Raw genomic sequence first — 134,832 nt, forward strand, 5'->3', positions numbered from 1 at the left:
TTGTCGAAAGCACTACCTTTTCGGTATTTTTTTTTCTTTCTTTTTTTTCGTACTATGTACATTCTGTACAATTTTGCGCTTTCGAATTTTCTACCTGCCTAAATCCATGAAAATCCGCAGTTTAATATCTCATAAGAGATAACAATTTCTTAAGAACGATTATTTTACGATACTTGCAAAAGGAATATAAGAAGATTAAAGCACAATATCTTATATTTGACAACAAATTTATCGTGTAGCTGAGTAGTATTTGAAAGTAATAGGAGTTATGTTTTAGCATTACAAATTCGTCACGTATATATGTATGTATGTATTATTTGCATATATTGTTCATTTCGTTGTATGTATATTATTTAGCACGAAATACGTGAGAATTATAGAGAAATAAGTAATGACCGCCTAATTGTCGCTAGCATTTACCAGACGTGATTCAGAAATTGATCGTTTTTATCTCAATGTTATTTATTTACCGATACCGCGTGACGGAAACCACAATAAGAAACAAGGTAATAAATAATTTGATGGTTGATGTTGGATTGGTTTGATCGTTTGATGAATCATTACGTCGTGACAACTACATATTTCTGTATTTACAGTGTAAATGTTCGTATATATCTGATTGTAATTCAACTTAAAAATAACGTTGTTTCAGAGCGATAAAGAAGATTCTCAATGAAATAACAGCTTAATACGTGCGTAATACGTACGTCTTACAGATATATGTAATTTTATAAGACTTATGTTAGAATATAAAATGATATGTGATAGTTTGATTACTTGACTTTTGATATTGTACTCATCAACCATTACTTTTTATCAGTCGTAAGATTACACGTATGAACGTAACATATTGTCCATGGTTACTTTTCAATCTAAAGCCTCAAGCGAACACGTTATAACATAAATGGAAAATGATCGAAATATAGGTGATATTAAATTATCTTTGAACAATTAAATTACGGACGTAACATTTAATTTAGTAACGGTGCAAATGTATTAAACGTATTCAATATTTATGAAACTCAAAATATATATGGTTTTAATAAATATCTGTTGCAAATGGCGCTAAAAGTACATTATGGCACAGTTACGTGTAAATTCTATGTGATCGTGCATATACATATTTACAAAATATCAATAAAATTAGAAAAGCGATGTATCGTAGCTTTTAAAAGATACATACAAATTATCCGATTATTATAATATAAACATATAAAATATAATAATTATATTTTATAATAATTATAATAAATTAAATTTTATATTAAATATAATAATTATATTAATTATATTCTATATGTTTATATTATATATTCAGTAATTTTTTATATATTTAATAATTATACTAATAAACTATCTGTATTTCCAGCTGGATGCGAAGAAGAGTCCGCTCGCGCTCCTCGCACAGACTTGCAGTCAAATAGGAGCTGACACGCCGTCCAATAAATCTCTGCTGGGCTCGTTGGACAAAGGGTCGAACAACAAATCGTCCAAGTCCGCGGATCAGTTGCGTGAAAAATCGTCACCGACGATCGCGGCGACATCCACAGAATCAACCAAGGCAAACTTTAAGCCTTACGAATCGTGTTTAGGTCGTGAGAAAGCGTCAAGCCCGGACGAACAACGATCCGCCTCTAGTCATTCGACGTCCGGCCGATCGAGAACACCTGGTAGCAATAACAAACGATGTCCGAGCAATCAGAGCGCCTCGTCAGTCCGAGCGGTGACACCGCAAGGTCGTAAAACATCAACGCCGAATGGGGATACAGCTCGGGAGTCACCCGCCTCGAGAACATCAATGACGAATCTTTCATCGACTCAACTCGACTCGTCGAGTTCTTCTCAGCCGGCAGTCGTCAGCAGTCCGTCGTTACAAGCAAAACCTTCTTATAGCCCAGCCGGTGTTCTAGCGATAACGGATCCGTCCATCAAGGATCTTCCGTTGGGAACTTTCAAACCTGGTGTCAGTTTAGCCTCGTCGAGCTCTGGCTATTTAGGTTACAGTCCACAATTACCCATCGATGTGACAGCCACTTCCTTGATGTCTCAGCAGCAGGCGGCGCTAAAGAATAGCTTAGTGGCCGGTAATCCGTATCTGAGTTACGCAAGGTTGAAGAGTTCTTCCGGTCCCGATGCTCTGATGCCCGTTTGCAGGGATCCGTATTGCACTGGTTGTCAGTTGAACTCTCATCTGCTTGCCAGTTCCGCGAGTGCAGTGGTGGCGAATGGAAAGTTAGCGAGCAGTACGAGTGGCACGGCAGGTTCCTGTCCTGCTGGATGTGCTCAGTGCGATCACAAACCCGGTACAACGGCTTACGGAGCGCTGGGTGTAGCCGCATACGCACACGCACAACTGGCAGCTTTGGCAGCGGCCTCGCAACTCCCGTACGTGTGCAACTGGATAGCAGGCGATACGGCTTACTGTGGCAAAAGATTTTCCACGTCGGACGAATTGTTGCAACATCTGAGGAGTCACACGAGCGTGTCGAATAGCAGCGGAGTTACGGATCCGTCAGCCGCGTTGTCTCTGCTGTCGCCCTCCGTTGGACTACCACCGACACATCCTTTGTTTTCCAGGACTTATCCCACGCCACCTTTGAGTCCACTCGCAACCGCGCGTTATCACCCTTACGGGAAACCTTCACCGTTGTTGCCGCCGTCTCTATCGTCGTTGGGTTTACCGCTTCCACCGCCACATCCGCACACACCTGCAGGATTACCACCGTATTTCTCCCCATACTCGCTGTACGGAGCTCCTCGCCTTGGTGCTGCATCCGGCTTGCCTCAATGAGTCCTTGACCACGGACCTTGCCGAGCAACGACGTCGAAGAATATCAACCGTTCAACTGTGATCCTCGTGCGAGTATAGGGAAGTGTTTGATACGTAAATATGCAAAAAGAACCGAATAAACCGAAGATACGGAATAAAAAAACAGACCAAGCGAGCTGACCTCGTTAAAGTAACCTCGCAATTACGTTAAACAAATAAATTAGTTGCTTACTCTTGTCAACATTTTAGTATCGTAGAATTTCCTTTCTTTTTATATATTTTTCTTATTTTTTCGTCCCCTTACCTCCTTATTATCTTATCTTCATGCTTAAATTTGTTATTTTAATTTATTAGTCGGACCGAAAAATAAGAGACGCTACGAATGATTATTTAACGTGCTTGCTGGAAGGTTGGTGTCATCATCGAGATAAAGAGCCGTACCTTCACACATGTTGAGTCTTCGGTAGGCAGTGCTAAAAAGATTGCAAGTATTATAGTGTACCAATCATTTAACTGTGATTCTTGTGCAAGAATAACGAAGCGTGTAGTGAAGGGGAGCAAATCTGAAAATAACGTGTGCCTGAAAGAACCACTTAAGGCTACTGCATAATTATTAACTGTCGACGCGCGTTTAACCGGCTGTTATGTATTACGATGTGTTACGATGTACCCCGGTACTTGATCTTAATATCACGTTCGCGTACAGTACTATTTTGTTTACATCGCGTTTCAGATATTCCAACGTTCGTTCGTTTTGTATTTCGTATTGTTAACAGTACGTCTTCGACACGTTTGAACACGTATCCGCGTGCACGAGTGTATACGACCATACGCTTTTTATTATTGTATGATTTCCTTTTCTATGTTACGCTGTCGATGAATTTTTGTTCCCCGGTACGATGGTAATTTCCGATTGAAAATCATTTCCTGTCACATAGTGAACTGAAATATTTGGCTGCACGGTGGCCCGTTCGCTGCACCTGACGTGAACCTCTTAATTTCGAAAAATAAAACAAACGAGTGCCACGGGTAACGTCGAAAAACCAATGTTCAACTGTGATTTCCGAGTGAGAAAGCTACCATGTGCATGAGTGAGATATGCTGCGCTTCCGCTACAGATATGTGTATGCGTGGTTCTAGAATTTATCGATACATACGCGATCACGGATCTTTAACTCCAACTATCAACAGGCGATTATTTTTAATATCGAATATTTCCTCGTGAATCTTATCGTCGACGAGACAGTATTTTTTTCGCGCTACACCTACCCACCTAATATAATTACTCACAAATAGCCTGGAATGTTAAAATCGAATAGATCGGAAATGTTGCGTAACTTTGAAAATAGTACAAAATATGATGATAAAGGATAAACGTTTATAACGTTAACGAGTAAGTTGATCGTTTATCGGCGCAGAATTCCAATGTAAATTTGCAAACCACGTTTTTCATGCTTTAAGTTCCAAGCCTATGAAAATACATAGCTTGAAACGACGCAATAAATTCTCGTCGATCGCGATGTTCCAATTGTACCATGTCCTCCATTATTGCGAACATTCGAATGAATATAACGTAACGAATCTATGTGTAGTATTTATGGATTAATATTCATCACTAATCTTTATTGTAACTATTGTACATTTGTTCATAGGTACGTAGACGGCGCGGCGAATCTAAAAAGGGAAAAGGAAAAGCACTTTTCGTCGGACCGATGGAGCTTAGTGATAGTAAACGCGTGAACGTAAATTCGACAAATCCTCGACTAGTTGACGAATATTGCGTCTATATTTTTGCGTAACCAAAGTTTTAGTGATTGATCGATAATTTAGTACTGTTACGAATTCTTGTATAACGACTTTATGTACCGAAGAAAAACAAATGTATTACAAGATATACAATTTAAGTTACGAATAGATTTATTTTCTTCTATATCAGATATGTACATATATACAAGTGTAAATGTACGTATGTATAAATATATATGTCGGATTGAAGTCAGGATTATGGAGAGGGGCGTTTAATGAATTCTCATTAGAATTAGCCATTGCCGTGATACAATGAAGAGTTTATTAGCACAGGCTTATTAACAAGATTAGGCACTCGTAGCACTAGTGACAATGACCTTAGGTTCGAAACGAATCCGCGGTCACGGGATGATAAACGTATGTTCTCGCACAGTTCAAGTCTAACTCTTTGTTAGCTAGACGTGAGGTATTCACTGGTTGTAAGATAGTACTGTCACTCGTCAATGAGATCGCGTCAATGATGTCGCGAAAGAATGACTCTCCCTCTCGATGATGCCGTCGAGGAAAACTATAATGGGTGTGTCTAAGGACATGAGATCCTCGGATTCGTCAAAGAAAGCTTTCGTTCCAAAGGTGAGGGAAATTAGCGCTGTTGCTAATTGGTCGATCTCCATATCGGCGTTTTGAAAGAGATACTGGCCGCCCTTGAGGAGAGGTTGTTGACGGGGGGCATCGTTCGTGGAAGATAGGTTTCTCCTATCTTCCCGTAGTTGCAACGAAGTCTATTTGAAGGACTTCGCTTGACTAAATCTTAAGATCTATAGCGGGTCCTCACGTTAGCTAAACATATACTACAAAGGCATGCCGACACCCAGCGATCATCTTACCCGGAGGACAAAATCTGCGTGTGGCGGGCCGCGGGACAGAAACTATTGAAGTATTTACTGCCACGTGTCGCTACGACTATTTCTTTTAAGGAGAGGTATAGAGTTACTCTGTGCCTTTGTTAGATAAAACGTTCATCCCTTTGACCGCGGCTACGTTCGGCGACTGATTGTCGCCTCGAGCCCAAGCTCATGATCATAAATCTCGAACAATCGGAACGGCATTTGTTTAATCTAAGTTACAACGTTACGGTATTTCCGCAAATCCAAGGAGGGGTTCCAGTGTTCTTTCATCTCCGACATATACATATATACATATATACGTAAGTATAGATGTGTACACATGTAGCAATTATTACTATTATTAATATTATTATTGTATAATTCTTATCGTTACGATCAATGACTATTTGAATGTGTGGAGAAAATTTGACTAAGAGTACGTAGTCGGTGAATATGTACTAATTAATTTGTATTTGAATCGAAATTTTGTACGTTTTATCTCCCTTATTTTTGGAGCGAACCCCACGTTGACTTGTTGATTCTATTATTATTGTTATTTCGCATTACGTAACGCTGTTTGATACCCTATTGAAGTGAAATATATTAGAACTTATTTCTTAACGGAAAAATGCTTTTGTCTTTAATTGAATTACCTGATAATAACGAAATTTGTAAAATCGAAATACGGTTTACGGTTTCAGAGAGATAGTACGAATCAATGCGATACTTTTTAAAATTAATTTTGTACGCGTATATAAATTACCTGGGGATAATTATATTCTATATATAAACAAATTTTATGTACGCATAATAACTTTTCACTTGTCTGATATAGTTCTTTTTAAAAATGTTATTACTTTAATACCACGGCAGAATATCTTCCAATTAGAATTTTACGTTACGACCGTTTCATATAATTCGTTTTTATACGATGATTATGTATTTAAGAAAAAGGCTATATAATTAATTTAACTATATAAAACATATTCGTTAATTAACAATTATATGTCACGTGTAGTAAAATCGAGGAACTAAAATGGTAATATCAAAAATGATAATGATATAGAATGGCTCTCATGATTATTCGTACATCCTTTAAAACGGAGTAACTTTTTTAAAATTAGACAAAACGTCTTGATCTTTTTCTTAAAAGTTAAAAGGATTAATTTACTACATGTCGTGTAGACAAATTTTGAAATATAGCAATTGATCGGAAACGCGAAGAAAAAAAGTAAAAGTCGCTTTTTACAAGCTTCTTATTTAGTTTTGTAAAGAAAATATAAACAACACATGTTGAAGATTCATCTAATCAAAAAAAAATTCAGTTTTAAAGGGAGTTTGAATATTCATTTAAGCCACTATATGTACCTATAGTTATAGGTTCCTGTTTTTAATTCTTACATTTTTACTAGTATAAAGAGATAATGATTTTTGATTACTAATTATATATGAAGATAGTTTTTCGAAATTTCGCGTCCTTTTCTAATTCAAAATAAATTTCAAGATATTATATGTCTTTTTAGTTTTTTTACATTGTACGTTCATAATAGGCTACGTGTATCTTCAATACGAACAACGATGTGTTTAAAGCTTGCTTATGCATACCTATGATCAAAAATTGTTTCGTTTCAAGCACTATAAATATTATCGAAAAATAGCAATGAAAAAGATCGTAGAAAATAGAATACGTACTCTCCACCGTCGCCAAACTTAAAATTACTGTGTAATTTTATAGAAAATTCGAGTTATCAATCTCAGGGATTGCACATTTATCAATTTTTTCATTATAACCATGTTACGGTATAATTTCAAACTGTATAAATAGATAATATTATTTGATCATATTTAAATACTTGATACTTAGGGAATACACGTGTACAGAAGTCAAATAGATTATTAGCAAATTAACAAACTTCTAAATAAAACTTTGACCTAAACTTTTGATGATTATAACATTTAATATAGATATAGGAAATATATAGTATACGTAAATTTGCCACCACAGACACCCAAAGAAAAATAATTTTCCTCATTGAATATTTATGAATTTTATGACGCATTGTAAAAAGACATCGTCAACTTTAAATAAAATAAATGTTTGTGAAATACAGCCGCGGGTGATGTAAGTACGTACCTCTATCTGCAATCTAAAATAAGCGTAATAGTCATGGTTGCTATTACGTACAAATTTCGTAGGATTTTCAAAGTTGAAGAGAACGCTATCGCGATAAGTCGTAAGACGGTAGAGTGTGTGACGGCTGGTAATTTTACAGTCGAATGAAAGAGCACTTCCTTGCGGCTGGGGTACTGGGGAAAAAAATGGAAACTGATGCGGGAGTGTTCAAGCGGCATCGTATACGTTGCGTCCTGTCGGCTCGGGCTTGTCCTTTGAGTGATTTATGGACAGACTACTGTGACTCCGTCTACTTCACCTATTCACCTCGTTAGAAAGGATAATGTATTCATGAACGATCAGACTCGTTCCGGCGTAATATCGTGAGCTTCTAAACTCGACTGCGAAGGTATACTTATAACCGATTGGAACAACCTTTAAATCGAATCGGCCTAGATCTTCCGTGCCTGCTATTAACCTAAGCGAAATTGTAATTTTTCTTCTTTTCATCAAATTCAGATTTCGATTAAAAATGGCAGTTACGTTTGTATGAAACAAAGGACGAGAATCTTTGTTTGGAATTACGCGTAACAGAGAAACTGTTATAAAGCGTTGTACATGTTTCAAATAGGTGAGAAAAAAAACGATATAAAGTTATTTTTCAATAATTATTTAAAAACAGTACATCCGTTTCTTTTTTACCTTCGACGGACATAAAAGGCACGATATGCTTTAATATGAAATATGTAGTTAATTACTCTCCTGTATAGGATAGTTTGATAAATAAATATTAATTCTTTTACAGATTGTTATCTATTTTTCTTTTAATTGGTCAGGCATTTTTAACAGTAATCCTCAACTATGCACAATTACGACGAAGTACGTAAATAAGTAGAAATAATTAATCAAGAGAATGTTACTTAAGATATTCCATTTTCATCCACCTCTGTCTTGTTATGGAATTTTATATCCTTTTTAACATTGTTATTTTATCTACTATTTTATCATTGAAAAGTTTCGTATTTCGGTAATGCTTAACCATCTGACGAACATCGTATTTAACCACTATGTTTGACCAATCGAATAAGTATTTCAACATAAATATAAACTAGGGCTAGAATCGAATATAGAAAAAAAAATAACATTCGTTTGAAAAGCAAAATTTGTTACGTGTTCGATATTAGTTATCGTAGATCAGACGGGCGGTGTTTTCTTTTTATCGTCGAACGAGCGAGCGTTGTTTCCTGTTTGTCAGTGTCTGTCGATTAGTCGCGTCTAATAGCTACGCGTAACGTCCCATTCTGAACGCAACAAGAAAGAGGCTTTGGACGTAACGTAAGGCGAGTGGCTTGTCAAGAGCTTCCTTCCGGCGCTGCAGTATGTTAGAAAGGCATGAACGTCGACGAAGGAGACCAATGCTTGCCGAAGAGTGCTTCAAACGAATTACTTGGCGCCAGAAAATTCACCGACTTTTATTCAGTATACCGTAAGCCACTTACTCTGTTGCTTATTGTCGCTACTAGAGAGCGGATATCTATACAAATACATAAGTATGTGTACTTTCTTTGTTTAACATATGTTTTTCATATTTAACGGAAATAACAGATAAATACGAATATGTTGCACGTTTCGTACATTTTTACATATTTTTATTTTTGCAATAATCTATGAATCATGACTATAGTCTGCAGGCTATGGTCAATTTACAAGAAGCCTGCTCGGTATAATCTAAATTTGATAGTATCCTAGAACCTCGGTTTGATTAGTAAATGTCAAAAATATACTCAGCGTAACGTTCTTAAAAACTTCTTATGTATTTCCTTATCATGGATTTTCACTATTTTACAGTGAGAAAGCTCGCAAGTATTTTCCTTTTACCACAGCTGATTACAAGATAAGAAAGTTAACTAGAAATAGCATTATCCTGCACAAAGACGCTATTTTCTATCTACTCAGCTTTACAACTTATAAGAAAAGTATTTGTGTATTTGTGATTATTTATCTAACTTGGTGAGCTAAATTGTTGCTTCCGGATACGATATCGTTTCCAAAATAACAGAATCGTTTGATGACGAAGAATACGGTATCGATTATAGTCGAAAAAGAAATTTTCCGTTCTAGCGTACATTCAAGTCCATTTAAAAACCTTTTTAGTTAACATGGCAACATAATAAGATGGGTAAATGTCTTAAAAAATTACCGAGAAACTGGTCTTTTAGTGAGAAATTAAAGAGAAAAGTTATATTTTAAAGAAAATTGCCTATTACCATATAATTTTGAAAATTGCAACAATTTTGAGTGCTAAGTATCCTACACGTACAAACACTAAAAGAAATTCCAACTCGATATTGGAACAATTAAATACGTTCCCATTCTGACCTACGATATGGGGGATGGTCTTTCTAGGCCAATAAATTCATTTTTCAAACCAGTAATATCGGATTACTATCGAAAATCGTAAAAAGACCATTATTCTATATACCTACGTTATAACGAAAATGATTATACGTAAAAGCATATCATAACATTATTTATAAGTATTTCGCAAACATACATATGTATTTATGTGTGCACATATTTTGCATAATTTAGCATATTGTCTACATACTATATGCTCATATTTCTTACATCTTTGCTTTTTCACTACGTAAATATCCGTAATTTATTCGTGATCATTACACGACATTGATAGTTTCTAACACTTTGATCACTTCTCGTCATTTATTAATAATATCGAGTTTTCAAATTCTTGAGTCAAAGGATTTCAAATGTTACATATTAATGTAACGAATTTTCCTAACATTTTAGAACATTAATCTTTCGCATTGGAATTAAATCAAATTGTTAGAGAATTCAATTTACATTGCATATTTCATGCACCTCTAACAGGTACGTGGAAGACAATCTTCATTGTACAGTGTATCGTACTGATTTTTTGTATTTTTAAATTACTTGTATATTTTCCAAATTTGTCTATTCCCATCGGAAAAATAAGTTTCTAATTCGATAAAATGCATCCGCATCGTATCCTGAACTGAATTCAAGTAAACAAGATAAACGTGAAAAGAGAAAGATGAAGTTTCGTTGTTCATGGAACACAACGATGTTCATTGTTTGTTGATTATCGCACAATGATGTGACATTTGGATAATATGATTTTTCTCAAACACGGACAAAGCGCTCAAACGATAACATAGTTGAATCAATTTGATTATTTTTATCAACAATATCTTTGTTTGCAATCAACTTAAAGATTTTATGTTATGCTGCTTGGATGACCAACGATACGTACTCGTCGATCACGCTTCGCGATAGTCCTGAGCTCAACTTTTTATCGCTAATCGTGAAAGTAATATATTACCTGCGTATTCTGTGGTTGCAACGAGCAATTTTAACAACGTAGTGCAGCTGCTTCGAAAGTCTTACCTGTCGACTACCAAGCAACTCGTTGGTTAACTCGGTGACAAGAAAGCTGGTTGTTGAAAAAGAAGATTAATCGGTATCTCGCAAAGGGCTGCCGTCGCGGTCAGCACAATAGCCTGTTTGTGCCGCGGATATTACAACAATCATCCGTAGAATGTTAAGCGTTGACGCAACGCTGCGCTGTGCGCGCGCCGTCTTACAGAAAGCAGACCTATAAACGATAATTTAGTTACTTTAATGACAAGATGTAACTCTCTATTTCTATTCGTAATAGAAGCGTTTGTGTTTCTCTCAACGCCTTCAATGACAACTCCGTTCCTGATTCGTGCCCGGTTATACCATTAGGTAATTACTGTCACGATGCAAGGAAAAGGGGAAGAAGGAAAAAGATAATCAAGGAAATCGTGAACATTGAAATAAATCGTAAAACTAAGATAGGAACGAGATATCTTGTCAGAATGTAAGTTGTTGTATCATCTAGTCGAACAAACGAGTTTATTAACCATGAAGTGGTCACAGTTTATGCGCATCATACGAACAATACATTCTACGGTTCATAATAATCCATCAGAATTCAACAAATTCATACGGTTGCAGCGAATACTCAAACTCTTTCCGATTCAGCTTCTATAACACATGTATAATACATATATATATATAATATATTATATAATACATGTATTTATAATACATATGTTATTGAAGCTGAATCGAAAAGAGTTTGCAAGAATTTTTAAAGGAGCAACAGTAAAAGGACGAAGCAAATCTTTTGGAAAGATTGCATTGCGGATACTTACACGGAACCTAGTGGCTCGTCCGTGGAACGTGGAACGCGCACGTACAGGTACAGCAAAAGGAAGACAAACGACGCGTCAGCGGAGCTCAAGTAGAAGAGATTAGTCTCGGGATGATGAACGGTCGACGAAAAACCGCGGGATGTGTCATACTGTACATTATAGGAGGACAGAAGGAAGATCGGCATGCAAGAGGAAAACAGGCAGGTCTGGTAATGGGAGGGACAGGCCAACGAAGGATATCTAGACGGAAAGGAACAGGCAGAGATGTCAGAGAGGTTTCTCGCAATTAGTCAAGTTTTCCCGTGCGCGAGCGACCGTGTCCGACACCGTACCAGCTTATTTATGGGCTGCAGGATACGTGTAAACACGAAAGTAGATGCAGAAGGGGAGGCCCGCTCGTTTCTTAACGTCCTGATGTGCTTGCCTTCGTTCCACCCCACTTCATTCTACTCTCCCGACTTCACTTCACTTCACTTCACTTGACTTCACTCAGCTTAAGCCGACTCGCCTCTACTCTTTCTCTACATCCGTTTAATCGTTTATATTTTCCTCCCCTTTTCCTCTTCGTTCGCGCCATTTCATTAATTTTCACTATTAGGATTTGCTTTTCTCTTAAATGTCAATTTTTTTTTATGTTTGGGAAATGGATCGTCTTAGCGATAATCGTGCGAGAATTTTAGAATAGAATGGAAACTTATTTTCTAATTTATCTCATATACGCGATTCTATATAATCGTAATATACGTTATTTGTTTCACGTTAATTTATAGTTGATATCTTTTACATTTTTTTTTTTTTTTTTTAGACCCTCGAATGATTTTTCATGAAATCAATTTTCTAGGATATAAAACGAACGAGAGACTAACAAAGTAAAATTTGACAAGAAATAATACATCAAATGGACTGAAAACATTTTAACCAAGGTAACTTTTAATGCTATCTTCTTGTAATGATCGTACATGTACATATATCGTAGTATATTTCAACAAACGTTTATATTGAAATTTAGTTTCTTTAGGTTGTACCAAATAAATTTATTTTAAGATGAGTTTGTTTTAATGTATACATCACGAATAAAAATACTTGACGTTATAGATTTGTTATCATTTTTCGTATTTACTATTGAAATTTATATTATCCTTTCTACGTTAATTCAATACAAACTCATCAATTTTTGCTTGTCATATTTCACTCGGAACACATATGATACGTAAATAACGACCATTGTGGTAATTACGTATCAACTGTTTCTGCATAAATAATACGCGTATTAACTTTACAGCTTCGTGCAAAAGTGCACGTAAATATGTTTATACGAAAGTTTCTAAAATTCAAGAGCAAACTTTGCACGTGTTAATATATTTTATGAAGATACTACGTTCAAAAATAATCTTGTCACATAATATCATCATCGAATATATTTGTAGTTTTATTGTTCAAAGTAGTAGAATTTATCTTATTTTATGGTCATTAGAAATCAAACAACGAGTAAACAATAAAACAACAATATTATTTATCCGTTGAGCTCGATCGTGTTATCACTCTTCGTTTTGAAAGGGCCAAATGCACCCTACTGGTTGTCGATGATTTCACCTCTTTCAATTGTGGTAATCGATTATCACAGCGAATATTTCCGTTCGAGTCGAATGACCACGTGGCATCGTGTAGTATTGTGAGACGCGTTCAGAGCGTGAAATAAATTCTGTTGTATACACAACACAAGTATATATGCAGCCGTAACGATCGTGAACAAGTTTGAGCGAAGAATTGGTCCCAGTTGCGATAGAGGGAGAAGCCTATAGCACGCAGCGATATTGCGTGATCACTTGAAAACGTTCGCCCCGGGTAGCTAACTAGTTTTTAATTTCTTTGTTCTCTGTGTACACCTCGATACGTTTCAGCTTCCTTAATGTTTGTACCGACAAATATCCAACGTCAGTCATAGAAATTGCAGATGAATAAATACCAAAGCTTAAATGAGACTTCGTAAACTGATCTGTTGCGAACAATGCTGCAGTTAAATATAGTTTGCCACGTGTATGCGATGACGCGCTATGCTTTCGAGAAGAACTAGTGTTATCTTAATTACATGTGCGTACTCTTTATGGAGAAGATCATTGTTACCAAGGATCGACCGATTTGCTCCGTAGATATGTTAGACGTTAGATTTTCAATGAGAGGTTTATATTTTACTCGTTTTCAAATGAACATTAAAATTGTTTTGAGTATTTTTCTTCCGAAATTACCGCAGGCTTCAAATCAACGAACATCGATGGAGAGAGAGAGATAAGTACAAACACGAGTGTTCTAGGAAGTGGTTGTTCTCAGCTCTTTTCGACTTTCTCCTTCTCGAAATAAGGCGCGAGTAGTGGAAACGACGTGCTTAATTCTATGGAATCAATTAGTTGGTCGGTTATCATCACAGATCAGGTATAGAATGATCTTCGTATTTATATCACAATTTACTAGACCGCGAGCCTTTGCCTCTTTTTCTAAAAGAAAAAGAAGAAGAAGAAGAAACTAAAAATATGACAAACATCATTATTTAATTTTACAAATTACTATTATTTTTGAACTTTCAAAGTTCAAGCTCGCAGGTATTATTTGATTGTTGAAACAATTTTGAACTGGAAATTTTTAAATTTTTTCGATACTTGAGCAAATATTACTAATACAAATTTTTTGGAATGTTCGTTCTAAATTTTGTCGTACTGTAAGTCAACAACGTTTGCAAAACGTTTCCAAAGTAGTGTGTTTTTATGTTTATTTAATATTACGCTTATCTTAAACGTATATAAATATGCTTTTTAAAATCAATTTAGATATGAAACTGGTGACTAATTTTTATTTCAACTAACGATTGTAAAAAACATTAATAATATTTCGACTAAATTACTTACATGTACATACTTTCAAAACGAAGGATTATTGTAAAATACATTTGTCGGAACAATCAGTTGGTAATACCCTTACTTTTTTAACTTGTTTGCAAAACTTTTTTACAAAAATTGTCTTTTATAGGTAAATACCTTATTAAAAAGATTCAAAAAATATGTTTTATATGTTAAATATGTTATGTAAATGACATAAAAATTATAAGTTCCGCATGGACGAACTTTAACTATAACTTTTTCTATGTAAGGAGGAGAAAATGCATTACGCATCGCCATCAATGCTGATCGGTGGGATATGTGGGGGATTCGCCAAAGGTGTTAAACGGCCTATCCATTAAAAATCTCTCCTCAACTTTCTCTCCGAAAAGCAGAATTTGCCTCCCTCCGGTTAGCCAACACGGCTATTACATAACAACCTTAACTATAACTAAATAAATTATATTTGACTTTTAGTAATTATTCTCAATGTATTACAATACAAGACAAAAGTAAATATTACATTTATATTTTATATTTCGTTTTGATTATTATATTTAATATTTATATTTCATATTAATACAAGCTAAAGTTACTGAATTAATATTCCGTGTGCAGTATAAATTTGATAGATAGTGTGTTTATGGAAGTGTTTAATAGTTTCAACATTAATAAATAAAATACTAATTTAATTAACTCTTAGCTTGTATTAATTTAAAATATAGACGTCAATTATCTAAGTACATTTATTTCGTTTATTATTATATCGACAATAATTGTTAGCAGTAAAATTTTATATTTTTATTATAGATAATCTTTTAACGAAATATCTCGGTACTTGTACATTTTTGCTTTACTCTTTAAAGCACGAAAAGGCTCGGAATAAGAAGAGACAGAGACTAAGAAATTAGTTAATTTACGCTTTTTTAATCAACGAAATTTCCTATTTTTAAAACAGATACTTTTTAAAATAGATCTATCCGTAAGATTAGAGTTCGCTATCGAAATGTTTAAAATTATTTATAGTTTATGATTACATATTTTTATTATTCACGTACGTTTTAACCTGTTCGACAAGAACTGCTAAAAGAGCGGAATTTTACTGTTTATGAATTATTTATTTTTTCTTTGCGTAGCGTCGCGTCGATGTAAAGTAGATTGCGGACTGAGAAATGATCACGGCAGGACGAATAATTTATTGCAACAGCGTTATAATTCTATAATCTGAGGATAATGGAGGTCATTAGCGTAATGCTTGTCTTCGAGTCGGATGATCACACTGCCCTGAAATCTGTGATCATTTCCGACAACCCTCGGTATGCTTCGACGCTGCATGATTGCACGTTTATGTGATTCCTGTTATTTTCAATCATTATTTTCACCGGGTCCCCGTTCACCCTCGCCATCCCTCCATCAGCAGGTAATTGTTATAATGAACAGGAAAATGATAGGTTTAGCCTGCCTTGCTTCGTGTTTTGTTTGAGAAACCTCCGGACAATGCAATACATCTTTACAGCAGAGTGATTTACTGAATTTACTTTAGTCTTGCAAATATTTTCTTTCATTTTTATCGTAAATGGCTGCTTAATCGCCAGAGCACTACTACTTTCCCCCTTTTCATTTATTTTATAAATTCATAACGTTCTTTATGGCGAATAACATTTTATTAGAAAAAGTCTCTAAACTCGGTAAATTAGAATGTTTAACGATAAATGTCCATAATTGTTTAATCTGCAATTCAATGGCAAGTTTTGTCAATCGGAGTAAAGTATTTTTTTATTATAGTAATTCCCGTGTATTAATTATTATAATTCTCAATATGTCCAACACAGGAGAAAAAGTTTAAGAGTATAGTATGTACGTAACGAGTCACGAGAGAAGTATAATTAAGGGTCTACAAACTCTAACGTGGTAATTATATTGAAACAGGTTAAAAACAAGAAAGCGTAGCATAAAATTATTCAAAGTGATTTTTCGATGGCTAATAATTGTGGTTATGCTAATGCATTAATTTTTGCTGTAGCAACAGCATAAGATACATGTTCCTAGGGATTGAAGACCTTAGAAATCGCCAAGAATGATCAATTACTTATGTATATCATTATAATACTAATATATAATATATACAATATAAAACCAGTAATAATAATTGTTTTTAACAAATGCTAAATGTAACGTAAGATAAATTTACAAATGAAAATTTCTTATTTTATGCATTTCCTATGAACAATTATTAAATATATATATATATACATAGCCTATATAACTTACTTTAAAAAGTTACTAGTTTTCTTCAAAGCGTTTAGTATTTTTATGATAGTATTGCATGTATCGATTATTGCTGACGCGTAGTCCCATAAGGAAAATTCGATAACGGTGAGGCGTATAGGTATATTATACCTACCTATCTAATAACAAAATTACATTAACAGCACTCATATGATGAGAACGAAAAATACAATACTAAATATTGAATTTAGATATTTATTAAAAACCATAATTTTCTAATGAAATCTAGTCAGTACACCGATATATCGAATAATCCTAGCAACCTAATTTGTCGTAACTCTATTTCAGATAAGAGTAGAAAGTTCATAAAAATATTGTGCATAGTTTAGAAACCTCCATTATCCTGTCAAACAAATGTCACAAATGCAACTATGCATATTTTTTTTAAAAAGAAGACATACAGTTATTTTTATAGAAATTCATTCCTAAGGTGCAGTCATTCCTGTGATCGTATAAATAGTATAACATATAGTTATTAAAAGCTCGACGTAATTTCTAATGCTGAATCGTCACGATATTCGTGTCACCAACATGTTATAAACGTATCTCAAAAGACTAGGTGGTAACTTAAAAGAATTCGGTTTATTCTGACAGACATAAGTATTAGGACATTAATGAAAGAATGCACAAACCTGAAAAATCGGGAAATTATTAAAATTTGTAGAAGTTATTGGTCATGTGAAATTTTAAGCTATAAACTCCTGTATTCGATATCATAAAATTAACGTTCTTTCGTATCCAATATTCGTCACTGTCTTTCGTTCGTTGTATATACTGCGAATAATATTATGATTGGCATTCCGAAAATTTCTCATTTCATCGCAAATTTTTCGACAGACTTTAAGTCAGGAAACTACTAGAAGACCAAGATATCGCTATTAATTTATTATATATTTGTAATATTTGCAAATAATTTCAACAAATTTTTATCATGAGTTTTAGATCGTAATTTTACACGAATATAAAAGTATCAACGATTAATCGTTTTCTCGACTATCTAGAATAATTATCACGTTTCGTGTGGAACCAACGGATGTCGTAATAATTAGTGCATGTCGATTTCATTATTTCAGTATTAAAAAAAAAACGATAAATGAAAGCTCGATTTTTCAATCTTGTTGCGAGTAAGTGTCTTCCCGATATGCGGTGAAATAGAAATTAAAAAGAAGAACCAAAGAGATTCGTTTAAAGAGATACGAAAGGTGTAGTAGGTGTGATATTTTGAACCAAATTCAGGACTTAAGTTAAGCTCGCGATAAAAGCTACTTTAAATAAGGCGTTCTACATATGATAATCGTGCAGATGGGTATATCGATATAGTGGTGGGGTAGGGTTGGGGTTGTGCTGGCATGGAACATATTCTATCAGTTTGATAGCTCTCGGTGGGACACTCGATGGCGGATGAAAGCTAAGGCGGATGCCTTGATATCTAATATCGGCTGTGCACCTTTATGTCGTCGGTATCGGTTTATGTTGCCCCGGGTAATCTTCACCTTTCCACACCAGACTTAAACTTTTCACGTAAGTGCAGCGCTGACTGGTAAATAAAAGTGTGAAAAGTTGCCATGGAGAAAACACCATGAACTCTTGGGAGTACATAGTTTGTTGCGTTTGTATTCTTTTTCTCACTGTATATTATTTTATGGATGTGTTCCATGACGCGAGAACGACGATCTATACCATTAAATATTTTCATACAATTTCATGTCTCATATCCTCTCCTTCTTACTTAATTGACTATTAGTGTATTTTACTAATTTCCAATCTTTGTGGATCTTACGCGGTATATTGTTCTCTATTTCATTTCTTGATCTATTTTTACTATATGTTTATTATTATATTTTTATATTTACTATATTTTACTATATTGATCTATTTTTAATTAGCTCTTTTTTCAAGCATCGAAAGGAAACGATAATGATATTAATATTAATATCGGTTAGAAAGTCATACGATAATACATTCGTACTATACATGTATATTATTGTGGTATAAATATTAGTAAAAATTTATTTCATGTTTATGAGATTTCTTCGTGGAAGAAATTCAAATTATTAGCTGAAAGGAATGTGAAGAAAATAGAAGAAAATTGTAAGGTAAAAGTAACGAAGATAAAAGAGGTAAGAAGTTGAAGGTATAATTCAGACTAGTTGTCGCGCGAACGAGATGTATCTGGATGTTGAAAAGATAGGTAGTCGCATGGCGAATAATTCCCACGTGCAGTTTAAGGGCTACCTGAGATGACAGGCTAGGGAGAAGCTACAGCAGCTATTTAACATTCCGCCTCATTTCCTGCCGCCTCTACGGCACCGCCTCCTCCTCCTCCTCTTCCCTCTCCAGATCCCGTCCTTCTCCTATTTCTCCTTCTTCGTTCCGGAGGAAACGTTCGCGCTCGATGCGAAAATTGCTTCGCCAAGAATTATTGACTATAAATTACTCGTCTCGCTACCCTAACCTCTTGGTTCCACCGTTACTCATGCAAATGACGGCGAAGCCCGCGGGCCCGTTCGGTGCACACGTTCGCGTTCGTTCCAATACTCACCACTTACTCAGTGTTATGCCGATCCGACGAGTAAACGGAAAACTACCTTGGCAAGCTAACTCTCGATATTGGCCGCGAATTGGCACGCATTTACATTTTATTACGCGTACTCAAGACAGACTGCCGTTTCTCTCGGGCTCTTTATTCGTTTCTTCCCTTCGATCGTTCGCTAGCATCCTTTCACCACCATCCACTACCTTTCGATTGTCATTGCGATCGCGATTGCGAAGATTCTTCTTGTTCCACGAGACATCGCACAAATACCTCAACTCTCGGATATTGCTGTTTAAAGGTTACCGTAAAACGACACCGATCAATTACCAACACAAGTTAACGAATAAGCAAGTAAACGATCACTCTCTTATTTCGTAGCAGCACTTTAGTTTCTTTCTTTCTTTCTTCCTTTTCCTTTCTTTGTCTTTTACTTTCTTACAGATTTATTTTAGAGTGACATTGGTACGGCGTATACACGATTTTGATACATTCGATATTCCGCACTACCTTAAGAGAAGGAGGCACAGATAGAAAAAGGCGAGAAAGAGAGAAAGGAAGAGAAGGGTCGGCAGAAAGAGGGAAGGGAAGAGAAGGGAAAAGAATGCGGTATACTGACGCTAAATTGAATTTTTTTCAATTCATTCCACTTCCCACAAGCGAGCTCAAACTCGATGAGTATCTGTACGCGACAGCGGCACCTATTCGCAGTAAATTCTCATTATTTTTAAATTGGAAATGAGAAGTGTACGCGGCGGGTGTGGTTGAGAGCACCTTTGCCGCTGCAGAGTAAAAAAGACAGGAACTCGGCAGTGTATTATTCCAGGCCGATGCCTATCCTAACAGCGGAAGAGTCGCAGAAACTAATTTAATTACCTGGCTGGTGTCAATAACAGTAATCGTTCTCTGTTCGAACCTCAATTTCCAAGGATCTGATTAAATATCGTCCGCCTAATTTTCCATAATCTGCATTTTTAATAACCGTATCTTTCAATGTAAGTTATCTTGCTATTTCGTACACGCGCACATCGTATATGCGAGTCAAATAAATATTTTCGATACGTTGATCGAACTTTGGCAACTCGAATTAGAAGAGAAAAGCTAATCTACGAGTTGTGGAGGTTTTGTCTATTAACTTTTTCGAACACGGGAATTTTAACAGACCAAAACGACTTGAAGGGCTTTGTGAAAGAGAAATTATGTGATTAATATTTTTCGGACTGTATCGGAAAAGACAGATTCAACTTTTGGTGGTTGATTGTTTATCCGCAAAAATAAATTTTTGTTATTGTCGATAACGGAATATAGAAGCGTTGGTATTGTTTATCAATATTCAAAAATGTTATTCGAAATCATCATTTAAACCAAGCAATTCGTTATACTGCAACTTTAAGTTACTTATTTTTTCCTAACACAAAATTCGAAATTTCGGACGAAAATTCCTGTCAATTTCTAAAACAATTCGATCTCGTAAAGCTTAAAACTTACTGCATTCGGTAAGGGTCAAAAATAGCAGTTATTTCTAAAATTTGTCTCGAGGAAGTCATTGAGACAAAGATAACCTTTGTGTAAATGGTGAACTGTGATCACTGAATCTTAAAGAAATTTTCAAAAAATAAAATAATTCAAGAATCTTAATATTTTAGCGTTCTGATTACTAATAACTACTACAAAAGATCAGGATCTTTTTGAATACCAATAACCGATGAAGAAATTTCTTTTAGTCGCTCTCGATCATCGTCAATTTTGATTAACATTACGGATAATCAATAATTAGAAGAAAAGCAGTAAAATTTGACCACACTGTAGAAGCACAATGTGTTTGATATCTCGCAGAAAACTTTACAAGAATGCTTACTTTAACTCCTGAGAGGTTTAATTGTAACTTACGAGATTAATGTTTCCGGGTTTTCTCTGTTACTTTCAGATAAAATATATTTTCCAAGCAAATAAAACCAAAGCAAAATAAATGCAAGAACTGTTATGAAGAAGTATGATCTATTTGTATATACATATATCTAACTTGTTATTTTCTCGCGTTATTTGTTTAAACATGTAACTAGTCCGGTAGCGTAATTGAACATTTTGATTTAAAACTCGAGTATCTTCGTATGATTTAGGGTGGAGTACAATTTTACTTGTAATCTATAAAATTTGGCTATCAAGCATGGTAAAAGATAAAAATACAATTTCTTATCAAAAGAATAAAGGTAAAGGCATGTGTGTGTGCATGAAGCTAATAAACGATAAGGTTTTTATAAAGAATTATTGTATTTATTAAAAGATACGAATCCTCAATTTGGTTCAAACTCATTTATTAATCGGAGCCAAGATACAGTCTGTCCTCGAGGCAGTACTTTTACAATAACATGGTATTATATTTCTTGAAAAATAAGAATTGTACTAGATTAGTAATAGTATAAATCGAGAGTATTAGATATTTCGCTGCATCTAAGGACAAAATTTCATGTACAATATTAGATTTACAGATTCAGGCCACAGCGTTGAAATAGGTTAGACAGAATAGCCGATGAACATTCGATACAAAGAGTGTAGCGAGTAGGAGAGGTAGCTACCGGTCGTTCGAACATATCCAAACAGAACAAATAAATATCTATATATGTATATGTAATGTACGTTACAAGATGATCGGGCTTACTTTCTTCTGAAAATCAAGTTCCTCAAATAACTGAAACGTTGGATCGATTTCTAAAATTAAGTACAGATATCTGCGAAACAATGTTCCTTTCATCGAAAAGGGGAACAATCATTTTGTATCGCGAGGAGGATCTTTAACTTAATCGAGCAATAAAAAAAGTTAACTAGCCTTGCAATTGTGTTTGTGTATGAAAATAATTTGACCGATGAAGTATATGTATAGTAAATTGTATTTTCTGGTTCATCTATTGTTTGAGAAGCGGAACGAAATATTATAGATAAAGGTTAAATAGAACTTCCAATTAATAATTATCTTTACTCGTCTGTTATATTTTTCTTTGTTCTAATTTTAAATACTCCCCTTATTACAATAAATTATTTTCAAACACATCTCAACCTGTTTGATATGATAAATAATTCAGAATCACCTAAACAATAGTCTTTATACAACAAGTGTTAGAATATGTTATATTATCAAACACTTAAGTAATAATGTATCTTCTGTTTCTTGTTTGCAACTATTATACATTTAACTACTATTCTATTGTTAGAGCAGTAAACAACTTTTCGTCACTTTCACAAAAGATCCGAGAAGGATATTTTTTTATCCGCATAATACACTATTGGTTTCTCTTCTTTCTCTCTTATAAGATATCAACACACTTGTTAACTTTGTTTATATTAATATATCACCACACGATAGCGATTACTTTTTTTCTTTTTATATTTTTAGAAGATCTGTGGTGTATCGAGCTGCTTGACTTCGAATACTACCGATACTAAGACAATAAGAGCTGTCGCGAAAAAAGATATCAGTTAATAAGTTAAACGAATTAAAGTAGATTAATTCTCGGTTCTCTTGTGTACCTTATACTTGTATATATGTATATCACAATCCCAAAATTCGAAAAACTTTTTGTATGGGTGTTACAACGATATTTTCGAACAAGTCCACCCTGTTTTTTCGTGGACCACAACAGTAGTAATCACTCGATAACAGATACATCTCGTGACAAAAGGTATTATGGCGGTTTAAAAGTTTGCCAGTAAACCTCTGCTTGCGTATATTGTCCGAGGAAAATTATATCAAGAAAATGTTGACTTAACTCGAAGAAATTGCAATCTAATTAATTCTCTGCAAGACACATTATAATATAGTTTTATGCAGGTGATTAGTACCATTAACATCAACTATACAATTATTGCTATGGAAGCAGTACGACGATTCAGAGCCTCGATAAATTCAAATGAACTTATACATACATACATACATACATACATACATACATACAGCTCGTACGTACGTATATGTATATTATATATTGTCTTTAAGTAATCTAATCTACGTATAATTTTTAAAATTACAGTAGCTCTCTTTCGTTCTCGTCGTTATATACCATAAATTCAATTGAATTCATCATTCACGCTGAAATAGCGTAACTTACAACACGTTATTATACAAACAGCTCTTTGTTTTAACGTATAATACTTTTCCTACTGCATTTGTTCCTTTATGTACATAGCATATCTAGCGATAACTACAATTATAATAACAACTAATATACAACTTATCAACGATGTGACGACACAACAGGTCTATTATAGACGAGAATAGTACGAGCCCGAATATCTGACATCGTGGATAAATTATATATTACACTGCATTCAACGTTTATTCAGTACGCTATTATCTCAATTAATTATCTTTATTGTCAATACATTCGGAACAACGTCGCTGCACCTTCAACAACAGGGTCTTGTTCAAACTTTCTGATTTGGATCTTTAGCGTTGATGAGTTATTCGTGCATCTGTCTTGGTTATTTTCTTCTAAATATGCACATGTATATAGGTACATATGTAGGTATAGTTAGTCACAAAAGCATCCGACCGTGTTACGTATTTGACATACTTTGAATAAAATTACATATTAGTAAAAAAAAGAAAATAATTCGAAGTCTACTTTCGGCACATATTTATTAGTTTATTTCATAGTAATGGACTTATTGTTTGAAAATAAAATAAAAAAAAAAAATATATATATATACTAAATAATTATATTTAAAAAATTAAATATGAGATATGTATTCCGGTGGGCAGATATTTTTGTGACATACGCATATATATTTTTTGCAAAGGAGTTTTGTTTTGCAAAGTTTTGTTTTGTTTGCGAAGGAGGAACAAACAAAGACAAGGTACCGGTTCACGGGAACGATTTAATGTTACAGGACGTCCGAATGGATTAACGGGACCGATCGGTTAAAAGGCGAATTATTACATAATTATATGTATTGACTCGCACGTAGTTGAATCAGTTTCCTATATTTGCCTAAATACTTATTTTTTTATATCTTATATAACCTATATGAACTAACAATTTGTTTAATTTTAATAGTGGCCACCTCACTTTTCCTGGGTTTTACTATTTGGTTCACATGTTTCGTGCATATCATTCATTTGCCGCGTTATACGTTATGTGTATATGTATATGTATATAGAGGTTATTACACATGTTCGAAATCGCGCATATATATATATATTTAATCTTACTTGTGTTTATACGTGTATATACGACGTTTTTTTTTATATTCTTTGCTGAAAGATGTGCGTGTGTATTACCTGCTTGTAAAAGTATCTCATATATGTTTCCTTTACTCTTATCCCGCTCTCTTCCTCTCATCCTCTCTCGCTTTCTTTCTCGCCTCGTCTTTGAAGCAGACACGCACACACTCACGCATTCAAGTACTCGTTGTACACGCTTCAGTCAACTACACATACATACTTAATCGAATACAGCTCTCACTCTTTATCATGTAACATGTTTCCTGTGTGTGCGTGTAAAGTTCGCAATTACTTAATTGTCGAGTTTTAGTTACGTTCTCCTATTTGGTACGACAGAACTTATAGGTGAAATGTGAACGCTAAATTACAGTATAATTGTACGCTATTCCATATTTGGATAGAACTCGGACGACGTTCTCATAGCTGATACCATTTCTTGTCTTTGTACTTGAGCATCAATCCGTGAGCAGATTGCGAGAAACCCTCAGCTTCGGACATCATGCGTCCTGTTCGCTCCTCCAGTTGCGACAACTTTTCACCTCGCTCGAGAACCATTTGATGAGCCACGTTTACTTCTCCCGTCGCTGTTGTCACACGTTCTCGCATATTTTCCGTTGCTGCGTTCGGTCCTGGTATATGTTTTGCAACCGTACGGGAAGCTCGACCGCTTGATTCACCAACTGAAAATAACATTAATTCGGCTACTTAATTTATTGATTCTCTGATACGTTATCGTCTTAATATAACGCATAAATATGAAATATTCTTTTTTCAAACAATATTTCTATCATATACTACATTTAATCTTATTAAAATTATATTTAATCAAAATATGGTTCATGCTATTACATACACTTCCCTAAGAAGTAACTATTTTCGTTATTTTTAATTTATAAAAATTACCAGCAACAAAATTAAAAAATTCTTCGCCTAAATCATGCTTTTATAGTTTTTCATTCCAAAGCAATTTGTTCGTTCGCTGATATTCGTTTACTCGCTTGTATATACAGTAATATCTTAAATGATTGGAAAGATAGTAATATCATAATAGATGGAATGTAACACCAAATCTGATCTAATCAGATATTGTGATTGACGTATAATAAACAAAATGAATCTCAATCTCGCTAAATGCTATGTAATGAGGTAATTCCGTAACAGTCGTTCTATAATCTTTGAATATGCGCTTAATGGTCATGAATTAGTAGCTAGTGCAATTAATGGCCTTGGTATCTGCATTATACCTACATTAAGCTGAAAGCATTGCATAAAATTGTGTGCACTGCTCTTAAATCGTTAAATTCTATCGCTCGTTCTCCTACCAATTTTAAAGACATTTTCATTATGAACGTATTATATTTTCCGGTAGTTAGACCTCAATTAGAGTATGTTTTAACTGTTTCGTTTTCTCGATTCTTAACATAAAATCTGACCATTCAGACAGTTGGGCATAAATTCCTTATCTATATAGCTTTTCCTATGAACAGAGCTATGTTATGTAATGATCGCACTTATGAACCATAGCTAAATACGCTTAATATGACCTCTTTGGCTGAATGTAGAATTGTTAATGACCTTTCGTTTTTATTTAAAATTGTAAATAGTCAAATCTCATTTTCTTAATTATTACAACTCATTTATTTGTACGCTTGTTCAAAAACTTCTACAATGGAATCACACATTTCATTACGTTATCGTAAAATCTAAATATGGTTCAACTGATTCAATTAATTGAACACTAAAATTAGCCAATACATTTACGGATAAGATTGATTGTTCCTGTAGCTCTGTTCATCGTTTCAAGAAATCTTTATACATGGAGCTGTTTTCACACTGCTTAGATTGTGTTTTTAGTTGCAGAATTTTTGTAATTGCATTACGTGTATTTAGTTTTATACCGCTTATTATGTAGCTCATTATGTTACTGTTCTTTTACTTCTGCTCTTCTTCCTGTATTTTCTAGTTTTGTTTATTTCTTATCTTATACATAATTGCCTGTACATATTGGATTCATACCCATTCTATTAACCAATAAATAAATAAATAACAAATAACAAAATTAAACTTACATAGCTCTTCTCTATCAAGGCTTCGTGATCCTCCGCCGAAGAGGCCTTTGAAGAAACTTTCTTTAGGTGGCTCAGGCATATCGTGACCGGTAAACAAGTCTCCCATCATTTCAGTTAATTCACCACTGGAAACAATACATTTAAAATGATTAAAAGATTCAAATTCAATTCAAGAATTCAAATGTTTTTAAAATTATTCCTACGCGTATGTCATATAGCAAAAATACCTACATACAAAATTTTATTCTTATATTTGAGTTCTGGACATAAAGGCGAAAAAGGTAAATAAAGATTATTCCAAATATCGTTATATTTGTATTGTATCATATAAAAGAAACGATTAGATAAATGAAATTGTTTATAAATAACTGTAAAATACACATGTATTGTGGAATTAAAGCGATTCTTATTTGTCCTTCTAAATCATCGTTTTAACGTCTACAAAAAGATACATTTAAAGATTTAAAAAAACTGAAATGAATAATTTTTATTATTATAGAATTTAGAAAAGCAGTTTAAAAATACGTCTCACGGAGAGGATATAGATATATAATAAATATGCACGTACAGTAGTTCTAAAGCATGAAAAGAAAATAGAAACCTACATGATAATTACTTTAAGTGACTATTTCAACTGATTTTGTCGATATTCTTATATAAAAATATTTAAAAATTTATATTTATTGTATTTCATTATTTTGATGTAAATGATTTAAGAATGCAACATTTCTTAATAAACAATTTTCAATACACTAATAAACAAACCATAAATAAACGATAAATACACCAATAAAAAAAGAGAATGCGCTTTTGCAATTGCTAGATAATCTAAATTTATATTGAGATATGTTATTTTTTCTATAAATAACTTTGAAATGGAAACAAAACTATATCTGCAAGTCCTTTTCTAAACCTAATTATACAATCTTTTAACAAATTCTTTTAAATGACAAATCAAAATAAAAACACGATCGAAATGTTTTTACTGTATCTGAAATTTACTGAAATTCTGAAGTCAAATTAATATATTTATAAGCGAAGAATATTATTTCTTGACAAGATACGAGTTAACAGACGAATTTGAAAACACCGATTTTAGATTTAACAACCTCATACCATAACATTAATTAAATACGAAGGAAGGAAATAATGAGGAATATAAAAATTCAACAGGAATAATAAAATTCGATTTTTTAACTTCCCTATTAAATTCGTTGAGATATTATGATAAAATCGAATCATACCAAAATTGACTGGATACAGAAAACTTTTGGATCTCAGTGGGCGACGAGAGATATAAGCCATGGCCCCTATTGCTGAAGCAAAGTGTCTTTGCAATTCTGTAAAAAAGATATACAATAATTAGTGTGATATCTGTTGGATTCATAAAGTTTGTACGAAATATGTAGATGTACTGGGATGATAATATCGAAATTGAAAAAATGTGTGCTTACGTATATATTTAATAAGCTTTATCATATAACGAAAATACTAATAAAAATCGAAACAGCCGTCCGAACGACGTTCAAAGAAGTACCATGAGGTAAAGAAGTATAGGGATTGAGATGATTTATCGGAAAGAAATAAAATATATATGTATAGCACGCAAGGCATTGTATGTTGTATAAAATACATATTGTGAAAGGTGTATTTTATAGATCACTTACTGATCGGTATCGCCATTAACAAAGAGTTGATGACCCCATATGGACAACATGGGGTCTACAATGCCATGTTTTGTAGTCTGAAAACTGTTAGAGATTACAGAGACAGGAGAAAAGTGAGCGTTAAGCCATACACGAGTAAAAAGAGATTTTTAGTTCGCATAATTAGCATTAACCCTTAAAACATTGGATCTTTTTATCTTCAAGATATTTCCAACAAATGTATTCCACTTGAATACACGATCGCTGGTTTTTCTGATATGTAAAGATGATGATGTAAGACGAATGATAGGTAAAAAAATAATAACATAAGTCGTTGTTTACAAAACTTGCTGCTGTCTAACAATCCTTTTTAATTTAGTGTAAACTATAGTATTAAATAGAGTGAATTTTGTGATAATACTCATATTCTGATTAGTAAGAACATGAATCCAGACTTTACATAATACATATGCAATGCAGATATTAACTTGTACATTGGAAACATGCCACGATCAAGTTTTCGAAATATCTCTAATTTTGAGCATTAAATAAATATTATTAATTGAACAGGAGTGTTGAAACTTGGGCAATAATGTATTTTAAATTTTAAACCATTATATATTGAATATCATTAGATAATTTAACCCTCAATTGGTATCGTTAGTTCAGAAGTGATTTAATGACTAAACAAAACAATAGGCTATTTCATTCAAGAAAATGTATTACTAGCGAAATTTCAGAAGCTGTGAGTCTCAGGCGACCTTCATTCTCGTAATTTAATTTCCCTCCTGAGATAAAGTAACTTTCTCTCGAAAGATTATTTTTTATCAATTTTCAAATAAGAAAATAATTGAGGGTGACAGAGTTAAGTGTGATGTTCTGTGTATTCAAAGTACTTTACAGTACAAAAACATTAAACAAACAATGAGTGTGCCCCAGTCTTATCTCTGAGTTATGGTCAAATTATGTATTCTTCGTCTTTCGCATTTCAAAGCTGATTTCATTTGTTACAAAATATCAATGCAAAATTAGCTTGGCCATCAATCAACTACTATTTATTTTATGATATGTGGAATAAATTGTCTAGTTTTTATCGACCATAGCTTTCGAATATATTTCTTCCTGATATTCAAAGGAAATATTAAAAGTATTTCATTCGTGATAATTACATAGACAACAAATATTAATAATAGGATTTACAGTTACACTATAAATACATATAACGATTAAATAAAACTATATAAATATATATATATAATTATATAAATAACGATTAAAGTGGCAAAACCTTATTAAACCTAAAAATGTTACTGAAACGATAAGTTGAACAAAAAAAACTGGATGTTTTCAACAAGATAAATAATTATGTAAATTTCATAGTTTAAATTCTACAGTTTTGTAGTCTAATATGTACAAGACCGTAGGGATAAGAACTTGCACAGTTTTTACTTTATGTAATAAGAAGTAAAGAGCGAGTACATATTTTATTTGAATTTGTAGGGAGAAAAAAATATTCGACCGATCCAATTTACTGGACTCCATCTCGAATTCGATTCCGGATCGCGTTTGCCGGGCGAGTGTTTTCCCAATTAAGCTATTCGAACTGTCGGTGAATATTTTTGCCTCAATTTTTAAGTCTTAAATTAGGCTGTTACCTACAAATATTTGTTCTAAATTCTACCAGGGATTCTTCTATATTCTAAATGGTACATTTAGAAATATTTTGTATATCAGGACCAAAATTTGATACTATCAAATATTAATATCTTTAAAAGAACATCAAAATGAACCATACGATATGTATACATATGTATATGTATTATTTTACATCTTATATTAACATAGTGTACAAGATGAACTATAATTTTGATTAAAAAATGACACCCCTTCGTGAAAAAATAAAAAATATTCGTTTAACGAAATAAACAGTATATACACGACATCTCACGCAATTGAAACAAGCTGTAACTCAAAAACGGTAAAAGATAGAAAAAGATTTCATCGGACAAAATTAAACTTTGTTTAGTGTAAATATTTTTGAATCATCATAATTTCCTCAAATAAAAGTATAATAGGCTATGAACATTTTTCTACACCAATTTATGTATATTGATTGTATTGTTTTTTTAATAATAATTTATATACTACAGAGAGTTTTATACAAAAAAAAAAAAAGGAAAAAAATGAAGGGTACACATATATTTATGAATATTGTATATACATGTACATCTCGAGAAATCTTTCATTCTTTTAAGTAAGTAACAGAATACACTCAATGAGTAACTATAAACACATATACAAAATACTCGAAAATGATTTGTCACAAGAATCATAGCGTTATTCTATACCTCTGGATTGGTGAAGATCTCCAAAAAAATCTTTTTGATTGCATCCAAAATTCGGATATTCTAGTCACCATCAGTGTCAAAAGTCTCAAAGGAACCACAGATCTCAATTCAAAATATTGATATTGGAAAAGATGTTAAAGTATCATTAGTTTTCTGACCCATTTTATTTGTAATGTGCTTACATTCTGCAGTTGGATACAGGGGAAATGACAAATATGTTGAAAATAATGCCAATGAAAGACCGATTAAGCTTTGACATCATTTTTCAAGAGAACGGTTCAGTTACGATCCATAATTCCTTTGATAAGTTTGGTTCTCGTGACGACGATGCAGCCAAAAAATTTGTCCTTGAACTTCAAGATCAAGGTCAATCTTGCGGCTATTTTTGGCATACTTTCATTGATCCAAAGGTGTAAAATAACGCTACGTAATGCTCGTGACAAATCATTTTCGAATACCCTGTACTTACATCCAGGGACGAATTTATCTTAGCGTCAATAACAAAATATAAGCGCCAGGCCCCTAAAGTGCTTGTCAAAAAGACTAATAAACGATTATCAGAATTACACAAAATACATTTGTTAATATGCAAAGACTGGGAAATAAATTTTAGTTTGGCTGAAACGATGTCTATTGGATCAACACGTATAATCGTTCGAATATTCGAAACATTCAATGGGCCCATTCCAAAGTGTTTTGGAGAATTTTTACGTTCTATAGAATGCGTGAAAAATAATCGAATCCTCCAACAAGACTCGCTTGCCATGGGAATTTTAAACGCAGTTTTGGGCTGTCATCGCATTGTATGTATTTTAATTACTACGCATGAAGTTCACCGTCTAAATGAGTATCATATTCTGACAGATTAGTTAAACAATCCCTAAACCGAAATATTAATTTTCTGTTGGTTTAACGAATATCGATTTAGCCAGTCTAAACTATTTAATATTCGGCTTAGTTTAGGGGCTCCAAAATGATTATTTTTAACTTCAAGCTCTCGAAGGTTTAAATCCACCACTGCATACATCTAATGTTTAAAAAATACATATATATGTATAAGTATATATACACCATTCATTAGTATACTGATAGTATACTAATATCAGAGAAGGAATGCGTGACGTCATTTGATAGCGTTGACGATTCAGTTACCGATTTACATTAATCTTCGGACCTAGTCTACGGCAATTTACTACATGGTATAATATCACGTGGCAAGTCGTTGTATTTGCCTCAATAAACGCTATGATATTCTAATTAAAAAGATACGGCGTCCCATTTAAAAAAGTTAACTTGAATTTATATACTAAGCATGTTTGAAGTAAGAACAATTTTTTGATAACTTTAATCCCTCGTGAGGTATTCCACTGTTTCTGTTTAAACGGAACACCTTATATATAGAATATATAACATACATTTCCATCTAAATGGAAACGATGGAATACTAATACTAGCGCGGGATTGAAGTTATCAAAAAATTGTTATTACAAACGCTGTTTAATATATACAGAGACATTAGGTGTTATAATTGGTGTAAATGGATGTTATAAATAACTTTTTGTAACTATATATATATTGTATAGTATAATACATATGTATATTATATATATGTATAATTCAAATTGATATATAATAACTCAATATTATTGCGTAAAACATTTTTGGATAATCATCAATTATTTTAATAATCAGAATATGAATATTCATATTAACGGAAAAGAATATTTAAGAAAACAGAAAAGAACACTATCCTAACAGAAAAGAAATATACTACGTAAGAAGAATATGAATTGAAGATGCAAATTTGCTATTATTTCAAAAGTAAACAGCTGCCAATTCAACAGAGTAAATAGTAGTAGCATAGAACTGTTTCTTGAATTAACTATATAGAAGATATTAAACAGTGCAAAAGAAGTGCTTATATAAAGAATACTACATGAAACATGCTATAAGTGTATTAAGGGTTAACGAATATACGTTAGATATAGTAAAGAAATTACATGCTATAAATATTAATATTGCTTATTATCATTTCACTAAATATACTTAATTGATTATTCTCTATTTATATTGGTGTTAGATATCAAGTAATATCTATACAACATTCACTCAGCTACATAATACATGGTGCATAACGCTATGCAACGAAAGAATGTTTAAGTTCGTATTTCAAAAATATAAAGAGATCGTGGAGTTATTATTCATTGTATATATAATTGTATATATAGATAGATAATAGTAAACATAATTTAAGTATGCCCACTATAGTTTTCACAAATATTTATATCGGTATGTTGAGAAGTACATGAAATGTAAAAAAAAATCAATTAAGTTTTTTAGTAATATATCTGCATACATATAAATAAATTAATAAATTTTCAATTTTAAATTCATAAACAAATAAACTATACTGTACATATATTTAATAAAACGTATAATTCCATTCGAAATCAATATATGCAATTAGTTACATGTTCCATACGTAATCAATTCAACGTAATCAAAAACTAATTAATAAACAAAGTTTTATATAAAAATGTTTATATAACGTTAATAATAAACAGAATATGAGAAATTCGATTATTATATTTGAAATCAAGTAGAAGTTCCCCTTGTATTAAATGATTATTCTATTCATCTCAAACAACAACAGTATTTTCTCAATAAACGATCAAAGGATGCAAATATTATAATATATACTTTAATATTTACAATTGTGTACGTTATAATAATATTAGATTGTTTCTTTTTAAACAGCTGATAATGTCATGTTTTGATGACTCATCGACGATTAATATTTCATTATATTTTGGCATTTTTTTAAAGCTTCCACTATTTAAAAATATAAACATTTAAACAATTAGGAAATTAGTAGTTAAAGCCGTTACACGTACAATAGTTATTCAGAATAATTATTTTTTTTTTACTATTATATACATATATTCCAAAAATAATCAATTAGAAGTATTAGCCAAGAAAATAATATCATTAGTATGAAATGACTTTTATGCTACATTCGACGATGTACATATATAAAATGTTGCAGTCTTGCAATGTTGCAATAATGCAATAGCATATAGTGCATTATATACCATGTGCAATTAGAATGATTATTTTGCCGCAAAGCTAATATAATGAGACAATTGTTATTCTTACCTCAAATCTATAAGCGGTAGAAAATCGACGTCTATAAGCGGCCTCAGACTTGGCAAACTATAAGTAGCTATGTGACCATTTGAAATGTAACATACAAGACAGACATTGTCTGAAACACACAGAAGATTTTGCTCTTTTATCTATATTAATCTAACTTGATATTTACCAGATGAGTTGAATACTGATTTGCTATTTACTCAAAAATGTTAATACTGACTGAATATAATTCAATATAGAATTACACATATCGAAGTATATTCCAACGATTACATAAAAATGTTCAAAGTATGTTTGTTATACTATGATCTGCGACAACGGTGCACTACATAAGTATATATAACTAGCATAAAATTCCTTCCTTATTGACCCACAATCTTAAACAGATATTAAAATTCGAAATTGTTGTGAATTCTCTTGATCGGGTGATTGAAAGAAAAATTAAACGTGATTCTGGCATCTGCTTATCACACAACTTTCGGAATTTGAAGTGAAACGTTTGAAATATGTACCAATATAAAAGCAGGAAAGGAATACATATTTTAAAGGTAACTGTATATTGTACATCTATAATTATCATCAAATACCAATTAGTTAGTAATATACATATGTATACTTAATTCGAGAACTTAAGACTTTGTACAAATATGAAATAAATTGTTTACGAAAAAAAGGGATATTTACGATACATACCTTTCAAAGACGTAATTTCTGCTTTAATCACAATATGACTTTCAGCCAGTTGTTGTCTGTACTGACAATTTTGCGAGGGTAATGCTACAACTCTCGCTTGTTTTTCTGACGCTAATACGACGAATTGGCGGTCTTCGAAGCCCTCTCCGGTAGCTACTTGAGTGTTCGTCGATGGAGAAGACGTTCGACTATTACATTTGCCTTGACTTCCTGTAACGATAAAAGGCGCATCGTATCACTGGAAGAAAACTGTTTCTAAAAAAATATTTGTAAAAATATTTTTGTCAATGAAAATTCGAATTTACATCAAATCTCACTACTAAATACATCATACTTACAGGGTGTTACGGATAGTACAAACGAGTATAGCTGGATTCCTTGTGAACAAATAAATCAAATATATAAAATAATGATTTTCTATATGCAACTTCGTTGTCGACAGAATTAAATTTGAACATTCCTCACGCACGCTAACACTTTTCGCGTTTGCGACTTCGCCGTACTATAATGGTATAATTAACCTGCTCCTGTATTTAGCATGCTGAGGACACTAACAATATCATGCTTAATCTTGGTGATTTAATCTGCAATATCACTCAACTTACTCTATTGGATTTTTAGTTGATGTCTCATTAACGAATTTGTGTATCTAAAGATTAAATAAATCACGAACCATTGTAAGAGAGGATTATGCAGCTATTTGAGCAAGTATAGACCCAAAATTCGTTGCCATCGGTTTATGCTTCTATGATTCGAGAAGCAACAATTTGTTTACGACAAGATGAACGACAATTTCAATGATCTCTTCGTTAATGTAAAATTTGATTTCGCTAAGATGTAGCGTTAATAAGTATCCTTCATAGCATTATCAAAATCCTAACGTATAATGTAATCGGTTAAATTACAAAAGCAACAATTGCATAGACGAAAAATTTTCAAATTTAATTTCCTCGAAAACGAAGCCGCAAATAGAAAATCGTTATTCCGTATTTTCGGTTTATTTTTTCATACAGAGTCCATCCATGTCAGCTTGTACCACCCATTTCGAAACATCCTGTATATTAAAAATTACATTATTTTATGGAATCATACTATGTAGATAATGTCACTAATAATGTAACAGTTGCAATATATTATATTAAAAAAACAGATATCATAACGTACTATTGCGTTCTTTACTCTCCATACTGTCGTCTTTCCAGGACTCGTAAGAGTATGGAATCAGGGCACCATTACAATCTAAGAAGAACATTGATAGAATACATCCCTTTAACTTAAACGTAGATCCATCTATAAAAACAAATAGAATAATCATTACATTAGGTTATATCTTGTCTCCTGCGCACAGACACGCACATACATAGAAAGGCCTAATGCATTTTATCGAACACAATAACACTTACTGCAGGTAGAAACAACGACTGGATGAGCGTGTCGTTCTCCACGAGCAGGTGTATTAAATATCACCGTTTGTATAGATCCTAAAGATGTACCGATCCAAAGTGTTGGCACAGGACTGGTATCTTAAGAATAGAACAAAGCATATTAATAAGAGCATCGATTAAGAAGCAATTTCGTGTGAAAATGTCACATACCGCTCTTTTTCGTGTAGGAATCTGCGAATGTAAGGCAGCTGATGGTTTCTGTGGTGATATTCTCGAGCGACGACATGCTCGAGCTTCTTGATCGTTGAAACGAACTGTCATATTTGTCTACCCGACCAGCAGTCCCGAGAATAAATGGAAAATTAAATACCGAACACGTAACATTGCCGTATAAATTATGACGAGCATGCAACATCTATCACAGTAAACATCTCTGACAAGTTAAGTTTTCTAACGTAAATTAACGAAAATCGGTAAGAGATTCGGTCAGAGTGTGAAAGGAAACTTAAACGTTTTGGATAGTGACACTAATAACAAGAATAGCAGTAATTACAACAACAACAATAATAATAATAATAACAGCGACAGCAACAACAACAACTATTATGACTAGTACCTCTCTTGATAGGACAGTTCACAAAGTAACATCTTTCATTCGTTTCAACATTCATCAAGTCGATCCGATGTATGTATATCTAGTATGTCGCAAAGTTCGTTAGAATGCCACGCAAAACGAAACGAACAGAAAATAAGGTAACATTGTAATTGTAATTAAGAGATCAGTCAATCTTAAGCGAATATATTATTGGCACTATGTGCCGATTCATCATGCGCAAATTACGTGTAGCCAAATCAACGACGTATATCCCACTTTCATTCCGTTCCCTATTAATTATCGCGTTCAACAAAATGAAATATTAGAATTTAATACTTAAGTGATGTAATTAGCATAATACTTGAGTAGTATATTTAAACGGTGTTAGTAATATTAATTTTCATATTTACCTAAAATCATTAGATAAATGGTAAAAGTATAAGGTCGATGAGATTCTGCAATAAGACGCGTACATTTGTAATAAGATTTCCAACTAGGGTAGAAAGTTAAAAAATATTTTACGACATATATTATTCGTTAAAATCTTGCAAATTACAGATTGAATGGAACTTTAAATTATATTTCCATTTTAAACGCAACTAACGACCGGTTACCGTGTCAACCTTAATCGTCAAAATTTATTTTTTATTTTAATAAAAGTTATTTTTTATTTGCGTCCGATACAATTCTTGCTCGATTCGTGAAAGGACATCTCGGTCGAAGTAAATTTTTGCCTCTGCATAATATTCTAGTATATGCGTTATTCAGCATTTGATCTTAATATTACCGAAATAAAACGAGTTGCGTCGCTAATCGTTTTCATGAAATTATAGCACGTTCGACACAATCCACACTCCCAAAGGCACTTGAAAGCTTGAACACAAAGAGTGACCTGGTTTTAAAAATTAAAACATGAACTTTAAATAACATATACAATTCACGCTCTAGATATAAGAAGAAACGAAATTTTAGTAGCAAGAATATGATTATGCACTAAAAAGGCATTCCGCGACATCCCTGCGAATTCTACGTTCCAAACGTACTCAGTATACATGTACGCGCGTTATATAGGTATGCACAAGATTTTAATAAAAGTTCAAGCTTTTCCAAACTCGATTTCTTACTCATCGGTATAATAAATAATTCGTTCTTTTTTTACTTGCATTATATCATTGAAATACAGCAGTAACTATATAGTCTGCATTGCTATGTAATTTGATGCGAACAAAATTCTCACATACGACAATACAAATTATGTAAATACTTGTTTTCCTAAATCATAGCTTCATAGTTATAATTTATCATGTAACATTAAACATGTATATGATATAAATCCCATATTTGATATATTTTATATACGTATATAAGACATGTATCAAGTGTACGAAAATTTTTAATTATCAGCTGTTTCCACAGATACCGTGCTCTTTATTTCGATGTAACTTTATACCATAGTAATGCTAAAGAAACTATAACTATTTCATCTTTATCAACATCCTGTGCATTCGATATTTCATAAAGTGTACACTGAGCGGAAGAATTAACTCAATGTGTTATCATTAGGCAACATTTATTAGAAAAAAGCCAACTGAAAAATGAGGCAGATAGATGAAAATCGGAGAGTATAGAACGCGGAAGAGTATTTTTTTATCAGAGGTGCAGTGTGAGAATTAGAAATCACGCAAACTGGATGATGTGCCGTTTTGTGTTTTTAGAGAAAGTGGTTTGACCAAGAGTGAGTGAATAGACCGTTAGGAAAAAAAGACGTGATGCAGAGTAATAAAGTCTGCCGAAGTAATATATATCCACACTCAAATCAGCAAAGACCAGACAGTATTTATCAGACATAGCGAAAAAGAGATACGATAACGAAGACCAATCTTAAAAACAGCCATTTTTAAAAGTTACAAGTTTTTATTTATGACTATGATATTACTATAAATTCTGTACGTCGGTCGTCAAGGAAGAAGATAATATCGATTAATATAAGAGTAACGATAAGAAAAGGTACAAGAACATGTTTCAGGGTATACGTTTACGCTGTAATAAATTTGTTTGAAATTATAACGTTATAAACTGTAACACAGTATCGAAACGGTTTCATGAAATTTAAAATTTAAAGAGATTTAAATGAAAAAAAATTGATCTAAGGAACCCCGGAATATTAGTTAGATTTGATCTAATTTTCACAAACTACTTATAGATTATTTTATGTTATTATATATTATTACACATATATCGTTGTATCGTTGTATTGTTTTCTCAGAATTACTCACAAAAATTAGTCATTTCTCGATTTTGAACAAATTCACCTTTGAAACAGTTTACTTTTCTGTAACGGTATGGAACAAATCAGTTCAAGAAATGCTGGTCTCCATTAATCGCATTGAACCTACCATAGAAGAATCGTTCTATTAACAACGAAATCAAAGGAACAACGAAACGAGGAAAAAAGCACTCAGAGAAGAATAGACTTATCTCATTCAGTAACATAGAAAACAATCGATGATCTACATAAGTAGTATAGCAATTGTACTTATTAAAATGATAATTCATTGAATAATACTACCGAAGCTGTTATACTGTCTGGTGTTGGAGAGAATATTCTGGTAGTTGAAAGAAGCTTGCGGAGTGGTCGACGAATAGCCTCGTATCTCGGTGTTACGGTGACTAGAGAGTAACGAAGTCGTTGGAAAGTTGTTCAACGACGAAGAGTCCAGCTCATAATGGTTGGTAGTGGTACTCAGACACTTCTGGAGCTTTCTTATACCCTGAGCACGAGACTGACGTGCTTCGATCGTAAGGGATTTGCGAGAATTCGCATTCGAGCCGGCGATATCGTCGTCGCCGCTATTTAAGGTATTCTGAACACCCGACCGAGGGATGCAGACACCACTAGTACTAGGTCCTCCACTACTTTCGCTATTGCAACCACCGTCACCAGCGTTACCACAGGGGCTACAGCTATTACTATCGGCGTTGTCACCTTTCTCACCGCAACCACTACCACCAACGACCACCGTACTTCTTCGCGTTACCGGCAACATGCACATCCCGTTCATCTACAAATGAGCGATAGATCAAACATGAAGAAAGTATGATAGATGTGCTCGGCTAAGCAGTCTTAAATCCCACTCTAAAACTCTAGTATTACCTTACAGTAAACGGTTTTTCTTTCACATTCTCCTCCAAGTTATCGCTACTCATCTTTTCAGCCTTTTATATTTTAATTACATGTTAATTCTATCATTAATTACGTTATTTTCTACGGTGACAGAGTAACTTCACCGGAGTCTGATTTTTAATTTACTTAAATGCAGAAATAGTATTTAGGCATGTTTGTTAAGACGTATTAGCGATGTAAACAGAATCAAAGATCGAAGGTATTTAAGAAGAAAAATGAAATTAAAACTGCTTGTTACCTGAACGAATCTTACATGTTCTAGAGGAGGAAAAGAATTCATGTTATATTCCTCGTAGGATAATAATCCAAATTACGGAATAAATAGAGTGATCTCCATACTCTATGAAAACTGGTTATATAATATATAGTGAGAAAAGTGACATTCCTCAGAAATATTATTATCATTATTACAGCGAAATATCATTTTTATGTTAGCTGGGACAAGTAAAGATATCAAACATTTCAAAAGGCCTTAAAAACTAGTTGGTAGCCTGTGTAAAAAATTACTTTGCTTTCTTTTTATTATATCTAATATTCTGCTTTTAATTTAAAAAAAAATGGTAACAAAAAAATTATGGAATTGTAGGTCTTGTTGTTGCAGAAAGGTCTTAGGGAAATATATACCTGTGTGTTCCGCGTAATCTGAGAATAACAATAATTTGGACAATTTTTAACTAATAGACATAATAAGAGCCAAAGTGTCATAGCAGTATACATATATACATGTGTGTGTGTAAGTTGTGTAATAAATATTTTCATCTTCTTACATATATTCGATACAGACCTAAATATTCCGTACCTACCAGGTTTCATTTTTTCAAGGTTTTAGTAAAAATTTATTAGTGTTTATAGAATTTCTCAAGTGAAATTACTATCTAGTACTCTAGTACTCTTTCTTATTAAGTAAAAGTAGAAGTTAGATAAATTTATTAAATAAAAAATGTTATATTTGCTATGATATTTTGACTCTGATTCCTATTTGTCGATCAGACAATCATGATCTTAAATTTCTCAAGATCCATAAATACAATATTTCAAAAAATTGACTCACTTCTTACTATTTTCATTTGTTGTTCCTAATGGGAGAACTGCCAATCGCATATTCATTTAACAAAATAACACATCGTTCACGAAATGTTTTGTACATCTGATATCGTTCGATAAAATTCCATTAATGGATAATTATTCGGAATAGGGGCAACCTTATCGATTTCGATGACCTTGAAATGTTTTGTCAAAGTCGACATTCTGAACAATACATACTTTCTCCTGTACATATAATCACCGCTCGGCTTCAGTTTTCAAGCTATAAGCTAATTTATGTCTGATGCAATATGTAAGTTATTTAACAATTTATTTTATAAATTATTGTTCTGTAAACAATTCTTCAATGGCGGTAGATATATTTGTTACATTTTTGGCCAATTGAAGAACGGAATAAATCGCAACATTCCATATATCAATCGATTCATAGAAAATTATTTCACGCTAACGTTATCGGCTACCTAACGCCGATTGCATACTATTCTACCCTAAGCTATAATCCATCAATTTTTCTTTCTTACCTATACGATACTAAAAGTGGTTTTTCCTCTCGTCAATGAGTTAAGTTTAGGTTGGACTAAAAAAAAATACGACCGCCTAATCTAAAATGGAGTGTAATCAAGCTTACATTTAATTGAAGTTTTTTTTGCCAATATCTTGACAACTAAGGCCAAGCGAGGGTTATATGTATAGGAAAAAGGTGTTCAGAATGTTGACCTTGATAACATATATCAACGTCATTGAAATCGATGAGCCTCTATTCCGAATAATTATCCATTAATATTTAATTTAGTTTCAATTGTACGTTTTCTTATTATTTTCTATAGAATTGTAGAAATTTCTACAGTTTTGTAAAAATTCAACTTAGCACGATTGAAAAATACCTTAATATTATAGATGCGTATCGAGCTAAAATTAATGAATTAAAACGGAGCATTTATAATATTTGCATTACGACAAATATTATTGGTTTACTTGTGAAATGTGAGTATTGACAAATAATTCGTAATACATCTTGAAAATTTAAGCATTAGAAACAAAAAGAATTTTAGATACTTGTAATATAAAGGATAATAAATATTTTTTGATAGTAAACGCGTAATTAATGCATAAATATGTATAATACTTATTCGCAAAATGTTCAATGGACCCATACCTGTTGTTTTACAAAAGAATCAAATAAAGAAATTAATAACATTTAATTTAGTGAAACAATGTTATTTTAACTAAATATATAATATAGATATCTTCTGGGCGCATAAAATAAAATAGCAGCAATCGTATTTCACTACGAAAACGAAAAGTTATTCCGCCTTTAACGATTCCATCAGGATTGTTATTTGAAAATAATTATAACAGATTTCTATTAACGCTAAATAAAAGAATCGACTGATCAGTGGGAAAAATGGCGGAAGATATTTGTTTCTTATATCGTGGTTATTTCTAAGATTTGCTATGTGGAATATCAGCATATATTATGCAGAGCCCTTTATAGCAGTCAGTCAATATGAAAAAAAATTAGAGAAGCACAAGATAGTCAATGATACATTTCAAGGAGAAAAAAAATATAGCAATGATTTCGCGCCCTGTTGTCATTGATGATGCCGTAACCATCCGTGTTATTATTATTACTATTGCTATTGCGTGCAAATGATTAAAAACATATCGAAAAGCTTTGAAAGCGATGTTGTACCGAGAGAAAGGTGTAAACACAACGAATCTTGTGATATGATACCGTACCTTAAACGCATATTACAGTAAAAATAACCAATATATATATTTATATATATAGGTATATATGTGTACACATATGTATGTATGTATATACGGTGTATCAACAAAATTAAAATTGACTCGGGAGATGATTTTGAGTAGAAAATGTAGAAACTCGTTAATGTTTATCAATCGTAACGTATCTTAACTACATAGATTAATTCTTACTTATAAAATCATTAATCGCAACCACATGACTTTTTTTATTATTCATTTAAAGCTGCTTGTTGAGATTTAAAAAAGTTTCTTGAAAAACTAAAATTTTGAAATTTGGAACAAAAGAGCAGTAATTTTTGCACGATTAATGATTTCAGAAATAAGAATTCATTTCGGCTGCCAAAGACATCAAAATTAGGGGAAAGTAACTAATTAAATTAATAATATTTCACTAAATTTGTCATGTACATATGTTCTCGTAACATTTTCTATCTAGAATCTCCCTCTTATCTGCGAATCGAGTGATATGCTTTTGTTCAGCTTTGGTAATACACCCTGTATATAGAAATGAAACAACTACAGATGTTAAATTCTTCATGTATATTAACTCTTAATCGATAGTGGTATTAATACAGGTAACTAACGACATACTTAAAAACATAGAAGCAAATATGTACTTGATGTTATCTAGAAATCATCGGTATAAAATTCTGGCAACAGACATACTTTTCTCTCGGTGATCAGACAACTGTCAAAATGTGAAAAACCTTTTTTTTTTTACCTGAATCAACCTTGCTGTCGGGGAAGACCGCAAAACTGATTTGAACCTGAAAAAGCGTTAAAGTAGAATCTCTTCACATTTAATTAGTAGATTGATTACGCTCAAAGATAGATTTGTAGGTTTTAAAAATTGAAGAAAGAATTGAATTTACATAATTGGTTACGGTACATTCGAAGGAGTACTCTGATATTTTACAAACTCAGGGTGAATAATATTGTTAAGAATGGGAAGTATCTATACAAGTTAAAACGAATTCACACAAATGGGTATTAAACACATATGCGAATATGTATGTAGTCTTAATGTACGTACACTATGCATTCCAAATACTCGTAGATGTACCTAATGTGGATATACAGATATGCTGTTACAAAAACAAATATCTTCTAGTTACGAACAAGGCATATGGGATACAAGCTGTATGTGCACTGATGAAATGCCGCAATACAACAGAATATACCGTTCTGCGATACAATGCAAAAATGTATATTTTTGCTTTTACTTTGCAAAATAGATGTCCTAAAGATATGTATATCACATTTCCCATTGATCTGCCGTTAACTCTTATACATATATCATGTATTATATGTACATACATTGTATTAGTATTAAATTTTAACGAGCATAAAAATATGCGTGCACGTAAATATTTTAATTAACTTTGTACCTTACGATGTAACGTTCTTCGATTCTAGTAGCCACAGACTTCGCAAGCTTTAGATTTTATGTAGACATTAAATTTATGAGAAACGATTTTTTTAAATAGAAAACGTAGGCACCCTCTGAGTACAACCTGAAATCCTATTGAAGTCGGTTATGTGAAAGCAACGAGTCTGCACTCTTCCAAAACTTGGAAAATCGTTCGTCTCCTAGCAAAATTTCTTATAATCTCGTATATCTTGTAAAATATATAATGATATATCGATGAAACTGATTGACTGACTATTATATTAGACTCTACATTTTCCAATAATTAGAAAAATTCAGAAATTTATTCCACATAACTTTTCACACTAATATCGCAATATCAATGTTATTTATATTATGTAACACTAGACATCTCCTGTTTAGGCTTTATATTACATTTACTTATGTTATTACGTTGCGTACCTATGCACTTGTATTTGAGTATTTTTAACACTTTAAATCCGTAATACGTTCATTAAATTACGAAAGATACAACAAAAATATTGTATTAAAAATATTCGATTAGCAAATTTTCGCTGACTTTTATGTTCCAATTAAACCTTTTTACCTAATCTAGTAAGAAAATGTTTTTCACCTCTCGATGGATAACATTATAAAAATCATTCAATATCTTATTAAACAATATCGTTAATACTATTTCTTAAATCTGTAAAACATGCATTAACGAGTTTAAAACACTTGTCATGTATTTTAAATTGTTGAATGCAGTTTACGATCTGAATTCAGAAAATTTTGCTGAAAACAAGTCGATTTATTTTAGATATTACTATTGTTACATTTAAAGCTACAGATGTCGTGTATAGAAATTTAGTAACCTAATTTATCGTACTTGTAATGGAAAAAATGAAAAAATATGATAGCTATATCGTCTAAACTTTGGGAACGAATAAAGGAAAAATTTGTTTGATCAATGTCATATAAATATATATATACACAAATATATATGTATATATAGTCCGATTGTCAAGTCAAATAATAGATGGTACATGCTCTGCGAGAAAAGGAAAGGGTACTACTTTCTTCATGTGCAGTGTCAACAAATAAAATCCTATGTGGTCACCAGAATCCTATGTGGTTTGCATAAATTACTCATGCATAAATATAAAAAATTATTTGAACCAGTACCAAAAAAAGCTTGGGGTCTAATATCGCAATTGGCTTTATTCTTGCAAGCTTTTTTATCTCGTATCTATTCTCAGATTTATGTGAGTTAATGACTGTTAGTAATTGTTTGTATAGTGAATTTTCAATTTTCAATTTTAAATCTATGTAAACTCGTTTACTACTTTTTCTTCGATTTCTCGCATTTATGATGACACGCGAATCATCGTATACATATAAAGAAAAGTGAATACGGAATATAATTAACGTATAATACATAACGTATCAAGCGCGCGGTAAGCTCCACAAGAATTAAAAAATATGAATACGCGATACAGATCTGTAAAAAAATGCAAGTAAACGCGATAGATTGTTATATGGAGTGCGTATTTTAACAAGCAGAATAAATAATATGTTTCACATAAACCTTTGATTCCAACGATATTGTTTGGCGGAAGCTTAATTTATATATGTATATTCTTTTGTTATTTTAGTTTTACACTTATACATATATATATATATATAAACACAGTTACTTGTTATTACCTCTAAAAGTTATTTTACATGAATCTACGAGCATCCTAGGCCTTCTTTTAAAACGAAAAAAAGAAAAGATAAAAGCACAGTCGAAATATAGCAGAGCTCCTTTCTATGTAATTAGTCTAATTTTTGTAGGACACAAGTATACGCTTTCAGTCAATGACATCGCAGAGGCATCTGTCTTTTTGATCGAAGAAGTCAATTGCCAGTGAACGCAATGACGTTGCGATTAAAAGAAAATGTTGTTAGTAAACGAATAGTTCACTCACGCTCACACTCGAACGCATATATGCTCACATTCGCATGTTACGTTAAACTCTACACGTATCACATTTCTAAATGCACACGGACAACACAAACTCTCCTCTACTCTAATTTTAAACACTTACTGAATCTTCTTATTAGATTGCAGGTGAAAGATTCGGAGGCGGTGTTTGTTTCCTCGCATCTTAGGTCACAAATTGCTGGATCGTTTTTCGCAAATTTTAAATTCGGTACAGACAATAAACGACCTTCCCTTTTCGCTTGCTTCATCTTCACGATTTTCATCAGTCTCGGTGGTTTCATTTCACAGCTCTCGGCTAACGTTAAATTAACCGGCCGTACGGCATCCGATTTCTCAATAACGTTTTCATTGTCAGTGGAAAATCGTAAAATCGATTTATTTTTATCTCCTTCGGTCACCGGACTTTTCGCTTCTTGATTGTTCCTCTTTTTATCATCGTTTAATGGACTTTCACGTCCAGGTATCGAGCCTTCTGATGACAATGAAGATTCGGACACGGTACTTTCAACTGGAGACAGCGAACTCGCGTTTTCGGGTATGTTACAGTAAAAAACGGAAGATTTCTGACTGCTACTATCAGTGCCTACCTGTTAACAATGGGGTACTTGTATATACTTTTTCATCGTAGACCTATCGAGATAAGAAACATCAGCTTTGTGCTATACAAGCTCAGACGATTAGATCTAAAGCTATCAACGACTAACGTACACCCAATTTTCAAACGTTTGTTTATTTTTTTACGTTTAGACAAACATCACGTAAAGCAATCAATAACACTGAAGAACTAACTTATTAGAATATATTAAAAACTTATTTATTATATGACGTCCATAAAAAAGGATTTCACAGTTCCTTAAACTTTTCAGTCTTTTGATCACGTCCTAGTAATAAGTAAAGTTTATGCAACATTCATTCCTAATGCATGAAATAACGCATATAATTTTTCAACCGGAGAAAATAGCTAAAGGACTTTTGAAAAAATCAACATAAACAAAAAAAAATCTCACATATTGGAATCATTAACAAATATTTGATTCGCCCAATATAAACTGTTCCCATAATATTATTTCCTCAACCTTCTGCAAGGGATGATCTCAATTTTTATATTTTCAGTAAAATGAAATTATATCAATTATAAAAAGCAATATATAATTTTGAATAGATATTTGTGTATACTTTTTGGATATTAAATATCATTTTATTATACATATCTACCTTAAATTTGTAGCATATATTGCAATTATAATTATTCAACCTAACTCAAATTTCCTAAATAATTGAACGAACATAGGCTAGTATATTTAATCTTAGTTCGTAATATCTTTATCTCTATTTTTAGTAACTTGAAGCTAATATCTAATCTCGTAATTTATATTAATCTCAAAGAAAGTTATTACTTTCAAAAAAGGAGTAACAAACTTTCTCATTAAAGTAAAAAAATATAATATAACTATATTAAATATAACTATAGCGAATTATTTCGAACACAACAAAAAGAAAGCAATAACAAAAGCGAAAGAAAAAAGTAGGTAGAAGGACTAAAAAAAGTAATGATACGAAGAAATAAAGCCATTTTAAGGAATGTGAAGCATATTGCTGTACATTTAAAATATATAGGTCCATTTGTGGCTCATGAAAGTATTCGAACACTCTCAGAAACCTTCGTAAATATTGACAAAAGGGAATCCAGCCCCAATGGCATTGATGTTGATAGATGTTGTCAAGGACACTCTCCCGAACAACCTCAAATCGTCGTCGCAAACGTCAAAGTCGAGACTAGCAACTTAGTCGCAACAAAATCATGTTTAAAACTTGTAGAATGTTTTAAATATTTTTTGGCAGATCTTGACAAAAAGAGACCCAACTCCAATGACCTTGAATTATTAACAAAAGTATATGTACCACTACTACTACTGTGTACATTGTATTTTGTCAACGTAAATATATAAATACAAACATGGAAGTAGCCGATGCAATAGTCGAATTTGTCTCCCAGCTTTTATTTGAAAGAAGCACCCGATGCGTTGCACCTTCACTCCACTCGTTCGTAAAAATCCAGTCCAACTTAATTCCACATGCAAACGAAGGCGGCCCGATTTTCGTCTAAGAAACTTTTTTCTTAAAAATTCCTCGCCCACTCGTTTCGCTCACGTGTGGAATTAGTATTGCGTTGCAATAGATTTTTACGAGCGAGTAGAACATGCGAGCAACGCGTACGGTGTTTCCTTGCTACACATGATACATACCATACGTTGCTTTTTACAAACCTTTTTCGGTAATAACATTTTAAAGAATAACGAGCGATAGCTCTAATCTTTTGCAAATTATTCAGAAGAGTGTCCTCGACAACATATGCAAAGGTCAACCCCAATGAGGGGTTGATTTCTTTCTTTTTTTCAATATTTATCGAAACTTCTTCCATATGTATTATGAAGATACTTTGAAATCTCATTAACACTGTAACGAGACATGATCATAGTGATTATATTGGTCAAATTCGAACAGATCTGAAAATGAATAGGTACAGAAACCATTAGATATTTATCAGAAGCATACGCTTCGCAAAAATCACTAAAGTATTTGAACAATCAATTACTCGCCATATCAATAAGTCACATAATTTAGTGTGATCATGTTTAAAGCTAATTGTATTAGGTCGCCCGAAAAGTTTCTTTCGTTTTATAAGGAAATAATGGATAAAGACATTTTTCGTTTTATATTATTTTATCGAATTACGTATGATCCATTTTGTTCTATCAAAATAAAGATCACAACGTTCGACAGATTAGGTTTCATGTTCGTATAAAGATGCATCGTTGTAAAAGACGTGTCTGTAAAAGAAAGACACTTTTCAGACAACCTAACATGTTGGAAGGAGCGTTTAGACGATCGGATATTGTTGTCAATATTTCAGAATTCTCAACATTACAGGATCATAACCATCAGATGACCAATACATAATGTTGTTAATATAATACAGTCAATATCATTGAACATTGAGGAAACAAATTGACGTATCGTTAATATTTCGAATAAGAACGAGTTGATTGAAAAATATTTTTACTCTACATATTCTACGTCTTCGAAAATAACCCAATTCATCGATAATCTTAAAATAATGGCTGCACAAGCTTTATTTTGATTAGATATTACTAACTCGAAATTGAATGTATTGCCAATAATATTAAATATGTGAGGAAAATGCAGTTCTTCAATAGATATTGGCAATATATGGGATGTTAAGATAAAAGGATTCGCGACTTTAAGGGCTATAGTACTCATCGAGAAGAAAAAAGATGTCCAATCAATATAGATCCTGCAATCAATCCCCTTTTTATCATTTATGAACATTCGATATTGTGAGTGAATTTTTTCGTGGAACGTAAACGAAAAGATTAACTCAGAAGCAAATTAGCTCAAGCTTGTCAACATAAAATTATTTCTAATATTAACAGAGGTTACTGCATACATATAAAGAAAAGAAGACCTTCTTCTTTACAGTAAATATACGATATGTTTTTCTTTCATTGCAATGCAAAACTCACATCTGCGTATTATAAATCGTTTGCATTGACAACCTTGAGCTAACGTACTTCTGAGTTAGTCTTTTTGTTTATGTTAAACGAAGAAAGTCACTCACGACATTGAATGTTCGTAAATGATAAAAATCGATTTTACGTCCAAGGGATTGATTGCAAGATCTATGTCGATTGGACATTTTTTGTTCCTCTTGATGAGTATTATAAGCCCTTACAATCTTGCATGATTTTCTTTAAACACCCCATATATCGGTCATCTGGAGGGCCTCTTACATACGATTAATGTTGAAGACCCTAAAATGTGGTATACATACACAGGTATTAATCATCTGAACACTCTATAAGAACACTACCCATGCCATATACTAATTTTTCATTAAGTATATACTTGCAATAAAAGTCTTGCAATTTCTACATACATTTTCGGATTGATTTCAAATTTTGCTATTATAATATAACCACGATAGTTTTGTCATTACAATGTAAACTAAATTTCCAAAGTTTTTATCATATAATGCACATAACATGTTTAGAAAAAGATTTCCGTGTTAAGTATCCAAATACTTTTGTGAGCCTCTGTACATAATGAACCTACTTCTCATTTATGTCGATAAAATGAAATATAGTAACAAGTTTACTATGTATTTTATAAAAGATGCGAAAAACGTTCAAATAAATTTTTGACTAATATTTTACATTTATGTTTCCATAATGTTAGAGCATTAATGACATAATAGTGTCTCGTAAATATCGTTATAGAATAATGATTTATTGTTAGAAGAAATGACTTTGTCTACTTTTGTTCTTTAAGGATATACAACAATTTATAAAATTTAAATCTCTGTAGAGTTTCTCATATATGTAGTTATTTTATATTACAATTAAGTTATATACTAAGATAGTTAAACGAATCATTGTAAATATCACATGTAATAATATGTATGTATTATTTAGTAGAAAGACGTTCATATTAAAAAAGTTATTAATAGAAAAATAACTTTCTTATTAGTATAATGTATTTTGTACCGTTAAAATATATATGCAACGTTATCACCGTATAATCAGCAAATACCAAAGATACTGAAGCTAAAACGTCGAATAACGTTAGAATAAATCTATATATCGTTATAAATAAATATATCTTTCTATAAATATATGATGAAAAATATAATAAAAAGATTGTAGTATAATTTGTTTTATAAATCTTGAAAAGTCAAATCTTTCGACATAAATGAAATAATTTCAAATGATATAAAGTAGATTATCTCAGCTTACATGTCATAACCTCTAAGAAAAACGAAAGATGTATTCGAAGGATATATCAAAAAGCATACAAGTACCCCATTCTGAGACGTCACCAAAGTCGGCGTGAAAGTACTTTTTATTTTCAGATCAACCTTGCTGAGTTGCCTCTTCAGACTGAATCCCTTCCAACCGTGATTTTTAGTACAGTCTTCTTCGTTCACTGAGCCTCCAGATTTATTGGTTTCATTTACAGATTCCTCTACTGTCCCTTTCTCATTCTTGCTTCCAGTATGAAATTCACCGCGAGGTTGCGAATGTTGAACATTGTCAGCTAGGATTGCTAATAAGCCTTCAGATTCCACGGTAGAGTCTCCATGAGTCTGACGAATTTAACATGTTGGATTTTGCACAATGTATTAATGTGTACTAAATAAACGTTAAGATTGTTTAATTCTAATTCTAAAAGCAAATTAAGTCGTGTATTATATGCATATGATACATAGCATTGTTGTAATTGTATGTTAGTAACGCTTATTCGTATGTCCCGCATTTCGTGGATTTCATAAAATATGACATAGTATAATCTTATAGATATAAACATATTATACGCTACGTTAAATATAATGTACTATATCTACAAATATTTCGTCAGGAATGTACTTTTATAAAAATGATATTAGAATTTTTAGTCACCAAACGAAGAGATATCGCAAACGCATGGTCACTTGTCACTTCCCAAATGAATGCAATTTTTGAAATGTTAAAAATGAAGAGTGCAGACAAGGGAAGGTATCATTTTCATATTTCATAGAACTCGATCTATTTGCGCACTTTAAAATTAATGCAATGAATACCTAAGATGCTCATAGAAACAATATCTCAATCAACAAAGTGCTTTCCATTTTACAAATGCAAAACCAAATGCACCACAAAGGTGCTTTCTCAGAAATTCAAATATATATATGCGGAGTATCGTCAGTATTAATTGGCAGTATCGTTTAAATAACAAGTTCAGTTAAACTTTATTGATAATAAGAAGACAAGGAATGAAACGATTTGAATTTCGTCTATTTAACAATTTAAAACTCAAAATGTGGTAGTTTCAACTTGATTTCTGAATAAGCACGCATTATCGTATAACTTATACCATAGAGGGTGTCTACAATTTTTCCGATACTAACATAATCCTTAAAATATGCTTATTAAATATTGTATAGTTTTCAAAATAGTTAACACTAACAGACATAAACCATAGTCGATAATATAATTATTTAAGTTAAATAAATTTCCGTATACATATACTATACTCAAAAATATGTAAATGTATTTTAAATGTTTCAACTAACCAGTTACGTAATGTTTGCACTATGAAATAATATACATAAAATAATAAATTTGTTTATACCGGAAATTTTAAACATGCACAATTTCAAGACATAGAGACATTTAGTACATAGAACATTATTACTAAAGCTGCTGTAGTATACTACTTTTGAAAGTATGAAAGATACAAACTTATAACCCATCTTCAATGTGTACACGCTGTTTTATTTGTTTTAATATGATTTTATGTATTGTTTTCTAAATAAAAATGTCCATTTACCTTAAACAAAGTTGTGAGCTTTTATCTTTTATAGTTTTTGAAATATTAGCTGATAACAGCTTTAATAATATAAGATATACCATAAGGCTATCAATCAATAATTAAACTATATTAAGTAATATATTTTGTATGCATTACTTCTTCACCAAAAATACAATAACGGGAGAAATATTAATAAGCAGAAATCTTTTGTGTATAATTAATGTAGGAATCGAATCATAATAAACAAATTTTCCCCGAAAAGCTTCTACCAAATATACGCATTATTTGAGCAGAACTACGAAGATATAGTTAATTCTTCAAATCTATTAATGCAAGTTTGCAAATGTTTTCTTTTTTTCATCCTAAAATACGTCTAGCGTACTTAAAATAAACTGTAGCTGCAGTATATTATATGTATAATCATTACAAGCAAATTGAAACATTCCAAAGAATTCTTGATTATCTTTATCAACTGAAATAACATAACTTTTAAGAATTCTATAGAATGCTTAAATTATTTACTTTACTGATTGTATGTATACATATACATATACATGTATATATGTATTTGAAATCACCTGCTATAATCGTCATTGCTTGATTAATGCTGTCATTTATGGAGACGATATACGTACGTAACTGAAACATTTCGTAACTTTTCGTTAAAAATGTACATTTAATAGATAATAATATCATACCATAATGTTTTTTTTATCTGTCAAATAATGAAGTTAAATATTAATCAAAGAACCACTTACTGATATATGACTTGTATACACCTTACCATTCTTTCCAAACTTTCAATACATTGAATTCATGCAGATTATTTCTGCAATTAATAAAATTGTTCAGGATAACATTTTAATGGACTTAAGTGATACAATACTTGAATGTTTAATCAATAGGCACCGATATCGTTTGTCTTATGTAAGAAAATTAAATCATAAATCGCTTACATATTGTTGTTGTACTTTCTGTTAGGTATTATAGTCTGCAATTAACTCGAATTACAATATAAGCAAGAACACAATACATAGATTAAGTACATTTATAATACTGTTCATGGTTACTACAATCTTAATGAAAAAGTTGTAGGGAAACAAAAATATAGGTACTGTGATTTTGTAGGCAGTTATCATTAAATACTATTATAGCAAGTGTCTTTAGCAATAATTCTGTGCATAAAGCTTAATGCAAATCAAAGTTTCACATAGAGCTATAAAAATAGCACTTTATGTGATGATAACAGTGTTTTATTAACAACGCTCTGAAGCTGAATATTTATTTAAACATAAAAATAAAGGAGGCCCGAACGCCCAGGACTCGAATATTTTTCAGAAACATTTTCACCTTGACTTTTAAGCATTAATATATTACAATAACCAAGGCATTTCCTTTATAAAAATATTATTTTTAAATGTAAATTTCTAAGTTCTGAAGCACAATTCTTTTCTGTATAATAGATTTAAATCGAGCAATATTAAATAGAAAATGTAGGAAATCTTAGGTAATATGAATAACAATGAAAAGAGAATTGCACGCATTTATATATGTATACAATAGTTTATCTGTTATCGGTAATTGTTTTCTATCGATAAATTTTGCAAAGCTAAAATAAAACATATATGTATGTACGTGAACAAACACGCTATAAGAGGAAAACTATTGACTGTACTATAAAAGAATGTGTATTTTCAAACGTGTGAATATAAGATAAATGCTTGAAATTGAAACTGAATCGATTCAATTTGACAAACCAGTGAAAAGTTTGTTCTATTTAATTGTACATTAGAAAAAAGGGACTTTCATTTACTCAACATTCATGTTAACAAAATATAGATTGGCATTGATTGCTCCATGCACTTTTTTAAATTCGGTATAGGAACATTGTAATATGATATGTAGTAATAAATGCATGTTTCATTTATCCATTTTGTACACCTTGTATCGTTGTAATTCTAACTTAATTACTATATAGGTACATGCACAGACTCCATCAAACGTTTATGTGAAAATCGACGCACATGTATGTTTTACTGGATCATTAAGCGGTATACACTCATAATGACAACCATTGTCTAGTAATTTAAACTACATCTTTCATCGTGTTACTTGTTTGTTTTTCGTTTCTACCTATTCGACATCAATTGAACTTCTAAATACGATTGAAAGCTAGTAGTAAAACTGAAACATTATCTACTATTTACTACCTACTTCTGTCGAGTTCGGTTATTTTCGCAATAAAATAATACCGCATATCATCAAACTAAAGTAAAAGTCTAGCTGTTTCTTTAACGAAAAATAGTATTGTTCTTACTTGTTTCAACGTAGGTAGACACATAGTTAGCTAAACATTAAATGCATAATAAGCATGAATATAATGAAGATCAAACGTTTCTTTATTTAAAAAAAAAAAAAGAAGGGTATATATACGACCAAATTTTAAAATTATAACGCGTTACAAGAATTTAAAAACTCATCTAGCGTCGATCATTAGACATTTTCAGATGCATAACATGAAATTACTTTTGATAAAAGTGACTTACATAAATCTGTTGCAACTAACTTTAACACTCGGCACATGGAAAATGACAAGTTTGACCACTAGTTGCCGATAACATTCTCGTTTGTTACTTAAAATTGAATAATTCGCGTCTAGATACAACTTCCCCTGCTAAACTTTTTACTTCTAAGATTCCAAGCAGAAAATACAAACATATATAGATCCAGTATATAGTTGCGATTCATTTCATTCACAAGCAATTTCTTCACCTAGAAACTCTAATCATAATTTTGAAATGCATCATATGCATATGCTATATGTAATATCATATTATTATTTATCATATCAATTTAATCGCAACAAATTCCTGCTTTGAACTTGTAGAATTTTTAAAATATTCATTGGCAAATATTGGTAAAAAAGGACCCAACTATTAGAATTGGTCCCTCTTTTGTCAATATTTACCGAATGTCTATTGTGATAATTGAAATATTTAATTTGCTGCGAAAACATCTTATCTACTAAAATAAGGTTTCTTCTGCTTACAAATTTTATATTCTTTTGCAAATATTTATTTCTGTAATGAGAACTGAAACAATATTTCAAACAGAAATTACGCAAGCTTCTACGGTTGTCCTTGAAAAGCATATAAGATTATGAACATTTCATTCGTTAAGGAGTCGAATATCTAAACTACTTTTAGATTCTTTATCTACATACTTATAAATTTCCGCTATAATATGCATGTGAATATGAAACAAATTTTATTTATAAAGAAAGGTGAAATCCCTTTTTCTAATTTTAATACATTTTTAAAAATGCTTGTGCTTTATAAATTTTCTGCTTGGAATTTATGAAAATAATATAATAGTTATATACTTACTTAACTATTAGAATCTTTATCTAAACGATGGGTTAGTTAAAAGCATCTTATGAATTAAAATAACGCATGACAATAATTACGAGTATAAGAAGCTAAAATAGACGACAAAGACAAAGCTTTAGGTTTTTAACTCATCCGAGAGGAAAAGAGAGATATTTAAGCTTTATCTTACAGTTAGGTTTTAAATATTAACGAATAGAGTAATTATTTGGATATCGTCTACGTTATTTTTATTCGATTAAATAGTTCTTCGGTTTATCGTTGGGTGTTTGGTTTATTAGTTATCATTTTTATTGAAGCCTAGTTAATTTATATTATTTTTATCTCATAAAATGTGTAAAACGATGCAAATAAAGTATAAAATAGAATGATAAATTTGATTAACTAGTAGAATATATTAGTTTTTCCAGTAAGTAGGGAATAAGCTTTTATTTTTTAATAAGGAATCTCCTGTGAAAATCAAATGACACCTTCGATATTATTTTTCTTCTGATAACGTTACTAGGAAGCTATTCTTAAAAACACTGTATTATATGATCTACGACTATTATTATAAATTCTACTTTTAATATTTGTATTAAAGCTGAAATGTCGCGATGTTATTGATAACATGAGTTTTTAGTATTTACAAAAAAAAACAAAAATTAATAATTACAAATTTAGTAATAAATTGAACATTCAAATTATATAGTTTTCTTTACAATCATGCAGTAATGGAGATTATTAGTTTTAATGTCTAGAAAAAGCGAAATGCATATATTTAAATATCAAATTTTCAAGATGTTTCATTGGATAAGGTTAAGGGAAATGAGGAGATTACGATTAAAATATTTAAGACAGCTTTAACTAACAATAAGAAAGAAATACATTTTACCTGGTCTGTGCTAGGACTTCTCGCTTTGTCTTCGTTCTCTCGTTTCAATTCATCCTGACGTTTCGGACTGCGTAGTACTCGCTGACACGGGTCCGTGTTACCACCGATATCCGCGGTGTTCAACACAATCAAAGAAATCTTCTGAACAATGTCTATTATCACTACACCAGACTCGTTCCCATAAGCCATTCTAAAATTAAATAATTTCTATTTAAAAAGAAATTCCCTTTATTCTTTCGAGCAGAAAGCAAACACTGATATTGATGATGCAACACAAAACGAAATTAAATTAAATGTAACAGAATTGTTAAGAATCTCGTATAAATTATCACCAGATATTTCGATGACTATAGTAAACATCTGCCAATTGTTTCTGGTCTTGCACAGAGCGTTTCACATGCCATTAATTATCATTATCACAACATCTTAGAACTTCCTTTCAATTTTGCAAAAATAGAAAGTTAATTTTTTAGAATTAAAATCTTTTCATATATATTACTTATAAATACATGAAATATACATGTAGAATTGTATGCTACAACTTTCTAACGAAGTATACATTTACTTTTATAAATATTGTTATCTTCGTTTAAAACAGCAAATCCAAAGAGTATACATATGTCATGATAAGAGATACGGAAACATTAAATATAAATCATATCTAAGAGAAATGGAACTGGAACGCTTTAAATATTTGCTTGATTTGTAACTAAGAAGATTAGTAAATAAATAAAGGCTAGTAAAATTAATAAACTAAAATTAGTAAGTTACCCTATATTTATTGCGCTACAAAACACTGTCGGGTTTCGGAAATATTTTGGACGTTTTTCAAATACATATTAATAACTGGACTGTGGATTTCTATGCGCTTGGCTATAGAAAATTTGGAAATGAAAAATTTCGCAAAATGCACATGATATGAAAAAATATATAAAATATCCAAAGTATAGCGCTTTTTCTAAAATAATTTTTTATCAAGTTTGTATATTTTTAATTACATTCTCAAAAATATGAACTTGCGTAAAAGTCTGCAGTCTAGCAGTCTACTAATAGGTAATAGACAAAGTCTCAAGCGCAATTTTTGATTCTTTGTTTTCATTTCATTTTGTCTTGTAGGAAAATCCCTTAAATTTTCAATAGATATAATACTGCCCGCAAAAGGATTCGTAATCAGGAACCATATGCAGAATATTTCATTTAAAGTTAGAACTTGAAATCTTGCTCAAAATTATAACAGAAAATAATTTAGATAAAAATTAAACGGTTTCACAGGAATAACTTAAGCGATCGAGTAGGATTGATTAGGAATTTCAAACTCGATGAATCTTCAACATTTAATCAGAAATGTGGCTACGTACGAAAAAATGTCATTTTCAATATCATTTATACATTTTCGACTTACTTCTTTACGCAAATTTATTCTCTTTTCGGGTTGTTTCTGCAGTTCAGAAATACTTTATACCATATAAATCTTTACGAAAGTATTTCATGAATTTAGAAAACACTCACAGTATTATTTTTCTTTCTTATGTAATCATACAAAAAACCGAATCTCATAGTACACTACATAGTATACTAAATAATTATTTTTTTAAAGTTACATATCTATAGAACAAATAAAATTTCTAGAGGAAATTGATATAAAAACATGAGAGACAAAGAAAATAAGATATCTTTGAGCGTCGATCAATAAATTATAATGCGAGGCTTTCAGTCGCAGTCAATTGAGTTAATTAAGGAAAAGTAAAGGAAAACACTTTACTCAAAATACTATGTGGATAAATGGAGCCGACGTACCAACTTTCTTTTCATATATGTTGTTTTGGTCAATCGAATAATACATAAACATGCACTACACAGTAGCTTAAAATTAATACTTTTCAGATCAATGAATCTTATACAGATACTTTAAATACTTACAAACCATAGGAAGAATTCAAACTGAGAGCTGTTATATTTTCAGCTTGTTCTCCGCTATTGGCAATCGTTAAGCAAACCAGGGTTGCCTGAAAGCCTGCAGCCCTCTTCTGTAAACCAGTCTTAACTTTAAGTGGCTGATTCGATTCATTATTTTTTGTCTCGCTACTTCCCGAAGTATTACCAGCTGGAGAATCATGGTCGGATGAACTTTCGATTTCCTTAGCTGGATCAGCTGTTAGTGATATCTCCAAAGTCTGTAGTAAACGCCAATAAATTGTTACTATTTAATTGGTAGACAAGTGTTGAAAGCTAACATTATATTTATGAAAGGAAAATAGTGTACAATTTAAAACAAAGTTAAATACAATATTCTTAAAAGACTTTAGCATTTATACAATGAATTTTAATATCTAAATACGACTTTACATTGACACGTGTATTAAATCTCGGCGTTTAAAAGAAAAAGAGCTTCGGTAAAAAGTGTGTATCTACAGTTCAATAATAAAAATTCAAGCTGGAAATTAAACTTTCTTACATTCGTTTCCAATTGAATGATATAAATATTTCATGTTTACATATATAGAATAAAATTGCCTTTTCAATGTTCTAGTCATTAACTAATTTAACACTCCAAATTAATGTTATTATAATTATCAAGATTTGTATAATGTGATAAGATTTAAAAACGTGGTTGTCACTAAAGCTCTAAATATGCATACAATTAAAAAGTAAATTACTTACCACGACTTCCGACATACTCTCGACTTTTTTGAATTTAAATAAAACAACGTGTCTTCCGCTACCCGCAATCGCTAATTTTCGACTTTCGGGACAAAGGAAGATGAGTTGTATCGCTAAAGGATCTTCTTCCGAGTCTATACTACGTGTTCTACCTTTTTCAAAAAGTTTCGCTGTCTTCAGTTTATAAAGCACTTGTAATGTGCCTGCCGATGCATCCCAAAACTTTATGCTGCCATCAGCGTGTCTAAAAATACGTTATCTTTATTATTACTACATCATATTACATAAAATCATGTTTCTAATATTTATGCATAAACATATTATAATTGAACTTTTAATGAAAAGAGTTGAATTCTATGTCGCGGATGACGACATAAATTTTCAACACTGACTCGTATAATAATTTATTATATCACATGTCTGTTTGCTATTTTCATTGAGTTAAATATAACACTTTCGGCATTACGATCGATTATAAATTGCAGTATAAGAAATTTCCAAAAAATTGATTTTTCGATAAGAAATCAAGATTACTTTGACTTTTTTAAATGATATTGTGTATTTTTTACTTTACACTATCGTGGCTGATATCAAAACGAGTTCAGCGACTTACTATACTACGACCTTGCAATGACCTTAAATCATGAAATGTCGACTTAATCAAGGGAAGCTGAAAGTTATTTTGTTTCGATCAAATTACACATTTTACAATAGTAAGCTTCAACAAAAAAGATGTTAATTATACGCACATTACAGAAGGAGCATAAACAGTGTACAAAAATAAACATACCTTATGTAGTGGTGTTATTTACGTAGTGTCATTCTAAAAAATCAGGGTGACCTTGGACATTCTATCGAAAAGACAATTTTTTAGAAATTTCTGATATTGCAATTTGTGGCCTTTAAAATTAAAAGCTGATTAACTTTTATTCAAAACATTGTTTTGTTAAATTATCGAAAGTGCCTGAAAAACCGTGACAGCAGTTATGTATAGTTGCTGAAAAAGAAAGATCCTTTGCTGCTTCAAATAGAATAACATTTTTGCTACTTTATTACCTTTAATATCGTAGAACAAATTCGATAAAAGTATATCGTTTTAATTAACATTTTATAAAATAATTCTTTAAAAATAACAATATATAGTCAATGAGTAGTACGTTATATACTTGAGAAGATGAAAAGTATGCAACATATTGTTGTAAACAGTGAATAATTTACAATAAATAAACAGTTATATTAGTATACAAAAGGAGTTTGATTAAATTTTGTTCATAAATATAAATAAAAATATTTACCCAGTTAAAATAATTTCATTGTATCCGCTTGAGCTTGAGCTCCATTCCCCACCGGATATTGGCCAATCCTTTTCGCTAAACCCTGTCTTTTTTTGAGACTTTGATCCAACTGAATAAAAAGCTGGTACTAAATCCGAAGGACAATCAGCAAAATACGCACAGCACGTCACAGGTGACTCGTGTATGTCCATCGGATATGGATTTTCAAAACACGGAAATCCAGGAGTTAATAAATCTATCACAACCAAGTCGTTTTGTAGTAGAACTACAACAGCATACGGATCTTGATAATCTATAAAAATAGAAAACATGTGTAAGATAAGTAAAATCTGAATTACATATATATTACATAGAGAAATAACGAAATCATAACTTTATCTTATGCGGGGTATCTCGGGTTTATTCTGTAAAATGATATTAGTATATTATCATGATATATATATTCTATGAATAACAATATATAAACTTAGGCTTATAAATGCTTTATTAAAAAATTATAACTGGTGTAGTAAACAACAGTGGATTGAATTTTTGTTCAATATAATAATTAAAAGAGCATCAGCCTTAACAATGAATTGATCAAGAGATAAGAATAAATAGGTGTTAAATAGTATTGATACATGAAGTTCGTTACATTTTACAGGTAAACACCGAAATCAAAAGAAATGAATGTGAAACTCATAATATATGTACTAACTCTTAAAATATACTGAGACGTTTTTTTAAAGAAAGATCTGATACTCTCTACAAAGTGCGGCCAAGTAACGGTACAAACATGCAAGAATTAGTTCCCTATGGAAAAATAAGGAGATAATATAGAATAACATTCTTTCATATGATACATTTGTTTTTAAAAAAATTGAATTAAAAAATTTATCAAGTATACTTGAACATAGCTAATTTCAAAGTGAACAAGAGCAAATGGTCGACAGAGAAAAAGATCGAGAATATAGAATAAAATTTTTCCACAAAACGCTTTGTTTCTGAGAAAAATAAATTTGAAAATTTATCAGACACGCATACTAAGCCAGTTCTTGACTAAATATGTTCAGATCCTATTCTCTTCAAACAGAAATTTTATTCGACAGTTTTGACTTACATGTTTTGTTTAATAGAGAATAACCTCCTGCTGATTACTTTCTTACACCCAATGGCTAATTAATTCAGTTCAAGTATACGTGATAAATTTTCAAATTCGATTTTCTCGAAAACGAACCGTCATGAATGAAATTTATTCTATATTTTCTTCTTATTTCTTCATAAGGAATCACCTCGTGTCCGTTTGTACGTGTTATTCAACCGCACCCAGCATAAAAAAGGAAATTCTTGCGTGAGAAGAGCAAGAAGTCAACATATACATATGTATTTTACTTATGTAGCTAAAGTAACATATACATATTAAGTATTTTTTATAATAAACTTAAAAGAAATTTAGTAATTTTATTAATATACCACTGGTCCATGGATTTTCGCACAGTGTTATGAAGTCTATCACATTGTGTTCCATTTCTAGTACGGTGGTAGTTTTCCCATGTATCACCGTTATACTTGGAGTTCGGCCAGTTGTGTCATACGCTAAACCACCGGAAAATATAACGTATGCTTCCCTAGATTAATCAGAATGATACAATATAATTCAAATCTTGCATCTTTAATTATTCGAAATACAAGATGTCTTGTAAAAAAATATGTAGCATCTAGTTTAGGAATGAATTGAACATTTGAGAATAAAAAATACCTATAAATAATTATCCTATTTGATACTGTTTATATTTATAAGTTACAATGAAATTTGTATTCTATCAAACTGACGTTGATTATTACTGTTTCAACAGACACAGACTAGTTTGTATGCCAATACAGACATATACATAATACTTTTTTAATAATCCCTTTAAATAAGCTACTGTTAGTAGCTGTTAAAGTCTTTTAACTGTCATTCATCGGTTTTGATAAAGATTGTTATAAATGATTAAAAAAAATTGAGAAAGTTCAGAATAGAAACTATATATTTTTTAATATTATATATTAGGTTGTCCCAAAAGTTTCTTTTGTTTTATAAGGAAATAATAGATGCACGACATTTTTACATCATATGTATATACATATACTCAGATAGAAAGAAATCGGAAAGAATGTAATTTTTACATCGAACTCTGTTTATACGAACCTATCTGGAGACATGTTCATATAACCAAATCATCCATATAATAGAAATCCATCTGTTTCTTCCCACCGTCTGTGGTTTTTCAGTTAAGAGGACTACGTGTTCATATAATAAAATTCTACGAAACATTTTCTCTTAAATACAAAAAAATGTTGCGAACTTGTATCGACTGCGAAGCATGAGAGCGTGTCACTTGACGCGTTTCTTACTATTTACTTCTTATTGTTAGACGCTCATATAAGTGAATTGGCGCTCGGCGATAGTACAAATGTTAATAATAGAAGCTCACAATCAGAGAAAGTTGAGTTAATTAGGCACTACTAAAATTTCGATCATATAAACGAAGTTCCATCGTATCTAAATTTATCAGAAATTTTTGTCGATTTTTTAACGTTCAACGCGTATCTTTTTATTCACAATCATCCACATTGAAATTGAAAGACTGAGAACAGCTCTTAAAGTTTGGATTCGAAAACATATGAAATTGTACCACTGAACGAATGTTGGATTTTTGAACGACGAACATGACTGTTCAAACAGAATTTTAAAAAGTCTATATTTCCTAAAAATTGAAATATAACTTTTGTCTAAATTTGCTTCGAAATATTCACCCATCTTATGTAAATTCATTTGTGTAGACTACATATTTAAACTCGATTTGTAGGAAATTAAGGAAAATAATTAATATAGATATTTAAACAAATATTCAATTAATCTGTTAAGTTTGAGAATTGATCTGCTAAGTTGATCTAGATATTTACGGACACCCTATATAAGTGGCATGATTATTGTATAAATAACAATTTTTAAATTAAATGGATTACGTACAAATGGATACAAGTGCCGGTGTAAGAAATACGCTGAAACTTCTACGCTAATACTGAAAAAAGACAACTCTGCCCGAGAAATAATAATTTCCGAGATAAAAATTCTTGAATGCAAATGAATTTCATGAACATAAGCAAAAGTTCAAAGGTTAGTATTTAAATTCGTAACCAGCAAAATCATGGCTTCCAACCCACCCACCATTCCTCGTCATATTTTATTTTAAGCAAAATCCCCGATATCGATGTCAAAAAGAGATCAATTTGAGATTAAACGGTCCTATGTCGAAAAATAGAACAAAATACACGCAACTATTCAATGTATACAGCTTTCACAAGTAAAAAAATCGTACCTGCCAACTTTCAAGCACAATACCTCGTTCTAAATTATTCTATTGTAGTATCATGGGCGAATAGTATCGTAGCCTAAAAGATATCGGGTGAACCATAAACAATGTCGCGAGGAAGTGCCGACAGGCCCATCAATGTATCGTCGGTCCTTCAATCGAATAGTTATGCGGAAAAAAGGCCTACGTGACTCTGGCCACGAACGGTTGCAGAACACGTGCATGATAGGACTATAAGAAAAGACAAAGGGATGCTAAGGGAGAAAGACGAATTAGCAGTCAGTGTAAGTTGAGAAATTAGAGAGTGTGAATTGAGAAGTCAGAGTGTTGTCAACATTGTCGAGGAGTGTGGTCAGTGTGAAAGAGAGCGTTGGAACCGTGATGACGAGAGTTGTAAATGAACTATTTGTTGTCTTAGTTATAGCATATTACTGTATTTAGTTCAAGTTAAATAACCATCTTTTCCTGTTTAATTCATTTTAAATAAATTAATAATAAAATCCTACACTATTAACGTGAAAAGATAATAGTAAAATTTTCGCAATCAATTTTTTAAAACTTCATCCAGTACTCATGGTACGAATACGTATATATTACATATGGCCATTACAAAAGGCCAAGTACGTTCTAAAATCCTATAGAGTTGGAGTAGAATATCCATAAGTATGTTATTTATTTTTGATAATAAGCATAAAAAAGATGTCATAGAGAAAAATTGTTTGTAATTAGTAAATACTTTTTTCTTAAGATAATAATTTTCGAGATATTATGCTCATCAATGTTCTTCTTTAAAATATTATGTTCATCGTGATGTATCTTTACTTTAATATATAATATTTTGAAAGTATAGATGAATGAAACAAAAAAATAATGCGAGATGAAAGAAGAAATATACATAATATAATCTCATTCTATTTTTTAACAACGAAACTTTCTAAATACAAATCCCCCAGATATAAATTCAATTACATTGTAACTATAAACCGCATGCTGATACTTGACACAACTTATATTGTTTTATTCTCACATAGTAATAACTAACTCAATATACAAAATTTACTTAAAATTTTTAATTGGATTTTTTAAATATAACACATTGCAGTGTATTACTCATAATATTTTTAGAAATTCCAATACTTATAGTAGTATTACTTATTTAATTAATTGCTCCAAGAAGAAAAAGAAAATTGTTGTGTATAAAATAGATTTTGTTTCTTTCATTCGAATGGTCGAGCTTGTGTGTTTCTATGCATCTTAATCTGTATACCCAAAGTTAACAAAAATTGATTATATCTTACCCTGATCTTGACAGCTTCCATTCAACTTTTTGTATTGGTTTGCAAGGTTCTGGCTCGCCATCTTTAGTAGTTTTCGCTGTAAATATTATGCTTAATAAGTATAATAATATATAATACATAGTATAATAGCATATAATAAAAAGTATATATACATATATATACATTATATTTTAAGATAGGAATGTATATTAGTATAGATACCCTAGTTATCAGTGTTATTTTGATAGATATAAGAATTCTAAACGAAATCAATTTCAAATAAACTATGTACGTATGTAAGTCGTGCGCGATGTTGAATTTCAAGGGTTTATTAATTAAATTTATTGACCAGAGAAATTCATTTTTACATATTATAACAATCTTATTCCTTGAATTATTTATAATCGTCCGCTGTGAGAAAAATAGAGTATTCTGTACATTCTTCTTCAGAGATTTCTCTGATAGTAATCAATACTGCCAATTCATATTAAACGAAAAAAAATATACAATACATAGGAACCAGCGCGCATTTTTTGCGACTTAGTGCAATTTTTTTAAACTTTGATGGCAATTTATAAGCATTCAAAATCATACAATTTAATACATAAAGACGCATCTTCACTACGCCGATCGACAAAACCGAGCTTATGGGCAATGGGGTGTGACATCAATCACATCACAAGCTACATCGGAGATAAGACGTCAACCCCCGAACTTCGGACACTTTTCCACATCATACCTACACCGAGCCCTTCAACATGCTCAAACCAAAACGCATATAAGCCGAGACTTCAGCCAGCTCGGACAGTTCTTGTTCTAACTCTTGTTATTGTACAACCTCTTCTTCCGGTTTAGTGTCAATCTATTCTTGTAACTGTTAAATTTATAATAAAAGTTCGATAAAAGAAAATTAAAAGTTGGGTTACGACTCAGCCTTCTTTTCTCTTACAATCCAAGTGCCGATTTTACGTTACAGGGGATACGTCATCGGCACGTGGCAACAAGCCTCGCGGTGAACCGATCCCATACCGATTTGGACATTAATAAGAACAAATAGCCAAGTAGCAAATCTTTTGTGTATTATAGTAAACACCGCAGTTTATGGTTTTACGGTGAAGGTCCATGACATTAACAAAATAATTACGTTGAACGCTTCATAGGTAGGAAAGCAAAGTTATCTCGATACTAGTATGTATATAATACAAGTATGTCCGAATATATATAAACATGGAAAAACATAAATGGATAAACATAAGTATATAAATCGCATCGCAATAAGAATGCGAACAAATTGAAATAAATTCCAAAGAAAATTATACCATTGGGAAGACTCTATTAAACATGTAAAGATTTCTCGAGTTTGTAGTACATAAAGATCAACTTTTATATCTCTGAATTTCTTATAATCGGCTTATTTTGCCTTTCTGATCGTTATCATATATATATAATCGTCATGATATATATATATCGGATTAGGGTCAGGATTATGGAGAGGGGCGTTTGATGAATTCTCATTACAATTAGCCATTGCCGTGATACAATAAAGAGTTTATTAACACAGGCTTATCAACAAGATTAGGCACTCGTAGCACTAGTGATAATGACCTTAGGTTCGAAACGAATCCGCGGTCACGGGATGATAAACGTATGTTCTCGCACAGTTCAAGTCTAACTCTTTGTTAACTAGATGCGAGGTATTCACTGGTTGTAAGGTGGTACTGTCACTCGTCGATGAGATCGCACGAAAGAATGACTCTCCGTCACGATGATGCCGTCGAGGAAAACTATAATGGGTGTGTCTAAGGACATGAGATCCTCGGATTCGTCAACGAAAGCTTTCGTTTCAAAGGTGAGGGAAATTAGCGCTGTTGCTAATTGGTCGATCTCCATATCGGCGTTTTGAAAGAGATGCTGGCCGCCCTTGAGGGGAGGTTGTTGACGGGGGGCATCGTTCGTGGAAGATAGGTTTCTCCTATCTTCCCGTAGTTGCAACAAAGTCTATTCGAAGGACTTCGCTTGACTAAATCTTAAGATCTATAGCGGGTCCTCACGTTAGCTAAACATATACTACAAAGGCATGCCGACACCCAGCGATCATCTTACCCGGAGGACAAAATCTGCGTGTGGCGGGCCGCGGGACAGAAACTATTGAAGTATTTACTGCCACGTGTCGCTACGACTATTTCTTTTAAGGAGAGGTATAGAGTTACTCTGTGCCTTTGTTAGATAAAACGTTCATCCCTTTGACCGCGGCTACGTTCGGCGACTGATTGTCGCCTCGAGCCCAAGCTCATGATCATAAATCTCGAATAATCGGAGCGGCATTTGTTTAATCTAAGTTACAACGTTACGGTATTCCCGCGAATCCAAGGAGGGGTTCCGGTGTTCTTTCATCTCCGACATATATATATCATGAATGCATATTCAGAAATATAATTTTCAAAATATACATACATACTTAGAGGTATGTATATTTTGAAAATTATATTTCTGAATATGCATTCTTCTGGTAGGAAATATAAAAGGGTACCGCTACACGAATACCATTTGGACGGTATAATTAACGCAATTAATAAAGTTTTTATGACATCAACTTGTTAAAATTAATTTAATAGCAATTAGACAATTAATTAATAAACTTCTTAATATTATGTGTAGCATTTAGCATTATATGTATATGGAGTTAGCGTCATAGAAAATATTATAAGCTAGTTTAATATTATAAGCTCTCTTGAAACCACTTTTTCTTAATTAAATGGAACTTAAACTTTTCTGCAGTTCTACTAGGAAATCAAACTTGGTCACCCACATTTCTCTTAAATAGAATGGCAAACATTTTCTTTTCTGTTTCTTATTTATAATCAAGAAGTTACGACGAAGAAGACCTTTTCTCAATAGAAACTTTGAAGAGATATTGAGAGATGTCAAAATAAATGTACCTACACTGGATTGAAAATCATTATCTTAAATGTTCAAAACAATGTCCTTGAAACAATCTTTCCATTAGATTTCTGTTTATAGATCGGCATAAAATATTAAGCGACTCTTATAACAAAGAAAATTATAATACACAATACAACAATAAGAGAATAAGAATACACACTGATTTTGCACCTTTAATTACCTTATTGATGTTATCATAGGTCTTATTTAAAGGCCCAAAGACATTTATTTTACATATTTAGTAAAATAAATTTCAAGCTAAAACATGTTTATGTAAATGTTTCATGTCACCCCTTAGCTTTTTTTTAGAAAAACCATTCTTCATCATAATTCTTTAGTTATGCAGAATAGAAAAGAATGTTTTAATTAAATATAATTAATATTAAACGTAATTAGTACTAAATATCATTAATATCTAATTCCATTAAAACAAGAATGATGTGCCTCCTTTTTTCTCTGAACAATCTACCCAGAAAATATTGTTGCAATCCAAACCGTTAACTTCTCCGTTCTATTTAATTCTAAATAACAGTAACAAAAGATTGAAATCGATATCCAATTTTGGATTAAAAAAAAAGAGCTCATTACGCTTTATTTGGCACACCCTATAGTAATGATGGTTCAAAATATTATAAATATGTACCATGTAGATTTCATGTACATACATACATATGCATACAATTCATAAATGTTTAACAAAGAATTAGCATTTCATGAAATGTCGAAACAATAGCAAAAGATATTTAAATAAAAAAGAAAAAAAGAAAATTTCTCACCATGTGGGTGCGTTATATTCGTTGGCTTTACTTGACGCACCGTCCATGTTGCCAAAGAACCATCAGTATGACTACACATAAACTGTTTACCCTCGTGATGCCAAGATATCGATTTCAAAGGTACGTCACTGTGGCATCTGTATTCTGCATTTTTTGTTTTTAAATCCCAAAAAACCATTTGTCCCGACTCATATCCTATCAGCATCTGAAATTAAAGATTAAAAGCATGATGTGTCAGATGTGTGTCTGTGTGTATGTTCTGTGTGTGCCTGAGTGTATGAGAGAAAGAGAGAGACAGAACAAGAAAATACTTATGTCATAAATAGCTATTCTAAGAAAAATGTTGTATGTAATTTTTTATAATAACACATAATTTTCATAATAAACTGATACAATTTATAATACAAATTACGTACACACAACAAGAACAAATATGAATATGTAGTGCAGAATGGATCAGAAAATTTGATATTACTTTAAATGCAATGAGCAACAATTTCATTGAAACTGTGTGTTGAAATTTTATGTAATTATGAATTGTAACATAAAAATAGTTAATGAATATCCAATTTCAATGCTGCATCTATATTTCTCATTAATGTGCTTTATGATAATTTGCAAAAGTTAATTGCAAATGACTACTATTTTTCAAATAAATAAAATAAGTATTTATTATAATTTTATATCACCTTACAGATTGTTTTTAATTAATTTACAAAAATTCATTATTTTCTATCAACTAACATAAACCTTCGTTTATGTATATCACACTATATATTTGCACTATGTGCAAATTTTATTAAATGTAGATTAGTTATGATATACAAGAATTTATTAATGATGTAAAATTATTAAACAATATAACAAGTTTTACTATCTGATAATGCTGTACAAATATCCCTTTTTATTGGAATTTTTATATTCGATCAATTGGAGTGAACAGTGAAATATATATAATTTTTCTTTTTTCTCAATGAAAAGAAATACAATGGTTCGATTGAATTCTTTCCTGAATAATAAGTTCAAGCACAAATTAAAGTAGATCATGATATTAAAGAAGGGCAAAAAAAGATGGATTTTGTTAATATAACTACTGTTACTTCTACAAAAATGTTCTCGCTTTCTATTTGTGTAAACGATGTTGTGCAATTCGTTTTTTGATCACACAATAAACACTTACAATAGAATTTCTTCGGGTAATTTTTTCTAAACTTCAATATTGTTATGTTACACGTGTTATACCTTTAAATAATATTATAATATATGTCTAACATCTTTTATTTTATAGAGGCGGATCTCTTTTCTATAATACACCCTTAAGTTGATCCTAAAAGTTTCTTAAATCATCGTATGATGATATACAAATATAACTTATACACACAAAGAATACATAGAAATCGCAAAGCTACATAAAGATTTCATAAATTGGTTAATGTCTACATATTTTCATTTTGCATTCTGAATATTAATTATTCTTAATAAGCATTCCGTATACGCGTTATTAACCCCTAAATTAGTATTATTGAATCATAGATGACATATAAAAGCTTAGGTTAAATATTATTTTGGAGTATTTGATATTAATTTGTATTTTGTGTTCTATGTAACAATCAATAGTATTTATCATGTAAAGTACTGAGTATAAATTAATATTAAGTACTCTAAAATTCAGTAACCTAATTCAGCCCTAATTTAAACTATTATGGTTACATATGATCCAAAGATAATTGCAGTTTAAAGTAATTCTTAGTTACAAATAGCAACAAATTTTTTACAAAACCTTCGCTTTTGAGATCAGTCAAATAATTTTAAAAAGTAAAATTTACAATTCTTTGGAATTTTATATGCAAAAAGCGATACATTAATGTCCCGTTAATATTAAAATCAACAAATCCATTATAAATTTTGATTTCTGTCGTTCTACGAGCGCAATCCAAACCCATTAAATAAATACAGCAAATTCTACTGAGCTAAAAAACAAAATCGAAGCGATAAACCACTAATTCAGTTAACGAAACAAGGTTCTTATAATTTGTTTTTCATTCTGTAAAACTGAATCCAAAATGAATTCGAAATGGTTCTCACAAGGTTTCACTGTATTTAATTTACCGACTTAGAATATTGATCTTTGGTTTGGTTTATCTTCGAAAGGACATGAAGCAAAGTCAATATTAAATAAGTCTACCTTACTTAATATTAACGGGACTTTGTTGTAGTTTTCAGATAGGTAATTCAATCTTTCAATAATCTAGATGGATAAAATTGAGCGTCTAAAATTCTCCTTTTGATCTGTTATACGAACACTGCACATTACTTTTTTTACTTGTTTGCTCTTAAATTAAAGTACAACTGTTTTTTGCAATAGACAAAAAGGTACTTCATCTCACAAGGTAAGCTTGAGACCTAGTCCTGCTGGCCACAGATTTCAATGGCATTTGGTGTAATGATAGTTCTATATGTAAAACATATCTAAACGTATCTGTAATTTTAGTCTAAAATAGTAGACCAATTGAGAAAAATGCATTTAATGTTTGAAAAAATCGCATATTTCCTACTCTCCAGGAATTAGAGCAGGTCATACATTAACGATTGTAGTCCAGCGGCAAACCTAAAAGAGTTCGAGTTGCTTATCTCAGATTCTCATTTAGTTGGAAGAACTTTTTCCAGTACAATTACCTTAAATATTGCAATTAGGAAAGAGTGGATTATTGTATTTTTCTTGTTATAAGAATCATTTCTTATTTATTATTAATAAAACAATTTATTAAAAAGAACAGTATACAAGGCGACGAAAAAGATATAGTACTTACATATAATATAGTAGAGGGGAGTATAAAATATGTAATCAATATATGTCCTAAAAGCAATCTTCTTGGTGTAAAGTCAATTTTTATTATCTATTAGCGTTCCATATCATGATCATATTTTGCTTCTGATACAAAGGAATTAGGATAATTCAAGGTTGTATATATAAGATTGTTACTAATATCAGCCAAGATTACTTCATAAACATAAACATGGTACAAATCCTCTGTATTCATCCAGTTTGGTAAACGTTATTTTCAGTTGTTAACAATGACTATTCATTATGTTGTGTATGGCCTTGTTAATGAGAACATGTATGCAGCCCGTTACTTGCACACAGAAAAACATCCTAATAGCTGTATCCCTCTCGTAAATTGATTAAAAAACTTCACCAACATTTATGTACATTTATGATAGAGAAAAACGTGTTTTGAGGATGGTAGAAGAGAATCCAGAAACAGGTTCCCGAAGGATTTCAGTGGCTGTGGATATCAACGGATATCATATCAACGTTGCGTTGATTCACCAAACTCTTTAAAAACAATTACTTTATCCATGTAATAAAATTGATTTTACAAAAAGGATTGCGGTTTACAATCCTCTATTCTATACTATAAATAAGTACTATAAGCCCTTTAGATATAGGACCCTTTTTTTATCACCTTGTATACTATTCTTTCTAATAAACTGTTTTATTAATAACAAATAAAAAATAATACTTGTAACGAAAAACACATAAAATAATTCCCTCCTCCATAATTGTAATTTAAATTGTTATTTAAATTGTCATTTAAAGTAAGTGTCCTAGAACCTATACGTTTATTTCACATATAGAATCATCACTCAAATCATCGAAATGAGTCAAGACATAAGAATCAAGCCTGAAGTTTCTCTTATTAGTCATCAGTACTTAAATTTGTTTTATTATTTTCCAAGAACTTGGTACATTATATACTCTGCTTTATCGCTATTTCAAATATGATGTCAAAGGTATTGATCTTTCTGACTGTCGTTCCTTTTAAAAAATCTCTTGGTATATAGTGGACTTTAAAAAAAGTCATTATTTATAAAAGTTAGCTTGAACTTCTATAACCATTATAATTTTAACGATTTCAACAAAGATAATAATAAAATATAACAATAAATCCCTCCCACGACGTTACATTTATATAAGAAAAAGAAATAAAGGTTTTAAAGTTTATATTTGGAATTCATATTTTTACGAGAATATGTATGTAATATGTTTCTGAATAGTATGAAGAAGTTTATTTTATACAGCTAAATCTTTAAATACAGTTCAATATGATCGTAGAAACTATATTATACATATGTACAATCAACATTCCATGAAATATCTCTAGATCGCTAGATTTGCAAATAGAACAACAGTCAAGTGAATGAACGGTAGTAATATAAAGTTTGAATTAGTACCAGAACAACGAATATTACATTTTGCATATAAAACTTCAAAAAGCTTTGACATGGTTTATCCTATCATACATATATACATATATTAATTCTGATATTAATGATGAACTTGTGTAAAATGTATAAAAAGATGAGTGATTATGATCACGAGCTAAATTTTTGTTAAGCTCTTGACATATTCTGTGACTAATGCAATACCACTATGCTTTATTGAAGCGATACAAAAGTAATGGGAAAATTGGAAAAAGGGTGTGATATATGTGAGATATAATACGATACGATAAATACCATTTTTCAAAGATTGGATATCGCAAGAAAGATTGGACATAGCAAATACATACATACATTCACAATGTAGATGTGTACATTATTTTAAATAAATATTAATGTCTAGACAACGAAAAAGAAAATTAATTCAATTGTATAAAGAAAAACTGAATGGAAAATTTCGATTAACCGGAAAATATATTAATTTGTTGCGAGTTAAGGATAGTTTTATATGAGTAAAGTTCAAAGAAAATTGAATGTGATATGTTCAGCAATGAATACTGAGTGTTACTCTTTTACTTTAGGCGTGTAGAATGAATATGAAGATAATAACGATCCCATTACTTTTACATCTATACGACACACGTATTAGTAACACATTAAATGATATGATTCTATCAGAAAGAAATTACTTCGTTAAATCATGTTGTACGACAATAATAGCATGCACGCATGCACACACACAACATGCAAGCACACATCTCTGAGTCTTGTTACAGATAACACCTTAAAGAATATTTATAAAAAATGTTGAAATGAATCTTGAGAATATCCTAACATCATGATTTCATTTCATAATTTGACATAATATTGAAGAATGTAAGGTATGATGTCATGGTAAGGATGGAGAATAATGCAAAATAAAACGTACTCAAAAACACGCGTACCTTGCTCAAATCTAAAGGATTATCACTCAAGTGTACTACAGCACCAGGATGGGTCTTTCTAGATCTGGAAAATATATATACATATATTATATACGTGTGTGTGTATGCGCGCGTAAGCGCGCGCGTGCATGTGTAGTTGTATGTACGTGTTGTTATATTTATTTGTACAGTATTCGTATACGTAATCTATATGCCTATATCTTTGTATTATATTCATATACTTTAACATATGTATATCAGTTTTTAAAAACGTTCGAATATCAATTTTATTATAATTCAACATTTTTCCTCAACTTTACTTAAATCCTTTTAAAATTACTAATATACTTCGATATTTGTACAAGTTAGTACGATATACCTATTGTGATCTACGAAAATAATAAGCTCGAAAAGATAAAGAAATTTAAATGAGAAATTAAAACAGATGCACCAAATACGATGAAAGCTGTGCTCGTGTGTAATGCGTAACATATACATAATAAATGTCGTCTTATAAAATCCTAAAATAATAGTTTGGAAACTAAAGCAGACGAATTAAAATATCCTATAACTATAATAGTGTTGCATTTATCGAGAAAAATTTAAAAATAAAATCATAAGCGGAAAGAATTGAAAAGACATAAAAACACTAACACGTCATAAATTATACGTAATGAATAAATATAGGAAGTTTAAATTTAAGAATAACAGATCAGATTTTACTTTCAATATTATCATTACTATATTACACTATAAGTGTATTTCCTTATATTCTTAGACTGCAAATCTTGTCTATATAGATATTCATATTATTCCTGCTATAAAAAAAATTATTTTATTACAAATATCAATGCGTCGTATATATAGCTTAGGAAGAAGCTTTTCTAAAATATTTTACTGTTTATTGGAACAATTTTCAATTAATCAATCTACAATTAAATGTCATAATTGTATTCATTTGTTTAAAAACTTTATGTATCTTATAAATAATAAATAAATTTCAGAATGAATAAATAATACATGTATTAATTAACATGTAATAATACATGTGTGTGGATTATATTTATATACCTTTTTTTTTATATATGTGTATTTTATTTTCATTAGCAATCAGAATATAATGTATTCTATAGACAAATATGGTGTCTTAGAGAGCTGCTATTCTTAAATCTCGGTTATTTTTAATAACATATTTTAAAAATTCATTCTTCTATTTAATGATTTAACAAGAATATTCATTACTGACATTTCGTTTTCTTCCAACATTAAGAACTTGCATCTTCTAATTTGCTATATATTTCAGTACTTTTTATGTTTAACCACTCTGAATTTACATACCGATGAATAGTAACAATTATCACTATGAGCTAAGCTATAAGCTATATGTTTATATCTATTAGAATTAAAATTATAAGCTATATAATATATTAGAGCAGCAATTCTTAATCTTTTGTTTAATAATCTTTCGTTGAATCACCTTCAAATAATTCTTTGTTATCGCAGGTCCCCAAGACATAGTTCAACATTTTAATTTGTAATATGTCTCAAATAAGTAATTAATTAATAAATAATTAATTGCTCATCACAAATAACTTCCAAATTTGGCGAGAAGAGATTTAGTATAAATAAATAAATATGCATATTCCACAGATTAAGAACCGCTATATTAGAGCTATAATTAGAAGCTATGATAAAGCATTGTACATATTTTTTCTTTAAAGAATATAATATTTACGATTAAAATAAATAAATAAACACTCCATAAAAGTAATAAAGATGAATTAAATCGTAAACTAATTTCTTAAACTCTGCAAAGTTGGCTGATTTGATGAAATTCTCGTACAAAAACATTTTACTTTTTAACTTTACTTCCTAGTGTAAAGATACCTTTGTAATAACTTCAAAGATCGATCGATTTTAACAATAATTCCATGATCTTTTAATTTGATCGTTTAATGTACTAACATCAATGATTATATCTACGTCCCACCACTTCCTTTTGTGTAAAATTTCTTTTTTCCTGTTTTACAATTTGATAACGAAGAAACAATTGATATCTTGAGATCTAACAATTGATAACTCTTTGCTACTGGTAAGACTCTTCGTAAATATACTATACGACACACTGATACTTTAGTTGCACAAGATTTACAGTTAAATTCACATATGTATCGTATGCAATATGTTATATTTGATCTTGAAATCTGATTTTTACGAATGACATTATTTCCCATCCTTCTTGGATAATGAAGAGCCCTCTGAAAAATTTTACATAATCATTACTTATATTATATTGATCATTTTCTTATTATATACTTCTAACAATTTGAATTTGTACACTCATGTTATTTTTCTATTTATATATAAACCCTCTCGTCTTTCAGTAAAATTTCAATGACCAAAAATTTTAAGATCGATCTTGTGTATATTATTGTTCTTCATATTAATGTTCCCTTCATACATTCACACATTATACATATACACACATTCTAGTATGACGTACTTATGATTGCAGATCAAATTCCTTAATTCTAATTTCACTCATCTTTTTCGAAATTGCTCCAATTGCCATAAAGCGGCAACAGTTAAATTAACGCGTGTTATAAAATTTATTAATGTTAAAATATAGTTACCTTTCAAGAAATTATATTAATACACTGCATATTATGCGCTCATATATGAACTTCAATAATCTAAGAAAATTGTGTTTTGTTTCAAGTTAAATAATTAAATTTTCACCAGTTATTTAGAGTGTCTGCTCAATATTAAGTGTCTTTCTTAATTTTTTCGAAATTATTTATTTTTTATCGTATTATACCTACTTATATTCTTTCCAATATTCCAAGAATAACGTAAGCTAAACGTAGATATTTATACGAAATGTAAGATAACACTTCTGTTTTACGTTGAAGTAATCAACACATTAACAAATTATTATATACGTATAATAATTTTCCATTCAATCATTTATACAATATATGTAATTGTTACAATTCAAAACTGCATATGAATAATTTTATGTATTTAATTTACGAGATATATATTTAATATTCGTATCATAAGTTGTCCATTTAATATATAAGATGGTCCATTTATTTATGTAAGGTCAGCTAAATATCCCTTTGAATTATGATGATGTAAAAAATATTTTTTACGTAACGTGAATGGTATCAAAGAACTAATATATGATAAGAATATTTTTTTCCAGGGACATTTTTTCAGAGTTTTCATGATCTTCGACGTTTTTATTTGCATATAACTATATATATGTTTTATTGCATCATGTAACTTATTGAAAAATACGTTAAAAAATGTAAATAATATAACCCTGAAATGATCTGGATCTCCAGAAATTTTACGTAAACTTTAACTTCTGGATTACAAGCTTTAGCCAAGACAATCGAGAGGCTATAGATGTAGATAAATATGTTTAGTATCGTAATACTGATGATCCCTAACGGTTTGAAGTACTGGTCATTTTTATTCCATCATTGTGTCAACGTACAATTCACAATAAATTACTCGATGATATGATATTCATTTGTGGTGGAAGTAATCAGTATTCAAGGGAAGCAATTCGAACAAATTAGAGCAAAAACAATTTCCTGGTCGTAATTCTCCATCGCATTGTACATATGTAGAGGTGGTCAACAATTTTCATAAAATTGGTATTCCCGTGAAAAAACATGTGAAAACCAAAACTATTAGAAACGAAAGAAATGAAAGAATTATTGTAGATACAGTTAACGAAAATCCACATGTGAGTCTAAGAAGACAATTTCAGCGTGAAAGTGGTATTTCCAAAACGGGCATAATATGGATGCTTCAAGAAGAAAGATTTCACTCGTATCATCTATCTTTACACTTTACAGGTTCTTCATGGAACAAATTTCGTAAATAGTATGCATCTTTCTCAGTGAGGTTTGCAGCAATATGAAAATTACCAATCATTTTTTAAAAGCGTAGATATTACTGCCTGACGAAGCATCTTTCACCAACCATTATCAGTTGAATCTGACAAACATGCATTACTGGTAAATCAATGGATAAAGAAAAACTGTGGAGTGCAAATGTTTGGGGCGGCATATTGAATAACCAAATAATTAGTCCTTATTTCATAAGCGATACTCTAAACGAAGAAAAGTATGCATTATTCTTACAAAACAAGCTACAAATGTTCATATATGATATGCTATTAGATACCTGTCTAAGAATGTGATACTAGCATGATGATTGTCCGGTTTATTCTATTCTGCCATGTCAAACAAATTTTAAATTCAAAATTTTCAAATCGATGGATTGGTCGTAATGGAATTGTAGCATGATTATCGCGTTCGCCAGATCTTACACCTAGATATGAGGAGGAGGGTGTTAAAACAAACAGTTTATAAAGATTAACCAGCTACACAAGAGGATACGGTGAACCGATTAGTTACAACTTGTACTGCTATTAATTCTGAAACAATCGGAAGGTCATTACAATTGGTTATTGATCGTTTCAAACGATGTATCATCGTACAAAAACACTATTTTGAATATCTACGAAGATGATTACTTGAAGGAAAGTGTATGCTGTTTTGGACATTTTATGATTAAGTCTTCTAAATATTCTTAACGCGATAAAAAATATTTGCTTCACATTCTCAAGTTCAGACTTCTTGGCCAAAGTCTGCGATCTCGATAGACATAAATGATATGTAAAACTTCAATTTTTGGAAATAGGTCATTTCAAGGTCACGTTATTATACATACCCGAATGTATTTTTTTACCAACCACACGATGCAATAAATCAAAATATATATATAGTTGTATGCATAAAAAATATCAACGACCTTGGAAGCTCTGAGGGATAACCTTGGGAAAAAATATTCTTGCCGGATATCGGTCCTTCGATACCATTCACGTTATGTAAAAAATATTTTTTGCATCATCACAATTCGAAGAGATGTTTAGGTAACTTTACTTAAATAATTTAATAAATTTAATAAAATAATTTAATAAAAAGACAAATTCTATCATAACCGCTTTTAATGGGAAACCAAACTGTTCACTTCTAAATCGGAAAATAATCCAACTATCGGAATAAGTAAGAAAATATGTATAGGACTAAAGAAAAATAAAGACAGTTTGAAATAAGACGTACATAATTGCAAGTATATGTCGCTGCCGCTGTTTTTTCTACACATGTACGTATGATACTGTTCATAGTTAGGATATTAATCATATTTAGCTTAAACTACTTAGACAAACATTTGCGTACTTACACTTCGATAGCCTTGTTCCAATTAATTACATATCCAGAAAGAACAAACGTCTCGATATGAAGTACATGAATATTCCCTCGTTCCGTACCGACATATAACCATTTGCTTTGTAGCGGTAAGTGGATGCATGTTATTCTGTTTGAAATAGAATGAATTATTCGTCATTATCTAGAAAAATCTTTCAAACATGAAAAAGATTTAAATATGTAACACGAAAGAATATATGAAATTTATTGTCTAATCGTTAGGTGAAATAAGAATCTATTTGTTTTTAAAAGTAACGAGTTACCAGTCATTTAAAAATAATAGTCAGTAATAATTACTTCTATCATCTATATTTTATTTTTTCTCATGTATTTTATATAACAACTGAAAACGAAATAAAAGGCAAAACTAATATCGTTGGTGAACTATTAACGTATGCAATAAGAAATACATCTATATTATGAAATGAAAATCAAATATATAAATGAAAAGACTGACCTTTCTCTTTGAAATTTGAGACTCTGCACAACCTGTGGTATTTTCTGTCGGAAATTCCATAGATGCAAAGTGTCATCTGCGGTAGCGGAAACCAATGCTCCCTCGTTGATTAAAAACTGTAATTGCACCACTGCTGTACATCCTTCGTGTCTTACATGTGCATCTACACCTGGTCGACCCAAACTATTTTATCATGTTTTAGTTAAGGAAAATCAAAAATATCCATTTTACAAGCCTTGTTAGAATCTATTTTGTCGCAGTTTAATAAATTGTAAATGAACAATATTTTGTATTTATCTTATAAATTATGATTAGTAGATACATTTAATGATAAAACTCAATAAAACTCAAAACTAATTAACATAGCATACTTTTTAAAAACAGTTGGAATAATTGATATAAACATAAATCTGAAACACATCTGGCAAATTTCATTGTTATAAATTATTAACATTTAATATAATATATATAAAATAGCATAAAGAACAAATTATCTATGAAACAAATTCCTACAATAATAAATTAGAAGGTTTTCTATAAAATTTAACTTAAGTCTCTCGAATGAAAGATACCAAATGTTGGGAAAAGCTATATAAAGGCGATGACAATGTGTACAATGCACAAATACAAATAGTACAAATGTAGCAGATAAAGACTCGTGGGACTAGGGAAGAACACGTTTCCCCTTCAACCTACTAATCAGGGAAAATGAACTAACTCGTCACTCGGGTTTGCCAATCTCTTGAACATGATAATTTTCGTATTTTCAAGTCCCCTGTCTTTCTGTGTGCCGTTCCATTTCTATAAAAAGTAAATTACATTATACTTACATTTGCAAGAACTAAGACCGATTAAATAATCATTGATTTGTCGTTATTAATTATAATTCCGTAATTGTACAAACTTCTGCTTACAAGATAACTCAATCAATAAGTTAATTAACAGAAATATACGAAATATATTGTAAATAAATCAAGTTATTCTCTGTATCTCTACATCATATCATTTCTAGCACACCATGCAATCATTGATTTTCTGCATTCTTCATACATGCACAATCGATTCTTTGTAGAGAGCGTTCAAAGATTTTATTGAGCAATAAAGCGCACCGTCAGATGAAAGTAGTTACTTTGTAGCAACTGCCTGTCTCGATAGCAACTAGGAAGCTTATCGAGCTGTGATGAGCATTCACTACATGGTAAATCTTTAGTCAGAATAGACCAATAAAAGCACCCACGTGAAAGAACACATGGTTGACGAACCATAAACCAACTGTACGGAGTAATTAATCCAATCAAATTGGATAACTTTACTCGGTATGATTCTTTAACAATCTTATAGACATCTTAATAAATCACTAAAAACGTAAATGTAAGAATTAATCAAACGACAAGATAATTTTCACAGAGAGAGATTCAAGTGTCTCTTAATCATTTTGCCGTATGGATATCCCTTTTGCTATTTTCAAAATACATACGTAATATCTTAGTACTGTATACAGCTATGTTAATAGAAACATACCTATCCAAATTACAACTTCAACGTATTATGTCTGATTATGTTACAGAAAGATTCTTCATTACTTATATTTAATAACCTTCCGTTGTATTAAGGCTTTTTTATATGTACTTTATAATATAATTTTAATAATGTTAAGAAACGGGCTATTTTTTTAAATATGTAAGTCTTTAACTTGCTGTTTACATTATAAAACACAATAAATGCCATTTATCTTGAAGAGAGTTTTAAATAATACATTTAGTACATTTACTAAACAAGAATACCATAATGCAATAAAATATAGTTTTGTGAAAAAAAATTTTATGAAAACATAAAAGCGAGTTATTTTTATTCTAAAATTCAAAAGTTACTCTTTGCATTTTATAATAGATACCATTTGACCATGTATATTGTATATCATAAGATAGAAAATTTTAATTTAGCATTTGTCACTGATAGTATACGTTTCCTTTTTTAAACTCTTTCAAAGTTATTTTGAGAATAATTTATCATAATCTTTGCAATTATCCATTATTAATATGGTCTGTTTCATAATTAGTCCTCTATTTGGTCTTGTTAAGAATTTAATCACGTAGAAAGCTATACCTGATTGGGTCGTATACATTTTGTGTTATTACACAAGTGGGTACTCCTCTCTTCTTTTCCTTTTACCTAGTTAAATTGATCATATTAAAACATTATGAAAGGATACATCCTAAGAGATCCAGATTTAGTGCCAATAGCAAGAAGTCTTTGAACTGGATCGAATGCCACTGCTGTCGGCTGATGTGGAAAGCCATGTCTGAATGTCTGAAACATAAAGGCATTTGTTTCAATTCATGTTTCCTGCTTTAGTCAACTGAAAGTCTATTCAACCCCACCAAGGGCTGCAGAACGATATAAGATAAAAGATAGCATTGTTTCTCTAGTCTCCAATGTATATATTTAACTTACACTATACAAATATTCATACTATAATTTCAATACTGCTAATTCTGCATTTCATTTGTTTTTCATATCGACTATGTACTTCAACGAATCTTACATTTAGTTGAAATCATCAGGACGTCTATATGGTCAGTTACAAAAAGATTTGAACACTGTACAATTTTAAATTTCTGAGCTATACATTTTCAATAAATGTACAAGGATCAGTAAAAATATATTACATTATGTTACATTACGCTATATAGATACGCTATATAATAAAAAAAACTTGTGAGTTATTATTTATTGTCATCCAAATATTAAAAGAAATACTAAAAAAGAGCGAACTTTATTTCACAAAAAATTTCAGACACAAGATATACTGCCAGTGTTTATATACAAGACTTGTAAACAATGCCTCGTTCAAGTCTGAGCACATCGGATTGCAAGTGTGCACTAACTTTGTTACCAATTTGTTCAGAATGAGCCGCAACAGCCGATATACAAGTTTTGAAATACGATAATTAGTAATATTTCATTACGAAAAAAGCTCAATTTATGAAAGAGCGAATATACTAAAGAATAATTTTAAAAACATTTGGAAGAAGAATAAAAACAAATCAGTAATGATTATTTAAAAAAAAAACTTATTTCCAGTATACTAAAACGTTTGCATCATGTTAATGGTGTCACCATGACAAACTTTCGTGAATAATCATTATTAGTTTTATGTTTTTAATTGTTGTTCAGTTCTATGTATATAATTAACATTAGTACCCGAAACTTCTTGACATAAGATATAAAGATTCATTCTTCTTCACTATTTCTTTTAATATTTAGACGACAATAAGTAATAACTCAAAAGCGCTTTTCTACTGTTATTTATATAGAATAGTGTAATATAATGTAATACATTTTTGTTGGTCCTTGTATATTTATTGAAAATATAGAGCTTAAAAATTCAAATTGTACATTGTCCGAATCTTTTGTAATCCTTTTGTAACCTTAGTATTTCGAATTAATATTTTATAATTATAGATATAAGTTATAATATTTCAATTTTGATATAATGTTTCTTTACATATGTACGTACAATGTAAAATTACCATGACAGAGTTATACCTAGTATGTGTGTAGCTGTCTGAATACAAAAGAGTACTTATACAGAGTTTTGAGAAGGCATATAAAAGGTTTTGCAAAAAGAGAGTCTGATACTCTGTATAAATTTATACATTTCTTGAAAGTAATAAAACATAGCTAATCATCATAGATCCACATACTTCTTTAGGTATATACTCCTTCCGTGTTTCATATTCGTATTAAATAACATTTTATTTGTAAGTTTACCACAATATGCATCACTCACGATGTATAATATGCATCACTGATGATGTATAATATGCATCACAGACAAAACTCTTTGAGTATCCATAGTCCACAGTAAAAAAATTCAAAAGAATCAAATCTGGTAATCGAAATCGTCATTCTGTTGAACCTCTTCCTACCATCCATACATTATCAATTATCTGATTTAAATATTGTCGGATTGACATGTGTGTCAGATCTAAAATTTGATGTAATATTGAAAGGATTAATTTTAGAACCTATGTTGATTAGATATTTTTAATTCCCCTCGATGAATATCTACTATAAACTTTCAAAGTCTTCTTTTATAACATTCTGTACGAAGATTTAGACTGATAGGTACGAGATTATGTTGTGTTAGCGAATCACGATTTCCGGTCCAAGAAGTGAATAACGAAGGAAGTTGTTTTCCTAACTTTATCACTGATTCAGAGTACATACTAGTTATGCAATAACATGATACATGTATGATATGTATATATGTTTCTACATTCTGCCTCTCTTATATCGTACACCTTATATCTATCTTTAAATCTATATCTCTAAATATATATATTTATATATATTAATTTTTTATTCATTTATGTAGTATATTTACAACAGGAAAATCGATCGATTCACGAAGAAAAAAGTTTCATTTTTCTTCATTTTAAATACAAAGACAGCCTAGGAATATCCTTCAGAACATATTCATTAGAATCAAATCAACTTCCCACAGAGAGTTTTAATTTCTTTACAAAATTTTGTTCGTTATTATTGGAATTACTTTTTTCAGATGTTTCTGTCCTATATACATTCGCCAATAGATTATCGATTATTGTTTTTATAATCATGTACACATATTTTCACACACATAGTGATTATTGCATTGCATTATTCTCGCAATTATACTAAGGAATGTATACATAATAACATTAAGAACCTCATGGAAAAACACATTCTTAGGAAATATGTAATAGAAATCTGTGACTAAATTGTATTTCATTTTCCTAATACACTTTAGAATATAATTTCCTTTAATCCATTTTGAAAAAAGGTATCTTTGTAATGTTTCAAATTTTCTCTGTCAAATGTCAAAAATACAAAAGAAATGAATACCAAGATTTAACGCCGAAGGTAGAAAATAAGAACTGTACACAGTTTAGTTGCTCGAAATTATCAACAGATATTGTCATAGTTATGTAAATATAATTATAAATATCTGCAAATATAATTACAATTTTTAATATCTAATAATTGACAAGCAATGACGTATACGGCTAATGGACAGAAGTGGTGATTAGATTGAAACTTGAAACTCTTTTAAACTTAAGAACCTATCGAACAGCGAACCATAAGTACAAGGTGGATTAAAACTAAGAATAGGATTTAAGACACAAATAACTTTCTTATTTTACAACATATTTGTACGATATTGCTAAATATTTAAAGCTTATAATAGTATGGAGTTTATGTATGAGAGTTAATAATATTTCTTGTATGCCCTCTGTTTACTGTCTAGGAATGTCAGGCTTTTTCGATAGCATGTTTCATAACAATGTTTAATGTCTGAGTATTATATAATGTCCTAATATTCCAGTTTCTGCAAGAATGTTTTCCTTGAGCTCTTCAAATGTACATGGTCTATTCACATGTACCCATTCCTTTAGATAGCCCCACAGAAAGTAATGGAAAGCCGAAAGATCGGGCGAACGTGGTGGCCGATAATGGACTTATCACTTTGATACTAAAAGTCTACTATTTTTACGCGTTGCTTCTCAGTGTAACTCATCATGATAAATCTCCTAAATCTCAATTGTAACATATACGAACCTGTAACATGAAATCAAAAGAAGAATGAAGTTATTCTTTTCTCAAATCCTATTCTGAACTTTGGCCTACCCTGTAGAATAAGTAAGTACAAACTGGTACCAATACAACGCAACCCTTGTCCGTCACGACGCGACGATGTTCCCTGTCAAATTAATGAAAAGCAATTGATTACTGAAATGATATGTGGTTATAAACGTGTAAAAATAATCGTGAGTTAATCGGATTAAAGATAATCACGAACTTAATATCATCGATTTGACATCAGACAGTCGAACCAAAGAATTCATATTTGATAAAAACTATTTGAATATTGAATTGAATTTGTAATTTCGATTCCTATTTATATTTTTTGGATAGGCGCAGCAAGAACAGATTTTGATATAGTAAATTCCCAGGGCAGAGAGTGAAGAGTAATGATTGGTTGGTTTAGTTCTAAAGGAACCCCCTACAAAAATAACAAAGATAAAACGACTCAGTACACAAGCGTGCATTCGCAATGAGCACTAAAAATGGGAACAAGTCTTTGAATTTCGGACAGCCTGGCTGTAATTAGGGTGCGCGATGCTCTATTGTACAGAAAATTAAGATAAAGACTTCGCAGAATGTTTGGATGGCCGCAGGATAAGATGTTTCAAATCAAATGCTTGCCCTCCGTGTTATCAGTAGCTTAATTTGTTGCTACCTCTGAATATTATCAAAAATTGTTTAAAAGATATAAGTTCATTATAAAGAAGATTTTGACAGTCCGAAAGGAGTACAGATTCTAATTATGAAAGTCTTTGAATAGAGAAATGTAATTGATGCTGATTTAATTACGGTCTAGTAAATTTTGTATAATATATGGAAACTTCAGCTTAAATCTTATTTTATGTTTATTATCTAACAAATTGAATAAAGCGAAATAGACTCAACGCAGTAACATGTAATGTATATAAGAATCTTGAAATTTATTCACTTAAATCCTATATCTTTTTAAGCATTCTATGCTTTCAGTTCAAATTTGTTATACCAAATATACGTACAGATAAAGCTGTAAAATAAAGTTGAATAATTCAATTATTTTTATTAAAATATTTTGTATAAATGGCATGAAACATTGCAAACATACCGATATAAATAATAGATATTTTCACCGCAGAAATACGAAATTATCTACGATTGTATGTAGAAATATATAACTTCGTATAATTTCAACTTTATTTTTAATACATTTTCAATGCTTTCTATACAATTGTTAAAATACCTACTATTAGCTTAATACAAAACTCAAACGATATATAAGAGTTTATAGATGTTACTTTGTGATTCCTTTAAAAAATGAAATAAAAGAACTATCCGTTATACGGATAAGAAACAAATTTGGGACAAAGTAGAGTTAGGATTAATCTGACGCCCTAAAAGACAGATATACGTTAAAATCGATTCTGATGCAGCACTACTGCCTTTCCACTGGTCATGAAAACTGCCCTCGTTCCATTTCAACGGAATGGAGAAGTAGGTTAAAATACAGCAATACGAAACTTATGAACACCCGCCTTCCTTTATATCCGATTTTAACTTTCCGGAGGTGGTCTCTGGTCAATTTCCGACAGTTCGTGTTACGATCTTGCGAGCACATAGACATCGAACCTTAGCATCCAATGTACCCATATAAATTGGCATTCTATAAAATTATCAAAGCGTTATCAACCCAAAAGAAGAAAGATAAGTTTCGAAACTATGTTTCCCTGAAAATCACATCTGCAAAATAATAGAAAGTTCAAAAGTTCAGAAGAAATAAAAATAAAATTTTATTGGTATAATATATCAATATATGTAATATTGAATTAATATTAAACTAGTTAACATATAAACGCAGCATTGTTTCGAAAACCAAACTTACTAGATACTATTATAGCAATAGTAACGTATTGTTAACGATTAGTTCAGTCGCATATTTAATTATTAGATGATTAATTATTAAATTTAGTAAAATCCATAATATTTGAAATTGATTTGAAGTTGGTTATCACTTCATATATATACAATATGGCACGATAATTCATATTTGATGTATGTAACTTAAATTTAGATTAATAGGATTTATTATTCTGAAAACTGTGCTCATTTTTTATGTATTTCTATCATATTTGCAGGGATGTAGGAAAATTGAGGATCATAGCACAATATCTCACAGATATACTACAAATATAAATCATCCGGTCACCTGCCTTAAGGCCTAAATAATTTTTCCGTAGTCCTTATTATGTTGAGACGAACTGATCTCGCAACAATTATTTACATAATGTAATATCATATACTACTATTTTAAAGAAGAACAAGAAAGCAGATTATCGTATTAGGCTAATACAATAGTTTCATCTATCTATTGTTTTTTGTTATTATCTTATATTATTTATATTATATTAACGATCTTACTAAGAACATTTTCTGTAGTCAGAGGTCATTAACTGAGCATTTGAAAATTATAAAGCAGGAAGCAAGAATTATAAAGCAAGTAGACATTCAATTCGTGCAGCAAATTGTATGCCTTACATTTTATATACTCCTGCATCATAAAAGTACTTTTAATGAATGAACCATTGATTTAAAGATCTATATGTATTCTTGTGTAAGAAACTTGTTGATATTTTTATCGACAAAAGTATATATACTGCACTCATTAAAATTTCCGGCAGATATTTGATACATAACAATGAAGTGTGATAATTCTATATAAAAATAACAGGACTTCAAACACGAAACACGTTACACATAATATGTTACACATTCATCATACTTTTATTGGTCTGCTTTTAAATGTAATATTACTTTTTAAGCACTTTGATATGCTAAGTTAAATGACTCACGTAATTGAGAATAGCTTTATCTGTGATTTAGCTATTGCCAGATTAAAAATAAAAAAAACGGTAGGAAAAAAGTTAAAAAAAGCAATATACTACTAAGGAAATATATCTTATAAGTGTCTTTATTTACTGATAGAATAATACTGATTAAATTATAAGACATAAATTATGAATTTTCTTTGGTTAAATTATAAGACATTTAAATTACATATTTAAATAGCAAGCTGCAAGTATTTCATAAACTGTTTAATTTTCGATATTTTGATACTTTGTAGGACACTCGTACAGAAATGCATAGAAATTAATTAATTAATTCTATTTTCTAAGGTCCTATGTTACTTTAAAACGTATCATAATTTTGCATTTCACCATCGCATAAAGTTGCATTTTATTGGGAATATCTTTATGTGTACGTAACAATTTCAAAACTCAAAATGTTATAGACTTTTGTGATAATTTATACGCTACTGTGAAGATTTGTATGAGATATTTTCTCAGTAAGGGACACAGTACAATATGCATTTCTTAACGACACGATATTTTTATATCAACATGAATTATAATAGTCATGATATACATATAAATTAAGATAAATTTTATTTATAAATGGCCAAGGATTATTTTTCCAACTTTTCTTCCGGTTCCACCTTCCTCTTCCTAGAATAGCACCAATGAATAAAAACCTAATCTGCATAGAATTTCCATGGTTTATTAGAAATTGAGATAAGAAAAAAGTGCTTTCTCACACACACACGTTTCTGATATTTATAAGTTCGCTATTCTATCACTAATCCAAAATACCAATCGCTCTGTTTAAATTGTTTATTTACGACGATTTTTAAAAAACCCTTTTTACAGTTTTTCAACTTGAATTACGATAGCTTTGTGTTACATGTACATACTCGACTCAATTTAAATGGTTCAAATTTTGCTGTAGTGTTCTACGGAACGGTGAAAAACAGGTAGAAATTAATTTTATAAAGCCTACCAATCATGGTATGTACCTGTCCAAGGTTAAATATTTTCCGCGTTAAAAACGTTATGCAATAACGTAGCTGTACTTCGTATTCCATAGGGACTGTGTATTTCAAAGTCTATTTGGAACATCCTTTTGTGTTTCATGTCACATATTTTATCATAAGGTATGTATTTTAAGATATAGCAAAGAAATACTTCTCTATTTTATAAGAAATGTATTTTATAATATGTAATACATACATACCTATAGGTATTGTGAATTGCATCGAAATACTTCAATTTGTCATGGACGTTTCATGGACAAAGAATACGTTTGACGATGGTTGGTGTTTTTCCGCAGAGGAATGTATCAAATCATTCATTACCAATCAAATTTAATAAAATATGGCTTCCAAGAGGTGTCGCTACTCCAAATATTTCGCTTTTTATTAAACGGCGTCCGCAGCCATTTCAGGCATATTCTAAAACTCTTATAATCTTATAATGCTCATTAATTCTACTAATTATAAGTGAGTATAATTAGTTCTATCGCGTTCTGCGGCCGCAATATCTCTGAAATTAATTTTTGGTTTTTCCTTGTTTTCAAACTAAAAGAAAAAAATGTACAATCGTAAAAAGTAAAATTCATTCTGTATAATTATATAAATAAAAAAAACAGTTTACTTTTATGTTAAATATCATACGTTTGATAAATTACGATTATGTGGTTTAGGAATTCTAAGTTGGTTGGTCGAAAAATTGAAGAGAATTTCAGAAAAGCTTCATCAGAAAATCTTGGAAAAATACAATAATGGACTAAATTCATATGTTATTATTAACTGCAGATCCCGTTATAGCACAGTATAGGAAAAAATTATAATAAAGAAAGCAAGTAACGCCATAAATATTGCAGCCCTTAATAAAATCATAAGGTCTGAATTAGACCGAAAGATGAATTTCTTCATACTTTTGACAATGCATCGATTATAAGTTATTTATTCATATTTAATATCATATATGAAATACGAAATAATATATCAATATATGAAATTTCTTTTAATAAACTATTATATGCACATTTCCTTCAGACTTGTTATCTATGGCACGACTCGTGTAACGATTACGCTTATATTTTATATTTAATTATAAATCACTTAAAATATTTAGTTTAATTAACAAGAGCAAATTAATTTTTTTATAGAAGTATTATTATTATCCAGACTTGATTGCAAAGATATTAACCAATGAATGTAATAAAATTTCTCATCTAAAAGCTTCTCTAACTAGATTAATCTATATAAGATGATTCTATCATATCGTACAATGCAGAGAAACAAGCTGTATCACGTAATTGGCATTTCTCGACGGCTATTGCTTACTCATCTATTTAGATGTCACAGTGCTCGCAAGACGCGAATATTTAGACTATCACTACGTGACTGCTCGCTATTCTGTGCAATTGTTATGTAATTGGAATACAAAATTGCTTTTATTTTTTTCGCTCATTGTAACTCGGGTCAGAAAAAATATTATCAGTTCAAAAGTATAGTAAGTAAATAGCAAAGTAAATGATAAAAAATCTTTTACAAAATTTTATAGTAGATACTGCGCACAAATATGGACTATATATCATAAATATTTCAGAAATAACGTTGTTTATACATTGTTAATGCAGATGTAAATAATAAAGAATTCATTTTCAATAATAGATATTATCATGTGAATCACATAAATAGAACAATAGTTATATTTTTAAACACTTTCAAATCTAATAATATTCATCAACAGTACAGTTTATATCTGAGACAGCTAAAAGAGTAGTAAAGACACAATTCTCATAAGAGAAACAAAGGCGAAGACCAAAGATATACAATTTAATGTGTAAGACTGGTCAAAATAACGTATGAACCACGTTTAGCAGTAAAGTGCAACATCAAAACCATTAAAAAACCTAAGACTGACATACACTTATATCCTACTTGACTTTTTTTTTAAATTGTTACTACTTTTGTACTGCAGTAACGTGGAGTTGCTTATCTACAAGGAAGTGCACATTTAAAATGATTAGTGTAGACCTAAATAAAAGCTTTTAGTCGTTGTATTATAATACCACTGCATTGAATTAAATTAAGTAATTTTTAATAAACCATAGGAAAAGTAATTTCTTTTAAATCTAATAATTGAATCAAATAATAAATTTTGATATAATTGTAATTCCATTAATCTAACACATAGTCTCCCCATGTCTAAAGTTTTTCAATCTTGCAAAAATTCATGTAATTATGTAGCATTGTATACAATTTAGTAGATTTAGCAATGGAATCTTGATTTATTATTAAACATTACTATTGTACCTATAAAAATATAATAACTCGAGGACATAAAATAAATAAACGTTCCAGCCCCAAATTCCTACTTTATTATTGTTTATTCATGAATAAGATCTGGCATTGTAACAAATTTAAAAATTTCTCTATATCCAAATTTTCGTAAAAAACCAATTGCTTAATATAATTTTGAAATATCTCATTATCTATAATTATCTAAAATGTAAATTTCTATCTACCATGAAATATAAGGATGTTAATTTAATAACATAATATTCTATTTTTCTCATTAATTGTATTAATAAAACAATATTTCACTAAATTAACATCATAATGTAAAGTATTATTATGTGCACTGTGAGAATAAAGTTACGATAGATCTACTATCTATATTATACCACAAATGTTATAAAAGCTTATTATACAATTTAAAAAATACTGTCTATTCACCGACATATACGAGAATAATAATGATCGTATATGTATGTAGTTATTTAAAACAATTTAAAGGACGTTTTAAAAAAAGACCTTTTTCTGAAACTATGTTAAAATCATTAGAACATGTCGTTAAAATTTCTGAGATATATTTTCTCATCAACTCATAATTCTATATTTGTTTACAGAAGTCATGCGGCTTTTAAATGTAAATCTTTATTTTAATAAAAAAAAAAGTATCTTAACATTACACTTTCAATTAGTAACAGCAATTCCGATACGTAACATATGGTACATATGTAAAATTAATATATGTATGAACTTCTAAATTCATTTTCTTGCTTTCAAACCAAGCTTTTAAAAATACATACGCACTTTCGTAGGCAATATTGGAAAGTTTAAGAACGAAGCAATTAAGCTTACAGAATAGTGTATTGAATATTTTATATACTTTTGTGACAAAAGAAAACCTCCTTAACTGTTGAAAATCAATGGATTTATTCGATAATCTCTATTTATCATATCACCGCAGATTCAATAACTAAACAACGAACCAATATGACTTATAATTGTATTTTTAAACATATATAATTACATATACGACCAATATGTAGGTAGATATGTATGTAATGTATTGTAGCAAAATATTAATTTAGAGATTTGACCGAGATAAAAGAGATATTAGGATTAGGGAATGAAATGTGAAAGTATTTCGATTGTCCATCTTACGTAGTGACAATAAAATATGATTAAGAGACTCGTAACTTGTAGTATTGAACAATTTGAAACACTGAAGTAAGAAATATTGAGGATAAGCAAAGGAATACAAGTAAGGGAAGATTCAAAGAGGCTTACGGAAATGACTGTAACAGGAGATGATACCGAGGAAACGTTAATCAAAATCAAGAACACGGTAAAAAATAATGAAGCTACGACAGCTTCACGAAGAACTGAAGGAATTGAAATTAAATACAATAAACAAAAAGAAAGAACTAAAGGAAAGATTGAAGAATTATATACAGAGGGAATTGGTAAAAAAGAGATAAAATGGCATCATGCAACAAGTATTCTTGTATTTTTTGTATCATTACTTTATTTTATTAGACATTATTTTATTGTTGCGTAAAAAACATTCCTGATCCCTCATTCAAGATCCCATCATATTACATATATTGATGTTATATCGTATTGTATCGATACATAATTATATGTATAATATTCTATTATGTTCAACGCCTCCTACTGAATTTTCATCTTACCAATGAACAGTTTATGTAGGTGACACGATTGTTTTTAAAGGCAGATAAACCGATATGCATGACGTAAAGGAATTCGTTTCGATACTGTTATCGACGCAGCGCATTGAATCTCGACCTGCACATGCTTCCATTAAAAGTAACCTCCTTTATACGTGTATGTGCATTTTGCAACATTTGTTGCGCTAGTTTAAACATCACTTTACTTCTTGAAGCGTGAAATAAAGAAAACGATTTGCGGATTTATATTAAAACTCAGGCGCCGATGAAAATACCAGAAAATAATGAAATATGTAGCAAAACACAAGCAGATCGCATTTATTTTGATTTAACGACAAATCGTATATTGATTTCCTTTGCTGAACGAAAGCCATAAAGCACCACGACGACAGGAAACATTTATGGTTTGGCCATGCTTACCACTTTAAAGAATTTTATTCAATACAAGAAACAATAACAAAAAAGCTGTAGAAATTTGCGAAAAACATAATTCTTTCTTACACTGAAAAGGAACATATTAATCGCTAAGCATGTCAACGTTTTAAATATTCTTCCATACTTTACATCAGACAATAATTCACATATTTACTTACATATGTTTTCTATCTTTTAGATTTGTTTTCCATACATAAAAATGAAATTTTTTAGAATATTAATACAATAAAAGATATTAGATTGTTCTTTTCATCATAAAAGGAATCAACTAGGAACTATGAGAATGTAAGTCTGAAAATAACAATTGTACATTTATTCTTAAGATATCTATATTCTTTGGGTATTTCTCTATTGATTAAAATGTTCTTGAAAAGGGTATGAGTAAATCATTATTAACGCGTGCAATTTTTAATTCTAATTTTATGCTCCTGTTTTTCTTAAATCATTATAAGAGTACATATCTTTGTTTGTTGAAATCAAAGCAAAATTAGAATATATAATTCGACGACCGTAGCAAGATTAATCATATCGTATAAGAAAATTTATATAGTATATGTAAGCGTAATTCTACCTCTATCTACATAATCAGTTGGGCGTTTCTGTCGTCTCGTATAAAAACAAACTTGAATACATTAATCCAATGTTTCACGATTGATTACTTTTTATATATGAATTTATTGTAAACAAAAAAATTTTTTAAATTCCATCTTTTTAATAATAATCCTATGGAAACTATAATACGTGATAAATGGTTTATACGATGATAATTAATTTCACTTTCCACGAGTACTGAGTAACACAACTTTTTTTATTGAATAATTATATTTATCTATATCTTAATAACTTGAATTTCATGCTCAAAAAAGGACATCTTATTTATTATTTTTATTATTTAATACGATTTCTTAACTCGATTTGAAAAATAAAAAATTGTAAAATCCTTTGACAATATTAACAAATAATCTTCAAGAGATCTTGAAGACATAAGCATCAATGCTACTGAATAAAATTATTGCAAGTCTATAATATTCAATCTCTCCCCCCCCCCCTCTCTCTTTCTCTCTCTCCCGATTAAGATGCCAGATGATATAAATGCTATAATATAATACTAGTATAATAAAGTCAAAAAGCATCATTATATCCATTTGGCAATTTCTCTTAAGTCACCTTCCACTTTTCTTTAAAAAATTATATTTATTCGCACTATTAACAATTTTGAAATCAATATTCATATTTAACTATGTCACGTTGATATGCAACCCACCAATGTTACTCTGATAATGTATTACATGTACTTAGGATAAACTATCGCTAGATATGTATCGTGCAAGTGCATATCGTCACCTTTTTTGCATGGTGTAATCCTCTCTTACTTAGAACGTTAAGGTATTATAATCGATTAAAATGCCAAATGTATCTATTGAATAAAAATGCAATTATAAATATTCCGAAAAGATTAAATATCACATTGTTCTTTTAAATTATTTGTAATAATTTTATCCGTAACAGAATTCATAATAATCAATTTCTTAAGTCCTACTAACTGATAATCGTAATTATAAACGAATCGAAATTTTTTATTTTGAAAAAGTTTTGATACTTGTAAGATAGTGCAAAGAATGTATCTTATACACGTCTACATTATTTTCCTTTCCTTATTTCTTTATTATAAAATTCTAATTGATAGAGCCTTATCATAATTCATATTATATCATAATTTACAAAAAATTCACATTATTTCTAAACCAGAAATACTTTTGTACTTATTAGTGTTTCATATACATATACTTATATATATCCATACATACGTATACACTAGAATTTATTCCTTTATAACCTGTATTCAATGCTATTCATCGAAATTAGACGCATTAAAGAATATGGTGATAAACAGAACATAGCAACAAATATATTCAGCTATTTTGCATCTATTTAAATTTGTAGCTGTATATTTGCTTAAAAGTAATATATTACAATAAAGATAATAATAATATTAGTAATTTCAGGAGCACAATATAATATGTATGGTCGTTTTTAATTCAAGATTATTTTTACGATATTTTGATTCTACAATTATATTACTAATAGCGGTGATATCATAGTATGTATTATACAACATATATCCACTGTGACAACATTAGTGATATTATACTAACATATTAATTTCATATTTAGAAAAATGGCTATAGTTGCCAATAAAAAGTCAAACGATAAAAAACGTAGTATGCAATAAATGCTTCTAAATTGGGTCATTCCACTTATAAACCGAAAACAGCTTTTAGAAAAAGATAATACTATACATTCAAAATAACATAGCATATTTTAATCTATTTTAACGCTAATACATGTAATTTGAAATAGATGTGTAACTTATAAGTTAATAGCTATAGTATATCGTTACTGACCTTCTTTACTTGAAAATGTTCTGGCCGCAAATTTTCGACGATTTCCTGATCAGGTTTGACGGGTTGCGGTACCGATGATCGGAACCCGTCGAGCACGCCTTTAATTGTAAACTTCTTCATTACGAACCGAAGATAACACCTAAAGGATCACATGTGCAGCAGCAACACAAATTCAAGTCTTCCTAAAGTTCCAAGTCAAAATACGTAGTTTTGAGAAAATGGAATTAACAAGAAAATTCGAAATTTCTTATGACAAAAATTTTCAATATGTTCTATTTAAAAGTTCCTTTTTCCGTGAAAAACTAACGATGACATCTTTGCGGATGAATGGAAAGTAACACTCATCGATATTTCGAGTCTTACGGGACCTCTTCTACATTTTGACAGAATAATGATAACGTCGGAGAGGCACTTCAGCACATTTCGAGATCGTAGTACTTTGTGTAAATATAGACGCACACGTTACCGTAACCGTTTGTCGGCGCGTTTTTACAAATGCTGCGTGACCAGAATTGTTTTCGTAGTTAACAGCAATGCAGTGTTGTTTAATCGTGTCAGGATCAATAACTGGCAACAGGCTCATGTGGATTCTTGCATGACCGCGAACCTACCCTGTGCGCAATCGTGAACAAACCTTTATGGCAAGTTTTTATGTCAAGTTCGTATCATCATAAAGGTAGTCCAAAGTGTGGTACAACAATAGATAGTTACTCTCGGCATATTGATCTGTTTAAATTAACTATTAATAGCAACTTATAAATCTGAGTTATCAACAATAAATTAAATTTCGATTTACAGTTATAAGTTTCACATTTGACTATTTAGTTATAAATTGAAGCGTTTAACGAAGTTGTATTTTAGAATATTGGATATAAAATGAATTAAATAAATGTCAGCGAAATTTGTTTGTAAGATTCACTAATTTTAAGCTAATAAAGGTTTTCCATGCATTCTTCCAATATATGTATCAATCGTAAATTCATTTCAATTGGATGATAATTCTTAGATAGTATATGTGATAACAAATAAGCACTTGTATAGATATATATGAATAATAATTAAATATTATCATCTATGTAAGAAAAATAAGCAATTTCTTTCTCATTTTTAAATTATTTATTTTAAAATATTTCTATGTACAATACGCTGAATAAAGTAAATTAAAATCATAGTTATAAATTCTAAATGATACTACCAACTTTATGAATAACCTAGTGCTTTTTCTAGTACTTTTACAAAATATATCTATATTATATCTGATTATATTTATATTTGAGAGAGATGAGACAATTTATATTTATATTTGAGAGAGATGAGACAATTTATATTTATATTTGAGATGAGACAATAAACGTAAATAAAACATGATTGTTATGACTGCAACTATTGATTGTCGACTAGTGAAACTCGAGTGTCACTGGTAGAGGGACTATAGACCTTTTTATGAAATTTAAACCTGTTATCTGACTTTTGTTAAATAAAGTTCACATACATATAATATATATAATGACTTTAAATTGAATCATTACAAAGTTTATATCGCCTAAAACAACCTAATATTTTACAGTACTAATAATAATAATATTTTATAACAGAATACAATGTTCTTTACATTGAAAATTGATAACATATATTACGATAAAGGAAACATTTCTAAAATATTGTTTTTGTAACCTTTCTGATCTAAATATAATCAATTCAATTAACTTATATATAGTAATATATGTGTATATATATAAACTTAAATGTAACTGTAGAGAAAATTTTCTCTTATAGTTACATATATGTAATATATTTAATTATAATATAATATATTTATTTGATATACAAGTGTACAGTATATTATATTATACAAATATATTGCAAAATAAAACAAATTTAAACATTCGTTTAATAAAATGCTAAATAATTAAACTCCTTTGAAATACTTACATATGTACATTGTATATACAGTATTATGTAAGTACAATATTAATTTTTAAGTGAATTACAGAATATAATCAGATTTGCTTATATTCAACCTTTTACATACTTGAACATTTTGAACTGCTTATATAATCACTATTTTAAATACATATTATCTGCAATATAGAGTATTATATGTACATAAAATGAATAGAATTCAGTATAAGGTTACCATAATTTTTTATATAAATATTTTTAATTTAATGCGTACACATTACTATATAATTAAATTGCGACATTATGTACTTACTAATTAATAAATATGTATATTTAAAATATTATGCAACATAACTATTGTTTCAGGAAATTTCTTAGGAAGAATTGTATAGGTTAAGAAGTTTCAAAATGATTAGTCCAGGTAACGTAACATCCAAATTTCGTGATATTTTCAACATACCAACAAAAGATATATTAAGATGGTTCCCTGGACATATGGGTAAAGGCTTAAAAAACATGCAAAAACAGTTAAAAAACGTAGATTGTATCATTGAAGTTCATGATGCAAGAGTTCCAGTTTCTGGACATTATGCAGATTACAGCAATACATTGACTGGATTAAAACCTCATATTTTTGTATTAAACAAAATGGATTTAACTGATATGAAATTTAAGAACTCTATAGTGGAAAATTTAAATCAAAAGGGATTATCTAACATATTATTTACTAATTTTAGAAATGTAAAATGTGAAGGTGTTAAAGAATTATTACCTTTAGCACAAAAATTAATTAAGGAATCAAATCGCCATAACAGAGCATACGAGTTTTCATTTCAAATAATGATCATTGGCGTTCCTAATGTAGGAAAATCATCACTTATTAATCGTTTAAGAAATAATGTTCTTCGTAAAAGTAATGCGGTGCAAGTTGGCGGTATTGCTGGCATTACACGATCTGTATCAACACGAGTGAAAGTATCAGAAAAACCAGATATCTATGTTCTAGATACACCAGGAATTTTAACTCCCAAAGTAGATAATATTCATACAGGCTTAAAATTAGCATTAGTTGGTTGTATGCAAGATCACTTAATAGGTCCAGAAATATTGGCAGACTTTTTGTTATTTTGGCTAAATAAACAGAAACGATTTGAATATGTTGAAAAATTAGAATTAACAGAACCACATGATAATATATCGTACATTCTTACATATATTGCAGCAAAATTTAAAAAGACTTTAAGAATAAAGAATTATGATGGTAAAATAATTATAAAGCCAGACTTAAGGTTTGCAGCAGAACATTTTCTTTCTTTATTCAGAAAAGGAGAATTAGGCTATTATTGTTTAGATGCAGATTTATTACTGTCAAAATGAAATTTAAATATAAAATATATAATTACAAACATATTGTATTTTTTTTTAGAAATTTAAAAATATTTCCAACTATATATATATATATATATATCAAAACAGTGTATCATAAGGTTTCTGTTTGTGTACAATAAATCTTAGTAATTTTGATATTTAAAAATAAATTTCCATAATTCTATATATATATAATAATGATCAGAATTGCTATTATTATCATATAATTATTCCTCTTTATTCAAATATGGAACATTATAAACCATAGCTAATGTATCTACATATGTATATACATTGCATGTATTTGATTAGTAGTTAAATATATATAGACAAAATTTAATCTTATTAATAATTATATTAATTAAAAAAATAAAAAGTGATAAAAGGCTATTAAAACAAAGTAATATTATTTTTGATAAATATCAAGAACTATAATAAATAAAATAATTCCATTATTTAAATGTTTCTTTAATAAATAAAAAACAATAACAATATTAAAGAATAATGGCAAATACTATATAATCTTGATTACTATTGGAGAAAATATAAAAAAGCTACATTATATACATTATGTAATATATAAACAGAATGTGCGCATTAATAATATTTTAATCAGTCTTCTATAAAATCAATGGGATTTTGAAAAAAAAAGTATAATTATGTACATGTAATTGTAGGATAATTATAACATAATGATAATCATAATTAAATATATATGTATATTACGAAAGTAAGTCATTTGATATCGAAAAATTTTAAGTATTTTTATTATTTCAATATTATGAGATTGAATGTTTTAGATTCAGTAGCAACATTTCGAAGTTATAAGTAGATATACGTATTTATTTATTTAATTATAAATTTATATCTTTACTAATTTTCAAAATTTTTATGAAATCACTTCAAAACAAATTATTTTTGATTATACAAAGTATAACGTACATTCGATTACTTTAATTTGTTTTAAACAAAAATTATTTAGTCTATTCATTTAAATAATTTAAGGTTTCTTCTAATGATTATTTGTACTACATGTTGTACTATATGTTGTTGTTTATTAAACGTGATTGCTTTAAAAGAAAATGTATGAATCTTACTACGTAACTAGCGTAAACCGTTATGTTAACATTCACTCCCTTCTCATACTGTAAATTCTGTTACTTTCACCTTGCGAACTATTTACAATATCACGACCAGTTATGAAGTCTTTGATAAGATTTAATAAGATTATTTAAGAAATATTTAAAATAAAATTGTAATGAATAAAAATAATACTATATACGTTTATTATATTTAACACGAAAGTTAATGTTTGATTTATATATATGTAGTGACTACCTTATTAACGAATTTAAATTATAGTGGCAATGTTTGCGAGGTTGACATTTTATCCAACGCTTCTCTATAATGTATTAATGGAAAAAATTTCGTCAAGAAATTGGTATGATAGAATTGATGACAATGTTATATTAGGTGCTCTACCATTTCGAAGTATGACCAAACAGGTATATTACATTATACATGCTATATAATTTGAATTTATAAAATTGCAATAAAAATATAATTTAATTGCGGAAAAATAAGATCTTTAAAATTTTAGTTAATAGACGAAGAAAATGTCCGAGGTGTTGTTTCAATGAATGAAGATTATGAATTACAGTTGTTTTCCAATACTGAAAAGGTATATATATACACATATATGTATACACACATATGTATATAAATATAAAGCTACATATATAGGAACTATTACTATATATATTTAAATAAAAATTTTTAAGTTAATATATGAAACAACACCGACAAGATCGAAACATTTGATTGCACAATATTTTTTAGGAATGGAAAAATAATAATGTGGAATTTTTACAACTATCTGTAACAGATATTTTTCAATCACCTTCACAAGAAAAATTACAACTTGGAGTAAATTTTATTAACAAATTTCGTGATGTTCCGACTGAATTAGATAATTCTACTAATGCTGATAAAACTTATCCTAAAACTGTTTATGTTCATTGTAAAGCAGGAAGAACACGTAGTGCAACATTAGTTGGATGCTACTTAATGATGGTAAGATAATTATAAACATATGGATTTTTTATAGAATTTCATATATCTTTCAAATTGAATTAAATTGAACGTTATAAAAATAATTCTTGTTAGAAAAATCAGTGGGTTCCAGAGGAAGCAGTAGCATATATGCAACAAAAAAGACCTCACATATTATTACATACCAAACAGTGGAATGCATTAAGACTTTTTTATAACAACCATGTAAAAAAATAATACATCATTTGGATAAATATACAGTTATTATTAAACTAATATATATATAAGTAAAATTTTATTTGTTACAAAATATTTATGTACAAGTTAAAAAATGTTTATTACTTACTAAATCCCTAATTCTCTGTAATTAATAAAGATACAGAAGTAATAGACTATATGAAACATAAAAATATAAAATTTTGCAGAATAATAATTATAATAAAATAAAATATAGGACAATTTATGAAAAATAAAGCACCTAAATATGCTTGTTGTATTATAAAACTTCACTGAATAAAAGTACAATATTATTGTATATAATGATATAAAAATTTTATCTATATATTTATATATAATATAATTTAATCTAATATACATATCAAGAAATGCAAACATTAATTTAATATATATTTCATTTACACATGGCAAATTAATTACTAGATATTTATGCATTTATAGAAAATTTAGAAATGCAAATGTTTGTACAATGTACATAATATAGAAAATTCTATAAAATATCCTTAAACCCCAAACATCTCAATCCATCCCTTTTTGTTTCCTTGAATACCTATAATTAATATATTGGAAATAGTATTAACAAAATTGGAATGGAGTACTTCAAAATACTATTATTAATTTAAATGTAAAAGAATTAAAACTACAGTAATCTCTAATGTAATATCAAAAATCAATTTTCCAAGATTTATATTGATGGTGATAATGACACATTGAAAACATTGATATTAATTGACATTTGAAAACTGATATCTCTCATACATATAATACACATTAGGGTTGTACCGACTAATCGGTTAAGCTGACTATCCGTCCATTTTTATAGTTGGCGACTAGTCGGTAAAAAAAGCCATTTATCGGCCTTAAATTTTTAGTATCATAAGACATAGAAGTAAAACTACAATGAGCTTTCTTTACTGTCATTAGCATAATGTTAATATTTTTTAATATGTAGTATACATACCTATGAGTACATATTTGCATGTAACCTAATTATTATATAAAAAATTAAAAATAATAATTAGTATTTATTGAAATAAACTAAATAAGTAGATACCAATTAAGTAGGAACATTGATCATTATTTCTTAATTTTATTACAATAGAAAACTGTTTAAAATGAAGAAACATGACGTAATAAAATAAATACAACAAACAATGTTAAAAAATTTTCTCTTTGGATTCTTAATATTAAACAATAATAAATTTGACGCGATTTATAGCGGTGTTTAAAAATAATCAGCAGAGATCACAATCGGGAGTTGACTAATTGGTTAATCGGCTAGTCGGCCAAAATCTTAATCGTTATACGATTACGTCTCTAATACACATAATTATTTCTTTATTATCATTAATTATTATCATTAATATATGATATCCTATATTAATATATCTTCAATGAATATTATTCAAGGTAATATTTGGAAATTAATATTATAAAAATTTAATTGATAGATTCTAATCACAGTTATATCGCTATGCATAATACTTACTTTTTTCTTTCTTGCATTTGTATGTGAAAAATTTTATTTAAATCTTCCAATTTCATTAAACACTCTTCTTTAATGAGATATGGTATTGGTATTTTATTGGCATTTTTTATTTCACTCTCAATCTCTTTACTAATTGTTTTAAATGTTTTATGTGTTACTTTTCCATTTTTCAATTTGTTTTCTAAATCCAAAATTTTATAATGAATATTTTCACCTGCCAATTTGGCAGACCTCGCAAGTGATCCTACAGTTGCTTCAAGAGTAAAATTTGATGCTCCTTTTGAGAAATAATTGAGAAAACAAAAATATTTTAATTCTCCTGTCTTCAATACATGTGTACCACAACATGCTTCTCTAAATGAAACATATACATGGTATCAGTTATCATCAAATAAAAAAATATTTAAAGAAAGAATTTTTTTCGAAAGTATTTAAAGAACTACTATGACTTTTAGAAAACATAGCTCTTCTTATTATTTTCTAAGAATACTTACTTTGATCTTAAATCATGAAAATTAATTTCTATGAGCCTAATATCTTTATAAAAGTAAATTTCTCCTGGTATTAATGTTACAGAACTTTCTGCTAATAATTCCAAAACATTTAATATTTTTGTAGTAACTGGGACATTAGCTATTATAACATTATTTATAAGTTCTTCAATTTCTTTCAATTGATTAAAAGAAAGATCTTCTCCAAAGGAATTAAATTGACATTTTAAGCTGTGTGGAATAATAGTAGAATTCCGTAAATAAACTGCTTGCATAATTTGTTGTATTGATGCATGTAATAAATGTGTTGCAGTATGATGTTGCATTACTCCTATACGAAATTCAGGTTCAATGGAAACCAAACAATCATCTTTAATTTTTAGTTCTTCAATCCATTTTCTATAGGAACAAATTTTTTCTTTACAGATTTTTGCTGATACAATATTAATAACTATAATATAATAATGGTAAAAATTAAAATAAAAACTTACCTCAAATCAGTTTGTACAAGTTTTCCATAATGTATAACATACCCATTAATTTTCTTCACATCATATACATTAAAATTCCAATTTTTTGAACAGATGGTAGCCTTGTCTGATATTTGGCCACCCTGTGTTGAATAACATAATGTTTTATCCAATATAAGTCCAATTTTATCTTTATCTGCATTGTAATTTATAATTGTGTTATTAACAGTTGAATGTATATTTTTGTTTGTATTTTCATTTGCTTTGTTTATTATTGTATTATCTGAAACAAAGGAATTATGTACTCTTTTACTATATTATTTGAATTTAGGTAATACGAAATCAGTACACACAAACGTACACACGGACAAGGAGAGAGATTAATGATCAATCTTTACCATTTATAATTAATGCCATAATTTTACTTTCAATTTTAGGAAACTCATAATTATTTCCATTAAGAACATATTTATATTTAAAGCTGTCATCAGTTTTAGGTATACAATTTTCTTCAAGTATTTCTAAAGATTTCTTTATGTTTGTTATACTACTCTTTTCAAGGCCGATTCTAGATCGATTTTTGAGACATTCTAATTTTTTCTGGAAAGCTACTTTATCAAAATATAGAGATTCAATCTTTGCTAGTTCAGTAATTGTTTCTACACTAAAACCATATGTGTCATATAACTTGAAAGCAACACTTCCTGATAATACATTACTTGCTTCTCTGCAAAATTAATAATAAATTAAACAACATGTACTTTTTTACCTATAATGGGTGATCTACATAAAATACATTTGCTAGTCTACATAAAGTAGAGTTTCAGATCTGTATTGATCTGTATTGAATAACAATTGGCAAATATAAAAGCTAAGTTTTCATAATTAAATAATACCTTATTATTGGGTTGTTGAATAAGTCAAATTTTTCTGAGATCATGTTTTTGCTGAGAGACAACAAAAATTCTACATGGATGAAATAATGACATTACCCAATAAATGGCAGGAGATTATTGAATAGGATGGTGTACATTTGGTTTAATTGTAGTATTGCAAGGTGTCAGAATATAGTTTATAATTCATATTAGAAGAGATTTAAAATTTATCCAACAATCCAATATGCATATAATTATCATATTCCTCACTAGTGCTGTTAATAAATTCATATATATGATAGAGGATCAATAAAAAATGATCCACTATCATTATTTTTGCTCTACAATCCTCTATAACCATCAACATAATCTGTTTGCGACATTACTTGTAATTCTACCTTTTGACATTCTTCTTAATCAGGACGAATTTAGCAATTCTCATATAAAATGTTACAAATTATTATCTTGGAAACTACTACATTTTTTTAATGTAAACAGATGACTCTATCAATATATTAAAATTAAAGTAGAACTTTAATTTATGTTTTCAGAATATATATTAAATATCAGAATATATATTAGGTTCTATTAGATAAGTATTATGTTGTCCATTTTGTTCTATTTCTATTATTATGATCATACATAGTTCAATAAAATAATATAAAACAAAAAATGTTTTACATCTATTATTTCCTTACAAAATAAAAGAAGCTTTTGAGACAACCTAATAGATTTTACTTTTGCAAATATTCAAAATATTGCTTGTTCAAAAATAAAGTCTAAATAAAGTCTTTTTGTTTTGCTGCATGTTCCAGACTTGATTTTTATTAAAACATTGCCACAAAAAAGATTTGAGATAAATATTGTTTTTAAGTAAACTTATAAAATATAAAAATGTGCCATCTCATTTAAATAAATGAGGGAGTATTTTACCCCTTAGGAAATCAGTAATAGTCTCATGTATTTTATAAAAAGAACGTAATGAACCATTTATTCTATGAAAGAATCTAATGAATCAAACTTACAAGTGAACCAAGTACTGTTTGTCTTATATTCAGGCTGCAAATTATAGATACAGATTGCTGCATGAATTCCTTGCTTCATGAACTGCTCTTTCCAAAAAATGATGGAGATAGTTCCAATCGTAACGTAAGCTAGAATTTCAAACTACAATACAAAATATACTAACTCTAATAATTTATAAAAGACAGTTTATATTTTGCGTAGACCACCCTATATACTTATACACAGACACATACAAGTTATTAAGTACATGTTGAAGGTACTTGTATCCATCTCCAAGTCCAGGAGTCAGTTGTTCAGTAATCGAACTCAATTGAGGATATGTTTTAACAAGTTTTGTCCACTGTTTATGACAAGTATGCTTTAATTTTTTATATAATTCTTCTTCAAATTCTATTATCTTTTGCACCTAAATATAATTATATTACATAATACATTACAAAATGCTATATGATAGACAAATAAATTATAAGATCTTACACTACCTTTCTTATTATATTTTTTACTTTATAGTACCTTTTTTAAATTTTCCTGCAATTCTGGATAAACATCACCTAAATTTTCTACTACAATATATGAGAGTTCAGAAAGTATTCCCTGTTTTTTAAATACTTTTTCACTAACATCAATTGATTTTCTTATTATTTTCCTAAGTTTATTACTGAAAAGATAAACCCATAGTTACATACAACTATTATATACATAATTATGCACATAATATATTAATTATAATTATTGTATTTAGAATAATTTACCTTTGTTCTGGTATAACTCCGTCTGCTAAAGCTACAGTAATCATTCTGCTATGATCTGCCAAAATTCTATATCCACTATCAAGTTCATTTTTGTCATTATAAAATTTACCTTTATATTCTGGTGCTTTTGTATATTTTTGAATAGTTTTAAAAAATGGTTGAAAAATATCTGTATCATAATTGGATTGTTTTCCTTGTAATACTGCAACTAGTCTTTCAAATCCCATGCCTGTATCAACATAATGTTTTGGTAGAGGTACTATTGTACCATTTGATAATCTAATGTAAAATCATAACAAATTGGTATTTAAAATAATATAGATATTATATTATACAAGAAACATGTACTTCAAGCTTGATAATAATAATTCTTCTATATTGTTTTATTGCATACCGTTCATATTGTATAAAGACTATGTTCCATAGTTCAGTGAGATCTGTGTAACCCTTGTTAATTTGCATACACCGATTTTTTAATTGCTTTGTATGATCTATATGTATTTCTGTACAAGGACCACATGGTCCTGAAATACCCATTTCCCAAAAATTCTCTTGTAATCCAAATGGAAGAACTTTATCTTGCCTAATGCCTATACTTAACCAAATATCTTTACATTCTAAATCAGGTTCCAATTCCATTCTTTCATCTCCACCAAAATATGTTACATATAAACAGTCTTCATTAATACCATAATGTTTCGTTAATAAATTCCAAGCATAACGACAAGCTTCTTCCTACAAACATGAATTTATATTGAAAACTAAAACTGATAAAATATCTTTTTAAAATAAATATTATATATTTATTTTATAATAAAATATTTTTAGAAACTTACTTTAAAGTAACTCCCAAAAGACCAGCTTCCTAACATTTCAAAAAATGTGTGATGATAGCTATCATTTCCAACTATATTCAGATCATTATGTTTTCCACTGATTCTTATACATTTTTGTGAATTTGTAACTTTCATTGCAGGCGGATTGTAATAATCTAAAAAAATTCCTTTAAACTAAAAAAAATTTAGAAGTTTTATAGATATTTGATACTATGAAACAATATAATTAATGAAAATTAATTATAAGAAGTAATAGTAATTTGTGATAGATTTATTTTTTATAATTCTAGTTTTGAAACATACTTGGTTCATGCCAGCATTAACAAATGCTATTGTATGATCATTATATGAAATAACAGGGCTTGATCGAATAAAAGTATGCCCCAAATCTTTTTTAAAATAATCCAAAAATTCATTTCTGATTAATTTTGCACTTTTTTGTATTGCAGATACAGTACCAGAACTATACATTCGTACTGATAAAATGTGATTCATATCTTTTTTATTTTAAGTATTATTAACAACCTTTGATTCAAATTAATTAATCTATTAACTTAAACAACTATAATTTAAAGATATTATAAATTAATAAGTGTATATAAATGATAGTATAAATTGCTTAAAGCATAGTATATTATATAAATTGTGAGTTAGATTCATGTAGGCTTTTACGCGATCATTATAACAGGTCTCAAAGCTCATATACCTGAACCTACGAAAAACCGTTCAGAAATTGAGTCGTGACTAGTCGTGAAAAGTTAACATGTAAGATAGGAAGGTTCTCATTCTGTGCATGCGTGACATACTATTAATGTCTCAGACAGAGACAGAGACACTCCACTCATCTCTGTCTGTCTTGCAAAAACGCGGACTTTATTGACTTCCCATGTTGATTTTTCATGATTAAATACGATTCAATTTTCGGATGGTTTTCCTTAGTAAGTATCGAGATCTGTTTACATGATCGTGGGTCCTTATAATAAATATTCCGATCACGGTCATATAAATAGATCTCGACCCGCTAGAGAAAACCGTCCGAAAATTAAGCCATGAAAAGTCAACATAGAAAACAATGAAGATCTCGTTCTTGCGAGACAGACAGAAATGAGTAGAATGTGAATATCTCTGTCTGAAATATTCATAGCACGTTACACATGCGCAGAACAAGAACTTTCTTGTCTTCCATGTTAATTTTTCACAATTCAATTTTCGGACGGTTATCCCTAAGTATTGATATACGAGTGTCGAAGCATGTTTATATGATCGTGATTTCGGTTATTGAAACAGTAATTTTTATCTGTATGATAAAAGCATATCCTTGAGTTAGAGTTATATTATATAACTTCTAAGTTATGTTATTGTCATTAATTATGTTATAAAAATTATCCAGTTATAATGTATATTTTCCCCATATAATAATTTGTTTCTTAAATCGCTTAAGTTTTTTAAGTAATTAAATGTTATGAATTTATATTTTTCACAAAAGAATATTTATTCATGAAAATATGTCTTACAAATAATCTAGTGACTTTGTCTTTAAATGAACTAAGGGTGGCAAGTACGTAGTATAGAACTCATTGCTTGCCGTCAAAAGTGTTCAAGGTGGAAATCGTTGACGCCATTTCGTATCTCGTTTCGCTGAAAGCGTCACGAAAGTTTTATCCCTTTTTACTTTAATTTAATTTCGCCAAAACGTCGCAGCCACATGTAAGTAGTAATGTGATATTGTAATAAGATATTTGACAATTAGAAATATTTTTGAGGAATTTGAAACTTAAGTGGGATGAAGAGATTTACATATCGTCAGTTACTAGGGCACGCCAAGGGCCGGTTGTTTTTAGATATCTTTTTTTCTCGGTTACAAGGTCGTATTTCAATTCTACATTTTAAAAATTCGGTCTATATAATATACTTGTTTTGTACTACTTCATTATAATAATTACAATCGATGGGACGAATGAAATTGTTTTCCTTTCTATTGATAATATCTGATAATTTTCATGGCCTTGAACAGTATATAAGCGTCTTCTACGTTTACCGGAAAAAATATCACAATTTTTCAAATTTCATTCAATTTTTTTTTCAGCTATTTAAAGTTTACAAAATTTTTATAAAGCAACTCCCTTTATTTTTATTTGTTAGAAAATATATAAAATTCTTTTATTTGCATTTTAAGACACCTGTTCTTACACAGTTATAAAATGTGTAGTAATGACCATGTAAGTTTGATACATTTTTTTTAATATTCTCGAAATGTAGTTTCTCCATTTTAGGAAATTTCAAGGAAATGTTAATGCTTACATGTAACCATTTCTTCCTAAGGTACTAATTTTTAAAGTATATACATATAAGAATTTAGATGTTTATTATTTGCTTTTTTCATGACATTAATTTTTTTATGTTATTCTGTGTATGGTTTGATTATTAAATCCAAACAAAATGCACATATACAATTTAGCAAAATTATATATCTAAAAAGGTAATAGTTTTGAAATCAAGTATAGTGACTTATATTTATTTATTTATTGTTCAATTTAGAAATAAAATATAATGTTGTATATTTATTACATCGTACTTAATGTACAATGTTGAATAATGAACCAATTAAAGATATTTATATGTATATAATAATTATATATATCACATTAAAAAACATTAAACACGGATTAAGTACATTATACTGTTATTTAAAATAATTCGGTTTTGGAAACTTATTTTTTTTTTAGATATTATTGCAAAATACAAATAATATTGGAATCAAAATATAATTATTAAATGTTGCTGTATATATTAAAAAATTATATTACAAAGCTTTTGTAACTATATTTTGCTTAAGCATATCACATAGAATGTAAATTTTTATTTGAAATATAACTTATTATGATATTATTATTACTATAAAAAATTGGCCACCTTGTGAAGATAACATAAATTTTAAATATACTTGATTTAAAATACTAGTGTACAGTGCGCATAAAAATGCATATAACTATAATAATGCAATTATAGATGTAAATGATTGCAAAATATTATTTCACAAATCATATTTCAAATCATTATTGTAATTAATAGATTAAACTATTATAATAAAATATAAAAATGTAATTATTTAAAAATGAAATAATAATACACATAAGACTGTAATTAATCATATTATTTTTTTATTTTCAGAAAATGGTTTCATCTAATCAACCGGTAAGAACAATGCTAATAGTAAATAGTTTTCCATTTTGTATTATTTGATGACCTCAACGTTTATTTTTCATGTACATTACTTTTTTCAAATAAATGATTAATATATAAGTTGAATGGCATAATTTGTTTATAGGTACATAAGGTATTGTGTTTTTGTAATTTTTTTATATATTCAAATCTTTTATAACTTAATCATTTACAAATTTTAGTTAGATTAAATATCAGTTCAGTGATTATTATATATAAGCTCAATGATATATTATTATTATTATTATTATTATATGATTTTTGTAATAATAGCAAAAATTTTGAGCAAGATAAAATCTCAAACAGACACCATACTTTCTGCAAACAGGGGTATGGTCGATTTTAGAGGTACAAAATGAATCTAACATTTTCTTTATTAATTGGTATTTATAAATGCATGTATTATAATTACATTAAGAGATTCATGAATAAGTGTTATTAACTGTATGTTTCAATTTTACAGAGAAAGACAAAAATATTTGTGGGTCGGTTACCAGAAAATTGTCGCAACGATGAGTTGCGACAATTATTTTTACGTTTTGGTGAGGTAACGGAATGCGATGTCATGAATCGATATGGGTTTGTCCACATGGCACGTGAGGAAGATGCAGCTGCTGCAATCAAAGCTCTTCACAATTCAAACTTCAAAGGGGCAACAATCAATGTGGAACAGTCTACAGGCAAATCACGTGGTGGAGGAGGAGGACGCAGGGATGGAGACAGAAGAGGTGGACCAGTGAGAGGTGGTAGGGGGGGACGAGACGGTGGTAGAGACGCTCGTCCTGGACCATACAATGATAGAAGAGGTTGGTAAATTTATTTTTATGATATTCTGTTTTGATATAACTATTTTCTCATTGCCTATTATGCTTCTGTGTAATATTTAATAATTAATATAACAAACTTTTATCATTTAAATATATACATAATTCATATCTTTTTAAAATTTATGAGAAAAATTAGAATACATTATTTTACATCAAAGCTAATATACTTTTTAAAATTATAAATATATAATGGGACATAAATTTATGAAATGTAACATAAAGCATTTTGCAATGAGAAAATAATCAATTAAAGTAAATATATTTTTCATACAGACTAAAATACAAATTGGATATCTCGGCATGCTTTACAGTTCTTCCGATCCAACTCGTTGGTTACGATGGATCTGCTGCAGGTGGCGTCGCAACGGGGTACACCGATTACAATCGTGGCGCTGGAGACTTTAGTGGACGTGGAGCTGATTTTGGGACTGGATACACTGATCGTGGAGCGTATGGTCAAAATGTGGGGAGCGCGGCAATGGGTTACACTTCTACGGCACCTGGAATGGGAGGAGGATACGGACCAGCAACTGGAGCTGTTGGAGGATATGGACCAACTGGAACAGCTGATTACGGTCGAACTGACTACAGTCGTGCTGCAGATTTTGGAGCTAGAACAGATTACGGTAATGGCAGTGGTATGTGCTTTATTTAGCCAGGATATTGTAATATTCATAATTAACCCTTTATATTATTCTTCTTAAATTAAACATTATTTTCATTTACAATATTATATTTCATTTTATTTTCTGTATTTATCTTTGAAATTTGAAATACATATTTTTGATGTTCAGATTGTACTTTTACATATTAAAATTGCTTTCATTATAGATCAATTGTAGAATTGTTATTTACAAAGAAAGATAAAATAGCTCCTTTTTTATCTGACATACATATACTTTGTATTATTAATTATTATTATTTTCATTTTTTTTAATAAGACCATATAATATATCCATTTTCAAAGGTGTTTTTAAATATAAATGTATAAATTTATTTTTTTTTTTAATAGCACCTAAATTAAACATATCTTTGTTGCAACATATCTTTTCATAAATTCATAATATTTTTTATTTCCTTGTTTTTAGACAATTAAATGTATGAGATAAAATAACATATATATATATTTATATGTATATATATGTCATTCTATAAATACTGTTTTTACCATTTTATTTATGAAAAGGGTTATCATGAATGTTACACTGTTAGATTTTTGCTCTAGATACCAAAGTTGAATGCATGAAATAAGATTACATATATTCATTTGAAGTGTTATTATCAATTCAGAGCTATTTGTGAATACTAAATATCTAACAAATAGGATAGATTTAGCCAGGCTGCAATAAAAATAACTATTATTCTGATATAGAGTGTATACATTTTGCAGTAGTTGGAGGTGGGATGACTGGGGACTTTAATCGTGGTGCCCCAGGTCCAATGGATTATGGACGTACAGATAATTTTGGTGCAAATCGTACTGTTGATTATACAGCTAGAAATGATTATGATCGAGCTGCAACTGGGCCTATGAGAAACGGTGGTGGTGCAGTTGCCACTACTGGGTATGGGACGGGTTACACAGATGTAGGATATGATGAAAGTCACTGGTAATATATTTCATTCATTTTACAACACTAGATTTAATTTTATTATTTAATATGAATTAGTATATTAATACATTGGTAATTTTTATTAATATAATTCAATAACTATATAATAGTAACATTTAAAGTAGTAAATTAGATATTAATGATTTGGATTAACAATTATTAATAAAATTGACACATTTTTTTAAATTTTTTATACACAATACATATTGGTTCTAAATATGTAAGGACAAAAAATTTAACCTTGAAGAAGTACAGATTAATGTTAACAATTTAAAATAAGTATGCACTGTAAAAGAATAAGTCTCTTGCAGCATTTTGAAGTATTTTAGCATAACAATTATGTGAATTGAAACTTTATTTTTATTCTAACCTGTAATGCTTATACTAATTTAAAATTTGCAAGTGCATTACAAGATCAATTAATTATGCTTGAGCAACATTTTGGTGCATTATAAGGATAGAGTGAAAATAAGTTAACATATTCCAATTGTGTATGACAGGGGTTATCCGGGCGGGCCTGGGGATATGATGGGTGGGCCCGGGGGGGTAAGTCAGGGAGCTTCGATGGCCTACGACAGGAGGGATGGTCCCCCTGTTAATGATATACCTCCATTTAACAGGCCAATGAGTACTGGACCCAGCTACAGCACTGGGGCACCTAGTTATAGTACTGGTCCTGGACCACAAGCAGACATGTTTAGTAGAAGACCTGGCAGTGCTGTCCCTAGTGGTGGATATCCACCTGTTGGTGGAGGGTAAGTAGCAAAGTTACATTCATTTTACTACTTAAAATATCAGTACATAAATATTAATTAATAATTATTCTCCATTACTTTTATTTCTTTTATATTTGTTGCAAATAGTTCTTTTTAAATCTTTGTTGTGTGTTTGTAAAACATTATCATGTATGAAAATAAAATTATTTTTGACAAATCACCAACTTGAAATAATCGTGGTTCACTTAAGGTACATAAATATTCTTCTTTTTTCAAAATTCCACTTATTTTCAATAAATCTTCTGCTGTTTCATTCCTACTGTAATCTAAATTAGTTCATTCAATTTTATATTTATTATTTCTTATATATCATTTTTTGGTAAGGTATTTACATATTTCAAAATGTCTTTTCCATACTGAAATATTTAGAAATATTCAATCTGACTGATCTCAACTATTATTATTATTATTGTTATTATAATAATCTTAATTTTTGTTTTAGCTATACCGAAGGGTACGACAGACCAGATGCATATGGTCCTCCACGTGGTGGCGGACGGTAAGTCTTATTGTTGTTATTATTATTATTTAATATGTTACACTACTTACACCAATGCGTTTTCTAAAGTGATACTGATCACACAGCGTTAAAGAGCGATATTAACTTCTGCGAGTGATCGTTCATTGTTCAAGCGACCACGCTCTTTTTGCGCAATGTCATTTCGATTGATTGAACACTGATCTCAGTGTGCTTACGTTTTTATGCGGATCGAAATAGGTTAAACATTTTCTGTAAAAGTATAAGGTGTGACACTTAGCGCGAGAATATAAATATTTCTTGATCATAGAAAGCGTATATTTGTGCATATAATGGCACAAGATTGATTTCTATTGTCGATGAAATACATTATACGAAATAAGTCATTCTGCGACTTTTCTAGTGTCGAGTGTAAAAGAGAACAGAGGTAGTTATTTAAGTAATATATCTATTAACTATTATCTATAAATTTATTGATTTTTTAATATAATAGTATAATGATAGCGAATATATTCTATTTTTAAATACTCACACGCGCACACATTTTCTAAGATAATAATATCATTATAAAATTACTTATGCGAAGTAAATAGCTCTGTTACTTTGCTCGTATACGTATAAGAAGTTTTAAACTTGAGGTTCAATTTAAAACAGTTATTAAGTATTAACCCCTTCCCGTACTTTAGCGAGTCAGACTTGCGATGAAGTCCCAGAATATCGCGAATATTCATGTTTGGGCCAAAATCTTCATCGCAAGTCTGACTCGCTAAAGTACGGGGAGGAGTTAATTATTCAAACACTCATATATACAAAGTTATAAGTTCAACAAAAATTAAATTAAGATGAAATATGAGGCATATACTTGATATTTTATAAGTTTGATTCATAAAGGATTTATGAAATTCTAAAAAAAAATTTGTTAATGCAGTGCACATGTTAACTCTTGCATATGTTTGTACTAATCAAAACATTGTTACTTCGAAAACGTTCAATCCAAATTGATCTGAATCATACATAGTTCGAATATCGAAATAATTTAATTAGGCAAGATTGCAAGAAAATTCGATGTCTCTTATTGATTTAAACAATTGGTTTATTTGCATTCATACTATAGGAATGAAAATAATAATTCGAATCAAGTGCCTGGAAAATAATTATTCTCTCGTTACATATTCATCACGAAATAATGATTGTCAATATTGATTTGAATTTTCAAATAACTCGGAATCAATCAAGTATCTAACAAAAATATCTAATCAAATATAAGGATTTCAGTTTCTATTATTGAAAAGATTATTAGGTAACGAAATTTTGTTAAGAACAATGTAATGTATCAGTTAAGAGATCACAAAAGGACTCATTTTACAATTATTTATCCAGTTAATATTACAGACTATTTTATGTTTCCATGTCAATAGCTATGAAGCTATTCTTAAAAGGAATGAGTTAAAATACAGAGAAATATTTAATTACATTCGAAAGAAAAACGGTATTAAGTTCGTATTTTATACTTGTCTAGAGAAAATCATTTTAACTTAATGCTACCTCTCTTCTTTTATGTACTCTGCGGTAAAAGTTACGCGAAATCAGTGTGTACGTGATTCGAGATATTTGCGATTAATCGAACAACAGTTCGGTAGAATGCTGATAAATGAACCGTAATAATAATACGTTACGACACACTGCGCCGTTAAACATGTATTCTGAATTCTGAAGATGCATGCCATCGGTCTTACCGTGCCTCGAAACCTCATCGGTTTTCATTTTTTTGAAAGAACACCGTACTACGAAAAATGCGTGAGAAGAAGACAGCCCAGCCCGGTTTGGTTGTTGCACGAAAATTGCGTTGCGTTCTTTTGCTATTGCGTCTTTTGCCAAGATTATTGCAAATGATCGAGCAGCTAGAGGAACATTTTCAATGATCATTCAGAATATTTATTTTGGAATGCTCGAGCACATACTTCGGAAATATTCGTGAACGTTTGAACTGTCGTCGATACGCTTTTGCGACAATAGCGAGAAACGCCTGGCTGTGACGATAAAGCAGCTTTAAACATGTGACAACTTATCAGACCTGAGTCTGATCAGTATTTCGCTTATATATATGCAGTCTTACGGTACCACACACATTAACGCTTATCTTGTATTTATATTTCAATTTTCAAATGATAGCTTCTATATACGTATATAATCTTCATTGCATCACTATAATATTACTATAAAGAATACAAACGTTATTCAATTTAGTTTCTTTTCTAGGCGCTATACTTCTACAAACTTCAAATTGTTCAGAAATTAAGTTATACTTAGCATACATTAACATAATTAAAATTAGAACAATAAATTCTTAACAAAATGACAAATATTTTAACATTTCTTTGTAGATATGTTTGGCAAATAATTAATATACAATATTAATGTACAAAGTGTTTAATTGTTTCAAGTACCTTTGAATTTGGGAAAATACATTGATAATATCAAGACCATTATTCTATTTCAATCTATTTTCATTGTGTGATAAAACATTGTATACATTTTTTCTTTTTTTTAGCCTTTTCTTTTTTAATAACTATGGGCTGCATATGTTAATCAAATGTCTTCAGTTTTGAATTATAGCTTGAATTTTATCCTTGTTTATATTTGCTGATGAATGAAGTAACAAATACAGAATACCTGACTACATATATTTGTCACATAGAAAATATTAGCTATCGTATAAAGAACAAAAGTACAAAATTAATAGAAATGATTGATAAATATTTTATCCAGGTCTGAAAGTTGTATGTTATCCGGCAAATGTGTGTTACATGCGTTGCGAGGAGATTCGATCGATAAAATCTATACGTAGTATGATATTTGGTATTGAAAGGCGGCAGTGTGAAGGCAGCACTGACCTTTCTGTAAGAAAGAGAAGGAATTTTTGGTAAAATGTATTCGCGCATATCAGTGTTACATCTTATACTTTCCAGCTTGTTGCGCCGCAAGGCGATGAAGAAATTAATACTGCGATTTTTCATTTTTTGACCTTTTAGCTTCCCAGGTCCGGCAGACGCGATGCCACCGAGGTACTAAAAGCGTACTAAAGCAAATACTAAGCGCATGCGAAAAGGCTCCCTTAAAAAAATGCCTCTTTAGTGGTGGTCATTCGCTTACGGAATCGAATACCTAGGAACTGCCCTGCGTCTGACATACAGAGTCCATACCATTACATACAATAATATGTATAATGATATAGACACGATATAATGATATAGATACGATCTAACGTTTAACACACTAACTTAAGGTACGGTAAGAATAAGAAGTACATCAATGAGCAACATAATGAATGGCTAAGGAGATAAGCAACTATGATCACCTGAAGAGAAAAAAAGAAGATTGAATTTCTGATTGAAGTAAACATTATAACGTAAAATCAAGGAATTTTATATATCGTTCATTTTTTCCAGCAGATAGTGGATATATTCCTTTTGTGCGATTTGTGTTTCGTAGTTTTTTTCTGATATTTTCCATGTTTTCTCTCGTAGTATATACAATCCAATTTCTTGAAATGGATTGAAGCATCTTTTATCTATCTTAAGTCACATAATTATTACATATTAGTAGGATAGATAATTTCGTTATAAGTTTGTAATATTTAGCATCAACAAAATGGTGACTTAGGCTATTAAACAGGAAATGCTGTATAATCTTTTTTTACACGTAAGAACTTGGATAATGTTTTAAATGTTCATTAATAAAGCAAAGAAACGTGTTTGCAGAAGTTATCAATGTACCTCACAGAATGAAAAATAAAATTCAAACGTATGTCTTTAAGCCTCTTAGCTTAAATATTTTCAAGTACATACTCCTCGTAACAATTTCTTTATATACACCTTGTTATTCACATAGTCTGTGTTTGAATCTTACGCAAAGTAATTGAAGATTTTATTTTTTACCTTCGACTATTCACTACACTTTTATTTATACTTTTCAAGTAAACTTCTCTTCACTAAAGCTTTTTCTGCTCTTCGTTGAAACATGCGACGCTGACAAGTGGATGTTAAAAGGAAGTCATCGAAGAAATTTATACGCAAGATCAAGTGAAATATGATTTACTTGTTTCTCGTCCTTCGGCGAAGCAACTAGGTATTAGCGCGCGTTCATACGTGGTACACATAATATTATTAGAATGACGTTTTGCATTGCAAAATCGTCCTTTCTTTCTTTTTGTCTTCCTTTCTTTCTTTCTTTAAAGCGTCCAAAGTATAGTTCAGTGTAATTAAATATTATCAAATAAATATATCACAGATTTTTAGCGTGCAAACCAAAATACAGATATATTTTAAATTGAGATCAGGTGTTTATAGTATTCTTATTGTTGTATTAAATATATGTAAAAAAATTTCTGTACAACGTAGAATTGCTGAAATTTAATTAGTTTTTTATTATATATATTGTATTTCTATATATTTCCAAAATTACAATTAATATATATGTATTATAACGCGTATTTTATTATCTATATATTTTATTAATAACAAAATTTAGAAACATCTGTTTATGGAAACATAATAGCCACAAAATGATTTTGCAGAATTTTTATTAAATTTGATCGCTTCTTGGTATAGTTTAAATAAATAAAGTAATATGAAAAACCTGAATGAAAAAATATATTCTGATTCATCGAAGATATTATAAACTTCTTGATCTCAATGCTTAATCTAATGCTTTTAGAAATAATAAAAGCATTTCAAGTTACATTTTACTTGAACATAATATTTTAAGAAATATGAAAATGTAAAAGAAATGTACGTTACATGTATTTATTAAACTTTTAAAAATACAAAAATGCAGAACGTCATTTAGCATTTGATGGAATCTACATGACTTGTACTTAGACAGCGTAATCTTGAATTATGCGACGAATCGCGCGTAAACACAGCGCACTCTAATCCTGGTGGCATATCAACGTCAGATTATTGAAGAGACGATATCAAGTCGCTTACCTATGCGTGTGGCCTGTAGATGCGACTCTGGTGAATAATGCAAGCTTCGATATGCGGATAACGTGCTACAAATTGCGTTTGCGCTCAAAGCTGGCGGTGCTTTGAATTTAAACAGAAGGTATGTTCAACGCGTGCGCCATTTACTCTTTGCTCGTTAAAGCAAAAAAAATAGTTATAATGAAAAAAACTGAAAACAGAATGCGCTTATTGCGCGCATTATCTATTGTCGGTTATTGCGACGCTGAAAATTTATGATAAAAGACTACGAACAAAAATGTTCCTGCAATCGTCGATTATGATAATACCGTTGCGAAGATGCTGCGATGGCGAATGCTTTTAGTATTTAATTCTAATTCCATCTCTTAGGAAATCATCGAGAAAGATTATCTTTTTTATTTATACGAGTCATATGTTCGTAGGTGGCACGAGTCAAATTTATTTTATTCCGAACGTAACCCGTGTACACTATACGTATTCTCGATAGATATCGATAAATTCTTTATCTATTTCTAATGCTTCTTACCCTTTTGCGTGATTTACTTGAGTTATTTTTCAAGACGTTCTTAGATAAATTATAAACGAATATTTAAAATATGCATATAGGGAATAATCGTTATGTTACCCTTAAGTAAAGTATTCTTTGTTAATTTATATATTTCTAACATAACGTGTTATTTATTTTGATTATACTCTATTTGAATTGACTCGATAATTTGTCACTGGTGTAAATTCTTGGTTAATTATTAATTTTATGAATAAAAATAAGTGAGATTTTCAAAAGTAAATTAACATGCTGACACAGTATTAGATCTCAATAAATACTTTACGAGACTATTTGATATCTACAACGGATGTAATGGGATGGAATTAGAACTAAATTAATACGAATACAGCTTTTACATAAACAAATCATATATCAAAGAATACAAAATTTTACCTAATTTAAGATTTTATAACAAAATGTATGCTCATATCTACGCAGGCTTGGAAAATGTACTATGCATCAAATAATATAATCTTTTTGATAGATTACAAGCGGGATGACGAGACCCTGGACAATGCGATGAACTCAGATTGGAGGTATGAATCCTAATAATATGAAGAAGCCCTTCCTCTACTCAGATCGATGGGTCTTTTCTCTCAAGAGAGATACTTGCAGCAATGTTAAACCAACGAAGACACAACAAAGGAAGAAAGAAAGAATTTCTATTTTGACAACATATGCTGAACATGTAAGATGTAATGACTAAACGTACTACTTTTAAAATCTATTATTTTTATACTAAAGTACTATATCATTTTATTCGACCACATAATTTCATTTCATTAATATTTGATATATAAATGAACAATTAACTTTTATATATCCAAACATTAATTTTTTATGTACGGACAGTTCTGTATCTACATGATTTTCATTCAACACGATTGGAAAAAATCCAATTCACTTCCACAATTGATTGGCATGCTACAAAGAGTGTCTTCTTAAAAATGTCAGTTGAAAATTCATTCTTTGTATTAGAAACGTTTTTCGAACCTTTTTCTTGCATTTTCCCTCTGATCTTGTTTTATGTTTTTCTTGGAATTTAATTACCAGTGGTTGGCTCTTCTTTTTTTCCTTTTATTCTCTATTTTATGGAAAGGTTCCAAGGTCGCTTAAATGCATTCGATTACGAAAAATTCTCCACAATTCACGTTTGTCAGTCATGTTCATTTCGTGTTTAAAGTTACTGTTTAGTCGAGCAAAAGTGAAGTCCCTAACGTGTATAAAGAAACAGATAAATAGTAAAAAGGTGATGCACCAGTTCCCTATATTCTATGGTCTTAAATAGTATTTTTGATTATTGTCTAAATTCCAACTGATTTTTCAAAAAGTAGTATAGTAGTTATTTAAAATGTAGGTGACATAACCTTGTTCGTTGTGACTTGATTGATTGATCCTTTTTAGGTTACCAGCATCTTTTTGTAAAGTTCATGAACAAATGATTTGATTGGGGGCATGTATCTAAACCCTATACTAGAAATTTTGTGGAAACAGTGTATCAGAATATTTATTTACGCTAAAAATATGCATAGAAATTGTAAATTCTTCTGAGGACATCGTTAGGACCGGATACATAAAAATGATGTTTCTAAGGTGTTCGTGAGTCGCGAAAGTACGATACCTTCTGACTTATGAAAGACTGGTGTCTAAGAATTAAATAAAGATCTCTAAATCTAGGATTTAATAGTGGTTGTGTTGATAGTATAATCGAGAATGTGTTGTATATTATATGATAAGTGAGGCGTGGTACCTTCTGATAGAACAGTAATAAAATTTTATTGTTGAATTTTTGACAGTGTATCAGTGGATATACTTACGTACATTCTCCTTTCTTTCCACCAGTTCCATTTGCAATCTAGGAGGATTGGATTCTTGGATTTGTAGTGGATACCTTTGGAAATTTCCAATAATGGAATAATCAGCAAACTAGTATATGATCTTCCAGATGAGCCCACAGGTAGTATAGTACCATTCAAAATATCAATTATTTCATCAAGGTTCTTTAAAGTATGAGTATGACACACCTCAAACGCTTTTCTTTCTTATCTCTCATTTACTTAAAAGGGAACATACTTTGTGACTTTCAAAAAACAAATATTTTTATTAGCTTATTTAGACGTACATAGAAATTAATAGAATATGACAGATATTTTATTTTATTATTGAAAACAAATTGAAATTGTCAATAATTTTTCACGAAATTTGATACATACATATAACTGATGGATTTTTGGCATGTCAAGTCACATTTTTTATTAAAAATTTCAAATTTTTATTAACTAATGAAGGAAACAATTTTTACGTAAAATGTCACGGTTTCGTGAAAGATAGCATAATTTTGTCAATTTGTAAAAATTTAAAAATCGGCCTTACTAATACAATAGCGTATGCGATAGAATCTAATAAAATTCTTTCTTTTTTTCAAATTGTACGATTGTGAAGATGAATTATGCTAACAGCGTAGCAGTGCAACTTTGTTCGCACTGTAATATATACCAAAATTAATGCGTCATTCATATTCGTTAATATATAAATTCGGTATTTTTTAAGTAATATGTACGGTATCCTCTCTGTAATAAAAAAAATAATCAAATCACTTCGTCTATTCTTCTTGAATAAATTCCTGACAGAGTCCTTCCTTTTACGAACTCAAATATATACATATGTATATGGCGCGATTGTAAGTGTTATGTGTCATATGTTAGAATTGCCGATCAAAAATGAAAAATATGGTAAATGTTGACCTTGACATATGTTGTCAAGAACATTCTCCCGAGTAATCTCCAGAAAGTTTTAGTCGTTACTCGTTATTCTTCAAAAAGTTATTAACCCTTAGAGTGCTGTGGGCGCATATAGGCGTCTGGCGAAAACTATGGGTGTGGACTAAGGTCATATATATGCGTTTTCTGTAAGTGCCCGGCATGGACTAAGGACGCGTGTGTGCGTTTTTCAATTTTTCCGAACACCTACGCAGAAGTAATATTATTACGTTTGTGTGAGATAAATATAAATGCATTCCTTAGTAACGGCAGTAAACAAAAGCCAATAATGCCTCGTTATAACAGTTGTCTACCTGTTTCGCGGACAGTCGCATCTAATTATCAAGAAGAAAATGTGTTGTTTGTGTGAAAAATAAGGGAATGCAGAAAATGCGATGTCGGATTATGTATCGATAATTGTTTTGAAATTTTGCACACACAACTGAATTATTAACTTGTGTTATATTTACTAAATTTAATTTTCTAGTTTATTGTTTTCTAGTTTATTACCCAAATTCTAGTTAACTGTAAATTTCAATGTTTATAATAAATAATTAAAAATAACTAAAAAATAACGCTCTTGAATCATTTAATCTCGTGTAAAAGAATTACTATAACTTATTACGATTTGCGCTTTGAATAGTCAATCAACAGAGTTCAGTCTAACGAAAAAGTATTCCGTCAACAGCGATCGTCAGCGCTAGACGCGCGCCGTCCGTACGGACCGCATAGGCCGCGAGTATTCAGCACTCAAAGGGTTAATAATAATATATTACTACTACTATGTACATTCCATTCTTCCTATGTGTAAATACATGTGACTGCAGACATGGACGTAACCGACGCAATAGTCGCGTTTATATGTTAGTTTTTATTTGAAAGAAATTTTTACGCGTTGCTCGCTTACAGTTGCTCATAAAAATCTAGTCGAACCAGATATGTGCCAATTTCACATGCGAGCATGTTTTGCGATTTTTAGCCAAAAAGCTTCTCTTTTTTTTAATTTTTTGCTCGTTTCTTTGGTATTGCGTTGAATTAGATTTTTACGAACGAGTAACGCGTGCGGTGTTTCTTTACCATATATAAATACCGATGTATTGTATTACTGGCTGGATGCCCTTTTGTCTACATTTATCCATATATAAGCTCAGCAGAATTAAGATGTGAATAGTAAAAATCTAGTTGAACAAAAAGTAGGTTTATAGAAATAGGATTGAATATCACAAGGCCATGACTAATATATAAAACAAAAATATGACAAAGAGAATCATCTTCCGGCATAGATTTTTTTATTATATCATATAATGCCAATAATGTGCACCTTTAAATTTAAAGAGTTATAAGATCAATTCGTAACTTATATAAAAATTTCTTATGTACATTCTCAACTATAAATAAACATTAAATTTTCTTTTCTGGAACTATACGGAGATTCCTGGTAAACATGAATTGGTCTAGGAGAGCAGTTATAGAAACTCCAATTTTAAAAAAAATGACGCCGTTGAAAACATTTCTGCAAATATCTAGATGTTTGCATTTTGCAGATAATAATTCGGCTAACAATACAGATGAATTATGTAAAATAAAACTTGTGGTAAATTTTTTGAATCAAAATTCTTTCGATTCCTTGATTGAACAAAAAAATACTTATTAACACTTATAATGCACTTTGTTTTTTCCCATATTTAAGAGCGTATAGAACTAACAAAAATTATTATATCGTAATTTTTTTTTCTGAAGATGCCTGAAATCTCAAATTTTAGAATATGTACATATGTTCTTTGTTTTTAACCGTTCTGATATACTCAGATCTATTCTAATGCTACCTACCGAAAATCGGCACAAACTTTCCGAGCGATCCAATACTAATTGCGTAGCAATGAATATGTAATTCTGTTTTACAACAACATTACTATTGATATATCTACTTTGCATAAAAATGTCATCGTTCAATCATTATATTCGAAGTATTTACTCATAAAATTAATAACGTTTGACTAGCCCTCCTTTTAACGTACTCTACCGATCGTTCATAAAGCATAATTAAACACAGATGTAAAGATTAAAGAGCTACATAACGGCGCACCACAAGCAGGTAAAAAGTTCCTTTATGTCTCTCATCCATCATTACGGTAGCTCGTAAAGGTTTTTTTTTTTTTATTTATTTATTTAAATTCACTATTTGTCCAATTTGGACATTTGGTGGAATTTTTTAGCGGTTAAATTAGCATGTTGGTGGCTACCCCCAGCGGGGTACCATCCTCGTGTTTGTTAGGTTATGTCCTTTATAAGGTCTGCTGGGTGCTTCCTTTTTAGTCTTCTGTCCATATTTATGATTTTGTATGTTTCCGCAGCTAGCCGGTTTATGTGTGTTGCTATTCTTGATTTGTATTTCTCGGAGTATCTGCTGATTTCTTCCTTGACCGTTGGCATTCCCAGGTCCCTTCGTATATCTTCGTTTCTGACGTACCAAGGTCCGTTTACTATTGTTCTGAGGATTTTAGCCTGTATTACCTCTATTTTGTTTATATGGCTCATTGCTGCCGTCCCCCATAGTGGTATTCCGTACGTCCAGATTGGTTTTATAATCGTTTTATATATTTTCAATTTGTTTTCTGTGCTTAGTTTGGATTTTCGGCTTGTTAGCCAATGCATTTGTCTCCTTGTTTTCTGTATTTTTTCTACTATTGATTTGATGTGTAGTTTCCAGATGAGTTTTTGATCTAAGTGGAGTCCTAGGTATTTGACATGCTTTGTTTGCGTTATATGCGTGCCGTTCAATAGGATGATTGGTGGTATCTTTTTCCGTAGCGTGAATGTAATATGGTTGCATTTATTGGGGTTTGCTTTTATTTGTTTTTCTTGTAGCCAATTTTCTATTTTTACGATATGTTCTTGTAGTATTTTGACTGCCATTTCTGGGTTAGTATGCCTGACTAGTATAGCTGTGTCGTCCGCGAATGTCAATACTGTGCTGTTGGTAGTTGTTGGTATGTTCGCCGTGTATAATGTGTATAGTATTGGGCCTAGGACGCTTCCTTGTGGTACCCCGGCCTTGATGTCTTTAACTTGAGAATGTGTGTCCTTGATTTTTATTACGAAGGTTCTGCTACTTAGGTAGGATTTTATTAATTGGTGTATTTGCTCCGGGAATTGTTTCCTAATTGTTTGTAGTAGACTTTCATGGTTAATTTTATCGAATGCTTTCTCTATGTCTATAAAGAGGGCTGTGCAGTATTCCTTGTTTTCTAGTGCTACTATTATTTCGTTTATAAGCCTGTGCATTTGCTCTATCGTGGAGTGCTTGTTTCTGAAACCAAATTGGTGATCCGGTATTAGTTTTTTTGTCTCTATTATTGGTTTTATGCGGTCGTATATTATCTTTTCCAGTATTTTGGAAAATACTGGAAGCAGTGATATTGGTCTGTAAGATGCAGTTTGGTGCGGGTCTTTGCCTGGTTTATGTAACATTTTGATCTGTGCTAATTTCCATGGTTTGGGGAAGTATTGAATTCTTAGAATTGCATTGAATATTACTGTCATTAGTCTTATTGCTTTTGGCGGAAGGTTTTTCAAGATTTTACCATTGATTAGGTCGATTCCTGGCGCTTTGTTGTTTTTTGTTTTATCAATTATGTTTCTAATTTCTTGTGCCGATGTTTTAGGTATGGTGTATTCCTTGTCGGCTGTGGTAGTAGTGGTTTGTGGATCCTCCTCCGTATGACTTTTGTGGTTGCTGTTGTTGATAATGTGTGGTGTGAATGTGTTGCAGAGGTGGTTGGAGAATTCTTCAGGTTGCTCTTCGTTGCTTCTTGCCCATGTGTTATCTGCTTTTCTGATTGCCGGGACGGGTATTATTGGCTTCCTTATCTTTTTCGTGGCTTTCCATAGTGAATAGTTGGTGTTCTCGTGTGTGGAGAGTGTCCCTATGAACTTTGCGAATTCGTTATCGTTATGCTCCTTTATTTTGTTTTTTATTTCCTTTGCAAGTTTGTTTAAGTGTTTTTTGTTTTCTCGGGTTCTGTATTTTTGCCATTTTGCTTTTGCTTTTCTTTTTTCCTTTGATTTTGTCGAGTATTTCTTGCGGGATTGTTATTGTTTGTCCGCTGGTTGGTTCGGGAGTAGTGGTTGTCCTTGTTGCTTCCTGAATAGTTGCTGTCAATGTTGCTACTGCCTGTTCTATGTGTTCAGGAGTTTTTAACGGGATGTTGCAGTTTATTTTGCTTTCTATTATTTCTTTGAAAGTTTGCCATTTGGTGGTTTTGTTGCATAGTGTTTCTGGTTTGCTATAGTGAATTGGTTTGTTTCTGTATTCAATTATTATGGGTGTATGATCGGAGCTGAGCTCGAGGTTGGGTGTTATTTTTAGTTTATTTGTGTTTAGTCCCCTTGTAACTGCAAAGTCCAGAAGATCTGGTTTTTTGTTCAGGTCAGTCGGCCAATGTGTCGGTGTTCCTGTGGATAATATATTGAGGTTATTATTTCTAATGTATTTTTCCAGTGTTCTACCTCGAGGTGTAATGTTTCTTGACCCCCAAAGCGTGTGCTTTGAGTTGTAGTCTCCCGCTGTGATGTACTTGTCCCCTAGGTCCTGGAAGTATTCTTCCCACATTTATGTTGTTATTTTGTGTCGCGGAGGCACATATACTGCTGACAACTGGAAGTAGTTGCTGCTAGTTTGAACTGTAACAGTGGTTGCTTGTAAATATTCTTTGTTAACTTGGCTGTGTAGATAATGTTTGATATCGTTTCTGACTATCACTGCTGTCCCTCCGTGAGCTTTTCCTGAGGGGTGTTTGGTATCATATATGGTGTAGTATGGTATTTTCAAGTAGCTTTTTGTAGTGAAGTGTGTTTCTGAGACAAGTAGTATGTCTATATTGTTATTGTATATGAATGTTTTAATTTCGAGGGCCCGTTGTTGCAGGCCGTTTGAGTTCCAGGCTGCTATTTTTAGAGTGTCCGTTTTTATTTTTTGCTTAGCACGTTTGTAATTAGTTGTAGCATGACTGTGATTTGTTGAGTTTGCTGTTTTAGTACTGCGTTTTGTTCGCTTATCATTCTGGTTCTTTATGGATTGTTTGAGTAGTTCTTTGATTTCTGCAGTGTCATTGTTACTATTGCTGTGGTATTGGTTGTGTGTATGTGTTGATTGGCTGGTTATTTGAGCATAGTTTAGACCACCAATGGTGTTGGTGCTGATAGGTTTGGTGTTTGTTGCTTGCTCTGTACTTGGAATTATTTCAGGATTTGTGCTGTCCTGTTGGGCTTGTGTGTTAGTGATTGTTCTGCTTCGTAGGGGCGGGAACAGTTTACGTTGTAATTGTTTTCTTACTTCACATCCTTTATAGCTGGCTGGGTGGTTTCCGTTACAGTTGTAGCATTTAACCTCCTCAATTTTTCCCGTGGATGGGCAGTGTGTCGTGAGATGATTTTTTGCGCATTTAACGCATGCCGGGGTTCTATTACAATAGTTTTTGGTGTGTCCGTATTGTTGGCACCTTATGCATTGTGGGATTTCTTTTTTATGTCTGGGTGGCTCCACTTTTACTATTGTGTTTAGTAATTTTTCTATATCGTATATTTCCTTATTGTTGTTTTTAGGTTCTAGTTCAACTAGGAATAGCGGTAATGGTTGTTTGGTATCGTATTTGTTGATGTTATTTATTGACCTTACCTGGTGTCCGATTTTTGCCAGTTCTTCACTTATTTTTCCAGTATTTGTTTTTGGGAGTAGTCCCCTGATTACTGCTTTGTAGCTTTTGTCGGTTTTGAGCTGAAAAGTCTGATATGCTGCATTTTTTTCCTTTAGTGATCTTGTAATTTTTCTGAATGTTTCTGGGGTGTTGGTTTGCACTTTCACCTGGTCTATTTTTATCTGTTTGATGATATAGTTGTCTTTCCCTGCGATATTGTTTAGTAGTTCGATGAGGAGGTCAATTATTTTTGCGTCTACGTATATTGGTGGTGGTTTGGGTGTACGGTTTGTCGGACTTTCCGTTGGGTCCGTTGCTGCCTCTTCTGGCAGTGCGCTGAATGGATTGTGCAGTTTGATATCTTGTAGCCATTGTTTTTTTTCATATGTATCAATTTTCCTCGCGCTTGCGAGCGGGGTTACCTTCCGTTTTTTGCTGGAGGTTGCCACCGTCCAGCTTTCTTCCTGGTGTATTGGTATGTTTTGCTCCCCGTCGGACTGTGTTGTTTCCATAATATCATCATTTTTCTCTACATATGTAGAGTCTGTAGCTTTATTTATGAAAAATGTTTCACCGGAGTTAATTATTTTTATTGGTGGAATCTGCATGATTCCACGTTTTGTCTATTTTTGGCGTTAACTTTGTCCCTTTCTCTTCTCTCTTGCCGCACTTTCACTGGAGCACTGTTTCGCACGTCCGTTTAGGTCGCCTGCCCAGGCGGAACTGCGACACAAAATAACAACATAAATGTGGGAAGAATACTTCCAGGACCTAGGGGACAAGTACATCACAGCGGGAGACTACAACTCAAAGCACACGCTTTGGGGGTCAAGAAACATTACACCTCGAGGTAGAACACTGGAAAAATACATTAGAAATAATAACCTCAATATATTATCCACAGGAACACCGACACATTGGCCGACTGACCTGAACAAAAAACCAGATCTTCTGGACTTTGCAGTTACAAGGGGACTAAACACAAATAAACTAAAAATAACACCCAACCTCGAGCTCAGCTCCGATCATACACCCATAATAATTGAATACAGAAACAAACCAATTCACTATAGCAAACCAGAAACACTATGCAACAAAACCACCAAATGGCAAACTTTCAAAGAAATAATAGAAAGCAAAATAAACTGCAACATCCCGTTAAAAACTCCTGAACACATAGAACAGGCAGTAGCAACATTGACAGCAACTATTCAGGAAGCAACAAGGACAACCACTACTCCCGAACCAACCAGCGGACAAACAATAACAATCCCGCAAGAAATACTCGACAAAATCAAAGGAAAAAAGAAAAGCAAAAGCAAAATGGCAAAAATACAGAACCCGAGAAAACAAAAAACACTTAAACAAACTTGCAAAGGAAATAAAAAACAAAATAAAGGAGCATAACGATAACGAATTCGCAAAGTTCATAGGGACACTCTCCACACACGAGAACACCAACTATTCACTATGGAAAGCCACGAAAAAGATAAGGAAGCCAATAATACCCGTCCCGGCAATCAGAAAAGCAGATAACACATGGGCAAGAAGCAACGAAGAGCAACCTGAAGAATTCTCCAACCACCTCTGCAACACATTCACACCACACATTATCAACAACAGCAACCACAAAAGTCATACGGAGGAGGATCCACAAACCACTACTACCACAGCCGACAAGGAATACACCATACCTAAAACATCGGCACAAGAAATTAGAAACATAATTGATAAAACAAAAAACAACAAAGCGCCAGGAATCGACCTAATCAATGGTAAAATCTTGAAAAACCTTCCGCCAAAAGCAATAAGACTAATGACAGTAATATTCAATGCAATTCTAAGAATTCAATACTTCCCCAAACCATGGAAATTAGCACAGATCAAAATGTTACATAAACCAGGCAAAGACCCGCACCAAACTGCATCTTACAGACCAATATCACTGCTTCCAGTATTTTCCAAAATACTGGAAAAGATAATATACGACCGCATAAAACCAATAATAGAGACAAAAAAACTAATACCGGATCACCAATTTGGTTTCAGAAACAAGCACTCCACGATAGAGCAAATGCACAGGCTTATAAACGAAATAATAGTAGCACTAGAAAACAAGGAATACTGCACAGCCCTCTTTATAGACATAGAGAAAGCATTCGATAAAATTAACCATGAAAGTCTACTACAAACAATTAGGAAACAATTCCCGGAGCAAATACACCAATTAATAAAATCCTACCTAAGTAGCACTTTTTTTTTCCCTCTCACTGTCTACTGTGCACTGTATAGCTTGCCGCGCTCACTGTTAGGGCCTACGCCTGTTTATCCCTTAGGGTCGAGAGGTCCGACCTGCTCGGAGGATTACGGTCAACTGACGCAACATCCACTACGTTTTTTTAGTATATGCACTACCGAAGGAAGTACCTTAGATATGTATTGTTTCCCGTGTATAATGTAACGTACTACCTTTGCTAAAACTAGCGAGAAAGCAAATGTCTTATAGGTCACCTAGCGACGAGTCGATGTACTACAAACGCAAGAGTACTTATTATTTACTACATTAAAGAGCTACATAACGGTGCACCACAAGGAGATAAAAAGTTTCTTTATGTCTCTCATCCCTTTATTATCATACCCTGCCCTTAATGAGTAGTACTTAATAGCAACATCTAATTCATGTTTTCTACCTGTTTAGGTTATATTCATTACATGTTATTCGCCATGATTACCGTATTACTTTTTGTGCGGTAATAACGTGTAAACGAAGTAATATCGCATATATTGTGATGATACAATAGTAAACAACTGATTAAAACATCATTGTAGAATATTCCAATCTTTTTCGCACAATTATAAATAATTGAAATCTTTTATTTCGCTCAAATTTTCCAAAAACTCATGTTAAGGTAGTGCAAATCGAGACGCTTACTACCATTTGTGTTCGCATGGAAGGATGACCCAAAATTATCAAAACGCTCAATTGGGAGATGCTCGCGCAACCCATGGCGTATTGGCCGAAAGCCAAAAGTTTGAGACCAGGCATGCTTAACGCTTCTCCTAATGAAATTTCAAAAGTGCTAGCTTTTGAGACAGCTATTTTTTTTTGCTACAAACCGCGACGGGTTACACCGTTTTCTTAATCGACTGGGGGATAGAAACTCACCCAAGCCTCAGTTCGATTCGATTGTTACCACGGAAGTTTGCGACGATGGCACCATGGACCAGAAAGATCCGCCTGCCAGGCATACGTGACCAAGTGGATCAAGCGCTAAGACATCGCGTTGCCCAGCTTATTATGTTGAGGCGGTCAGGATGCCTAGTAAACATCGATCCTTTTCCAGGAGAAACAATGATCGCGAGATTGCTGTTGGACCGCCAGCCGGGAGATTCCCCGAGAGACACGGGAGCACACTGGTTGGAGCTTGGATACCTCGATCCTGAATAATCGCTACTCTTGCGAGACACTTCTTTTGTTTGTTATATGTATTGTTTTATGTATATATTTGTATTTTTGTATATATATCAGTATTATTACTAAATAAAAACTAACAAAACCTAAAAAACTTGTAAACGCCTCTTTATCTTTCTTTGTCATTTATACGACAAGTCTTACAATATTAAATTTAAGATATCTTTTTAGTTATTCAACTATTCGACTGTCCTAGAGAGCACGTTCGTATATTTATATTGACAGATGTTATAAAAAGTTCAAAGTTAGAGTATATATGTAACTCCGGTTAAAGATTACGAATAATGGCAATAATATTTTGCCCGGAGTTCGTTTGTCTTTAGGCCTTGAAAACCAAAACAATGTTGGTATTTCAAGGCACAATAATATGAGTCTCTCCCGATTCGAATTTTACGTTGATTCATGTGCCGCTACATTCACAGTGTTTTTTTTTTTTGTATGTTGTTTAATTTACAAAGGTTATTGCGTACATACGGTCGTAAGACTTCGTTTATTACGTGGCGAAGTATTTCTACGTCGTAATCAAGAAAATGTATTTTTTTTTAATCATAACGCGTATGTGCCGGAGTTGACGATGTCTTCGACACGAGATACAGCGTCGGTTGCATTATTATCTAGGACTTTTATGTACCTAATATTAGTCGTGAACTGTGCGATATAGTCGAGATGTCGAAAAGGTCGCGGCAAACACTTGTCTAGATATTGATTAAACTCGTACGTGTGGGCTTTATGGTCGGTATATATTGCGAGATTTCTCCCTTCCTTAGCGTGTAATCGCGGTGTACATCGTAAGTCGTTCGCAAGGATTTTGCAACGAATTCTAGCGGCTGCCATTTGTCGTTCACGCGCTGTTGCAGAACCGCTCCTATCGCGTCATCGGACGCATCTATCGCGAGGTCAACGGGCGCCCGTGGTACCGGATGCGTCAACATCGTGGCATCAGCGAGGGCACGTTTCGACTCGCGGAAGGGGTTTTCAGTTTGCTCCGACCACTCGATGCCACTCGTTGCCCTTTTTTACAACTTTTAGTAAGTCGTTGAGTAGTTGAAGTATCTTCGCGCCTCTCGGTATGAGGCCGTCGAAGAATTAATCATATCGAAGTAGTTAAGTAATTGTTTGACAGTCGCGGGCTTCGGAACGTTTACTAAAGCTTCAACGCATTCGGCTAGTGGTTTTATTCCGTCGGCGTTTACCATATATCCGAGAAATGTGATTGCGTAGTCGTTTAAGCGGTTAAATAAAGTTCGCAAGTGTTTGTAACGTTGCTTCTAGTCTTCCGAGGCTATTAGAAAATCTAGAAAATTAGAAAATTTGGTGATTTCGTGATTTCATCAACGAATCGCTGACAAGTTTGCGCGGCGTTCCGAAATCCAAATATCGTATTGACTGCTTCGAAAAATCCAAATGGAATCGTGATCGTAGTTTTTTCAACGTCTTCGAGCGCGATCGGAATTTGATGGTAAGCGCACGAGGTCGGTCTTAAAAAAGATGCGCTTACCGTACAGATGTTGCGCAAAGTCTTCGATATGCGGCGGCGAGTAATTGTCGGGTACGATGCGGCCGTTCAACGCACGGTAGTCGCCACAATGTGACATGCAGCGGTGATGCCCATGGACTCTTCGATAGCCGCATCACTCCTTGCTCCATCATCATCCCAAATCCCGTCTTCACCTGCTTGAATCGGTCGGGGGCAAGGCGTCGAGGTTTGCTAAAGACGAGAGGGCCGAGTGTGGTTTTCATGTGGTGTACCATACCGTGTCGGGGTTTCTCTCGTCCGAAAACGGATGGACGGGTTAGGTTCGGAAATTCGGCGCGGAGTCGATGATACGTCGATTCGCCGATGATTGTCTTGATCGGTACAGCCTCAGTCGCGGGTCCGCGTAGTTTATTGAGCGGGTACACGCATAAGTCAGCGCCAGTATCCACGAAGAAGGAGATCCTGGAATTCCTGTCTGTGATGAAAATGCGGCGGGATCCTGAACCGGCGTCGCACGCCGCGTTTACAGACGGCTGATGTCGTTTCCCCCCGTTCCAGCTGCAAGGAGTTCGGCACTTTCTTGCGCGGTCTCGAAAGATTTCATGGTAGTAGCATAGACCGGTCTGCAGTGTCCTTTCTCAGGAATATGAACGGCGGCGTCTCGAGTGTGATCGTGGACGGCGCGCGTTAATTTGCGCCTCAAATCGGCATAGTCTGTCACACATCATGTCTGCTATTTGTCCGGGTTCCGGACGTATATCGTGGATGGTGTCGGCCACCTCGATCAGAGCGTTCGCCTCTGTTATCCTCAACGCGGTTAGGACATATTGCATATTCGTTGGAAGGTAATCCTTTCAGATCGCTAGTACGAAGTCGTCTGAGACCGACGAGGAAGCGAGCTTCTTCAAGTCCCTGCAGAATTGGGACGGCATCCTATATAGATTTGCGAATCTTGTAATAAATTCCATGTTGGCACTCGAATGTAACACGTTCACCTTTTTTCACTTTTAGTCACGTCGGGGTCACCGATTTGAAATGGTATTAAACGTGTTGGATTGTTTTATAAAAAAAGAGTGATAAAATCGTAATAGTCAGTGTATATTAAAATGTATTCAAGTACAGGTATAGAAATAGTATATGCCGGTCGTAATCATAGCTCGTCCGAAACTCGTATATGGATAACAACTGAAGTCTTCAACTCGCTAACTATTCAACTATTCGACTGTCTTAGAGAGCACGTTCGTATATTTATATCGACAGATGTTATAAAAAGTTCAAAGTTAGAGCATATATGTAACTCCGGTTAAAGATTACAAATAACGGTAATAATGTTTTGTCCGGAGTTCGTTTGCCTTTAGATCTTTAAACCAAAACAACGTTGATATTCCAAGGCATAATAATATGAGTCACTCTCGATTCGAATTTTCTGTTTACTCATGTGCTACTACAAAACTAATAATCAGTTGAATCAAGTACCTGTATACTCTTCTCTAGAGAATTAAAAACTGCATTGA

At 30.9% G+C, this 134,832-nt stretch overlaps 5 protein-coding genes and 2 long non-coding RNA genes across 24 annotated transcripts in view; 3 read left to right on the plus strand and 4 right to left on the minus strand.

Annotated features, from left to right (window-relative positions):
- LOC126916511 (zinc finger protein Elbow) overlaps positions 1-6,032 on the plus strand; it is a 10,334-nt gene extending 4,302 nt beyond the window's left edge. Inside the window, exon 2 of the mRNA XM_050722367.1 lies at positions 1,370-6,032. Coding sequence (XP_050578324.1) covers positions 1,370-2,791 — 1,422 coding nt within the window. The 3' untranslated portion in view covers positions 2,792-6,032. The remainder of the gene's footprint in view (positions 1-1,369) is intronic.
- Positions 6,033-21,726: 15,694 nt separating this feature from the next.
- Positions 21,727-96,590, minus strand: LOC126916509 (syntaxin-binding protein 5). 9 transcript variants are annotated; one of them, XM_050722355.1, is made up of 23 exons: positions 95,969-96,589; positions 81,916-82,013; positions 79,704-79,886; positions 79,221-79,355; positions 73,977-74,040; positions 68,809-69,013; positions 65,111-65,186; positions 61,927-62,081; positions 60,475-60,766; positions 59,180-59,423; positions 58,439-58,692; positions 56,519-56,708; positions 50,769-51,053; positions 45,993-46,476; positions 36,151-36,267; positions 35,959-36,078; positions 35,720-35,845; positions 34,556-34,765; positions 33,866-33,974; positions 28,383-28,466; positions 27,960-28,055; positions 26,716-26,840; positions 21,727-25,326 (listed from the first exon to the last, which is right to left on the minus strand). In XM_050722355.1, the coding sequence occupies exons 1-23, from the start codon at positions 96,086-96,088 to the stop codon at positions 25,064-25,066; spliced, it is 4,035 nt and encodes a 1,344-aa protein (XP_050578312.1). In that variant the 5' UTR covers positions 96,089-96,589; the 3' UTR covers positions 21,727-25,063. The 9 variants fall into 9 exon arrangements, 8 of the variants coding, with proteins under 8 accessions (XP_050578312.1, XP_050578311.1, XP_050578314.1 ...); XM_050722354.1 differs by having other exon boundaries at positions 36,151-36,274; positions 45,991-46,476; XM_050722357.1 differs by lacking the exons at positions 45,993-46,476; positions 50,769-51,053 and adding exons at positions 39,105-39,597; positions 54,576-54,605.
- Positions 96,591-98,158: 1,568 nt separating this feature from the next.
- Positions 98,159-101,602, plus strand: LOC126916515 (phosphatidylglycerophosphatase and protein-tyrosine phosphatase 1). 2 transcript variants are annotated; one of them, XM_050722375.1, is made up of 5 exons: positions 98,159-98,369; positions 100,601-100,743; positions 100,839-100,919; positions 101,078-101,311; positions 101,405-101,602. In XM_050722375.1, exons 1-5 carry the CDS (start codon positions 98,279-98,281, stop codon positions 101,525-101,527), a joined length of 672 nt encoding a protein of 223 aa, XP_050578332.1. In that variant the 5' UTR covers positions 98,159-98,278; the 3' UTR covers positions 101,528-101,602. The 2 variants fall into 2 exon arrangements, with proteins under 2 accessions (XP_050578332.1, XP_050578333.1); XM_050722376.1 differs by having other exon boundaries at positions 98,164-98,291.
- Positions 101,140-108,324, minus strand: LOC126916510 (alanine--tRNA ligase, mitochondrial). 4 transcript variants are annotated; one of them, XM_050722366.1, is made up of 11 exons: positions 108,173-108,324; positions 107,467-107,621; positions 107,025-107,365; positions 106,631-106,909; positions 106,392-106,536; positions 106,112-106,284; positions 104,376-104,704; positions 103,999-104,260; positions 103,511-103,906; positions 103,017-103,370; positions 101,140-102,077 (listed from the first exon to the last, which is right to left on the minus strand). In XM_050722366.1, the coding sequence occupies exons 2-11, from the start codon at positions 107,599-107,601 to the stop codon at positions 102,047-102,049; spliced, it is 2,445 nt and encodes an 814-aa protein (XP_050578323.1). In that variant the 5' UTR covers positions 107,602-107,621; positions 108,173-108,324; the 3' UTR covers positions 101,140-102,046. The 4 variants fall into 4 exon arrangements, with proteins under 4 accessions (XP_050578323.1, XP_050578321.1, XP_050578320.1 ...); XM_050722364.1 differs by having other exon boundaries at positions 107,467-107,640; positions 108,173-108,284; XM_050722363.1 differs by lacking the exon at positions 108,173-108,324 and adding an exon at positions 107,770-108,166 and having other exon boundaries at positions 107,467-107,640.
- A 649-nt stretch (positions 108,325-108,973) lies between these two features.
- Positions 108,974-122,510, plus strand: LOC126916513 (RNA-binding protein 4.1-like). 6 transcript variants are annotated; one of them, XR_007710625.1, is made up of 9 exons: positions 108,974-109,173; positions 110,638-110,661; positions 111,152-111,494; positions 111,827-112,141; positions 112,906-113,125; positions 113,629-113,883; positions 114,347-114,403; positions 120,399-120,602; positions 121,757-122,510. XR_007710625.1 is itself a non-coding variant. In XM_050722371.1 (8 exons), exons 2-8 carry the CDS (start codon positions 110,641-110,643, stop codon positions 117,452-117,454), a joined length of 1,209 nt encoding a protein of 402 aa, XP_050578328.1. In that variant the 5' UTR covers positions 108,974-109,173; positions 110,638-110,640; the 3' UTR covers positions 117,455-118,198. The 6 variants fall into 6 exon arrangements, 5 of the variants coding, with proteins under 5 accessions (XP_050578328.1, XP_050578329.1, XP_050578330.1 ...); XM_050722371.1 differs by lacking the exons at positions 120,399-120,602; positions 121,757-122,510 and adding an exon at positions 117,415-118,198 and having other exon boundaries at positions 111,869-112,141; XM_050722372.1 differs by lacking the exons at positions 120,399-120,602; positions 121,757-122,510 and adding an exon at positions 117,415-118,198 and having other exon boundaries at positions 108,976-109,173; positions 111,152-111,434; positions 111,869-112,141.
- Positions 113,788-114,756, minus strand: LOC126916516 (uncharacterized). Its single transcript, XR_007710626.1, has 2 exons — positions 114,454-114,756; positions 113,788-114,260 (listed from the first exon to the last, which is right to left on the minus strand). It is a non-coding gene; the product is annotated as an uncharacterized LOC126916516 (long non-coding RNA).
- Positions 116,797-117,452, minus strand: LOC126916519 (uncharacterized). Its single transcript, XR_007710629.1, has 2 exons — positions 117,345-117,452; positions 116,797-117,276 (listed from the first exon to the last, which is right to left on the minus strand). It is a non-coding gene; the product is annotated as an uncharacterized LOC126916519 (long non-coding RNA).
- Positions 122,511-134,832: the final 12,322 nt, after the last annotated feature.

This window comes from Bombus affinis, chromosome 5 (assembly GCF_024516045.1).
Source record: "Bombus affinis isolate iyBomAffi1 chromosome 5, iyBomAffi1.2, whole genome shotgun sequence".
NCBI lineage: Eukaryota > Metazoa > Arthropoda > Insecta > Hymenoptera > Apidae > Bombus > Bombus affinis.

What these genes read in the sequence shown, in the direction of transcription:
- LOC126916515 (XM_050722375.1), top strand. Translation starts at nt 98,279, where the DNA reads ATGATTAGTCCAGGTAACGTAACATCCAAATTTCGTGATATTTTCAAC. An exon ending in ATGGTTCCCTGGACATATGG is followed by an intron (nt 98,370 to 100,600) that starts GTAAAGGCTTAA and finishes TTTAAATTATAG; the next exon opens with TGGCAATGTTTGCGAGGTTG. An exon ending in TTGGATGCTACTTAATGATG is followed by an intron (nt 101,312 to 101,404) that starts GTAAGATAATTA and finishes AATTCTTGTTAG; the next exon opens with AAAAATCAGTGGGTTCCAGA.
- LOC126916513 (XM_050722369.1), top strand. Translation starts at nt 110,641, where the DNA reads ATGGTTTCATCTAATCAACCG. An exon ending in ACCATACAATGATAGAAGAG is followed by an intron (nt 111,495 to 111,826) that starts GTTGGTAAATTT and finishes CATGCTTTACAG; the next exon opens with TTCTTCCGATCCAACTCGTT. An exon ending in CCTCCACGTGGTGGCGGACG is followed by an intron (nt 114,404 to 117,414) that starts GTAAGTCTTATT and finishes TTGACCTTTTAG; the next exon opens with CTTCCCAGGTCCGGCAGACG.
- LOC126916509 (XM_050722354.1), bottom strand. Translation starts at nt 96,088, where the DNA reads ATGAAGAAGTTTACAATTAAAGGCGTGCTCGACGGGTTCCGATCATCG. An exon ending in GGAGAGTAAAGAACGCAATA is followed by an intron (nt 34,766 to 35,719) that starts GTACGTTATGAT and finishes TTATCGTTACAG; the next exon opens with GAAGTCAAGGCAAATGTAAT. An exon ending in GTTAATGGCGATACCGATCA is followed by an intron (nt 28,056 to 28,382) that starts GTAAGTGATCTA and finishes TCTTTTTTACAG; the next exon opens with AATTGCAAAGACACTTTGCT.
- LOC126916510 (XM_050722363.1), bottom strand. Translation starts at nt 107,961, where the DNA reads ATGAATCACATTTTATCAGTACGAATGTATAGTTCTGGTACTGTATCT. An exon ending in GGAGTTATACCAGAACAAAG is followed by an intron (nt 106,537 to 106,630) that starts GTAAATTATTCT and finishes TTATCTTTTCAG; the next exon opens with TAATAAACTTAGGAAAATAA. An exon ending in TTTCATGATTTAAGATCAAA is followed by an intron (nt 103,371 to 103,510) that starts GTAAGTATTCTT and finishes TGTTTCATTTAG; the next exon opens with AGAAGCATGTTGTGGTACAC.